The sequence below is a fragment of the Pinus tabuliformis genome, chromosome 2_1, assembly GCF_031772625.1.
Source record: "Pinus tabuliformis cultivar Carrire ecotype Pingquan chromosome 2_1, CPIR1, whole genome shotgun sequence".
NCBI lineage: Eukaryota > Viridiplantae > Streptophyta > Pinopsida > Pinales > Pinaceae > Pinus > Pinus tabuliformis.
In genome coordinates, this window is record NC_142299.1 from 311,939,221 (window position 1) to 312,083,399 (window position 144,179).

A 144,179-nucleotide genomic window follows, 5' to 3' on the forward strand; every position below is an offset into this window, starting at 1 on the left:
CAAAAGAAATGATCTGGACACCCAGGATTTTGAATTATTACCAGATCATAGGAGGTGTTGATTTTTCCCTAAGTCTTTTTACAGGTGTGAAGATTTTAGATTTAGAAGAAATTCCTATGACAGAAGAAATGATAAAATATTTGGTGACATTAAAAATCCCAGATATTTTTTAGGAGCTCGAAGCTTCTTTCCTCCAGAGAATTGATGAGAATTATCATCTTACTGATACTTTCCCTCAGTATGAAATTTTTGAAAATTTTGGAGATTGGGAGATCAAAGGAGGAGAATGCAGAAATATTCAGGTTACCAGAGTATCCCAGTGTATACAAAGAACGGCACAGTATTTAAAGACATTTGCCTATCCCTGGGATTTTCACAATTTAAGGATCAGAGATAATATAGAGCCAAATCCATTTGCTCAAGTTTTTAGTCATGAAAGGATTGGCAGTTTTGAAACTGGTAATAACCAAGAATTAATAAAACAGCATGCTGAATGGTTCCATGAATTTGGGAATCTAAGACTGACAGAAAAGTTACAAATTCTAAATAAACTAGATGGATTACAAGGACAGCCTAAAGCATTGAAGTTCATAATTAATCAGAAGGAAATAGCAACCATTTCAGTCTTATCTCCAAATTGGAATAATAATGTCATCTACCTTGTCAGTTTAATGATTTCAAAAAGGATATGTACATCAATAATTTTTGAACTTGGATGGCAACATAGAGATATTTTAAATGAAAACTGTCGATTATGGATTCATCACGCTACTGAAAGCTCCACTAACATGTTCCAGATTTTTAAGTGGGAATATTTAGATGGCATCGAGCTGGCAGTACAGAGAGCACCTGCAACCCGGAACGCCTTTAAAGATTCGTTTCTTGATATTGAAGTAAGTGCTCTTACTTTTTTGAATAAATGGGAATAGCAAGAACAAAAGCAAGAATTGATGTATACCTCACAAAAACCGGGCCTCCATAAGATCAAAACTAATATCAACAAAGGAGAATCATCGTCAGCAGCATCTCGTCGGACAACAATAATGCAGCCGAAAGAAAAAGGTGAAATGACAGATGCACAAGATCCAAATGAAGGAATCAAGGAACAGTATGAACCCTCTCCAGGACCGTCAGAAGAAGATTTGTGGGAGACAAGAAGTCCAATGGGACCCTGGTAGAATCTTTGTCAGCAATGTGATAATGTTGTTCACATGTTGTGACAAGATTCCTTTGTACAGGAAAGGATTGAGTAGACACTGTCTGTGGAAAAAGATACCGACAAGACCCTCAATAATTTCTTTTTGACGTCAGTGCTTAGATAGCTTTAGCCTAGAAAGAGTCTATATAAGAAAGAGTTTGCAGACCATTACGATCATGCTGATCATTCGAGTCATTTTCTCTATTGTGATCGTTCAGTCTGAGACACTTTGTTGTAATAAGCTTTGTGTTTTTGTATTCTGCTTTTATTAATATCAAAGCCTACTAGGCCGCCTGTCTGAGGACAGTTCCTGTAATCCGAAAGAGGTTTGAGCTGTAAGGCGCTTGATTGAAGACTCATGGAGAGAGGTCGTGTGGAGACTCGCGCATGGTCGCCTGAGGATTGGATATTTGTTTTCAGATCTTGTTGTTTGGGAAGCGACGATTTTAATCAGAAGTAAGTCTTACATGCCATAAAGCTTCATCATTTATAATCAGTCTCTGTATTTCTATTTATGTTGAGCCCCCTTGACCCTTGAATGGTCAGAGTCACCTCATGTATCATGGTTAGAAACATATCCTTGATGAAATACATTCTATCTGAAGAAAGCTAGGAAGCCTTCAAAAAGCATCTTTGTTTTACATCGTGCTGAGTAGATAAAAGCTCCTTCAGTCGACTTCTGGAATAGTTTGTATCAGTCCACTATGGCTAGATTTTTGAGATCTTTTTCTACCATTGACAAAAGATCAATATCAGAAGTAGAAAGTAGATCTGTTGAATCAGATATGAATGAACATGAACAAGTAGAAGACCCTGAAAGCTGGAACCCTCCTGCTTTAGATACTATAGAAGTCTATCCAGTTCCAATCATGTTCAAGTTATCAAGAAAGTATTACTTTAAAGAAGTTGAGATTAAAGTCCGAATCAAAGGTCCATCTGTACAGATAGTTGGTTTGAATTTATTTTCTGAAGATGAGATAAGAAAATTCAGAAAGTATGCTAAGGAAGGAAGGTTTTATTACTTACATTTCGGTGCAATTAGAATTGGTTTAGCACCCCTATTCAGACATGGATTAAATACTCCTTGCATAGTAGAGTTATTTGACACAAGGCATAATGAATATGATCATGCTAGAATAGGAACCATTTTGGGGAACCTATCATCTAGATGTCAGCATGGGACAATATTTCGTGATTATGATATCAATCTAACTGATGTCCATATAAAAGACTGTTGGAAAGCCTTGATAGGGGTACAAGGGTTAAACATGGTCGATGATAGTGAATTCCTGTCTGTAATAGTCCAAACATCCTTCCAGCTTACTAATACAGTCCATCCAAAATTAAAACAGCCGGTGTTGAAAGATTGTGTAACAGTTTGGATAGGAAATGCTCAAATTGAAACTGCAGATGCTCTCTGGTTTAGATAGAAACTCATGAAAGTAACATCCATATATCAAAAAACTATGTTCAAGAGATATGCAATATGTAGATGTATTTTGTTGGCTTCTTCAATGGAATCGAGGCACTGGGCCTTGAAAAAATGGAAGTATTGGGAGAGCAATGGTGAGAATAATTGTCGGTGCATCAGTAGTGGTCGTTAGTAGTAAAAGTCACACACCCACTCTTGCAACCTCCTTGCACCTTCAACTCTGGCTTGCAGATAGTGTTTATGTCTTATTTGCAGGACACAATAATGCATTAGAAAATTGTTTTGGGATTCAATGGACCAATGGATATGGACACATTAAAGCCATCGATGATGGAGACATAGTAGTAATCCAAATAGGAATACCCATAGACCTGGTGCCTCATCAATGTGGTCCTGTTAGCACCCTGGACTTAGCATTGCAACTTCCCCTTGCAATCACCCGTGATGCAATTTCCCACTGCTAATTTATCAAATTTACAACCCGTTTGTCCCCAGATCTTCCTAGCCTGTTGCATCTCAGGAACAGTTAAATTCCATGACTGGTTGCTCTCAATCTCTTGACCTCTGTTTAGATTTTTTTGGTCACCCATACTATATATGGGAAATTGTTGGTTACAACAATTTTTTTGTCCACAATAGCTCCTCCAAAACATAGGTTCGAGTAGATTGTTCAAGAGATATGTGATATGCAGATGTATCCATTTTATTCAGAATTGGTTACAATAATTTTCATATCGGCAATAGCTCCTGCAAAACATAGGATTGAGTAGATTGTTCAAGAGATATGTAATATGTAGATGTATCTATTTTATTTAGAATTATTTACACACTCACATTCATCAATCCATTCACAATACCTGCAAACAAATTCAGACATTCAAATTATTGACACATCCATAGAGTGTTCATTACTCTATTGAGTACGAAAATCCTTTGCCAATTCAACAAGGCCAACCTTTGTTCAATAATTCAAACCTCTATAAATATCACTATTCAGCTTATCTAACTACACTACTACAGAAAAAGGCATATCACAACCCAAACACTAAAATATATGGCTCAGAGAGTTTACACATCAATGAGGTCACTCAATTCTTTCAATTACCATCAACCATCAATGAAACAAATATCAATGTCTATTGTCATAGTATTGTTTAAAGCACATATCTTGCACCAACAAATTTAGGTTTGGGTGATCCATTGATATTTATGAGATGGAACTCCCCTTATGCATTCTAAAGTTCAATCTGTAGAAATCTACACAACATGTAAATTTTTAGAAAGGAAAACCTCCTGAGAAAGCTAAAACAATGGGCTCTTCATACACATTGTCATAAAATCCTAAAAAGTAAAAAATCTAATTCGAGATAGAGAATTGACTTCTTCGTTTTTAAACTTCCCAACAAAAATATACAAGAGAAAATTAAGTCTAATTGGGCTTCCTAATTCAACAGTTTCATAGGGTATATAGGAAGGGTAACAATTTCACATCTTCAAATATTAATTGATCATTTTATCCAATTGGACGACCACTACTATCATTCTAGGTTAATCAATGAAAACCCAAAAAAAAGTAAAAATATTAGCCATTTTTTTAACCAGGTTAATGTCCAAAACCTACTTTGCGTGGGTTCAGGGTTTGAATGTGAAAGAAAAATGGAAGATACTCACATGCGGCACTCCACACTGCTCTCTTGGTTGCAGAAAGGGAGACTGAAGGTTGTACTGAGATTTTCTTGCTTTTTCTTCGCCTTTGGTTTCTTAGATGACTTCCTCTTTCCCATATTTATCCTTAAAAACCTCCAAATTACACATAAATCCTCCTTCTTTAGAACCTATCAGAATCAAGAAATTAATGGTAGTGATTACTAGAAAACAACACTCGAAAGGGGTTAACCTATGGATGAACTCCCTGAGATAGTAGAATTGCAAATGAAATAAACCGAATTGAAATGCTAATAAAATAGCATAATCCTCAAGCCTTGGAACCTTACGGAAGCATAAAATTAATAGAAGACAAAACTGGAGACAAAAATGAACGTGACTTAACAAAAAGACCGTTGCGTTTCCTGAAATGAATCCCCCGAGCCAAAGGCAAACCCAAGTGAGATAGCTAACTATAACACGCCTGCAAATTTGAGGAAAACTCAAATGAGATAGCTAACAATAGTGTGTTTGCAAATTTAAACTAGCATAATAACGAATTCATCATGTCAACTCAAATCCTCTCATAAGCTTTCAAAAGAAGTACATCATTAAACTACTTGTATCAGATTCTATTGATTGTTATGTAGAAACCCACAGACTTGATCAACAATATCAGACTTTGAGGGTTTCAACGATGGGGCTTCATTGTTTTCCACAAGAAAACCATTGTTGTATGTCGAATCTATTTCTGAAAGGATATTGAAAGAACGGTAGTAGATTTGTGCCAGATGTGAAGTGAAATTTACAGTAAATGTAAGCATTTATGAGTTCCTCCAATGAACCATGCCCACAAGTAGAAAACATGCAAGCTATCGGAAGCAAGATAGATATACGACATTAGTTAGGGTTTTATTCACTCCAATCCATACACGACATATGGGGAACGGTTCTCAGCAACAAAAAATCTAAACACTTGTGGGACGTAAATCCAGGAGACCCATGCCACATCATAAAATGTATGGCTTAACCATAGGAAATGTTTATAACCATTATTATGATCGGAGAGTAGGTGATAACGCAATCGCCTAATACCAAAATCAATGGCTCAAAATGGCACAAGTGGCATGGGAGGGGAGTTCTTCTCAAAGGGAACACCTTACGACATAACTAGGTTATAGTATCTTAAATGTTTTTTTTTTCCCGAGGATGTGGTTAAGATCTATGGGCTCATATCAGAGCTTAACCCTAAGAGTGTGAAGGAAAATTAACCCCGTGATTTTTCATAGTGACATGTATTTGATCAATTGAGATTTTTTTTTCTTCTGAAATTGAGATTATTATAGTATAATTGTATAAAAAACAAGAATTATATAATAGCTCATTCATGTTGTTTAAACTTTAGTTTAAATATAACTAAATTAAAATAAGTAAGTGAAAAAATAATTAAGAAAACTTTGTAAATCAAATTCCTTTAATTCATTCTTTCTCGTTCTTTATATTAAGCCATTGATAAATAAATAAATAACATTTAGCAAATCTATACCACCCACCAATAAATTGTTATTATTATTATTTAATTATTACTTTTAATACTTCTAATTCATATGGTAAAAAATTAAATATATAATTAAAAAAATGATTCTTTTACCTATAAACTATGTTAAAATAACCCTACCAATATTTAGCATTCATTAGAAATTAGTTTGATTCATCTAAACCCTCATCTCTGTAAAAACTCCTTTTAAATCGTAAAATTTTATAAAATGTTTTTATTAAATGAAAATAGATTTAAATTAATATTGATAAATATTTAATTTCTAATTATATATTTTCAAAAATGATTAATAGAGTTTTTAGAAACAAGTTGCATAACATCATTATATTATTATCAATGAAATTGTGATAATAATTATGTAAAATGTGTTTTTAATGGTGACAAACAAATATATAATAGTTAGACAATTCTAAAGACAACAATATAAAATATTATTTTAATTAAAAAATAATTATAATTTTTTCAATTTATTTAATGCATATTATATATAGATAGATAGATATGAGTAAAAATACATATTAGATAGATAGATAGATATGAGTAAAAATACATATTTTATTTAAAGATAATAATAAAATTGTATATTTCTTAATATTGATAAAAACCATTCATCAGTGAATTAAAAAATAAAACACTACACTACGCTAATAAATTAACCGATGTTTATTATGAACAAATAAACCTATTAATGTGTAATATATTATCAAAAATATTCGTTGGTTTTTTTAAATAAAAATTGAAATAATTTTTATATGCAATATTTCTTTTCAAAACACATCATTTTTATTTAGTTTTAAAATATAATTACACATTATAAAAAATGTTTGTTTGTTTTTTCTAAAATAAAAATTGAAATAATTTTTATATGCAATATTTCTTTCCAAAACACATAAATAGTTTTAAAATATAATTATGTTATGGGCTACTAAATGAACACATCTATACTATGAATAAGAATGTCATCTAATAGGTAATGTTTTATTAAAAATACTTCATTTTTTTTAAATAATTTTTTTAAATATTTTATATGTAATATTTTATTTTAAAAAATGAAATTTTAATATTTATATTAATGTGATTATATTTATATATATATATATATATATATATATATATATATATATATATAATCTACTTAAATGATATATATATATATTATTTAAGTTTTTTTTAATATGTAATTTCTCCAATGTCATGCGTAAAAAGTTAATTAGAAGGTTTAAAACAAATAAAAGTAACTTAATTTTATACTTTTGTGGTGTATAATGATTTTAAAACTAAAATCTCATACAGAGCAATATCTTCAAGATAGTTCTCACTATTTTTCAGTCCAAAAATTCGGAGTTCTTAACACACTAGCCACTCGTGCTTTAAGGATTTCTGAAGAAAATCACTTGGATGAAGAGAAATCTCATCTTCTGAAAGACTTTCAAAATAATGGATACAACAAGAAGCATGGTCTTAGAGCTTTTCAAAGAGCCAATAAGGAATCTAGAATAAAAAATGTCCGTGATGAATAGGTTTCCAATGTCCAACTTCCCTTCATCCAAGGGACCACTGATAATATTTCTCTTATCCTTAAAAAGAATAATGTTTCCGCTATTTTCAAGCCTCTTAATACCATTAGAAATTCCCTTAGATCTATTAAGGACCCTATTGACCCTAAAGACATGAAAGGGGTTCACTCTAACCCATGCTCTTGTCGGATTCCTTACATTGTGGAAATGGGTCACTCCATTAAGCAAAGAATTCAAGAGCATGCAACCGACATTAAACAAAATCATTCTCGCTCTTCAGCTATAGCTGAACAAGATGAGAAATCTAAACACCATGTCTACATTGAGAATTGTCATGTGATCGCCAAGAATGATCACTTCCATCATAGGAAGTTAAGGGCAGCCATCGAAATTGAGAAAATGCTATTAATCTTAATAGAAACGATGGTTGGAAATTGAGTAGGAGTTGGATTCCTGCTCTCTCTTCTTGATTGTTTCCTACATCCTTGTTTTTTTTAATTAATTAATTAATTATTTAATATAATATTATACTAATTTAATATTATTTTGGCTTTCTAATAAAATAAGTTTATTCTCTTTTTTTTTTTTTCTCATTTTTCTCTTTTTTTTCTTGTTCCTTTTTTTTTTTTTACAGTTTTTCTTGTTGTCCTTTTTCCATTAAATAATTATTAATATAATTTTGACCTTTTGAATTTTTTTAATTTTTATAACATAATATATTTTCAAATAAAAGATTAGTATTTATTTTTATATTAATATATTGACCTATTCTCTTATCAAACATTCAAAAATGTTTAATTAAAATATTTTATTCTTCTGAAATGCTATTTCTATTATTTAAACAAGTTGATAGAGTGATTTTTTCACCTTTGTCATAAGGATAAACCACATTAATTGGTTTAAAAACAGTAAACCAACATCTTGAAATATGATTAATCTAAAAAACTCTATCAAAAATAAATAACTTAATTTCATTAAACCTTATTTTATATATATATATATATATATATATATATATATATATATATATATATATATATATATATATATATATTATTTTCTTTAAATAGGTTTTAGTGGGTAGTGATATAGACATAAAAGTTCCAATAAGATGGGGGCTATTGTTCCCTAACATTGGATGTAAGTAAACTTGTGGGCCTCCCTTGATTTATCACTTGCAACTACAGTGACTTGGTGGATGTTCAAGAGTTCAATGTATTTATCATTTGCAACTACAATGACTTAATGGATGTTTAACAATTGAATGTAGGTGGTTCATATGGTTCTTTATGGACGTTATTGTTATGTTGATATCATTTTATAGGAATAAAGCTTTGAGAGGGTTTATAGAAATTGTTAATTATTATACAATAAGTTTAGATTTAATTGAATACATAAAATAAAATCAAAATATTTAAAAAAATAAATAAAATTTTTAATATTAATTTTATATATTGTAAGTTAATTTTTAAACAAATATAAAAGTAATTTGTTATAAAAAGAGTCAGATTAATTATATTTTAATTATATATTTGGTTCGTAGGAGACAAGAGATAGAGCACACAAAGAGGATTTGTGTATTGTGGCAACCCACTGGCCATAGGCCATACTTTTTTGTACTCACAAACATTTTCTATTCATAGAAAGAGAGAAAAACAACCTCACCTTCCAACTGGTTCTTTCTCTCGAAAGGATTTGCGAGGTCATATCTTCTATCAAATGTGTGTGCGAGATTTTATTTCACTTTTCTCTATTTTGTATATAATTTAATTCACATATATATGTTATCAATAGTAATCTAAAAATCTATAAATCCAAAGAGAAATAAAATTGTGATACTGGAGAATTTCAAAATTTTAATATAATTTTATTTGATATTTTGTGATGAATTGTCCAGTGAAATATCCATGGCAGTTTACAAATAAGATTGGTATAAAAAAAGGTTTCTTTGGGTATATTGTGGATATTTTTAGGGGATCTATAACAGTTGGGCCAAAATTCCTAAAACCCTAATCATGGTCGATGAATCTATTAATAACCCTTGTGATCCTATAGAGGAGAGAGAGGTTTTTGTAGCTGGAACAAAAAGTCATGAATATGAATCGTAACATAAATCTCAATATGCTGGTCCTGAGCAATAAGCCCAAGATATTTGGAGAAGATGGGGGTTCTAATGAAAAGGACAAATCAGAGAGGAGATCAAGTGATCAAGAAGAAATGGAGAACCAATCGAAGAAATGACCAAAAAAAGATGAAACCTAGTTCGATTTCCATGAGTCATTCACAATCCCTATTCAAAATGGAAGTGAATGTCAATATCAATTTGTACAAGGGCTAGATCAACACTCTCAAGCTAAATCATTGGTTGAAGTAACGAGATATGTATTTCAGTGTTCATCATATAGATGAGGAAGAAAATATTTCATTTATGCGGCTGAATTTAGAGGGCCATTCCCTAACTTGGTGGGAAATCCACATAGATACCTTGAGGTTGGAGGGAGAGCCTCCAATGACTAAGTGGGAGGACTTCAAAACCATCATAAAGTCACAATTTCACCCTATTAGGTATGTAAAGGATGACTGGATCTGTGGCATTACTTCAGGAAAAATTAGGGCAAAGCATGTAGGAGTACACCACAGAGTTCAAAAAGATGGCCATAATGCTAGGTATCTACCCAAATTTACTCCTCAAGTATTTGTGGGCTTTACATATTCATTTTCTTAACTAAGTGATGTTTTTCAAGTCCATATCGATGGACAAGGCATGTGTATAGGCACAGTACCTAAAGAACATAGACAAAAGAAAGTTAAATCAAGTGGATTGAAGTAGAAGGACCAACAATGTTCTTAAAAGGAAGGGAAGAAGAAGCATAAGGGAAAAAGATAAAAATAGGTACCCATGACACATTAGTGCAAATATCACAACAACCACTGCAACATTGATGGTCATATAGGGGAGAAGTATTGCAAGTTGCATCCAGAGCTTAATCACAAGAACAAAATGAAAGACAATAATAAGAAGAATCTCATGGCCACTAATTCAAGCAACCAAGTTGAAAGTAGCTTAGACGTGGATAAGAAGATCATATATACATCAGTGCAAAAGGAGGTGAATTTGAGTAGCCTTTAACAATAGGAAGAGAAAGAAATGACCAAACTCTTCCATATAAAGATATAGGTCAAGAAGACAAATATTTATGTTATGTGTGACTCAAGATTGCAGGCAAATCTCATTATAGTAGCATTGTTCAAGAATTTGGGGTTGAAATTTCATGATCATCCAAGTCCATATCCATTGGGATGGGTAAATAAAGATGCAAAGTTGAAGGTAAAAAAATAGTGTAAAATTAGATTTGTTATTAATGTTGACTATATTGATGAAGTAGAATTATATATTGTTCATGTTGATGTATGTAGAGTTATGTTTCAGAGTCCTTACATGTATATACGAGATTCAATATTCATGTGGAGAGAACCAATATCAACTCGTAAAGGATGGAAAATCATTCACCATCAACATACACAAAAGAAAGTAAAAAAATTCACTAATAAGTATCAACAAAGCTAAGAAATTGGCAAGTTCTAGCAAGAAGTATGTTTTATTGTTATAAAGTGAAAATTAGTATGTAGAAGAATCAATAAGAGGTAGGGAACCCCTGGAGGGGTGTACTAAGAAATAGAAACAAAAACTCAAAGAGTTTCTACATGCATATATGGACGTGTTCTAGGAGCCTAAAGGGTTACCACCTACGAGGGAAGTAGAGCATGAGATCTAGTTGTTGCTGAACTCCCCATTGCCAAACATTGGGTTGTACAAATAGTAAGTTTATAAAAGCAATTGAGGTGAAGAAACAATTGCAGTAGCTACTGGAACAGGGTGTCATTTTACCAAGTACATCACCATGTGGGTCACCCATCGTCATTGTGCCAAACAAGGATAGAAATTGGCAAATGCGTATAGATTACAGGGCATTGAACAAGATCATGCTCAAGAACAAGTACCCCCTTCCCAGGAAACATGATCTATTGGATCAGTCACAACAAGAAAAATACTTCACTAAGATGGACTTTAAATTCTAGATACCACCAGGTTTGAGTCAGATAAGAAGATACATGGAAGACCACCTTCAAAACCAGGAAATTTTTGTATGTTTGGTTATTCATGCCATCTGGGCTATGCACTGCACCATCTATGTTTATGAGATTAATGAATGATGTATTGTGCCCTTTTATAGATTCATTTGTTATTTCATATTTTGATGATATATTGGTATACAATGCTCCCTAGGAGGAGCACATGTCAAATTTGATGCAGAAGCACCAACTACTAGAAAACCTCAAGAAGAGTTTGGATAGTAGTATTTGGTGTATTTGGGGCATTTGATAGGTGCAGGAGAGCTGAAGATAGATCCTACCAAAATGGAGGCCATCATGAAATGGACGATATCTACTAATGTTTCTGAAGTTAGGAGTTTCATTGGGATGACTTAGTACCTAAGGAAATTCATAGTCTCATTTTTAGCAGTAGCAAGACCAATCAACACCTGTAATGTCCCTCATTTTGTGAGTGTGGAAGTTACTAAGGAGTTTGTCTGATTTTGATGATATTAATTAAAAGGGGGTAGATATTATTTTTATTAGAAAAGAGAGGCAAATATTATCTTGGCAGAAAATAACATTTTATTATAAAAAGGCGGAAAATAGTATTTTATTAGAAAAGGGGTGAAAAATATTATTTTATTAGAAAAGGCCGCAAAAATTCACTTAGTGGATAGTGGCCCCCACCAATAAAATAATATTAAGAAGGAGTCTAGAAGCTTGGGGGAGAACTCATTGACATCTTATAAAAGGAGGATGGGGATCATTTTACTATTCATTCTATCTAATCATTTCTCATTGTTAGTCTTGAGGGTTTCAAGCGCAATACTCATCCTAGTTTTGGTGGATCTCTTGCCACCCTAGATAGCATTTCTTCTTCTTCTGTGGACAATACTTCCACCCTACTCATATCTTTTCCTAGTGCTTGTTTCTGAAGGTTTAATCAAGTTGTTGTAGGGATTCCTTCTACTCTTTGATTTTGCAGGGAAACATGGATTTTATTGTCTCAAGGGAGTTCAAAGTTCATTTGTGAAGAAGGTTGAGCTTCAGTGCTCAAGCCAAGATTCTCAATACAAGCATTCTTCCTTAAGATTCCAGTCCATGAATATGTGTTCGAGTTGGTTGTTTGCACTAAGAATTGGAGGATGAATTTGAGAGAGCACTTATAGTGATTATTATAGAAGAGGTTGAATTATAGTTCTTGTCATCACAAAGGACTGGATTATTATTTTTCTTGGTGCCAATTTCCCATTTCCAGATATCATACCATTGGTCAAATCTTCCAAGGGTCGAATTCTTGATCAAAAGGAGGGTTGAATTGTATTTTGTTATGTTACTAAGCTTATCAAATTTCCAAGGGCTGAATTGAATTTGTCCTTTGAATCACAACATTTAGATTGTTGGAAATCACTTTCAGAATTTAAATACCAAGGAGGAGGAGGACTTTCATTTATCTTGTGACCAAGAGTTTGTAAGGAAGAAGGAAAAACCATTTGTGAGAGGAGGCTAAATTTCATAAGCCACCAACACCATAATTTTTCCATAGGGTGAGTAGATCCTTATGGACCAAAATTTGTGTAGAAATTATCTAGGAGTATTCTAGGGTTTGTTTTTTCAAAGGAAGGGCCATGTTCTTTAATATTTGTGACCAAGTTCCCTGTACCAAAGTTTGAAGCATCACTCACCTAAATAGGACATGTTTTTCAAAGGAGAAGGACCTCTTTGTCATGCATTTACAACTAAGGTTTAGATGAGAAGTTTATATAACTCCAGTGGTCTTGTAGTTATCTTGAGGTCACGCTCTTTTCACATTCAGACCAAGTTGAATTATCTTTGGGAAAGGAACCTTGTAGCAGCCTGTTTTGGGACAACAAAATTTACTCTCTAAGAGGTCGAATTGACCCTGAGCATAAAAGAGTAATTACCAAGTCATCAACATTCAAGTCTATAATTCTTATTAGCATGGAGCTTGTTCTAAGTGCTAGCCTTAAATGTCATTATAAACAATGATTTTTTCTCTCAATTAAAAATCATATTTTTGCCTCACTTATTCACTGAAGTTTTTCTTCAAAGTTTGCTATCAAGGTGTTTAAATAAAGTTTTGTGTTATCTATTGAAAATATTTTCGAGAATATGGACACAAAATGTTTGTAGAAAGTTGCAAAGAAATTTTCAAATATTTTTGGAAACATTTGATTGAAGTTGTTTAGAATATTATAACCTTTCTTGAAATTTAGTTTGGGAATGTTATAGTGGCATCATAGCATGTTCTTGGATAGTTGGTGGGTTTGAGGGGAATATTTTGACTATGAATTGACGATTTCCAAAGTCATAAAGGAAAATAACCCACTCCATCCTTGAAAGATGAAGAAAAGTCAAGCACTGATAAAGGAACTTTTGCAGGTTATGTGGGGATATCAAAGGAATTTAACAACATTATTAAATCATCCTAAATGGTTTATACCACCCTTATCAATTGGGAAGAAAAGAGATGAGATCAAATAAGAAGAAATGAATGACTTCTTGGATGTGCATGCACTGGTTCATGTTGAGGATGTGTGCAATGAGGTTGAAAAAAAAACTTTTAGCACTCCATTAGAACCATCCTATGGGGTTGATAACACTAGTAACTATGATTCAGATGAGTTGGCACCTAATCATGATAAAGATTTGGATGCTAATACAATTTATCAAGAGTTAGGCATGAGTCCCATCATTTGGCAAGAAAGTTGAAGGTAGGTGAAGACATGATTGTTCCTTCCTTGAGGCATTTTGATGATACATAGGCAATGGTGGTAGATTATTGTTGGAGAAGTGTAGTGACACATGATGGTTTGGGAGGAGAACCTTCACTTGCAGATTTTCAAACTCTTAGGAAGGCATTGGTAGAGATGAAATCCAACTACCTACACCTCCTTTCAGAGAGATAACATACTTGTGCTTGTTGAGGAATATCATGATGTGCTAGTAGAGAAATAGGAGGAAGTTTACAAACTTACTCATGAGCTTGAGATTTCCTAAGAATCCCTTAAGAGCACTCAGATGGCCCTCCAAGAATTGAAGTTGTAGGGTGAGAAACTTGGTATGAATCTGAGTTCTTTGCATTCTTCATTCTCCACGGAAAATAGTCATCTAACTATAAAACCATTACATGAGAGGATGTTAAGGAACACATGATTTGGTAGAGGAGCTTCCTATGATAGTTGAGCACAAGGAGCACCCAGTTCAGTTGGCACTTACAGAGAGATTGTTGGCATTATGACTAATATATTGTCTTTGATAGCAACCTATTTAATATATATATATATATATATATATGAAAATATTATAAAATTTAAATATTTATGAATTAGTGTTTTTCAATAAAATTATGATAATATCATATCATTATTTGAATATAGGAAAATATAAAAAATGACAATAATTTAAAGGAGGAATATGACAATATTATAGTAAAATGGAATATTATATTATAGTAATTTAAAAATTATAAGAATTAGATTTTTTTTTTTAACGAAATCATAATATGATATTATCTATAAAGATAAAAGAGAATATTATAAGATTATAATAATTTAATTTTTTTATAATTATATTTTTTATAATAATATAATGATATGCCTATAGGGAATAAATATTATAATAATATAATAATATACTCTATTATAGTATAATAATATGAGTATAGGGAATAAATATTATAAAAGGTTAATATATTTTTTTAATAAATTTAAAATAATGAAAATATTTTTTTATTTATTTAATTTGAAATTATTTAATAATAAAATATTGAAATATTAAATTTATTTATATATTAATAATAAATTTTGATTTTTAAAATTTATTTAAAATTTAAATAATTATGAAGTATTTATGTTAGGTTTTTAGAATTTTAATTTAATTATTAATAATAGTTAGGTGAATAGTAGGGATTCAACCTCCATAAAATATTTTAGAATATTCTTAATAGTAGTTATAAATCAAAAGTTGAGATTTAAGTTAAAAGTAATTAAACTTTTTTTGTTTTTCTAATTAAGTTGATTAATTAAAAATGAGAACATTTATAAATCATTTAATTTATATAATTAAGCTAGTAACTAAATTAATTATATTAATAACTAAATTAGTGCCTTGTCCAATTCACGTCATATCTCAACTTGATCCTATGTTGTTGTAATGCAAAAGGTCTATTACAAAGAGAATGACTAACACAAAAGAAATAGATGCAAGACAATCATCTCATCAAATTAAAGAGTTGAGCATGGATAAAAATCTCATTAAGGTGATTTTCTTTTGGGATAAATCTAGAATCAATATTTCTGTATTCTTTTGATTTATTTTGTAATAGGAAACTTTCAATGTTAAAGTTGAGTTTGTTCAAAACAAATCATATGTATAAAAAATCTTTGCAGTTATGTGATATAAGATTTTATTTTTATCAAAATCATACAAAGATTTTGATTTTAGCAAAATTATATTTTTATAATATGATAATTTATAAGATTAAATTTTCACCAAAACTAAACACCTATGTAATAACTAAATTAGGCATGGGATCTAAAGAAGGATGAATTTAGTTATGAGATCAAGCTATGCATGCTAATGGCCACATTAATTATATAAAGTTCTTATAAAAGGAAAATCATAACTAATCATTAATATAGGTTAGAAATGTGTTTTTCAAATGCATTTATTTTGACAAAATTTTATTGGCATGATTGTTCTTTACTTCTCCCTTATGATTCTTGCATGGTTAGAAAGGTGTCTATGTGTAAAAAAAATTCATAAGGTCCCATGCTTAAGTGAGAAAGTTTTATCCTTGAAATATTTCATTTAAAGTCTTAGAATGTCCTTAGAATTTTTTAGACCCCAATGTTAATAAGTTTGATTCTACAAGTTGATCCCTCCAATTTTTCTACTATAAGACATAGATGAAACTTTATATAATCATCAAATCTAGGTCATACATCCTCATTTTGGGAGGATTTTGGTCCTCGAAAAATTTATTGAATGAGCATGGAGTACCATTTTACTGTCTCGAAGTTATCCTTTCAACCCAATCTATAAAAAGTCATATTACGCTTGTCTCATAATTTGTAACCTCTTCTACAAATTGTAACTTGTATAAACTTTGCTAGAGCATATGATACTAAATCTTTTATGCATGCTAGGACTTGCTCCTCTTATTCATGACGGTTGAAGTAATTCATTTTGTACTAATTTGAGGGTGTGTGTAAGTCCATTTGAAATAGAACGATCCCCTTCATCTCTCTTCTGCACCTCTCTCTTGTGCACCATCAATGGGCTCGACCAATAAAAGATGAGGTACTTTAATTTGTCTAATGCGTGCATTACATTCTAAGAACATGACCATCTTATTCATGATTTCCCATCTTATTTCTCAAAAATAGGGGAAAAAAAGTAACAAGGATTTAAAATACCCTCATCTCTCATAGTATGATGATAGGTGGTACATCAATGGCTTTAAGGAAAAGTGTTGGGGATTGTGATCCTTTATTGATAGTTGGGTTAAGAGGATTTAAAATACCCTCATAAGGGTTTAGGTGGACTGGTTGTTTGCTATTTGCATAGTCTTAGTGGACTAGTAATTCAACTTAATAATCATAATAGCAGTTCGTATATTTAGTAGTTGTGTAGCTTAACAAAACTCATGACATATAAATAGTTGGGATTTCCTAATTTTATTTAAGTAATGTGGATATTGAAGCTCCATGGCTGTCTGATGAATGCAGGTGAAGTATCATGAATGAAATGGAATTTCTTCTCATGTTTTTATGGAAAGATAAGGAAAAGATTTAAGCACAAGCAATGGGCAAGATTTAAAATAACCCTATTACAAAGAAATTTGAAACTTTATTATTTTGTTTTACCCTTAAATTAGTTTAATGTAATGAGCTGGTATTTTGAAAAGCAAACCAGCATAAGACAACATACACAAACCAGCATATGACAACATTATTAGACAGCCTGATCTGTTTAAAATACAGCGGCTGAGCTTAAGTATTGCTGATGTCAAGTTTGGCAAAGTCTGCAAGCGGGTGTTTCCCTTTAAGTTGTCTCTTCAAGTAATAGCGAATGTATTCTTCGTGTTTGAACTTCCAGTACAAGCACGGGTGCTGTCCATCCACTAGTTTCGATGCTGGAGCCACCTCTGCATCCATACCTGCATTGTAAAACAGCGCAATAGAAAGTCTGGCTCTCTCTGCATTTGTGACTGCGCGATGCTCCACACTTTTATATCTCCCGTTTGTCATTACCTGCGTACTCAAAGGACAATAAGGGAGTATCACCGTGAATAAACCTTCAAAAATTATTTTAATGTCTGCAACAAAATCTAAGCAATCCAGAATGCCCAAATCCCCAGGTATTGAGATGATTACCTCTAGCAAGTCTCCAATGTTTACAACAAGGCCATATGGAATGGGTTGCACAGGAATCCATTGATTATCTTTCCGGACATGCAAGCCTACTGTTTCGTCATCCTGCAGGAGCAATGTTAGCCCCCCTCCATCAGAGTGAGGACTCAAACCCAGAACAAGCTCTGGTGTAGGGCAAGGAGGGTACAAGTTCATGCGCATCAAATTCATGGGCTCTGACCCAAACTTTTCCTTGAAATAATGAGTAGCCTCCAGATTCAAGTTTTCAGCAAACAAACTCAACACCTCTTGAGCGACTCTCTCCACCTCTATTGCATACCTCTCAACACTATCCCTGCCCATCGACCATTTAAGCTCTTTATAACAATACCCATCACTCTGATCAATACTAATAATAAATTAATGTTCTGACAATACCCATCAGTCGGATTATAATTATAATTTTAGTTACCTGAAATTTCTGGGGACGGTGGGCCAGAGGGTGAGATTTTTAAGGCTATGAGGCATAAGTGCCAAAGCAAGCAAGTCACCCCAGTCCAACGTTTGATCCTCAGCTATCACGAACGTCTTACCATATCCCTGAACATCTCCTCCTTGCGGAGCATATTTCTGTTTTTCTTGTAATGGAAGGTTAAAGAACTCTTTAGCTACACCCTTTATCTCATCAATTAAAGAATGAGGAATCCCATGGTTCACAATCTGAGAATTCATTGCATTAGCAGCGATCATCCAGGAAAATCAGTACAAATATAATTCTCTGGCATTCAGAAGTGACATCCTAACTAATAACTAGCAGAGATCTAGTAAACCTGTAATCAATCTTTATAGATATAATACTATAAAATTTTCTGATAATTAAAAATTAGTAATTATATATGGGTGGGATTATTTGCAAATTGATCTAAACACTAAAATTCCAGAAGTCAGAGTTGGTGATGGTACTTGCTTTCATATTGCTTATATCCTTATGAGTGACGCCTAAAAAGATTTGATTTAAAACAGATAGAAGCCATATCAAACACTACACTTAATTTTTATTAATCAAATTTCTAAAGCTCCTGCACACTCTCCACGGGAATCACTTTGCCCCACTTTGGGTTCACGAAAGAGTTTGCACTTGCAGCAGCCATTACAGCAAAGGAAGAACCCTTGAATGGTTATCTCAGACAAAGTAGATCTAATTGTGGACGAGATGAGTTGTAGATCTAAGAGGTTTCTGGGTGCACAACAATTGTACAGAGACGTTAGGCTTTACCATCAATGAAATTAACTACTTTCAACCTTTATTTTTAAGGTTGAGGGGAGAATTTTGTTCGCTAAATTGTTCAGTCAATATTGGATTGATGGGACAACCATGATAGTTCAAACTTCAAATTCAATTCTTTAACAACCAATTATTAGTGGCGAGTGTCCATCCCAGTGATAAGAAGAGCAAATTAAAAACTCAAAAACATTTTTACAATCACAAATGAAGTAGTTGATGTACGTAGTCAGTGAAACTATGTACCATCATCTGAACTGCAATCAGTGAGAGGATCCCGAATCTATGTTACATGCTATTTGTTATTTGAAAATTGATTAAAAAGCTCTTTAATAATTAGAATAATAATTTAATTCTAAAACAAAATTAAAAATTCTAATTGAAAAAGGAGATTAATGCACTTTAAAAACAGGTCAAATTTGTAAGAGATTCCCTTTTATTGAACAGCGAGATGATTTTGATAGGAATGAAAACTGCACAGCAGCGACTCTCTAAATGTTTAATATTTAACCATACACTCTTCATCCAATATCAACATCAATACCAGCCAGTCTCAACTGCAAAGCAAATGACAGCGTTCAGTGGGGAATGGCGAGGTTGGCCATTTGACTTCAGCGTGACAGGAGGATGAATAATGAGTAAAGGGGATCCGATAAGATCGCAATGGGTTGAACGTCCACTAGATCACCATGGTTCAATGGTACGAGTAAAGTGGGTGAATGCTATACTAGGTTATGGTAGTTTAAATGTTTTTTTTAATTGTTGGTTAAAGTGGGCGAATGCTATACTAGGTTATAGTACTTTAAATGTTTTTTTTAATTGGAGTTGGTTTTTATTTTATTTTTTTATTTTTTCTTAATGTAGTTTATTATGTTTATTAAAATAGTTAGTGGTAGATTATGTTAGATCCTAACTTAAAAGGCGTGGAGGAAAATTGACTTTGAGGTGCTTAGGTAATAAATATTTGACCAATTGATTTAACTCTCGGATTTAATTTTTTTATATAATATAATTGTATTTAAACAAGGGTTATATAATAACTAATTCATGTTATTTGGTTTAAATATAGCTAAATTAAAATAGATAAGTGAAAAATAGCTAAAAAAATGTTGTAAATGAAATTCTTTTAATTCATTTTTTGCATTAAACCATTAAAAAAATAAAAAATATTTAACAAATCTACACCACACAAAAATAAGTTATTATTATTATTAAATTCTGGCTTTTGATACTTCTAAGTCATGTTGCAGAAAAATTAAATATATAATTTTAAAAAATGATTCAATCACATATAAACTTTGTTAAAGTAAAATAATCAATGTTTCATTCATTAGAAGCCAGTTTGATTCATCTAAACTAAACCATGATCTCTCAAATATTCGACAAGTATAACCTTTTTCTAATTGGTAAATATTTATAAAATGAAAATGGATTTAATTTAATCTTCATAAACATTTAATTTCTAATTATATATTTTCAAAAATAATGATTAATAGAGTTTTAAATACACGTTGCATGACATCATTATATTATTATCAATGAAATTGTGATAATAATTATATGATCTCTCAAATATTTGACGAGTAGAAACTTTTTTTAATTTGTAAATCTTTATAAAATGAAAATGGATTTGATTTAATCTTTATAAACATTTAATTTTTAATTATATATTTTCAAAAATAATGATTAATAGAGTTTTAAATCCACATTGCATGACATCATTATATTATTATCAATGAAATTGTGATAATAATTATATAAAATGTTTTTTAATGGTCACAAATTAATATATAATAGTGGTGTGACATCATTATGTTGTTATCAATGAAATTGCGATAATAATTATATAAAATATGTTTTTAATTGTCACAGATAAATATATAATATAGATAGACAAGCCCTGTAACAACAATATAAAATATTTTTTTTATATTAAAAAAATAATTATATTTTGTTAAGTTTGGGAGGAATTTTTTTTTAAAACACAAGTTTACACCACATATGTGAGATAGGTGGCCTCAACTTGTCCAATGGGAAACCAAGTTTGTTGACCACCTATCTTGGTTATAAGCCATCAAAAAATAATATAATTCCAGTGGATCTAACCAAGCTATATACATATCAGTATAATGATAAGAGTCTATGTGTCTGTCTATCATAAGCATGCATTAGTAAAAGTAAACACTACCCGCAAGAAACAAAAAAAATCCAAGAAACTGACAAATCTTGTTGTTCTTCTGAGGCAGACTCCACCAAAGCCGAGTCTTTGGCTGAGTCTCCAAGAATGTCAGCGAGCTCAATAATGCAAGGGATGTGCCTTTGGATTTGATCAAGGCAGATGTCCTACTTACACAATTGAAATTGGATTGTATGCAAATCCTTTTTGTAATTGGGCATGTCTTGAAGGGTCATAGCCATCCCCACTGACATTTTCTCCATTGTCTTCCCCATGAGGCTCTTCATGAGTCAGTATAGATATAGCATCTATTTAAACTTGGTGAGTTTTCCCCTGGTACTCCTAGGATCCGGGATTACAGCCCGCCAATTCTCCATTTACTCTTCAAACTCCTCCTCTTGTTTTATCTTCTCCTCCCATTCGTCCAAAATCTTATGGATGCCTGCATCCGTTCCTTCCCTGTAAGTTGTTGCTGCTTCGCTGACGAATCGTTCTACAGGCTTCCTCACACGCCTAGGTTCTGAAGTGCTTGGGTCTGCTGCTTGAGTTGACACCCTCCCCCTTCTGTCACGTCCTCTTCCACGTGCAAGTCGGGCCATCTCTTCTCTTTTCCGTGCATGTTCACACACGATATGCATTAGCTCTCGGGACGTGGTCTCATGCCTCTCTGGATTGATGCAGGTTCCCCTCCCCTCACGCTTCCCATCACAATTGCCTCTGCCCAGGTGCCTCTCTGCCCCAAGATGCAGTGCCTCTCCTTTGCCTGATGTGGCTGCGCCACTCTTCTACCTCTCATTTTTCTTTCTCACCTACCTTGCGATAGCCTCACCACCCCCGTGGTTATGCCAATGCTCTCGCCTACTCACAGGGGTGATGTCTCGGTGCTAGACCCAATTTATGCTTATGGCTCTCACTGCCAGCCCATCAAGCCAGGTTACCATCACTCCCACTCGCATTATCTTCCCTCGCCCCTCTGCCTAGTGTTGTTGCCTCACATCTCTGCCGAGAAGAGCTTCCTCTCTTCTTTGCTCTTCTCGTGGCCATCGCGCATGCTTAGTCACAGTCTCCCCACCCTCTTTGGTATACCAACTATCTCATTCACTCCCAGGAGGTTTCTCAAGGTCCCAGGCTCGATTTTTTCTAGGGTTCTCGCCTCTAGCCCTAACGCGATCACCATCCCCCCAATTTATGTTGGTCTCCCCGGCCTTCCCACAATTTCCCTCTCCTGTCATCTCCCACACCCCCCAGCCATGAATTAACAAATTAACCATAGTAATGGGCCTATAAGGGCAGGAAACATACCCGAAAACTGTTCGCAGAGGTCGTTGCTGGTAACTCCATAGTCTTTTTCCCTCGCTCCTCCCTCCTCATGTAATCTCGACTATACTCCTCTCTCTGTCCCGACTTCTTTCATAATCCCATTCCACCTTGCTCTATCGCATCACCTGTCCTGCCTTAACCGCCTCACCTCCTTCTCTGCCCTAGCCGTGCTTGCCACTTCTCCCATCTCTTCTGTCAAGTAGCATGTGGGAGGCCACCGCACCCATCGCCATGAACGTGTGAGGGGTGGTGGGTGGTACCATTCCCTTACATAACGTAACTACCATGTCTAACCAACGTCCTCGCCTACCTCGAGCACGCCTGATCGAAAGTAACTTATAAATTTATTTAATACATGTGTAATTTAAACATAAAAATATTTTTAAAATATTCATTAATAATTATGTTATTGGTTACTAAATGAAAACATGTAAGCTATAAATAAAAATGTCATTTAATATCTAATATTAAAAAAAAATGTTTCCATTTTTGTTATAAACTTTAAAATATTTAAATATTTTATATAGATTATTTTCTTAAAAAACATATAACATAATGTCCAGATGAGAAGGCCTGGAATAACTTTCCACAGGGAGTTTAGCAATCGGCTCTTGTAAGGATCAATTGCTCAGTTACGGATGGTGTTTGTAATATCCCCTGTTACTCTGCATCCTTTTTGACATCTAAAGCTAGTTTTTCCCCATAGTTTATTGGCTAAATGGCACGAGTCCATAAGATGTTGTATGGTTTCTTCCTGTTGGTTGCAATTGGGACATCTTGAAGGCCCGTGGAAACTTTTTTTTCCTTAGGTTGTCTCAAGTGAGTATCATTTTTTGACATAGCAACTAGAGAAATGTCGAAGCCTTCGGCCAAATTCCAGTAGACCAGATTTTGTCCCAAAGAGGGTCTTTGGAATCCTGATTGTTAATCAAAAGATTGTACGCCTCCTTAGTGGTAAAAATCCCATGTGGTGTGTACCCTCATCTCAAAATATCCTTCTTGTCTGAGAATCTAATTTCTCTATTCGTGAGTTCTATATCAATCTCATTGTGGATTTGCTCTGTTCCTTGTCTGATAATTTGTACCACTTTTAGCCATTGTCTATATCCTAGTTGAGGGCTGGAATAGGGAGTTTATTGACTTTTTCCTTCTGTTGCATGTCCCAATCATCTATTTGTGGAGGTCTGAACAAATTGCTTAGCCTGGGTCTTTGTTGTTAAAAGTCAACCCAAAAACGAGCATTGCTACCATCTCTGATTTCCCAAAAACTGTGCTGCTAAATCATGGCGCTATGCTGTCTAGCTGCATTCCATATTGAGGAGCCCTATTCATTGGACGTAAGTCTGATTAAATCTTCTGGCGGTCTGTTATTTGCATATTTGGCAGTCCAAAGTATAGCCCACGGTGTGTGTGGAGCTAAGAGCCATTTCCACCATATCCTTGCTCCCATAACTGCATTGTTGTGTTGAGGATCACGGAGACCCATATCTCCATATTTTTTTGGAAGGCAAACTATCATCCATTTGACACTCCCATAGAAAATTATGTTGTAAATTTTTAATCCTCTTAAGCACCTAGTTTGGTGCCGCCAAAACAGAGAAAATATATAAAGGCATCGATTGTAAAATGGCTTTAACTAGCACCAGCCAACTAGCCATATTAAAGGCTCTGTAGGTCCAGGAGGAAAGGCGGGATTCAAGTTTTTCAAGGAGCAGTTGCCATGAGGCATGTTTTAGTGCAGAATCAGTCAAAGGGGCACCTAGATACTTTGAGGGTAGAGAAGCTACAGAGAATCCAAGAATGCGGGTTATAGAGGATTGAGTAATGGAGGGAGTGTGAAAAAAGAAGATTTGGGATTTTGCAGTGTTAATGCTGGCTCCAGATGCTTCTGAATAGTCATCAAGCAGGGATTTAAACATTAATGCTTCTTGAACTGAAGGGTGCCCAAACAACATGTTGTCATCCACAAATTGTTGATGAGTGATAGCTGGGGAGTCATGGACTGAAATGCCTCTAAGCTGCTGAGTTTGAAGAGCGTTCTTGATTATACGACCTAACCCTTCGGCCATTAGCACAAAAAGAAAGGGAGAGAGGGGATCTCCTTGACGAATGCCTCTAGAGGGGTGGAAAGGATGAGAAGGAATGTCATTTACCAATATGGAGAAAAAAGTAGAGGAGACAAGTGTCATTACCCATCTGAGCCATGGAGGAGAGAATACAAAGGCTGTAAGCATTTTTTGAATGTAGATCCACATTAACTTGTCAAATGCTTTAGAGAGATCAATTTTGAGAAGCATACCTGCTTTTTTGTTGTGCTTTAGTGAATGAATGATCTCATGGGTGAGGATGATGCCGTCAATGATTTGTCGTCCTTCTACGTATCCCGATTGTTCTGGCGATATGAGCAAGGGAAGCAACGGTTTCAAACGGGAAGCGATGACTTTGGAGATGACTTTGTAGATAACATTGCAGAGAGCTATTGGCCTGAATTTGTCCGGAGTAATAGAATGCTCTTCTTTAGGAATGAGTGCAATAAAGGTGGCATTTAGAGATGGAAGCAACCAATGAAAAGTCCTAGATTCTTCCACAACCTGCCAAACATCCACTTTGATGAGATCCCAGAACTTATGAAAGAAGTTGGAGGTAAAACCATCTGGTCCAGGAGCTTTACCCTCCTTGAGCTGATTCATTGCTGATTCAACTTCCTGTAGAGTAACCGAACGAAGGAGTAATTGATTATGTTTTTCCGTTATGATTCTAAGGATGTGCTGGAGAATCTGTTCTATAGCTGGCTATCTGTTGATTTGTGGTTCCTGATGAATGTTTTTGAAATGCTTGAGGAGCTCTCTTTCGATATCATCATGTTCTTCCAGCCTTTCTCCCTGCTAATTCTGAATTTGTGTAATGTTGTTGTGCATTCTTCTCTATATGGTGGTGCGGTGAAAGAATTTTGTATTTTTCTCTCCCTCTTTTAGCCATCTTACTCTGGAATTTTGCTTCCAGAGGATCTCCTGTTGCTTTCTTCTTTCATCCAACTGATTTTGAAGGTTCTAGTCCATTTCCATCAGTGCGTCAGTCCTTCCTTCATTAATTATTTTCTGCTGAAGGTCCATCATTTCTTGTGCTAGAGCTTTTTAGGCTTGAAAGATATTTCCAAAGGTCATTTGATTCCACTGCTTGATGTGAATTTTGAGATATTTAAATCGCTTTTGAAATTGATACATTTTTGTTCCTTTAGGGGGAATGAAGCTTTTCCAGACTAAGAGGACCAGATTGTTGAATTCTAGATGTGTAAGCCAAAATGCTTCAAAACGGAAGGGTCTCTATATGGAGTTGTTAGGTCTTTGCCATTGAAGAGATATGGGCCAATGGTCTGATCCGGGTAGAGGCAAAATTGAGGCAGTAAAGTCTCCTCCTAAATGAATGGCATTGTCGGATAACAAGAAACGATCCAACCGAGAGGCAATTTGCTGCGAACCTGATCTTCTATTGTTCCAGGTATACATTCCATTGTTAAAGGGCAGATCAATGAGCCAATTATTTTGTATAAAATCCTTGAAGTGGTTGCTTTCAATGTCTAATTTGACTCAGCCTCCATTCTTTTCCTCAAGTTTAGTAATCATATTAAAGTCGCCACCTATAATCCAAAGAGGATGGACCTTGGTAGAGTAGAGCGATGTTATCGTGTTCAGCAATGCCAATTTGTTCGTGGCTTCTTGGGGAAATAGACATTAGTGAGATGTCCATGAACATTGGTCCCTATGATATGAAAAGTAGCTTGAATGAGATTATGAGTCACATGGATGTCAGTGAGCGAAATAGCTTGTGTGTCCCATGCTATTGCAAGTCCCCCTGAAGCTCTCGAGGCATCCACTACTACTGAATGGCTTCCTGGCCAGGCTTTTGAGAGAATGGTGCCAAGTGTATTACTATTACATTTTGTTTCTTGCATGAAGAATATTTGAGGTTTCTCCTGCTGTATCATGTTTTTGATCATTCTGTACTTCACAGGGCTGTTTAACCCTCTTAAATTCCATGATGTGAGCTTCATGGTTCAATATTGGGTAGCGGCCTGTAATACTTCGTTAACTTGGAATATCTTCCTGACTCCACCAACATTTCCCCAATGATGATGGTTCTTTGCAGATCTGTCTTTCTCCCTCGTTTCTTGGTATCTTTGGGAAGGTTTTTCCCATCCCATTGACTACTCGGTTGGATCCCTAAAGTTCGTTGTTGATGTGCTCTAGAAAGGATTACCTCCAAACTTTCTAACTGTCTATCCGGGATTTTATCAAACTCTTTCTTCCTACATGCTTTCTCAAGGCTGAATATGTCCAGATCCCCAATGTCAATACTTTTAGGCTCCTCTTCCATATGTTTTGGCTCACTGCTTTCCGCTACGAAGTCATTTGAATGGATTGGTTCTTGGAGAAATATATCAATTTCCATTCCATTAGGCCTCTATTCAGATTCCTTATTGGTATTGGATGTTGGGTTTACAGTGGCGTGAGGTGGCTTTAGTGCATTCCTTATGTTTGAGGGTTGGATTACCGAATATAGCTTGGGTATATCAACAGTTTGGTTGGGGGGCTTAGAGTCATTCATTGTTGGTTGTGCCAGGATATCAAAGCTATTGCTGGAGATGGTATGGAGGAGTTGGCTATGGGATTTCTAGAGCCTGAGGTAGGCTTTTTGTGGTGCTTTTTCTGGTTATTGACTTTGGTAAATCCTTCCGAATCAGGTTTTTCTGAGGTGGCATTGGTTTTGGGGGTTGCATTTAGGGGGAAATCACGGAAAAGATGACCATGGGCATGACATTTTCTGCATCTGAATGGAACATGTTCATAATCTATAGGCTGAATCCATTCAAAATCATCATGATATAGACTTACCGAGTCCGGGAGTGCTTTGTCTAGGTGCATGTAGACACAGATGCGAGCATAAGAGGTGTATCATCTAAGTTTCGTTTCTTCGGCTATCTTTATGAAGTCTCCCAGACCATTTCCTATGTATTTTAGCGATTCTTCATCCCAGTACTCAAATGGAAGGGAATACATTCGGATTCAGGCCAACGCCCAACTGAGATCCTCTTTGTCCGGGTTGAATCTTTTGATCCAGTCTTTCAAATACAGTCCTGCAGAGTTGAAGAAGTAGGGGCCTCCATCTAGGACTCTGTTATGGTCTTCTATGCAGTTGAAGATAGCCATAAAGAAACCTTTTGGTTCCAGCTGCAGGGTGACATGTCCTTTAGGTTTCCATTTGGCTGTAATCCTTCCCTGCGGGGCTTTCTCTGTTGGCCAAAAGCTAATAAACTTCCCTATGAGAGCGTGGTCCTTCATAAACTGGATTTGGGTATTGATCCGGTGACCAGGTAATTCTATCTTGGGTCGCTTTGCTGCAATAGGTTTGCAAGTGGCAGAGGTCGCTTTGGGGATCTCTCTATTCAGTGTAGAATCTTGCTGCTGAGTCTGAGGTGTTGCCTCCGTATCCTGTGGTGATTTTTGTTTTCCTTGATCTGCTGGGTTAGTCTGCTTTGCAGTGATGTCAGTCTGAGCCATTTCAGAAGCCCTTACAGTCACATTGGGAGTCTGAATCTCATTGCTGCCATTGGGGGGAGGCTCCGAGTTCCCCCCCAGAAGGGAATCCATAGCAATGGGCCTATTTGCTGAATAATGCTATTGCTAGAGGGGCTGAGTTGTTGTAGTCTGGTGTTGTGCAGAGTGATTCCATCACTACAGAGTTTGCCAGAAACCCTAAGCAACCATGAAGCGCTCCCAGCAAACCATGATATTTATTCAACACTACTAATCTTGTAATATAATTATATAAGTAAAAGATAATTTATTTTAATTGTTATACTTATTGTGGAGTAGTAGATATGAAGAGTTTTAAGTTGTTTAAGTTGTTTGTTTGGCTTATTGTGGCTCTTTGTAAGAAGAATGATATCATCAGCATAAAGGAGAAGAGTAATGATAATACCAGCAAGCTCGATGCTTAAATATGATATTACATTTAATATATTTAGACCACCCTTCCTTGGTCTTAAGCTTGGCAATGAGAGTTTCGTAGAGGCTGTTCACAGCAATCGATATTACATGTAATATCTTTAGACCACCCTTAATTGGTCTTAAGCTTGGAAAATGACAGTCTCGTAGAGGCAGTGCACGTCATATCAATTCCGCTCCTAGAGCTTATCCCGAGAGATAGTATCGAAAACCTTTCTAAAATCCACAAAATTACAATAATTTTTTTTTTGAATTTTTTTTCATAAAGATATAATAATATGAATATAAAAAATAAATATTATAAAATAATGACATTTTTTATATTAAATTTAAAGTTATATATATATATATATATATATATATATATATATATATATATATATATATTATCAAGAATAAAATATTGAACTATTAAATATATATTAATAATAAATTTAAAATTTTTATATTTATTTATAAATTAAATTATTATGAAATATTTACATAGAGTTTTTAGGATTTTAATTTATTTATTAATAATTATTAGGTGGATGGTAGAGATTTAATTTATATCAAATATTTTAGAATATTTTTAGTAGTAATCACAGATCAAATGTTAAGATATATCTCAAAAATAATTATGTCATTTTCTTCTTTTAATTAAATTGATTAATTAAAAAAATATCATATGAACATGAGTTATGATTTTTTGGACATATAGTATTAGTAATCTATGGCATTGGTTCATAGTGTTGTATTGAGATAAAATCTACCCATAAATCTAGAAATTCAACATTAAAAAAACCCCAGTGGAAAAATTACATACCTCAAACACTAAAAAAACTCTAATGGAAAAGTTACATACCTCCATAAAGAAACTCCCACCGGGAGTAATTTGTTTTTCACAGTTTGGCTGAGGCACTGTACTTGATTAGTTTGAGGCCCTGTAATTGATTAGTTTGAGATCCATGTCTCTAGGTGGCATAAGGACAATCAATAAATTCCATATGTTACAATTTACAGAGTACAAAATGGGTTTTCCAAATAAGAAGTGTTTTCCGACCACAAAACAAATGTTTCTAATAGTGGCACCAACTTTCGTCTATGTAAATAAAAATAGAGAGGAGGGCCTGGGCATTATATAAATTGGTTCCAAATCTCTATAATTGAAATAAAGCTTATCCATAATGCTCTCTGTTTGTCGGATGAGCTAGGAGTCATTTGGAAATCTCTCACAGAATATTTTTGTTTATGCGGGCTTCACCGTTATGGGATATCCGATCACCTTATATGGTCTGTGTCGAATGCCCGGCCGCCTGCGCGGGTCCGCGACATTTACTCAGACATGATTCTCTCCAAGATTTCTCCTACACGTGATATTTTTCCTGTGGCTTTCTGGAAGGCGGGATGTCCCCTGAAATATATCCACTTTGCGTGGCTGGTATTCTACAACAAGAACCTCTCATGGGACAATTTAAGGAAAAGATGTTGGCACGGTCCTAGCAGGTGTTCGATGTGCGAAGCTGATGAGGAATCAAACTTCCACATGTTTTTTCATTGCCCATCCATCCGACAAATCTGGTATGAACTGGCTATTACTTTTGATTTCCCTCACATTGTTTTTGACTCTTCCTATGCAGCTTTCACTTGGTGGAGCAGACAAAGCATCCCTCGGCGATATCTCATCTTAATCTTTCTTTGGTGCTCCTGGAAATGGCGGAATTCCAAGATTTTCAACGACTCAAAGGCGCCTCTTATGTCCATCCTGGATAACATTGCCGCCATATGGACCTCGGTCTATGGACACATCGACACCTGAATATGTCTGTCTCATACAGATCTCCTTATATATGAATCTTCCTGATCACATAGCTAATGTTGTTTCAGTATCTCTACACATATGCTATTTTTGTTTCTCTATACACTATTTTGATGTCCCCATATATTTGCATGTTTTGTCAATGTTGCTGATATCTACAAGGGCTTATGATACTTCTGTGCCCACGGGCAGCTGATCGGCGGATCAATTATATGTACTATCAAGTAATTATATTGACTCAATATAAAATATTGCGCTTTTTTTCTCCTGAAGAAAAAAGTCTAGACATTCAACACCAAGGAAACTCCTATGAAAGGATTACCATAAATCCAAACATTTAACACTAACGAAACTCTCTCTAAAAGTAAAAACAAAAAAAAAATTCTCATCATAAAATTAAGAAGTTCTAAATTTCATTATCTATTTTTATCAAACTATTGTCTTCTTCCATGGTTACAATAGATAGCTAATTAACAAGGACTTCAATTCTAAGTTTTTAATAACGCCGTGAAATGTTTTTGTTTGTTTTTTTTTTCAAATAAAAATAGTTTTTATTTTTATGAGAGATTTTTTGGCGTAAATCACATGATATTTCATTTGTCAATTTGTAAATTTAGGTAGAATTCAATTTAAAACATTAGTGATTTTTTTTAATATATTTTATAATTATATAAATAAATGTTTTTATTTTATAATAGGATTTCTAAAATTGTAATTTAGTTATTAATAATTAATAAAATTATTGCATCAATTTATTTTTAATAGAATATTTATATAATATTTTTAATAATCATTAATATAGAGGGTTGAGAATTATATTAAAAGTAGTTATGTAATTTTTTTTCTTTTCAAATTAATTAAAAAATGCTATAAAGTTAAATTAAATTAGATTCTATATAAAATATTTTGACTATGAAATAAGTTAGAATTTTTGGGTATGTAGTTTTGATACTTGTCACAGTATTGGGTATTGTATCGTAACAAAGTCTATTTACAAAATAGGAATCTTTATGGTAAAGTGGGTTAAATCTCTATGGTTAAGAATCTTGTTACATCATTTTTCAAATTTATATGGTTAACTCATATATTAATTTTTTTCTTATAAATAATAATAATAATAATTTTCCTAATTTTTGCAACATTTTAAAATTTGCAACTTTCATGAATTTATGTTATTGAATTTTACTAGTCATTTAATTTATATAACTGAGCTAATCTACTCAAAATCATTTCAGTTATTCAAATCTTCATGATCATATTTTGACTACTCACATAAATTAAAAAAAATATGTAAATACAATAAATTTTAACATTTTTCAAATGATTAAAATTATTTATTACTTTTAAATGTAATCACAAATTACAAATCTAAGGATAAGTTGTGGGACCATAAGGAGTTAGACGCGAAAACGAAGCTAAGGTATTATAACGAGGTGATCAACCCCAGGTTGAAAACCATAATTATTTTTCTGTCTTGACCAGTATTATAAGAAAATGAACATTGCCATGATAATAATTAATTCTCATCAGGTTGAACGATATTATAAGAAAATGAACATTGCCACTATAATAATTAATTCTCACGAGGTTCAAAGTGAAATCGAGGTCGATAAATTCTCAAAACACTAGTATATAATAATTTTATATATTTACACTGAAGGTGTCCTATTTTGAAATTGGTTGCATTGTCTACATTTTTCATCTTATCGTAAAATTGACCAAATAATAATGAGGAACTTATTAGAATTGGAATAATTTCAAATCCCTAGGAAATTCGTGGCTTAGGAGCCACGTGGGACGAATCTAATTTTTTAAATTTATTAAAAGTAATGGACCATTTTGCCAAATAAAATATGCTTATATATATAATATAAATGAATGTTATAAATAATAATAAGAAACTTATTAGAATTGAAATAATCTCAAATCCCTAGGAAATTGGTGGGTGAAGAGCCACCGAATCTAATTTTTTAAATTTATTAAAATGCAATGCAACCAATCAGATCTAAACAACACAAAAGACTTGGTTTTAATATTGTGATAACTAATATCAAGACACCTATGTTCTCATAGTGGGTAGCTTGGAGGTCCACATTAACCATTTATGAATTCTTATCAATAATTAGAATTTTCATCGTAGTATACACAAATTAATGATTAAGATTTATCTCCAAAGTAGTTATGTCATTTTTATCATTTTAATTAAATTAATTAATTAAAAAAATGTTATATGAACAAGTGTCATATGAAATGAGTTATGGTTTTTTGGGCATGTAGTACTCATAAGTCATAGTAATGGTCCATGATATTATAACAAAGCCTATTTACAAATTAAGAATCTCTATGATAAAGTAGGGATAAATACATTTAATTAATTTTTAAAATCTAAATTAAAATTAAGTTTGTTATTTATTTATTTCTAATGTTTTTGGAAAATAATAATAATAATAATAATAATAATTTAATTTTAAGATTATGGCTAAATTAGATATTAAATTGATATATGAGATTTTTTCATTTAAAGTTTATAAAGGTATATATATTTTAATCTTCTTTGATCCTATACCATTTTACCAAAGAAACATATACTCTTAACAGTTGTTATATATATAATACAATGGTTAAGAATATATGTTTCTTTGGTAAAATGGTATAGGATGAAATTAAAAGAAGATATATATATATATATATATATATATATATATATATATTAAATTTCTCTCTTTTATATTTATAATTTGTTAATATGAAATTGAGAGTTATAATTTCTCCATTCCACATACAAAACAAATATATGTAAAATAAATAATTCAATAATGTGCAAATTTTCCAAACAATAAATGCATATCATGTACTTAGTAGGTACTCTTTCAAATCCAGAGTGAAGAGTGTTTACTTATTGTTACAAATTAAAAATATGGAAAATGTTGACTCACTCATTATTAAAGAAAAGTAAAGCATAATAAAAAAATTATTAACAATGTTAATATTTAAGTGATGGAAAAATTATCACATCAATTAAATAACTCACTTTCTTTTTTTGGCTGAAGCAAGAGTCGTGCCTTCTATTCATATTAACCAAAAAGGATTAATTACATAAATTACAACCACCCCTAAGGAATCGGGGGACATTGAATTAACTGTCCCTCCCAGGGAATGGGCCAGAGAGCCCAAGGCTAAACAGTTGAGCCATGGGCTCCCACCCCTACGTCCTCCAAAAAACAGATGCAATTTGATCCGTCACAAAGTAGCGAAACAAGGCAAACAAGTTGGAACTAGAACCGGACCCGAAAAGGAATTAAAAACCAAACTAATCAGATTTCGGGTCCAAAAAGTGGCATAAATAAAGCGTATGTGGTCCGCTCGAAATTCATTGCTGCCCGCCACGAAGCTGAACAAGCACAGACGATAACAATAAGGCGTAACTCTGACCCAGACCCACCAACATGCAGAATGATCTTGGGCCATTGATCCGCCTCATAAGATCCAACGGTTGAAGAATATATCGGATGGAAAAGAAACCCAGAGAATACCCACCCAATGAGGGCGGTATTCTCTCTCCTACTATAGCCACGTGTTGCCTATTGAGTGGCATCGGGCTCAAATCTTTGAAACCACTTTCCGGAGTTGAGAGCTTCCGATGAGCCAAAAACCACTGTGAGGGTGGTAATGAAACTAAAGGTAGTAATGAGGAAGGTTTCGAGTCCGCTGAGGAAGCAAAGACTCTGGCCTGAACCCATCATTCTGCAATTGAGAGGAGCGATTCCCGCCATCCGAGCATCCAAAAACCTGTAGACCAACCCCACTGGTTCGTTGTATCCATTGCCAATAGTTATATACCTATGGTGGGGTGCTGTTGTTCCGTCTGACTGGAGACTCTTCACCCCCTCTTCCCGCCGAGTAAAACTGAGTTGATCTGAGTTAGGAGAAAGTTTTGAAAGAATCCTTAATCTGCAGATCATCTCCCACCCAAGAACTCTGTGTCTGAGCTGATCTGGACTGATAAAGCTAACAAAGGCCTGCGTGCCATTTTCAAAATTACCTCTGGAAAACCCCTTCATGTTGATTGTGTATCTACAAACCCAACCTTTGCTACTGCTGACCTTCTCTGTTCTGATGTATCTCTCGGTCCTCATTCGCCTGGTTAAGACAGTCATCCCTCAATCTACCCCGAGGAACCTCTTGCCATCTGTACTTATTACTACTTTTGGTGCAGAGTGCACCTTTGTTGGCTAGTATGTCAGCCAATTTATTGGCCGTCCTGCGCACATGTGTGAAGCTTAAGGTTCTCATGTTTTGCAGGTAGATATGGAATCTTTGATAAACCTGCAGAAGCTTCTAGTGTCTCAAGACCTTTTTCGGAGCTGAACCACAACACATTCTCTTGATCGAATTGATGATCTGTTCAGAATCTACTCCAATTATGATATTCTGAAGATTATCGTAATTCAAGATTTCTAAACATTGCTCGAGTGCCATTAGCTCCACCATATGGTTTGTGGCTCTTCCTAGATTGAAATGAAAAATATATTGTATGAAGCCCTTTTCATCCCTTATTACACCACCATAACCAGTCATACCCGGATTTCCTTTTGAGGCCCCATCTATGTTACATTTCATGAATGCTTGAGGGGGAGGATGCCAGAAATATTTATCAGTGACCATTTGCTTTACCACCTTGTTCTTGCCCTGAGGAATAAGCCCCTGCATACCCAACTGAAGAATTATCTGCACATCAACATTTGAAGGGAGAGTTGTAGGGGGTGTTTTCATTACAGTTCCAACCGTCTCCTTGAGCTGTCTTAAAATTTGTTCCATGATGTTCTGGGAGGAACTTTTTCTATCTTTGAAAATTCTATTGTTGCGTTCTTTCCATACGTCCCATATTAGGACGCTTGGAGTTAAATCCAAAGCTTTGTTTAACCTTTCATAATCAAAGAAGTTCCTCCTCTAGTTGCTTAGGGTATTGGTAATGCATCCTCTGTCCTTGTATTTTTGTCTGAATATTAAGGCAATACCATCCCACAACGCAGAGGTAAATATGCAGGTGTTGAGAAGGTGCTCCATTGTTTCCTCTTATGATTCACATAGCTGGCATCTGGATGGGCCCAAAACGCCCCTTTTCTGGATATTCTCCCATGTCAGAATTTCTTATGATGTACTAGCCACATGAACAGTTTGGTTTTCATCCATCCCTGGTTCTTCCAGAGATTCTTCCATACCCAATCTGGTTTTCTGGAATCAAGCTCAAGGGCTATGCGTTTGGCCTCTTTAAGGTTAATGGTTCCTTCATTGTTATCTCCCCATCTAAGTTGATCAGGATCAAGTGATATCAGTATCTTTCTTTGATCTAGAATGGCCATTAGAGCATCAGCCTTTGCTTTCAAGGGGTTCTCATTCCTGTAATCCATTTTCTTCCAGGTTCTCCATTTTCCTTCGTTGTTTGTCTGGTCCCAAAAATCATTTACCCAGAGTAACCCTTTGTTATCAATATCATTTTTGAGATCCAAAAAGTCCTCTCTTAACAACTTTGGTTCATGTTGCCATTTATCCTCCCAAAACCATGCCAAGTCTCCTGCTCTAATCTCCCAGAAGCTATTCTTTTGAACTATGTCTCTATTTTCCCAAGCTTTATTCTAGATGTGGGAGCCTTTTATGATGCCAGACATTCTTATGTGGTCCTTGTTTTGCCAATTTCTTGCATATTTCTGGTTCCAAATTTGAGCCCAAGGAGCATCTGAATCTTTTATCCATCTCCACCATAATTTTGCCCCCAAAACTTTATTTAGCACTTCAGGATCATCCAGTCCTAAACCTCCGTGGTTTTTAGGTTTACAAATCTTTTCCCAAGCAACCAAGGCCCATTTCTTCTTTTCTTCTCCTTTACCCCAAAGGAAATCTCTTTGGATATTTATGCATTGTTGCATAACTCCTTTTGGAGCTGGAAGGGCTGAAAACATGAAGATGGGGATTATTTGCAGGATAGCTTTAGTAAGCACCAATCGGCCCGCCAAGTTCAAAGATCTATTAGTCCATATTCGCGTCTTGTCCTACAACTTATTAATCATAGACTCCCAAACAGTCTTGTTCAGAGGTTTGTCTGTGAGTGGTACACCCAAATATTTGGAAGGTAGCATTTCTCTTTGAAAGCCCAGAATTCTGGAGATATTTCGCTGAATAGCAATGTTAGTATTGAAAAAGAAAATCTTTGATTTGGAGAGACTCACCTCTGTGCCTACTGCCATAGCGAAGTCACTCAGGATTTGTTTGTAAGCAAGTGCTTCTTTGATCATGGGAATGCCTTGTAGCATGGTATCACCTACAAATTGCTGATGCGTCAAAGCCTACCTGCTCCAGGAAAGTTTGAGACCCTGGATCTTACCTGCTTCTTTAGCGGACTTTATGGCTCGACCTAGTCCTTCCATCATAAGAATGAAGAGAAAGGGGGATAGAGGATCTCCCTGCCTGAGGCCTCTTGAAGGTTTAAAGGTCTTAGATGGAGAACCATTTACCAGAATTGAAAAACTAGAGGAAGTCACTAGGGCCATTACCCATCTTACCCAGTTGTGGTCAAATCCAAAAGCTAGTAGGACCTTCCTGATGTATGTCCAATTTAACTTATCATACGCCTTTTCTAGGTCCAATTGCATAATCATTCTTGCCTGCCTTTTACTCACCAATGAGTGAACCACCTCATGCGCTTGGATGATATTATTGAGAATTTGTCTGCCCTCCACATATCCCGTCTGCTCCACCGAAACCAGAGTAGGAAGAAGGGGTTTGAGTCGGTTGGAAATAATTTTCGACATTATTTTATACACCACAATGCATAAAGCTATAGGTCTAAATTTGTCTGGTGTCATAGCATTGTCCTGTTTAGGAATTAAGGAGATGAAGGATGTATTGAGCACCTTCAATACCATTCTATTCTTCTTGGAGTCCTCCACCACATTCAAAATATCTTGCTTGACAATACTCCAGCATGATTTAAAGAAATCTACATGGAAGCCATCTGGTCCTGGCGCTTTACCATTCTGCATTTCTTTGATGACCTCACTAACCTCCTCTTCATTCACCGACCTATTAAGATTATAATTATCTTCTCTTGTTACTAGCATAGGGATATGCTTTGTGAAGTCCCTGATGAATTGTGATCTATCTAAGAGAGGTTCCTTTGCTATGCTTTGAAAATGATGAACCAGAACAGTTTCTATTTCTTTATGGGTATTGAGATGACGGCCTCTAGAGTCCTTGATCGTGGAGATTCCGTTGTGAGACTTGTGTTCCATTGTAGATCTGTGGAAAATCCTTGTATTTCTTTCCCCTTCTTTTAGCCATTGTACTCTTGATTTTTGTCTCCAAAATATTTTCTCTTGTTTGCATAAGTCCTCCCAATCCTCTTGATGCTTGTTGGCTTGTTCATTTCTATCCCCATCAAAGCCATCAGTGATAAGGGTTTGATTAATTTCCTCCATTTTTCTTTCAACAACTTTTTTTGCTTCAAAAATATTACCAAACTCGTTCTTATTCCAATCTTTGAGCCTGAGTTTGATATGCTTAAATCTTTTGTGTAATAGAAACATCCTCGTTCCCTGTATCTACAAATCTTCTTTCCACCATTTTTCAATGTTGCTAACAAATTCTGTATGGGTGAGCCAGATGTTTTTAAACCTAAAAGGTCTATTCTTTGGGGTTCCAATGCCTGTCGCCTCAAATTTAACAGGCCAATGGTCCGAGCCACCAAAGGGGAGAATTCTCACTATCATATCAAGGCCTGTGAGCATGAGGTCCTCTAAGATAATGAATCTTTCCAACTTCTTGAGCCTCTCCTCCTCTTTTGTTGTTCCAGGTAAAGAGGCCATTATTTGTAACTATGTCAACTAGCTTCATGTTGTCTATAAAATTCTGAAATGCTATAGAGTCTCTACTTAGTGTTCTGGTCCCCCCCTTTTTTTTCTGACAGAGATTTGATCATGTTAAAGTCCCCGCCCAGAATCCATGGTATTCCTGAATGTATAACTCTTAAATCCTCTAGAGACGTGAGTAGTCTGAGTTTATCATAAGGTATCTGAGGGCCATAAACATTTGTGATTAAATAATTCTCCCTTTCTCCCACAGGCTAAATAACCACTGATAAATAATTTCTAGATGCTTCAACATCCACTATGCCAATCTTTTGAGGGTTCCAAAGTGTTAGAATACCTCCTGTTGTTTTGTTTGCCTTGACTTCTAGAAATTCATATCTCTTGAGCCATTTACTGTGTGTTTCTCTTATTTTTTGAATTGAACATTTAGTTTCCTAGATGAAAATCATATCTGGAGTTTCTTGTTTCATTCTATTGTTAAGATTCCTTTGCTTCCTTTTACTCCCTAGACCTCTAATATTCCAAGATGTGAGCTTCATTAAGAAAGATTTGTAAAGGAGTAGCTGGTTAGATCTTTCATCTTACCTGAATCTATCATCAGTTTTCCACATTCTATCAGTAACTCATTTTGTTTCTTTCTGCCCCTTTTCCTTCCTGGGTTTCTGGGAGTGAGTCTTGAGGTGGTTTTCAAGGTTTTCACCCCTTCGTTGTCCTGTCTTTCGAGGTTTCTTTTCACTCTCATCCCTTTAGCCTAAGTTCTCCACAGAAAAAAATGCTGCACTCTATTAAACTCATCTTAAGGTAATGAATCCATACCTTCCGTGGTCCCCTGTTTCAGGAATCTTTCCAGATCTAGATGTTCTCTTTCGAGAATATCCTGCAGTTCATGATCCTCCGTTTCCACCTCACTCGGGGTCATTTCTTGGTCCATTTCAAGTTCCATGTTGCTCAGCATAGTCTCATTTAGCTGGTTAATGTTTTGTGTCTTCTCCCTATTTTCTTCCTTTTCCTTTTCCCCTGGGCTATCCTCTGTGGCCTGATTTTCCTCTGTTACCTCTTCCTCTTATTCTAGTATCTTGTACCTGTTCTAACTTGCCTGTTTTTCCTCGGTGTGGTTTTTCTTTTGCAACCTTTTCCCTCCTTTACCTGTATTTCCCACTTTATGAAAGCTTTCAGTATCTTTCCCTATTGTAACTTTACTTCTGATCTCTGTATAGTTGAGAGGGAAATCTCTGAATAGATGCCCACGTTCATGGCATTTGCGACATCTAAAAGGAACATGTTCATAATCCACTATTTTCACCCATTCTTCATCAAAAACTTCCAGGATCACCTCTTCTGGTAGAGCTCCAGAGAGATCCATATCCACACATATACGGACAAAGGAGGTGTACTTTCCCCTTCTCATTTCCTTAGATATTTTAACAAAACGCCCTAATTTATTTCCTATTGCTAATAAAGATTCTAGTTGCCAGTAATCTAGAGGTAAGGAGTAGAGTCTTACCCAAATCGGGACCGAGGTGAAGGTCTCGCGCTCCGGGACAAAATTCATCATCCAAGGCCACATATAGAGGCCTGCAGCTGCATAGAAGTAGGGCCCTCCTTCAAACACCCTATCTTTATCCTCAATGTTAGTAAAGACTACAGTAAAGAAACCCTTTGACCCAAGATGTAGTTCTATATCCCCTTTAGGTTTCCAGTGATATTTAATCCACACCTGTAGCACCTTCTCTGTGGGCCATAACCCCATGAATTTACAAATGATAGCATAAGTACTCATGTGATCCCTATGCGCCTGCAGTGCTAGATCACATAACACCACTCTGGGTGTGACAGTGGCCTTAGGCTTACATGGACCATTTTGTTTTTTGTTTTATGCTTGATGTTTCTTATCCTCTTCTTCTTTATCTTTTTTTTCCCTCTCCCTCCCTCCTATTATTCTGCTTCTGTGTGTCGTCATTGTCCCATTTCCCACCTCCTGAGAGACCTTTATCAACCTCCAGCATTTTCTTGCCTCAGCTGGAGACTGCCTGATTGTAGGAGGGAGTCGAGCTCCCCCCTTTACGCCCCTCCATGGCATTCAACGCCTGATTAATTTTGTAAACACTAGCTATTACCAATCGTCATCTCCATTCCAATTCCTAGTCCAAAGGTATATGCAATCGATTTGAATAGCTATAGTTAACTTGAATTAAATAACTCACTTTAATTTAAACTAAATATTTTCATTTATCCCCGATCAGGTTGTGACTTGGATCTATTTGGTCCCGCCAACAATTGATGTATGTTATGAGGATCCTGAGGAGATCCCTCACCACCCTCCACATGCACGAGGCACATGGAGTGGTGGCCTCACACATGGCCTCAATTAATGTCATTCTTGAAGGTGGAAACAACATAATTGGGAAGCAAGTTCTTACCTTTTTGCTGGTAAATTCGGTAAGTCCCCTGTTTGTGATTCTTGTTTGCATACGGTTTGGTCTGAGCAACTCAGAAGCTTGGTGGAGGAGTCCTTCAAGGTATTTTTCCGAGGATTGGTTCACTTACAAGGGGTACAGGACACCTTCCTCGAGTCCCCTAGCTTAGTGTGACCCTTGGAAGCATATTGCTTCTAGGTATCGGTGCGCCTTGGGTCCTCCAACAGGGTTCAAGACAGTTGATTTCAGTTTGCTTCACTATTCTTGAGCCATGGCTCGCGCTACCTCAGGGAAGGGTAAGACCACCTGGGATTCTCGTGGTCGTCGGAAGCCCCCCAAAGTTGCCACTCAGTTTTGTAAACCCAACTCTTCTACAGGTAAAACTTGTGGGTGCAAGTCAACCTCTAGAATTATTGATGAAGCTACTACTGCCTATCATGAGGGCTTTGCCCAGGTCTGCCAGCTCATAGCTGATCCGAATGGAAAATGGCATCAATCCATGGTATTCATCCACCCATGTTATTCATCCATCCATGGAATTTACCCATGGTATTGTAAGTGGAATCCACCCATGGTATTGTAAGTAACATCCACCCATGGTATTTGCTCATGGTATTGTGACATCCACCCATGGTATTCATTCACCCATGGAATTGACTCGTGGCATTATGACATCCACCCATGGTATTCATTCACCCATGGAATTGACCCGTGGTATTGTAACTAAAAAATACTATAAGTAACAAGTCACATTTTGTAAAAGGACAGATTGTCCACCACAATGTAGTCCTTTTAGTTATTATTTGTTTTAATAAAAAAAATCTTTGTGGTTTTGTTTACTAGGCATTCTACTCTTTTTCTTCTGGAATTTCAATTTTTCAGATCTTGGCAACCTCCCCCCAAGATCCATATCAGTGGTATCAGGGCACGTTACGATTCCATGGGAATGAGCATTTCATGCATATTTTAGTTTCATATTTTTGCAGCAATATTCAACAAACTTCAGAACTTTTGTTGCAGCAGAAAAATTGCAGCGCGAATATGAGATTCTAAAGTGTCCAAATAAAGATTTGCAACACATGGGAAGATGAAAAATGGTCCTTCTGCTTCCAAAAAGAGGTTATAATAATTATTCTGAGTTATATTGACCGAGTTATGTCCATTTTAATTTTGGAGCAATTGTTGAGCCTCAAACCTGCACCTTCCTATACACCCTCTCAGCCTTCTTTTTCCACTTACTTCATCCACCAAGCTGTTAAATCATTGCATTATAGTCTAAAAAGAGCTTCTGACATGGTTTTCTAACTATGCTTATGACTGTTGTTTGGTTTAGATTTTTGTTCAGGCAGCTGTGGAAACTTGTCAGTTTCTGCAGCCAGCACAGGTTTCCGTAGCCATTTTGTTAAAGGCTATGCTACAAGTGTCCTATGAAGAAACGAGCCACATGGGAAAGCTACCGGTGACAGGTACATGGAACGTGTCCCTTCAGATCAGCCAAATCATCCATAAAAGGTCACGGTCAACAAGGGTCAAAGGCAAAGCCAACCAAGGAATTTAGCGGTGGCACGTCTCTGTTTTGAGCACGTGAAAGTTTACGTGGCACAGTCCTCAGCTCACGGAGATATCGGCACACCTGGAGATCAACCCCGTAACCTGAATCCAACAGCTACCACTCTGAGGATTTAATGGACATGATGACCATTACACTAGATCTCGAGCTGAGGAGATCTACGTGTCTCTGGCAGCGCAGTTAACAACATAGGATTTAGTTAGTTAGTTACAACACTTTTTCATTATAAATAACGCATTGATAAACGCTGTGTAGAAGCTTTTGGAGATGTAATTTTTGAACTGTTGTTATTATCACCCCACTGCACTCTATTTTACATATTTTGTTGCTGCTTTAATAAATGAGAAGACTACTTTCCTGAGCTCGTTTTAGTGACTGTTCGTTGACTGGCTGAGGTGGCAGAGGGCCCCTGCGCACTAAAGCCCTGTATAGTTTTCATTTGATTTTATTATGTTTCTGCTTTCATAATCATTAGCTTGTATATAACATGCTGTTTTGATGTTTTTAATTCACTGCTGTTTACATTTTCATTTATGTTTTCTTATAGCTGACAGCTGATCAATGCTTTTCTATAGGTTTTCTTAGGCAGCCCGGGCAAATTTTCATCTTTTTGACAACTACTGACATATGAGATCATCTTGTCCTTCCTGCTAATTTTCATTTTCTGAAGATTAATTCCAGCACTGTCATTTTTCAAATTGTGTTTTGCTTATTTATTTTTCTGCTACTTAGACATCATACTACTCACTTGTTTATGGTTTCTTTCTATATTCAAGTGACTCTATTAGTAAGAAATAAGAATATTACTTATTGTAGTGTGATTTAGTTATCATATTGCTGAACTTGTTCATGATTGCTTCCCATAAGGTAGATTGAGCTGAAGGGTAAAGGATCAGAAGAGTTGAAGTAGTGTGATTAGTTTCCTTTATGCAATTTATTTTCTTGCAATTTAGATATCATATTGCTTAACTTATTCATGATTGCTTCCCATAAGGTAGATTGAGCTGAAGGGTAAAGGATCAGAAGAGTTGAAGTAGTGTGATTAGTTTCCTTTATGCAATTTAATTTCTTGCAATTTAGATATCATATTGCTTAACTTGTTCATGATTGCTTCCCATAAGGTAGATTGAGCTGAAGGGTAAAGGATCAGAAGAGTTGAAGTAGTGTGAATTAGTTACTTTGCTTTTAGTTTTTGAGTTGCCTTAAGTTCAGTTTTTACTTTCTTTTTCATGCAGCAGCAAGGATACTGGGCCATTGTCATTAGTTCATTGTTTGATACATTTACTTTCTCTTAAGAATTGATTTCATTACAGTTATTTTAAAGCTTTCTTTTTGAACACTTTTAAGTTTGGAAAATCACTATAGAAATCACCATTACCATCCATACTTAACTTTCATTTTCGCCATCACACATTAGGGAAAGATAAATCCAAAAACAAACTAAAAAAAACTCAAAAACGACAAAAGACTAAGGAAATGGTTATCTTGTACATATAGTACACTTCACTTTGTCAGTTTACGAATCCCGGATTGACATTTTAAATAGCAATTTAGAACACACTAAATTGACCAAACATTTTGGCGCCGTTGCCGGGGAAGTGAAATTAGGTAGCCAATTTCTTTAAAAAAAAAAAAAAACAAGAAAATTTCAAGGAAGGAAAATTGATAACCTCTCAAAGTATGCTCTCCTCTTGCACTTAGTGTGATCTAGAGGATCAGAAAAGAGAAAGTTATTGGTTTAATAGTTTCTTGAGTATGCTTTCTTCTTGCACCTAGAGTGACCTGGAAGATCAGAAAGAGAATTATTAGCCCGACTTGAAGAAAGAAAAAAAAATGACATGCATAGAGCAAGAGATTCTAGGGGAAGGTTTTTAGCTAGAGCCAAGAGTTCGATTTTTACAACTCCTTCTACCTCAAGGAATAGACAAGAGACACCTCCATCATCTCCAACCTACACTCCTAGCCCTAGGATTCCTGGAATTCAAGAGACAGTAGTTGAGTTAGGAGACTCTTCCTCACCATCCATCGAATCTGAATTAGGGAGACACATTGTAATTGAAGAAGTAGAATCATCTGAGGAAGAAGAGGGAGAAATTCCTCCTCGTTCGCCATTAGTAGAGGAACCAGAGGACTCTGAAATCTCTGAGAAAACTACCATGATAGAAGAGGGAGTTAACGGATTTGGTAGAGGTAGAGGTAGAGGAGGGGGAGGAGGAAATAATGGAGGAGGTAGAGGTAACAATGGGGAAATAGGGATGGAGATAACTCATTTGGATTTCCTATAGTCGATGAGGATTCTCGAGCAACAATGAAAAATATTTCACCATCTGTCCTCCCAAACTTTCATGGGTTAAGAAATGAAGATCCTGAAACATTTCTATTTGAGTTTGAGGTCGTGTGTCGAACCTATGATTATCTGGAAGACTCTCAAAAACACAAAATGTTTCCTTCAACATTGAAAGGAGCTGCTTTGAAATGGTTCATGGGATTACTCACTCAATCCATTAGGACTTGGAATTATATGAAACAAACATTTCTAGATAGATACATGGATTATTGTATGCCTACCAACCACAAGGATGAAGTATTTAAAATGGTACAAAGAGAAGATGAAAACTTGGAGGATTTACTTGAAAGATTCCAATACAATCTGAAAAGAGCAAAAATGAGTAACTTAGATGAGGAGACCTTGAAAGCCTTTCTATTAAAAGCCATTATAGATGAATGGATAGATATTTTGAACATGACGGGAAAAGGAGACATATCTCAACTTCCACTTCATGACATAGCAGAACTGTGTGTCCATCTCTCAAGAGGAAAATCTAAAACTGGAAAAGGGCCTAGAGATCCTTCTCTCATCAGAGCAAACAAATCTGCAACTCGATCAGTAAGTAGGGCTGAGATTGGCAATATGCTTGATGAATTCAAAACTGATATCTTAGGGAGTCTTAGTGAGCAACTAGACACTCTTAAGATCCACAATAAGCAGAAAGCAGAAGCTGAAGCTTTAGCCATCTTTTGCCCAAAATGTAGAAAGAAAACATGCTCTCAGGGAATGTCCCTTGGATGTAAAAGTTGAAGAAAAATGTGCGATTTGTTCAAAGAATCATGAGACCAAGGATTGTCCTTCAATTCCTGGGCTCAAAGATGTCTTTCAAGAAGATCCAAATACAATTGAGTCTCTCTGTTTTGTTGCAAGAAGACCTTGGCAGGGACAACAAATCAAGGGTTTAACAACTCTATGAACTTTCAACCCCCACCAAATTGGAATCCTTGGCAACAACCTTGGTCCCAACCTCAAAATCCTTTTTAGCCATGGGTACAAGGTATGCAAAATCCTTATGGGAGATTTGCTCAATTTTTTCAATATCCTCCATCTTTTCAAAACCAACAAGCTCCACAACTTCCAAATCAAAACCCATAACTATCATTGCCATTTCAACAACAACAACCCTCTCAACAAAACCCAAATTCTCAACTCTTGCTTCCATTCCAACAGAAGTCAAATCAACTTCCTTCTTAGCCATTGCCAAACCCCAATAATAAAAACCCTCAAAATGCTTACATGGTAGAAGGTCAACAATTTCCTGCCTATATGATTGTTCCTCTCAATGATGTACAACTCAGATCTAGTAGAGTTCTAGATAGACCTTCTATAGATGCCCAAAATCAAAGCATTTCTGAGGAAGAATCTCTTGAAGCCAATAAGGGTTCTGAAGCATCTCTTCAAAACCCAAAAACTCAGAAAGAAAAAGAAAAAGAGCTAACCCCCACAACTCCTATAGTTGAGCAACCTGCATCTTCATCCACACCTCCTTTTCCTGAAAGATTACAAATTGACAAAGGGGTGGAAAAACAAATCTTGTTGCCTGACTATGATTTTCTAGATGAACTGAAGAATGTCTGTATCAAGATTCCCTTGTTACAAGCCATTAGAGAGATTCCTATTCTAACAAAAACAATAAAGGAGTTGAGTCTTAAAAGACCAGGAAGGAAACCTAGAGACACAAGAAGAATCCACCTAGTAGGGAAAATTGTAGACATCATGATGGGAAAAATTACTATGCAGAAATATGTAGATCCCGGTAGTCCAATTGTCAAAACACATATCAATGGGGTTGAAATTCCAAATACTTTGATTGATTTAGGGGCTGTTATCAACATTATGAGTAGACAGACTATGGAACAGCTGAAACTTCTTAATCTTCTCTTTACACCTACTTTACTGCAACTTGTAGATCGATCAATTATTAAACCAGATGGTGTATTAGAAGACATTTCAGTCTGCTTAGACTCTTGGGAATATCCAGTAGATTTTATGATTTTAACCCCCAAGAGTAATTTAGGAGGACACCCTCTCATCCTAGGAAGACCTTGGCTAGCCACAGCCGATGCTTTCATCAGTTGTAGGTCTGGGGATATGTATATTTCTGATGGTAATTCGACAAAGAAATTCAATCTGTATCCTCCAGCAAAAGCAATTACAAAAATAGGAGATAATGAGTGGATTGATGATGAAGATACTATACAACCTGTCTTTACCATTTCTGAAGTTAGTGAAGATAGTCAAATTCTGAACACATTAGAAAACTTTGAAACATCTTCAGAATATGACCACACACAATTTCAGTTAGATTCTGACATTGAGTATCTATCATCTAGACAAATGTCTCTTTTCTCTATGGAAGAATTTGGTAGTTCCGCCATTGAGATCTTTCTAGGAAAAACATTGAATATCAACAAAAATTTGGAAAGATCACAATAGGAAGAACTAACCAAAATCTTGCAAAAACATTCTACTGCATTTGCATGGGAGTATACCGATATGAAAGGTATTGACCCTAAGACTTGCATTCATCACATCTACATTGAGGAAAACAGTAGACCAATCAGACAACCTCAGAGAAGGATGAATCCAAACCTTAGGGAGATAGTGAAAGAAGAGCTCCAAAAGTTACTTAATGTAAACTTCATTTATCCAATTTCAGATAGCCGATGGGTTTCTCCTTTGGTTATAGTACCTAAAAAGAATGGTAAATGGAGGGTATGCATTGATTACAGAGAATTGAACAAAGCAACTTTGAAGGATCACTTTCCTTTACCCTTTATTGATCAGGTATTAGATACTTTAGCAAGGAAAAAGTATTTTTCATTTTTGGATGGTTTTGGTGGTTACAATCAGATTCAGGTAGCACCTGAAGATCAGGACAAGACCACATTTACCTGTCCATGGGGAACTTTTGCTTACCGAGTACTTCCTTTTGGATTATGTAATGCACCCGCAACATTTCAAAGGGCAGTACTAGGAATATTTTCCGATCTAATCCATGATTGTGTAGAGGTTTATATGGATGATTTTACAGTTTATGGTAATTCGTTTGAAGAGGCATTAGAGAATTTGGAAAAAGTCCTTATAAGATGTAAAGAAACAAACCTATCATTAAGTCATGAAAAATGCTTTATGATGTTTACTGAAGGGATTGTTTTAGGACATCATATTTCAGGAGATGGGATTAAAGTTGATAGATCAAAAGTTGAAGTCATCTCCAAGTTGCCTATTCCAAATTGTCAAAAAGATGTTAGAAGTTTTATTGGATTTACTAGATACTATAGAAGATTTATTGAAAACTTCACCAAAATAGCATCTCCACTCTTCAAATTACTTGCAAAAGACTGTGAATTCAAATGGGATCCTGATTGTCAATCTGCATTTGAAACTTTGAAAACAAGAATATCTGAAGCACCCATTTTGAGAGGTCCGAATTGGAAACTTCCTTTCCATATTTCCACAGATGCTTCAGATACAGCTCTAGGAGTTGTGTTGGGACAAAAGGATTTAGTTCCTTATGCCATTTACTACACCAGTAAAAATTTGACTCCCACTGAGTTAAACTATACTGTGACTGAGAAAGAGTTCTTAGCTGTTGTTCATGCAATCAATAAGTTTAGACACTATATAAATGGCTATGAAACTTTTGTCCATACTGATCATTCTGCAATTAGATATCTCATGAATAAACCTGTTCCTAACAGCAGAGTTACAAGATGGCTCTTACTTTTATAAGAATTCAATATTACTGTGTTGGATAGACCAGGGAAACAAAATACAGTAGCTGATTTCTTGTCTAGAATCCAAAATACTAACGAAGATTCTCCTGTAGAGGATAAGTTTCCAGATGAATATTTGTTTGCAGTAACTACTAAGACTCCTTGGTATGCAGATATTGCTAACTATTTGGTTACAGGGAAGCTACCTCCACATCTATTTCCTGATGAAAAAAGAAAAATTATTCAGGAGAGTTCAAGTTATTCATGGATTTCTAATGAATTGTTTAAAACAGGGCTAGATTGTGTGATCAGAAGATGTGTTCGGGAAGATGAAATGCCTGACATCCTCAAGGCATGTCATGATGAACCATGCGGTGGACACTTTGCTGACAAAAGGACGGCCTATAAAATCCTTTCTTTAGGATATTATTGGCCTTCCCTTTTCAAAGATGAAAAACAATATGTCAGAAGGTGTGACAGCTGCCAAAGAGTTGGGAGACCGACTCTTTCAAATGAAATGCCATTACAACCACAGGTACTCATCGAACCCTTTGAAAAATGGGCTTTAGATTTCATTGGACCCATTAATCCACCATCTAGACAAAAGAAGTATATATTGGTATGCACTGATCATGTCACTAAATGGGTAGAAGCCAAAGCATTGCCTTCTGCCACTGAAAATTCAGTTGTTCAATTTCTTTTTGAGGATATTTTTAATCATTTTGGTGTCCCAAGAGAAACTGTGACAGATCAGGGAAGTCAATTTACATCTAAATTGATGGAGAAGCTGATGGAAGAATACAAAATCAAGCACAGAAAATCTACTCCTTACCATCCACAAGCAAATGGCCAAGTGGAGTCTACAAACAAAGTTCTTGAAAACATCATCACCAAAACTGTTCATCTACACAGAAAAGATTGGGAAAAAAGGCTTCCTGAAGCCTTATGGGCCTACAGAACTACATGGAGGAACACAACAGGACATTCTCCCTATGAACTTGTTTATGGGAAAGAAGTCCTACTCCCCATTGAGTTTCAAGTCAAGACTTTCAAGATGGCAGTCCAGTTGGGGATGTATCTATCAGAAGCCCAAAAGCACAGAATGGAGCAGCTGAATGAGCTAGATGAGATCAGAAAAGATGCAATTTTAAGGACTGATCTAGTTCAACATCAAAGAGTTAAGTGGCATGACAGATACATCAAAGAGAGAAAGTTTCAAGAGGGATATTGGGCGTTACTGTTTGATTCCAAGTTTAAAGACTTCAAAGGAAAATTTCAGACTCATTGGCTTGGGCCATATGAGATTGACAAAGTCTTTAACAATGGAGTGGTAAGAATCAAGACCATTGATGAATTTCGAACTCCTCTCATTGTGAATGGCCACCGATTGAAAATTTATCATAAGCCACTCTCAAAAGAGGAATTTGTCAAAATGTTCCAAGAGAATTCTGTAATAAGGCTGGTGGAGAAGAATCCTTCTCCCCCATCAGCCTAGCCTTTGTTTCTTTCAGTGAAAAAAAATAAAAAATAAAAAATAAAAATAAAAAAATAAAAATCGTATAAGCCTAAAAACCAATCATAGATTGGCAGTCTTATACAGAAAATGTAGAGTGAAAATCAGGGACACCTCACACTCTATATTTTCCAAAAAAAAAAAAAAATCTCCTCTCCTTCTCTTTCCATCTTCACTCCATCTCATTTGCCATTTCACTTCACCTCCATCCCATTCTCATTTCCATTTCACTTCACTCCACTTCACTTTCATTTCATTCCACTCATTCCATTTCATTTCATCAATAAAAGTCTCTTTCAGGACTATTTTCATTCAGTTAGTTCTTCTCTAACTATCTTTATTCAGTTAAGTGGGTGCTATCTCAGTTTCCACAGCTGGAAGCCGTTTCCGCAGCCAGAAGCAGTTTCCGCAGCCAGAAACGATTTCCGCAGCCAGGATCACTCTGTTTTCAAATTTACAGTCAACTATTAGTACAATAATCATGAAATGCAGGTGTAATTGAGCTAAAGACATGGGGCATCTCCAAGACATCAAGGAAGAGCAATTGGTTAGAAGCCTTGAGTAAGAAATGACAAAGTTTCCAAAGGTATGATCAAATTTTTTTATCAAATAACAATTCAAGTCATAATTATGCATAGTTATCAAACCATAACAAGTTCTACTATGTGCAATGATTTGATACGATAGCTCCATTACCACTCCTATTCCAGGATATCACTCCACACACGTTGCATTCATTTCTCCAACGGTCTCATGATTATTGCGAGTTTAAACTCAAGACTGACTGCACCTTCATTTATTACCTGTACTCTTGAGACGTGACCTATTTTGTTACGGTTCTTCTTAGCCGTAATTTCCACAACCGTCTGTTGAGACGTGTAAAAATTTCATACACAGTCATCCGATTCAAAATAATCCCGACGTTACTCCATTCGTTTACCACTCCATTAATACCATACTCCTTTCATGCATTCACATTTTATTTTGAACTTGTTTACTGCTGCTCACCCTCTGTTCCTCCGGTAATTCAGGTACTTCCATTCCCTGTTCTCCATTTTCGATTGCAGCCACTACAGTTATCCTAAACCCCGATTGCAGCCACTACAATCTATCCTAAACCCTGTAACCGAGCCATTTCTTTCTCTGAACCCTCACACACAGAAGAGCTCTCAGTTGAAATTTAAAACAGAGGATCGGAAAATTACTGAGAGCAGAGCCAGAAGGACCAAAATACTTGGAAGGTTATCCTCAAACTAAGGAATTGCTGAAGAAATCTAGATGGTTACAATTTATCCAAAAGTTTAAAGGCCATAACAAGGAGGTGACCAAAGCTTTTGCACGGTCTTTTGATGGTCAAACAGTGGAGATTGGAGACTTGAAGTTCTCGGTGACCGAGGCCACAGTAGCAGCTGCCACGGGCCTACCTCAGGAAGGTGAAAGGTGGTTTAAAAATAGAAGTGTGGACGATCAGATATGGAGGATCATGCTACAAAACCAAGGTATGGATACCATCGTATTTACAAGAAGCATCCGTGTTCATGCACTAAAAGAGGAATGGTCTAGTTTACTGTTAGTTATCCAGAAATTTATCACGTGTGAAGGACGTTTTGGTTCTATGTATATGTATCATGCTAGACTAATGATGAATTTCCTAGAGGGTCACACTCTTAATTTGCCTCATTTTCTGCTGTTAAGTTTGAAAAAGATGAGTATTACAGTTCAAAAACACATAGGCAACATTGAACCTCATCTCTACCATCATGGACTCATAAAAATTCTTATTGAGGACCAGTTGAAGAAAACTAAAGATACTTGGGAGCAATTCTTGACAAGAAACTACTTCCAAGAGCCATCTGAGGCCTCTGGAAGTAGTCCACCAAAGATTCCAAGGAAAAGTAGGAGGAGAGAAAAGAACACTACAGTCCAAGACTCCCCTACTATAGAAACTCAAGAAACTGTCCAAAAAGAAGAAGAAGATAGAGCTAAAAATAAGAAACAGAAGAAAGAAAAAGGCAAAAGAACCATCCAAGAAGTCTATCCATCCCCTGAGCAATCCATAGAGGAGGATTATCAACCACTGTCAGAAAGATTAGTACATCTTCAGGCTGCTGCTATAGCAAAGAAAAAGCAAAAAGGAAAACAGAGTACACAAGAAAAGAGTACTAATCCATACTTAAGGAGGAGCACTAGGCTAAAAGGAAAGGTGAGTAAAACCCAAGAAAAACAGCCTCACTTTATCGATTTAGGTGAAGAGACACTTGAAAAATCTCCAGCTCAGCCAAGCATTGAACCAAGTCCTCCACATGATGAAAGCCCTTTTCGGCCAGAAAGAGAGAGCAGTCCTCCTCCTCCACCAGATTTTGAGCTTAGTCCGAGAAAGACACCTGAGGTAGATCCTAATCAGCAAGAGGTATATAACTACCTGGAATCCTTAGAACAATCAGCTGCAGGACCGAGTACCACTCTGCCACTAGATGCACAAGTTCAGTCCTTGAAACAGGAGGTATTTGAATTAGAAGTCCTAAATAGGCATATCAAACAGGAAAATGAAGCACTCAAAGAGCAGAGCAAGGTAGATAAGATTTTCCATGATAACACTATGCTCCATTTAGGACTGTGGCAAAAGAAAAACAGGAAACTGAAGAAAAAGTGCAAAAAGTTAAGCAGAGCATTGATTAATCTCAAGTTCAAATGTCTAGTCAGGAAACCCAGGATGATGTTAGCACCAAAGAAGAAGAAAGGACGGCTAGATATCCTAGCAGAAGCCTCAAAACATATGGATTAGAGGGAAATGACTAAATTTTGGTTGCATGAGGACGTGCAACACCTTCACAGTGGGGGTATGTTGAGCCTCAAACCTGCACCTTCCTATACACCCTCTCAGCCTTCTTTTTCCACTTACTTCATCCACCAAGCTGTTAAATCATTGCATTATAGTCTAAAAAGAGCTTCTGACATGGTTTTCTAACTATGCTTATGATTGTTGTTTGGTTTAGATTTTTGTTCAGGCAGCTGCGGAAACTGACACAGGTTTCCGCAGCCAGCACAGGTTTCCGCAGCCATTTTGTTAAAGGCTATGCTACAGGTGTCCTATGAAGAAACGAGCCACATGGGCAAGCTACAGGTGACGGATGCATGGAACGTGTCCCTTTAGATCAGCCAAATCATCCATAAAAGGTCATGGTCAACAAGGGTCAAAGGCAAACTCAACCAAGGAATTTAGCGGTGGCACGTCTCTGTTTTGAGCACGTGAAAGTTTACGTGGCACAGTCCTCAGCTCACGGAGATATCGGCACACCTGGAGATCAACCCCGTAACCTGAATCCAACAGCTACCACTCCGAGGATTTAATGGACATGATGACCATTATGCTAGATCTCGGGCTGAGGAGATCTACGTGTCTCTGGCAACGCAGTTAACAGCATAGGATTTAGTTAGTTAGTTACAACACTTTTTCATTATAAATAACGCGTTGATAAACGCTGTGTAGAAGCTTTTGGAGATGTAATTTTTGAACTGTTGTTATTATCACCCCACTGCACTCTGTTTTACATATTTTGCTGCTGCTTTAATACATGAGAAGACTACTTTCCTGAGCTCGTTTTAGTGACTGTTCATTGACTGGATGAGGTGGCAGAGGGCCCCTGCGCACTAAAGCCCTGTATAGTTTTCATTTGATTTTATTATGTTTCTGCTTTCATAATCATTAGCTTGTATATAACATGTTGTTTTGATGTTTTTAATTCACTGCTGTTTACATTTTCATTTATGTTTTCTTATAGCTGTCAGCTGATCAATGCTTTTCTACAGGTTTTCTTAGGCAACCCAGGCAAATTTTCATCTTTTTGACAACTACTGACATATGAGATCATCTTGTCCTTCCTGCTAATTTTCATTTTCTGAAGATTAATTCCAGCACTGTCATTTTTCAAATTGTGTTTTTCTTATTTATTTTTCTGCTACTTAGACATCATACTACTCACTTGTTTATGGTTTCTTTCTATAGTCAAGTGACTCTATTAGTAAGAAATTAGAATATTACTTATTGTAGTGTGATTTAGTTATCATATTGCTTAACTTGTTCATGATTGCTTCCCATAAGGTAGATTGAGCTGAAGGGTAAAGGATCAGAAGAGTTGAAGTAGTGTGATTAGTTTCCTTTATGCAATTTAATTTCTTGCAATTTAGATATCATATTGCTTAACTTATTCATGATTGCTTCCCATAAGGTAGATTGAGCTGAAGGGTAAAGGATCAGAAGAGTTGAAGTAGTGTGATTAGTTTCCTTTATGCAATTTAATTTCTTGCAATTTAGATATCATATTGCTTAACTTGTTCATGATTGCTTCCCATAAGGTAGATTGAGCTGAAGGGTAAAGGATCAGAAGATTTGAAGTAGTGTGAATTAGTTATTTTGCTTTTAGTTTTTGAGTTGCCTTAAGTTCAGTTTTTACTTTCTTTTTCACGCAGCAACGAGGATACTGGGCCATTGTCATTAGTTCATTGTTTGATACATTTACTTTCTCTTAAGAATTGATTTCATTACAATTATTTTAAAGCTTTCTTTTTGAACACTTTTAAGTTTGGAAAATCACTGTAGAAATCACCATTACCATCCATACTTAACTTTCATTTTCGCCATCACACATTAGGGAAAGATAAATCCAAAAACAAACTAAAAAAACTCAAAAACGACAAAAGACTAAGGAAATGGTTATCTTGTACATATAGTACACTTCACTTCATCAGTTTACGAATCCTGGATTGACATTTTAAATAGCAATTTAGAACACACTAAATTGACCAAACAACAGCATTCAGAGTGGGTTGTCATTGGAGACGTGCCCTCCCCCCACACTTTAGTAGGCACCTGCTTCACATTCATCATTTTCAACATAGCAGCATTCGGCTTGGGTTATTTGGAGATGTACCCTCCCACCCCAGGCTATGTAGGTACCTACTACTTCATAAACAACCAATATCATGGTTATGGGTCAACCGCACAAAATCCTTGTCATCGAAGTCCATTTGCTAGGCCGCACACTATCAGTATCACAGTTGGTCACAAGCATTACAAGGTATCTCTATCCTTAGATCTTCATTCATCATGGTTATGGGTCATCCACAAACCCACACTTCATCGAAGTCCATTTGCTAGGCCGCACACTGTCAGTATCACAATTGGTCACAAGCATTACAGGGTATCTCTATCCTCAGATCTTCGTTCATCATGGTTATGGGTTAACCACATAAAACCCTTCTCTTCAGTGGCTCTTCATATTCAACAAAGGCTTCGTAGGAGGGAACTTCATGCAATGGGGACCATTGCTTCTTAAGGAGGGAGGAATGATTCGAATGGAAAATGGCATCAACCCATGGTATTCATCCACCCATGTTATTCATCCATCCATGGAATTTACCCATGGTATTGTAAGTGGCATCCACCCATGGTATTGTAAGTAACATCCACCCATGGTATTCATTCACCCATGGTATTTTCCCATGGTATTGTGACATCCACCCATGGTATTCATTCACCCATGGAATTGACCCGTGGTATTGTGACATCCACCCATGGTATTCATTCACCCATGGAATTGATCCGTGGTATTGTAACTGAAAAATACTATAAGTAACAAGTCACATTTTGTAAAAGGACAGATTGTCCACCACAATGTAGTCCTTACAATTATTATTTGTTTTAATAAAAAAAATCTTTGTGGTTTTGTTTACTGGGCATTCTACTCTTTTGCTTCTGGAATTTCAATTTTTCAAATCTTGGCGGCCTCCCCCCAAGATCCAGATAAATAGCACAATGGGAAGTGGAGTTGAACCAAAAATATGGTATATTGGACATCGATTGGGATGACTGGTAGACCCTGGTGCCTGACCCAGGGCACTCTCGGGGAAGAACTTCTCAGTATAAATAGATTGTTCACTTGTATTGGATGATGAAGAACCTCCTGGTCAAATCTTTGGAGCATATCCCTTTAGGCTCAACCTCATCCTCTCAGACATTCCTGGATTAGAGTCAAGATTTCAACAAATTAAATTTCAACTCTAGAAGAAAAATGGTTGCCTCAGCCGGGGTCAATTGCAAAGGATCTGACTCCTGTTGACTCAGTTGATGATGAGTAGTTTGGTGTATCACCTCTCATTTTGACTTTTCTTGTATGCAATAGTTTCACTCTTATCAGTATTTTCACTATGTTTACAGTAGGAAGTATAAGGACAATCAAAAATTTTTAGCTTGGATTGACAAACTGATGTAGGAGCATCGACATTAGCCAGCAATGTGGAGGATTGTCCACATGTTGTGGCTAATCACAGTAAATTTCATCGACTATTACCGAGAAGGATGACTTCTCAAATTGTTAGTTATTGTAATAAATAAGGCATTGTTTTATTTAGATTAGGGATAATATTTGTTATCTTAGGTGTGCATGAGAGGTAAGAGATAGACGATTGCTGTTAGATCTCTTAAAAATAGAATATTGTTGCTAGAGATTGTTAGAGAAATTATTGAGTTAAAAAAGAGGACAAATGTGGTGAGCGAGAGGTAGGAGTAAGGTTTGGAGTGGAGCGAGAGCTCAAAGTGTGTTGTGGATTGTATTTGGGTAACAGAGGTCATTTTATGGTGTAATCTGGCCAAAGGCCAAGACTCTGTGTTTTATTTATGAGCAATTTCAATATTTTGTGCAACATTTTGTTAAAGCGGCCCGTGGAGGTCTTGTGTGTTTAAATTACCTTTTTAAAGTTCATGCAATTCGATCTGTTTGTGCGTTTATTCATAACCGAAAGCAATCTTGTGTTTAAAGCCAATCTGGGTTAACTAGAGTCCGAGAACGGAGAAGCCATTAACATAGAGAATCGACGCCGAAACCTTTAGCAGAGCACTAGGCGGACTTGAATTAATATTAAGTTTGCCTTTGAACTTATCGGGTCCGGGTAACATCATCGCATCGGCATATCGGTGACAGCGGAGCGATATCGCATCGGAAGACTTAAAAATGAAAGCGGATGCGATATTTTATATATCGGGTTGAATTCCCAAGTCGGGTCCGGTTCTATATCGGCGGAACGATATCGCATCGAAAACCTTAGAAATGAAAGTGGACGCGATATTTTATATATCGGGTTGAATTCCTAAGTCGGGTCCGGTTCTATATCGGTGGATGCATATATGTGTATAGCGCATCGAGCGATCACCGATCGCCGACGAAATACTATTGGGCGGAGGCGGATGCGATAGAAATATCAACTGTGGTGAATTGTAGATCGGGTCCGCAACCTCATCGGGGGTCATCGGGTCCGCGGTATAATGTTTATGGTGGTGACGGCCGATATCGGACCTGCCGATAGATTATAAAGGCACATATATATATTTATAAGTCCGGCATTTTGAAAAAGCGGGGTTTGGTATTGTTCCATATAATTATATATATGTGGGCACGGTTATAAAATGGGGGGTTTTATATGGTTTCCACGTATTTATGGTGGGTCGCTCCCGATACACGTATTTATGATGGGTCGCTCCCGATAGATGGATGATGGTGCTTGCGAGCTTTAAAGCTCCGGTGGTGGATTCCGATGGGTGATTAAGAGTGCCGATAAAAAGGTGGCTTTGATTCCTCATATGTCCATGGTTATAAAAGGCTTAAAGCCTTAAGCGCTTTCGATAAAGCCTGTAGGTTGCTACCACAGGTCAAGGGCCGATTTTTATTTGAAAAGGGGATTTTGGGTAATACCCAAGACTACCTTTTCATCATTTTGGTATCAGAGCAGAAGAGATAGTGTTTACAGTAAAGATGCCGCCAAGGAGAGGAATTGGTCGAGGGAGACCAGAACCAAATGTAGTTTTGATAGAAGAAGTGCGGAGTTTGCGTGCACGAATGGAGGCAATGGAGACAACCCAAAGAAGAGTGCCTGACGAGGGAGCTGAGAGTCCTGTAGAAGAATCTGATACAGATGTGGAAGCAGAAGAAGAGAATGAAAATATCAAAATCCTGAAGATGCTGGCAAAGGTTGGAGGCAAACCTAAAATGGAGATTCCTATGTATGAAGGGAGTCTGAATGCCGAGGAGCTCATGGATTGGATCAGATCCATAGATCAGTACTTCGATTATGAAGAGGTTGAAGAGAACAAGAAGGTAAAATTTGCAGTAACTAGATTGAAAGGTCATGCAGCCATCTGGTGGGACGAGGTACAGACATCAAGAACGAGAAAGGGGAAATCTAAAATCAAGCAATGGGATAAAATGGTAAGTAAACTGAAAGCCAAGTTTTTGCCAAAAGATTATCATTTGAATCTTTTTAAGCAGATGCAAAATCTGAAGCAAAAAGGAATGTCTGTTAAAGAATATACTGAAGAATTTTACAGATTAAGTATCAGAACAGGGCATGTAGAGGATGATTTGGAAAAAGTAGCTAGATATGTTAATGGGCTAAGGTATGAGATCCAAGATGAGATTGGTTTGTTAAGTCTGAAAACTGTTGAGGATGCCTATCAAGCAGGATTGAAGGCAGAAGAGAAGATATTAAGAAAACAAAGTCAAAGGAATAGAGGAAAGAGCTCAGCAAGAGGTAGAGGAGCACGCCGATCTAGAGGAACACAACATCAAATTCACACAGGGAGTTCAAGCAGCAGATCACCACAGATGGGTGAATCTAGTAGAGGGAGATTTGCACCCAGAGGAAGAGGGCAAGGAAGAGATGTTAGGTGTTATACCTGTGGAGAATGGGGACATATGTCATGAGACTGTCCTCGTAACAAGTCAGCAAGCCAGAGGGGTGCAAATGTGGCTGAGGCAGAGCCGGAACCACCTCGACTTGTAGAAGAACCACCGGAAGAAGGTGAAGCATTGCTGCTTAGAAGAACTTTGTTAAGATCAGAAAAGGAGATTGGAGAACCTGCGCAAAGGAAGAACTTGTTCAGGACTACGTGCAAGTCAAAGGGTAAGTGCTGTAAGGTTATAATTGATAGCGGGAGTACTGACAATCTTGTGTCTACAGAGATGGTGGAAAAGCTCGGATTAACAAGGAAAGTTCATCCTGCACCTTACAAAGTATCTTGGTTACAGAAGGGTCATCAAGTCATTGTGACAGAGCAGTGTAATGTGGAAATACAGATCGGCACATACAAAGACGTAATCTTATGTGACATAATGCCCATGGATGTATGTCATGTGTTATTGGGAAGACCATGGCAATTTGACAGGAAGGCGATTCATGATGGGAGAAGGAATACATATACCATAGAGAAGGACGGAGTTAAACATACGTTGCTGCCAGTAAAGAATGATGTTGACAAAGAGCTGCCTGAAAATAGTATTATGTTGATGAGTGGCAAGGAACTGCTACAAGAGGTTGATAAAAGCAAAGAGGTGCATTTCGCTATCGTAGGAAGGCCAAAGGTAATTTTAACCTCCACCAATTTAAATGATTTGCTTGAAGAAATTCAATCTGTGTTAAATAGTTACATGGATATCATTGTGGATGAATTGCCGAATGAATTACCACCGATTAGGAGTATAAGTCACCATATCGACTTAATACCAGGAGCAAGTCTACCTAATAAAGCTGCATATAGATTAACTCCTCAGGAAAATGCAGAGGTTGCAAGACAGGTTCAAGAGTTAATGGACAAGGGACTGATCCAAGAAAGTCTGAGTGCGTGTGCTGTGCCAATGGTGCTTAGTCCGAAAAAGGGAGGAGAATGGTGCATGTGCACCGATTCCAGAGCTATCAATAAGATAACAGTCAGGTATAGATTTCCTTTGCCCAGAATGGATGATTTAATGGACTGTTTAAGTGGATCCTGGTATTTTACAAAGATAGATTTAAAAAGCGGGTATCATCAGATTAGAATTCGGGAAGGTGATGAATGGAAGACAGCGTTCAAAACAAATAGTGGACTGTATGAGTGGTTAGTGATGCATTTTGGGCTCACTAATGCGCCCAGCACATTCATGAGACTAATGAACGAGGTCCTGAAATAATATACAGGTTTATTTAATTTGTTGTTGTTTACCTTGATGATATTCTGGTTTTCAGCAAAAGTAAAGAGGAACGTTTGGAACATTTGGAGTTAGTCTTGAAAACACTGCAGAAGGAAAAACTACTAATTAACTTGAAGAAATGTAGTTTCATGAAAGAGGAGCTGGTATATTTGGGGTTTGTGATTTCCAGAGAAGGTTTAAAAATGAATCCGGAAAAGGTACAAGCAATCAGAAACTGGCCTATTCCCAGGAGTGTATTCGAGGTCAATCAGCCATTTCAATGGATAGAAGCAACCGACAAGAATTTTAATTTGTTGAAAAGAAAGATAACAGAAAAGCCTATCCTAGCATTGCCAAATTTCGAGAAAGTCTTTCAAGTGGAAACTGATGCAAGTGGAGAAGCAATTGGGGCGGTGTTGAGCCAAGAGCAAAGACCGATAGCGTATTTCAGCGAGAAATTAAATGATGCGAAAAGGAGATATTCTTCATATGACAAAGAATTCTACGCTATTGTGCAGGCGTTGAAAAAGTGGAGGCATTACTTACTGCCAAAGGAATTCATTTTATATTCAGATAATCATGCTTTGCAGTTCATTAATAATCAGCCAAAGTTAAATCAGAAGCATGCCAAGTGGGTAGAATTTCTACAAAGTTTCACTTTTGTAATAAAGCACAAAAGCAGTAAGTCTAATAAAGTGGCAGATGCGTTGAGCAGGGTAAGTTTTCTTTTGCAAGAATTCAAAGTGGGTGTTGTAGGTTTTGATGAGATGATAGAAATGTATCATGATGATGAGGATTTTAGGGATATCTACACGACAGTGCAGAATCCAATGAGCCATAACAGAAGTCAATGGATGGACTACCTTATTCAAGGAGGCCTGTTATTTAAGAGCAACAAATTATGCATTCCTAAATGTTCAATGAGAGAAAACATCATTAAAGAAAAGCACAGTGGAGGATTGTCTGGTCATTTTGGACAAGACAAGACTTTCGCTCAGGTAAATGATTTTTATTATTGGCCCAAAATGCAAACTGATGTTAAAAAGTTTGTTGAGAAATGCAGGGTATGTCAGTATGCCAAAGGAAGGAGTCAAAATACAGGTCTATATCAGCCATTGCCCATACCAGATCGACCATGGGATGCAGTGAGTATGGACTTTGTTCTGGGTTTACCAAAAACTCAGAGAGGAAATGATTCTATATATGTTGTTGTAGACAGATTTTCAAAAATGGCCCATTTTATTGCTTGTAAGAAGACTAGCAATGCCACACACATAGCCAATTTGTTCTTTTCTGAGATTGTAAGATTGCATGGTTTACCTATGAGCATTGTATCAGATCGGGATACAAAATTTGTAGGGAATTTCTGGAGAACACTTTGGAAGAAGCTGGGAACTAAACTCAGTTTTAGTTCAGCCCACCATCCTCAGACCGATGGACAAACTGAAGTTATGAACAAAAGCTTGGGAAATATATTAAGAACTCTGGTTCATCAGAATCCCAAACAGTGGGATTTGGCATTAGCTCAAGCTGAATTTGCTTACAATGATACACCAAACCGAAGCACAGGAATGAGTCCATTCCAGATTGTCTTTGGAATGCATCCGAGAGGAGTATATGAGCTCAGAGATTTGGGAAAACAGGAAGCTAGAAGTGCAAGTGCTGAAGATTTTGCTGAACAAATGCAAAAGCTACAAGAAGAAGTCAAAGATAAATTACAGGAAAGCAACAGAAGATATAAATAGAGAGCAGATCTGAAAAGGAGAGAAAAAGAATTTGAAGTAGGAGATTTAGTCATGGCATATTTGAGGAAGGAGAGATTTCCTACAAGGACTTATAATAAACTGAAACTGAAGAAAATAGGACCCTGTAAAATCAAAAGGAAATTTTCAGCTAATGCATATGAGATTGAGCTACCAGAAGGGATCGGAATATCCCCCATTTTTAATATTGCAGACTTGTATCCATTCAGAGAGGCAGAAACAGAGTTGCAGAAAGACTTCACAGGTGATGAAATTCAAACTGTGGATTGGGAGGAACAAGTACCAAAAGCATCTCAAAAAGAAGTTGAAGCTATTTTAGACCGAAGAGTATCTAAGAAAACCAGAGGGTAGACATATTTCCAATATCTAGTCAAGTGGAAGGAGCAGCCAGTGGAAGATTCCAGTTGGTTGACAACAGCTGAACTACAGAAATATGGAGTGAGTCCTGAAGGTTTGAAGGACAAATCTTTTCTTCCCCAGGAGTCTGATGCAGGAGCATCGACATTAGCCAACAATGTGGAGGATTGTCCACATGTTGTGGCTAATCATAGTAAATTTCATCGACTATTACCGAGAAGGATGACTTCTCAAATTGTTAGTTATTGTAATAAATAAGGCATTGTTTTATTTAGATTAGGGATAATATTTGTTAGCTTAGGTGTGCATGAGAGCTAAGAGATAGACGATTGCTGTTAGATCTCTTAAAAATAGAATATTGTTGCTAGAGATTGTTAGAGAAATTATTGAGTTAAAAAAGAGGACAAATGTGGTGAGCGAGAGGTAGGAGTAAGGTTTGGAGTGGAGCGAGAGCTCAAAGTGTGTTGTGGATTGTATTTGGGTAACAGAGGTCATTTTATGGTGTAATCTAGCCAAAGGCCGAGACTCTGTGTTTTATTTATGAGCAATTTCAATATTTTGTGCAACGTTTTGTTAAAGCGGCTTGTGGAGGTCTTGTGTGTTTAAATTACCTTTTTAAAGTTCATGCAATTCGATCTGTCTGTGCGTTTATTCATAACCGAAAGCAATCTTGTGTTTAAAGCCAATCTGGGTTAACTAGAGTTCGAGAACGGAGAAGCCATTAACATAGAGAATCAACGCCGAAACCTTTAGCATAGCACTGGGCGGACTTGAATTAATATTAAGTTTGCCTTTGAACTTATCGGGTCCGAGTAACATCATCACATCAGCATATCGGCGATAGCGGAGCGATATCGCATCGGAAGACTTAAAAATGAAAGCGGACACGATATTTTATATATCGGGTTGAATTCCCAAGTCGGGTCCGGTTCTATATCGGCGGAACGATATCGCATCGGAAACCTTAGAAATGAAAGTGGACGCGATATTTTATATATCGGGTTGAATTCCCAAGTCGGGTCCGGTTCTATATCGGCGGATGCATATATGTGTATAGCGCATTGAGCGATCGCCGATCGCCGACGAAATACTATTGGGCGGAGGTGGATGCGATAGAAATATCAACTGTGGTGAATTGTAGATCGGGTCCGCAACCTCATCGGGGGTCATCGGGTCCGCGGTATAATGTTTATGGTGGTGACGGCCGATAGATTATAAAGGCACATATATATATATTTATAAGTCCGGAATTTTGAAAAAGCGGGGTTTGGTATTGTTCCATATAATTATATATATGTGGGCACGGTTATAAAACGGGGGGTTTTATATGGTTTCCACGTATTTATGGTGGGTCGCTCCCGATACATGTATTTATGATGGGTTGCTCCTGATAGATGGATGATGGTGCTTGCGAGCTTTAAAGCTCGGGGGGTGGCTTCCGATGGGTGATTAAGAGTGCCGATAAAAAGGTGGCTTTGATTCCTCATATGTCCATGTCTATAAAAGGCTTAAAGCCTTAAGCGCTTCCGATAAAGCCTATAGGTTGCTACCACAGGTCAAGGGCCGATTTTTATTTGAAAAGGGGATTTTGGGTAATACCCAAGACTACCTTTTCATCACAAACTTGTTACATTTTGTTTTTGGATGGCTTATCATGTCATTAGGTGGCCAACAGACTTGGTTTCCCTCTGGGAAGGTTGAGGCCACCTAACCAATTAGACTTTGGTTGTAACTTGTCCCTTTTTGATAGAAAATGAATAGAAAGGTCATACCAAGCTTTAAAAAATCATTTAAAAAAATATATTATAATTATTTTATTTTTTAAATATAATTACTTTCTAAATTATTTATAAAAAGTTTTTTGTTAATCAAATTCACTTTTAATTTCACATTTAAATATTTGTATTAATAAAAAACTTGATAACCTTACCTTTTACAATTATATTACATATTTAAATTGCTAAGGAATAAAAATTAAATATACATCACTATAATATGACATTGAAAATAAAATATAAATAAGCAATATCATGCAACTAATCGGTAATAGTTCTTATTACTGAAGTCGTTAAAACTTTTACAAGAAAATAGTTCTTATTTTATTAAAATATAATGAATTATCTTCACCTTGGAACTAGGAAATGTACAAGGGGTTTACATAAGTTGATTATGTTACATGTAATGTGTAGTCAAATATTTATTTATATATCATAAATAAAAACTAAATATATTCATTTTTAGTATGTGGTTATGGAGCTTCATGTTCAAAATCCATGATACCTATGACGTAGTGGGGATAGACACCTTAAATTAAATTTGATTTAAACAAGCCAATTTCACATGGCTTCTTACACTATTCTTGATGCTAGCATATAAATAAATATGATAATATTTACATTAAATTATGTATTTTTAAGGATTTTCTTTATGTGTTTAAGGGTTCTTTTAGGTAGAATGATATAAAATGTTTAATTGAAAATTTAAATGGTGTTAATTTTTTTTATTTACTTTAGGTGTTTAAGGATTTTTTTTAAGGTAGAATGATATAAAATGTTTAATTGAAAAATTAAATGGGATTAATTTAGTTTTCTTCCAACCAATTTACAGCGAGATCATAACCTAACCAATTTTTTTTTATAATAGAAAATATCTATAATTTTTGTCAAGTTCGTATAGAAATTCCGGCTTTAGAGATTCTTAAGATAACTCCCACACAAAATTGCTTTAAAAAGTACCACCTTAAATCGTGTTCAACCTAAGACATTATTGTGTAATTTTTTGTTTAGGAATGGTCATCCTTGACATAAAGACTTCTTAACTACGATTAACTTACATGGTCGCTCATTATTGTGGCACTCGCACGAGCTGTGCAAAGGAAACCGTAATTACTTCTGGAAAGATGAGGAAGAAAGAAATAAAGTTTTAATGTCCACAAGGCTAAAGATAGCCTATGGGACCTCTTTTAGAGTGCAAAAATTGAAAAAAGGTATGCACCTCAAGAGATTTAATCCTCTTCAAAAAGGATGTATATTGGTTCTATATATGTATATAGCATGTATAAATTTTCATTTTAAAACTGTATTTTTGAATGCATAAATGGATACAATGCCTTGAAAGTTTACTTGAACACTTGGATTGTGTAAACTACACCACATAAATTTTCATTTCCAACAAATCTTTACTAGATAGAAACTTAAATTTAAATTTAAAAATGGAATTAATGGCTCCAATTAATTTAAAAATTCTAAAAGGAGATAGCTAAAATTCTAAAACAAATCCCCTTCTTTATGTTGATTGTAAAATATCATGGAATATGAAGGTCACTCCAGTGAAAGATGCTCTTTATTTAATCTCATTATCAACACACACTAACTTTAGTCATTTCCTCTATGCAATTATATTTTTTGTGCGCCAGTGCTGACGAGGACCTATGGTAGTGTTTCTCCTCATTACCTTGCATGTTATAGTTTGGATATAATATGTATATAAGATCTTGACATAGTGGTATGATTGGAAAAAAATTTCTTAACCAGGTGGTTCGAGCAACATCTATCAGACAGACATTGACACAAGTGTGAGACTATTGCAAGCCTAAACACATTTCCTCCCCTCCATCCTCCACCCTTTAGGTCATTATCTTTCCATTGCTGCAACATTTTTGTAGTAACATCATAGGCATGTTCAATTCCTTCGCTGTATCTTTGTATTTTTAGGGGCAATTGCTAGTAATATAATAACAAATTAATTAAAATGATTAAAATAAATAACTATTAGAAATTGAGAGAGAGCGGACAGAGATTGTGAACACAACCAATCACCCACTATATTGTTATTGAGCACATAATAAATTACACATATAGTGGTATATCACAAACTTCTAGGTGATAAGATCCAAAAAAGGTGGATCTATGACTCATAGACAACTCACACACATAGGGAAATAATGACTTCTAGAATCACACCTAGGGACTCATAACAACCTAAAACACATGGAAGTATTACTTCCAATACACTCCCTTAATTATTACATGTAAAAAATATTGAAAACCACACATTACAACAACAATATTGATCTCTGTCATATTTGTCTGATACGGTCATCACTAGCACTCATATCCACTCCAAAATCGCATGATTTCCACTCTTTTCTTCACCACACTTTTGAGCTTCCCACTTGATTCATTTAAGACAACCACTTCAAACCATCTTTCACATACTTTGTAAAATTGACGCTTCTCAACCTCCTGGAGTGCAATGGGTCAGTCTTGATACTGAACTGTCTTATGGAACTACCACCATCTGTGAATCCACAACCCTCTGCAGCCTTCATCAATTATATAGGATAACATTATGGGTACATATTAATGTCTTGACCAGACAATTCTACAAATTTACATTGTATAAAATAACTTGTGTTGACACTCCTGAAGCATGATAGGTTGCACCAGCTTGACCTTATTAAGAACTAACTATGACTTATGCTCCCGGAGCACGACAGATCACATTATTCTATTGAATAATTGGTCTATTCTTTGTGGTTCTGCAATATTTGAATTTCACACTACACTTGAACAATAGCACACTACAACATAATAAAACAACACCATAAAAATTTCTACCATTATTTGTTTTATATAAATAATGTAACAATGCCACCATCTTCAAAGCATTTCTGCTTCCCACTAGGTAAGTTGAATATGGATATGGGCAACGAAACCTCTACGGCATTAGATCCTTTCTTTAGTTGGTAGCGACTTGATTTCAATGTGATAGTTGAAATCCACATACTTTAGCTTTTCTTGTATCAACACTCCATCAATTTATTATACCCAAATCCTTCCACGAGCCAAAAAATCATTTTATTGTTTAATGCATTGAATGGATTTATACTTTTTGATGTCATCTTAAACATTGGCATCTTCATTTGGTTTTTCACATTAAGTCTTGGAGCTAGGAAGATGACACTAACTCAATTAATCTCAATCCTTCTTGGTCGATGAAATCTCCACTCGCAAAAAAATGTCTGGTTATTAAAAAAATATTGTCAATTAAAAAAAATAGACGTTACACCATATGATTTATCGGATGATGTCCATAGAGGTAAAAATCGAAGACTCTCCTCTCCCATGCAGCAGCCACTTACAATAGACCTCAGATCACAACAACATAACATATCCATTCTATAAAAAAAATTGTGATAGATGCAAAACATCTAACTTGACAGAACAGAGAGAAGATTTTGAGAAAACACATAGAACGAAGCTAGACAATAGTTAAAACCTCAATGCCTCCTCAAATATCGAACATACCTTCCAGATGTCAACAACCATCAACAAGATGATCCCAATAGAAAGCCCAACAACTCAAGACTTGGAAACAAACAACAAACAAATGCATAAAACAAGCACACATTTAAGCTACCAGTTTTTTTTTGTGGGTCAAATTTCTTTCATTAGATTATCAGAAAAACAAGGAGTGCAAAACATGTCTCAATGGCCCCTTTTTCCCCATTTCGACCAGACTTGTTGGAATTGGGGTCCAGAGAATACCACATATAATCTTCATCACACATTATTTGCACTGGGCTTAGAAACCATACACTGTTGAAGGGAGACAAAAAGATCACAAAAATGAGCACATAGACTAGCAACATCATATCATGGAGGGGGATTAGGAGGGATAACGAGGGGGATAGAAAATAGCTAACATGTTCATGCATAAGGAGATCAATATGTTCCACTCGAGCTTTCGAATTGCGGAGGTGGTCATTTGTTAAGAACTGGCTTTGTCATAGGCTGTCCATCTATTCCAATATTTCATTATGACTTAATTGTATATCATTAATATATGCAACCAATTCATTGCAGTCCTCATACCTGTGATCATGGAGGATGTCCATATTGACTTGTATATTCCTTAGTTGCTCTGCTATGGACTCCATAGAGGCTGAAGCAACTATGTGGCCTAGAGAGTGGTCAGGAGTGAGAGCCACTTCGCCCTCTCATTCCAAGATGGCAGATTTTGCTAAAGAGGAGTTATGTCGATGAGATGGACGACATGCATCTAATTGATGGCCACCCCCACATTGAGGTCACCCTCTTTAGAGGGGCATAACATTCAAATCTGAAGAAATATTCAATGGGGTCATAAAGAACCCCTCGAAAATTCTTCCAAAAGATAACTGAAAAAAATAGCAAGAAAGAAATAATATTTGATGGTCCTGAGAATACCAGAAAATAAACCAGGGTAGGCTCATGAATAGGCACAGAAGGACTTCTCCAGATTCAACCAAATTCCCTGAGATAATTCGTCTTGACAATGCATAAACCCACAAAGGTAAACTCCTGCTACTCAAGTGTGTTGAGAATAGACCCTTGAAACACCGACGTCGAAACAATAACAGATCAACCAATTAAAAACACTTAAGGAAATAAGGAATAACCTCTTAGATGGGACGTAGACATAGGTGTGTTCGAAGACAAAGGCACCAACAAGAGCCAGACTTATGAAACTTGGGTATGTAACTTAAAATACAAACGCAATAGGGTCATTCCAAAATTTCAAACTTAAACTCTAGAATTCAAGAGGGTCCCCTTCACAAGGTGCCCAGAAATTGAGAGGAACAAAAGACAAACCACCTAAACTAGTAGAAACTAAAATCTAGATTTACCTTCATGTCGACTTAGGAGAAGACCATCGAGGACCCAAAATTCTAAATTGGGCGAGGGTGATGAAGCTTCCAGAGAGATGTTACGCCAGTAGCCAATTCCCCACTCCAGAGCGTTCTAGGGTCCCAGGTATTTGTTTGTGAACCAGACACATTCCACACTATTGCAAAACAACCTTCCACTACACTACACCTACCGATCCAGTTTCCTGGTGAGCACCCATGAATCCCAGTGTTCTCTCTGCAAGGTGTCCTGCTCCCAAAATTCATCTCCCGGAACTTCAACCGCAGAATGAATTCCACCTGCCCTCCTAACATAAATGAAGTACTTTTTGGATTGTCTTGTAGGTGGAAAGATCTAATGATGGAGTCGCTCATTAAGATGAGCATGTGCGCCATGTCATGGAGGGGGAAAACCTCGAGGACCGCATCTGAACGTTTGTCCAACCCCATCGGGGGCACATCTATTTATCGTTAACCTTATCAATTATTCTCATAGCTCTTATATCTTCTTGGCCTTCCCGTAAGGGAATCAAGCGAGAAGAGGCTTCGATACCATATTAGAAATTGAGAGAGAGCGGAGAGAGATTGTGCACACAACAAATCACACACTAGATTCTTATTGAGCTCATAATAAATCACATATATAGTTGTAGATCACCAACTTCTAGATTATAAGATCGAAGAAGGTGGATCTATGACTCATAAACAACTCACACACATAGCGAAATAACTACTTCTAGAATCATACCTAGGAACTCATAATAACAATTCACAACAACCTAAAACACATGGAAATATTACTTCCAACAATAATATGATTAGAAAGTTTGAGATCATCAATAATAAATAACCTATAAAAAAAAATCAAAATGTAAAGTGTCATCTATCGACTTTTACGTGAAGAAAACCATGTGTCATATGATTATGAAAAGAAAAAATCACATTAAAGAGTTAATATATAATATTTTAAATTTAAATTTTCATATGAAAATAATCTAATTCAAAATTGTTAAAATTAAAAAATTATATTAAAAAGTTTAAATCATTAACACTAAACAACCATATTTCACAATTTAAAATAATTAATACCAAATAACCATATTGATGATGATGATGATGATGGTTGTTAACGTCCACTGAGACCAAATAATGATCTATCGGACCTAAAAATGCAAATTATTTATTTTGATTTAAGATTTTATTCCGATGCTCAAAAAGCTTGGAGAGAAGCCTCCCGAGTTCACTATAATTTTGGCATTGTAAAAGGCTAGAAAGGTCAGTATTGTAACAAAGGTTGTGAAATTGAGATCTAATGTGGTTGTATGCAGGGCACTCTAAGAGGAAGTGGTTTTCATCCTCGATGCTCTTATTCTCACAAATATGGCAGATCCTTTCCATCCATGGTGTTTTAGGAACTACCCAGCGGCCAGTCTCACTATGGAGCTCATGAGAATTCGTTCTAATCTTTGCTATATTAATTTTCTTTTTTGAGCTAGTTAGAATAGAGAGATACTTTTGATCTTCAAGGGTGGGGTTGATGACCTTCTTATAATAACTTAATTTTCTTTTAGACGCTAAATCTTTCTCACACCACAATTTTTCTTTGAACTTAGAAGTAACAATATCTTTAATGTTATTTATGTTTTGCAAAGCATCATTCTCATTGATCTCCCAATAGTTTAACCAGGCCCTTGTGTCCTTATGCCATCCTCGGTTAAGCCTTAGGTGGTTTTGGCTGGAATTTAAAGCTAGCTTAGGAAGTCTATGATTGTCTATGTTATTGAGCTTGTGCTTGTACATCAGAAACCTGAGCATAGCTAGGCTCTCAATAGAAGAAAGACCCGCTTCTATAAGGAGAATAGGATAGGGTGTATTACTTTTAATTTTCAAGTTATAAGTTATAAAACGCTTCTGGATTTGCTCAATCTTTCTCCATGATTCTCTGGAGATGCTGCAGCCCCAAACTTCACAGCCATATAAGATAACAGGAGTGACTAATGTTTCAAAGAGGAACTTCTTTTTATCCCACATTACGAGGTTTGTTGTTTTACAGTTATTTTCAAGACCAAAATAAGCTTTCCATCCCCCATTGATCCTTTTCTCAATGCTATGGTTCCAGTTGAGCTTGTGATGGATATCAATTCCTAGGTACTTGTAAGAATACACTATATTGTAACCATAATACAAACAAAATTTGAAACGTAATTATTTTGTTTTATTTTTAAATGAATTTGATATAATGAGCCGGTTTTATGTAAAGTAAACCAGCATATGACAAAATTATATGATGTCACGTTTGGCGAAGTCTGCGAGCGGGTGTTTCCCTAATAGCGGGTGCTTTCGTGTTTGAACTCCCTGTACAAACAATGGTATAATTTTTATTATACAATTGTATTATTTTTATTAATTAATTAATTAAGATTATGACAGTATAATTGTATAGAAAATAGTATAAAATTATGTGGTAAAATAAATAATTTTATAATAGTTTTTTTTACAATTTTAATTTAATTATTAGTGATTATTAAATTTATGATAGAGATTTAACCTTCATGGAATATGTTGAAATATTCATAATAGTATTCACAGATCTAGGGTTAAGATTTATCTCCAAGTTAATTATATTCTTTTAATTAATTTATGACAAATTAACTAGTTAAAGAAAATGTTATATCAACAAATGTAATGTTAGACATGCATATTGATAAGCCATGGTATTGTAAGAAGAGTTATTTACAATTAAGAATTTCTATGGTAAAGTGGTCCTAAATCTCCATGGTTAAGAATATTGTTACATTTTTTTTAAAATGTATATATGTTTAACTAATATATTAATTCTTTTTATAATTAGTAACAATAACAATAATAATAATTTAAAATAAAGTTATAATTAGATGATAGATGTGTGTATTTCAAAATAACTCTTCCACGATTTTAATTTAATTAATTAACCTAATTATTAGGTAGATCATTATGCTAGATTTTATTTAATTGACAACCTAGATTCATTGTCAAGGGTGCTTAGTCTTAATGCTTATCAAGGGGGTTGTAGTGTGTTATACAATTTCTTAGGTTGTATTGACTTTTAATAAATTTTAAAAATTAGATTCTTGCCACCTGGTTCCTTGCCCACCAATTAAAATTAATATATAAGCAAATTTTATTTTACCAAAATGGTCCATTTTACAATAAGATGTGCAATTCCTTTTTTTTCTCAATTCCAGTTCTAATAAGTTCATATTCTAATTAGATGTGGAAATTAATATATAAGAAAAAATTATTTAGCAAAATGGTCCATTTTACAATAAGATGTGTAATTCCTTTGTTTTCTCAATTTCAATTCTAATAAGTTCATATTCTCATTAGATGGGGAAATTAATATATAAGCAAATTTTATTTAGCAAAATGGTCCATTTTACAATAAGATGTGTAATCCCTTTTTTTATCAAGTTAAAGTTGACCCATAACCTTTTTATAGATGGTTAATCAAGTAGATGTGTACATTGGTAAGACATTCTTCGTGTTGCAATAGTTTTTTTTGTTCCAAATTCAATAATACTCATAAATCAAGGGCTAATATTTATCTTCAAGTTAGTTATGCTCTTATAATTAACTTATCTTAAATTAATTAATTATAGAAAACATTATATTAACAAATGTCATATTGGCCATGTGGTATTGATGAACCATGGTATTGACCCATTGTAGTGTAGCAAGAGCTATTTGGAAGTTAAAAATATTCATAGTAAAGTGGGAGTGAATCTCCATGGTTAAAAATATTGTTATATCTTTTTGAAATTGTATACATGTTTAACTTATATATTAATTTTTTTTATAATTTTTAATAATCATGTGAGGATGAACATCCACTAAGACCTATGGTCTATCGGACTTCAAAAAGTAAAAAATTAATTCAAAATCTTTAATATTTTATTTCTATGATAAAAAAGAAAGGTAAAGAAACATTTCTAAATCACTATAGTTTTGTTGACTTAACAAGTCAAAAAGGTTGGTGGAGTAGAAATGGTTTTGGAAATGAGATGGAATGTAAGAGTCTGACAATCCAAGAGAGAGTAGTGTTTTCATCTTCAACTCTCTTAGTATGGAAAAGATGATAAACTCTTTTATCCTAAGGTGTTTTTGGAATTGACCAACATCCATTTTCACTTTGAAGCTCATGAGAATTAGTTCCTATCTTCCCAATGTTCATTTTCTTCTTCGTAGTGATAAGGACAAATAGATAATTCTGGTTAGCAAGATTGGGATTGATCACCTTCTTATAATACCTTAGCTTCCTATTCCTTCTAACTCCTTATCATCTCACAACTTATATGTGTGTGTGTGTGTATCATGAGGTAAGTGTATTGATGCTTATCAGGGACTTTTATCAGTGTTTGCTAACCATTTAACTTATATGGTTGCCATAGTTCAGTTAATTTTTATGATTTTTTTTTTTTATAGGCAATGTGAGATTTATAATAGAGTAAGTGCCTCGATGCTTATCATGGATTGATGTTTATAGGTACTTACCATTCATTTAATTTGTAAAGCTGCATAGTTAAAATGTTTTATTAATTGTTTTTTTATTTTTATAAAATTATGATAGAATACTATATGAAGAAAGATGAGTGGTTTAAACACATAAAAGATTGAAATGAATTAATATCACAAGATTAAAGTAAAGAGAAATATGGACTATGGTAAAAAGAAATATTATATAATTAGATTATTGTAATTTAAACCTTTTATGATTTTTTAAAAATGAAATTATGATATGCTAGTAAGTAAAAGATAGTACTATAAGAATATAGTAATTTTTTTTTTTTTTTTTTGTAAATTATTAAATTTTAATAAAATTATGATAATATTATACACATGTATGGATATCGGGGGATATTATAAGATGCGGATGGGTAGTCATAGAAAAATGGTACCCAATTGTGGTGCAATAAGAGCACATTAGTGTAATGTTTTGGAAGTGCACATGTTCTTGTTATTTTAGGTTGGGCGCTTGTTGAATTTTCATGTGGGCGAAATAATTTGGAAAGAAACACATGCATTTTTATCTTTAAAATTGCACACTTTTTTATCTAGATTAGATCATTATATCGTTTGTCATTCATCTCAATATTTTCAAAGTAGAAAAGGTGCAGTAATTAGCTCACATGACCATTTTAACCTGTGGTATCCAATTTGGAAAAACAGGGTCTAAAACCTTTTGGGAGCATTTTGAGGAAATAAATGACATTTTTTGGGAGTAAAACTTTGTCGCTTTAGCACAACACCATTTTTCCCTATTCTACACACAGAGACATTTCCAACGGTGCAAGAATCACATCCATTAGAGCCCTTATGTGAAAGTTTTGCCACTCAGAAGTTGACCTTCCTATTTTCATCGCGATAATTTGAGAAGATGCCACGTCAACCCCCAATATTCATGAAAAATGGGCTAGTGATGTGATTACGATGAATAATACTCTTTAAGCATCTATATTGTAACTATGGTTAAGATTTGAGGTAGTTAAACCTAACCAATAGTAGGCTATTGGGTTAAGTGATAATCAGACCACTAGGAGGAAAATGCATTCCATTCTTTTGAATGCATGTGTTCCATAGTCGAGAAAAATAGTTGATAGGTATAGGATATAGGAGATAGAGTACATAGAGATGATTTTTTCACCGTGGTAGCCCACCGGCCATAGGTCATACTTTTTTGTACTCGCAAACATTTTTTATTCATAGAAAGAGAGCAGAGCAACCTCGCCTTCCAAGTGGGTCTTTCTCTCGAAAGGATTTGAGAGGTCGTATCTTATGTCAAATGTGTGTGTGAGATTTTATTTCACTTTTCTCTATTTTATACATAATTTAATTCACATAGATATGTTATCAATAGTAATCTACAAATCTATAAATCTAAAGAGAAATAAAATTGTGATAGTGTAGAAATTCAAAATTTTAATATAATGTTATTTGATATGTTGTGACAAATTGTCCAGTGAAATATCCATGGAAGTTTACAGATAATATTGGTATCATAGAAGGTTTCTTTGGGTATATTGTGGATATTTTTAGGGCATCTATAACAGCTGGGCCAAAAGTCCTAACACCCTAATCATGGCTGATGAATCTATTAATAACCCTTTTGATCCTATAGAGGAGAGAGAGGTTTTTGCAGCTGGAACAACAAGTCATGAATATAAATCATAATTTAAATCTGAATATGATGGTCCTAATAAATAAGCCTAAGATATTCGGAGAATATTGGGATTCTAATGAAAAAGACATATCAAAGGGGAGATCAAGTGATCAGAGACAAATGATGAACCAATCGAAGAAATGACCTAAAAAAGATCAACCTAGTTCGAGTGCCATGAGTCATTCACAATCGCTATTCAAAATGGAAGTGAAGGTCGATATCAATTTCTAGAAGGGTGAGATCAACACTCTGAAGCTAAATCATTGGTTGTAGCAACAAGGTGTGTATTTTAGTGTTCATCATATAGATGAGGAAGAAAAGATTCCATTCATGCAGCTGTATTTAGAGCGCCATTCCCTAACTTGGTGGGAAAGCCACATAAAGACCTTGAGGTTGGAGGGAGAGCCTCCAATGACTAAGTGGGAGGACTTCAAAACCATCATAAAGTAACAATTTTACCCTATAAGGTATGTAAAGGATCACTGGATCTGAGGTATGACTTCAGGAAAAATTAGGGGCAAAGCATGCAGGAGTACACCACAAAGTTAAAAAAGATGGCAATAATGTTAGGTATCTCCCCAAAGAACCCAAATTTACTTCTCAAGTATTTGGGGCTCTACATAGCCATTTTCTTAACCAAGTGATGTTTTTCAAGTCCATATCGATGGACAAGGCATATGTATAGGCACAGTACATGGAGAACATAAGCCAAAAGAAAGTTAAATCAAGTGGATTGAAGTAGAAGGACCAAAAATGTGCTTAAAAGGAAGGGAAGAAGAATCATAAGGGGAAAATATAAAAAGAGGTACCCATAACACATGAGTGCAAAGATCACATCAACCACTGTGTTGGTACCATTCCTTGACCTCCTTTTTCCTCTTCAAACACATCGTTTTCCTACGTTTTTCCTTCATACATCTCTTAGACCCCTTGAAATTGATTAGTTAACAGTATTATAGTTGTTAAATACATTAGAATTGATTTATGAGTTTTATGTTAAAGAATTAAGGATTTTTGATAAAAAGACTATAGGAAGTTGCAACATCCTGTAATTGGTTTATTGTTTGACATATGGCATGACAGCTAAGCGAGAGCAAAGGGTAGGGATGAAAAATAGAATGTACAAGCATGGACGAACACCTATCCTCCAGCAGAACCAACACTTCTAAAGGCACGGTCAATGACGGTCAAAGCACAGCATGTTGGCGACAAAAGCAGCAACAGCATAGGGTTCTAAACCGATTTAGTTTTGTTCCTTTTTGAAATCGGTTCAGAATGGAAACAACTTAAAAACTATGCCATAGCAAAAGCGGCAACAGCCGCATCACGAATGTACATTCATTTCGAAATGTAAACGTTGTAAAAACATATGTAAACACAATTATGTGTTGTCAGTTAGTGGTTATCATTGTATCGTTTTGAAAACAGAGCTTTTGAACTTAATACCAAAAACACGGTTGCAGTCACGATTTCATTGTTGCGTTGATTCGATAGTTGCTTGAGCACAGTCCAGTATACCTTTGAAACGCGGACGGGCCCTGCATGGAATGGGTATACTGTCATTTTATTTCATTTGCAACTTCTGAATATTCAATAGTATGCACAGTGATTAGAGTTCAGTTTATGCTTTCGTTGATTTAATTAGAAATTCGTATGAGTAATGTTTATGATGGTAGCTTGAAGGATTCATCGCTGAGATCGTTGAATTGTATCCTGTAAGGGATCTGATCTTTCGTTATTTTAAGAGCATCTTCATGAACCCTGTTTCTCATATATTTGAATTTTAAGTGTGCTTATGATTTTAGTATATTTCAATCTTTCATGAATGATAAACATTGAATGCTGAGTGTTCACTGAACAGGGGTTTTATGCACAGCATCCTCGTAAGGGGATTGAAATCTTGGTTTAAGTAATACACAGTGTTTTTAGGATAAGTAGATGAGTTGAGTGACCTGAGTGTCCAGGTGATAGGGAACATACCTCAACCTTCCGTAAAGAAGTTCTGTAACCTACCATCACGAACACTTAGTTAAGAATCCTTTATGTCTATAGATTGTAGACGCATGCCTCGAAGTTTACTGATCCTGGTCAATAATAAATATAGCCTAATCTAGCACCCTAGATAGGACACTACATTTTGGCGCCGTTGCCGGGGAGGCGTACTTAAAGGATTTAAAAAGAAAAAAGAATTCAATAAACAAAAACGAGCAAAAACATAGATTTAGAAATCATGTTCATTTATGCCTAGATTTAGAGACAATCAAGGTAGATTCATAAGAACCCCCCATCCAAAAACTAACCTATCATCAGGAGCAGACTCTTTAGGAAATACAACACCAGCTGAGGAAATCACCATACAAGCATTAGAGGATAAACAAAAGTCAGGACAAAGGCTTACTCTCATCGAAAGGCAAACTTTATTAGCACATAAATCACAGAAGAAACATTTTCCTAGATCCTCCACACAAGGAGAAAGTAGCACAGTGACCGAACAATCTTTCTTTAATCTCCTCTTTAAAACAAGTGACACTGACACAGAGGAACCTATTAAAATGGCTAAGGAAGGAGATGGATCAGCACCAAATCAAGGACAAAGAGATGAAGAAGAGTCAACCTTTAAGTTTCCTATACATGAACCACAAGAAGATGATGAGATCAAAATGAAAAACATACCTCCATCCGTGCTACCAAACTTTTATGGTATGGCTTCAGAAGACCCAGACTCATTCTTGCTCGAGTTTGATATTGTATGTCGAACATATGGTTACACAGATGATGCCCATAGGCTTAGACTCTTCCCAGCGACATTAAAGGCATCAGCCTTAAGATGGTTCATGATGCTTGGTGAGCATGTGATAATTGATTGGGATGGCATGAGAAGAATATTTCTAAGGAAATATCAACCTTATTGTAGATCCAAAGATTCCAAAGACGATATCTTTAGAATGAGCCAACAAGAGGATGAAAGCTTAGAGGAATACTTAGAACGGTTTGTCTATAACTTACAAAAATCCAAACACCGAACTATGCCTCTTGATTTCATCCGCACAATATTCTTGAAAGGCATCCGAGAGGAATACATGGATGATCTTAATTTGATGGGCAAAGGTGACATTTCTACCTTACCTTTTGAAGAAATCGCTGAATTATGCGAAAAGTATTCAAGGAGCAAAGCTAAAATTGGAAAAATAACCCTGTCATCCAAAGTTACAAAATCTGCTTCAGCAAGTGTCACAAGGGCTGAAATAGGGAATCTGTTAGAAGAATTTAAAACAGATCTGTTAAGCACCCTAGGGAACCAAATTGACACTTTAAAAGCTAAGAAGAAACAAGAAGATGAAGATCAGATAATGGCTATCTTCTGCCCAAAATGCCGGAAGAAACATGCCTTAAAAGACTGCCCATTAGAAAGCATCCAAGTTTGTGCCTTCTGTACTGAACATCATGATATATTTAATTGTCCTAAAGTTAAGGTTTTGCAGAACTGTAATATGGCAGCTAATGCAGAGATGGAAAATGTGTATTACATGGGCACAAAGAGACCATGGCAGCTAAGGCCAGCACCTCAAGGTATGTTTCCAAATCAAAATTTGCAATTTACTGTAAATGATCAAATGTATGCTCAGAACTCATGGAATGTACCCATGCCATGGCAGCACCAAAATCACCCACAGCAACAATGGAGACCATCTCAACAATACTCTCAATCCTATCATACATATCCTCAATCATACAAACCATATTTGCAGCCATATCAACAATATCATCAGCCATACTCATCACATCCTCAACCATATCAGCAGTATCCTCAGCAGCAGGTTGTTTACCAACCTCAACCTACTCAACAAGCACTACCTGCTCCTCCACCAATAAATCCACCACAACTGCAATTTCCATCTAACTCACAACCTCCTAGACCTACTCAAATTCCTGCTCAAACTGTCCCAAATCCAAATAACAGAGCAGAGAGGCCAGCCTACAATGTAGAAGAGGGAACCTCATATCCCACACTACCCTTGCAAAATATCAACTTGAGGTCTGGTAGGGTACTCCACAAAGATTCTCCAATAACAAATAAACAAGAAGAAAACACAGAAAATGAAAATGAAATGACAAATCAAAGAAAACCAAATGATGATACCAAAGATAAGCAGATGCAACCATTGCATCCACCTTTTCCAGACCGATTGGTCCAAATGAAACTTCCAATGTCTATACCACAGTTTGATGTTTTAGATGAGCTCAAGAATGTCTATATAAAAATTCCGCTACTGCAAGCCATAAAAGACATTCCCATATACACTAAAGCAATCAAGGAAATGTGTCTTAAGAAGCCCACTAGGAAAAGGATTGATCCACAAACCATTCATGTTATAGGACATTTAGCTGGCCTTATGACAAATACCATCTCGATGGAAAAGTATGTTGATCCTGGTATCCCCAGAGTTACTACAATCATTAACAAAATACAGATTCCAAACACTATAATAGATCTTGGGGCCGCAATAAATTTCATGACTCTTGAAACCATGAAAACACTCCAGCTCATAAATTTGCAACACACAACGATTGTTCTAGAACTAGCTGATAGGTCTAAAGTGATTCCTGAAGGGATTTTGGAGGACATAATTGTTTCACTAGACTCTTGGGAGTATCCAGTGGACTTCTTAGTTCTTCAACCCAAATACAATTTAGGAGGGCACCCTATCATCCTTGGTAGACCATGGTTAGCGACTGTTGATGCATTCATAGGATGTCGATCAGGCAACATGATCATTTCAAGAGGGACCGAAAGAAAACAACTCACTCTTTATCCATCGGCACAATCACCAGCAGTAACACACAATTTATGGCTTGATGATAAATACAATGATAAAGAAGAAGTACAATCTTTTTTTAGCTTTGACCAAATCTATGATTTCCAAGAACAAAATAATAATGATTTGGTAGAATTGTTCCTTTCTCAACCTGATATTTCCGAAAATTTGAGAAACGACCAATATCATGCTGCAGATGTACTTTTAGCCCAAAATTTTCAAGAAACATGCACCATTCAATCTTTGCAAACCACATTTCACGATATTTTTCCAGTTCAATCCATCACAAACACACAGAGTCAGATCATAGAGATTAGTCCAGGGAAAACTCTGAACATAGGCAATCACCTAGACTCATCTCAGCAAGAGAAATTGATTCGACTATTGAGAAAATACCAGAAAGCATTTGCTTGGGACTACACCGATATGCATGGGATTCACCCCGACACGTGCACTCACCATATTTATACAGATAGTACTATCAAACCAGTGAGGCAACCGCAGAGAAGAATGAACCCCATGCTCTAGGATATTGTTAGAGAAGAATTGCAAAAACTGTTGAGAGTTAACTTTATATATCCTATTTCTGACAGTCCGTGGGTATCCCCATTGGTTATAGTGCCCAAGAAAAATGGTAAGTGGCGCATTTGTGTTGATTACAGACAATTGAACAAAGCAACGCTCAAAGATTATTTTCCACTACCATTTATTGACCAAGTGTTAGACACCTTAGCTGGGAAATCATCATTTTCTTTTCTTGATGGTTTCAATGGCTACAACCAGATCAGGATAGCCTCAAAAGATCAGGAAAAAACCACATTCACCTGTCCTTGGGGCACTTATGCTTATAATGTTTTTCCATTTGGACTTTACAATGCTCCAGCTACATTTCAGAGAGCTGTATTAGCTATTTTCGCTGATTTAGTTCATGATTGTGTTGAAGTTTACATGGATGATTTTTCAATGTACGGAAATTCATTTGAACATGCATTAGAGAACCTTGAAAGAGTTTTGAAAAGATGTATTGAAGCTAATCTATCCCTGAGCAATGAAAAGTGCTTTATAATGTTAAACGAAGGGATAGTATTAGGCCACTATATTTCTTTTCAAGGTATCAAAGTTGACCCAGCAAAAATCCAGATCATTGTTGATTTGCCAATTCCAAAGAATCAAAGAGAGGTAAGAAGTTTCCTTGGGTATGCAAGCTATTACAGAAGGTTTATTGAACATTTTAGTAAAATAGCTTTACCTTTGTTTAAGCTTCTAACAAAAGATGTACTTTTCAACTGAAATGAGAACTGCTAGCAAGCATTTGAAGCACTCAAAAAGAAGTTATCAACCGCACCAGTTTTAAGAGGGCCTAATTGGAGCCTACCATTTCATATCTTTACAGATGCATCTGACACTGCAGTGGGTGCCTCATTAGGCCAAAAAGAGGAATCTTGTAATTATGCCATTTATTTCATTAGCAAAAATCTAACACCTGCAGAGTCAAACTACACAGTCACAGAAAAGGAAACACTTGCCATCATATATGCTGTGAATAAATTCCGACATTATATAACCGGTTATGAAGTCTTTGTACATACTGATCATTCTGCCATTAGACATTTAATGAATAAACCAATAACTAGTGGCAGAGTTACCAGATGGTTATTATTGTTACAGGAATTTAACATCACAGTGTTAGATAGACCAGGTAAAGAGAATCAGGTGGCAGATTTTCTTTCTAGACTACAAAATCCAGGTGAGGTTGTTCCGGTTGAAGATTCTTTCCCAGATGAAAATTTATTTGCAATTTCCATAGTGAATCCTTGGTATGCTGACTTGGTCAATTATTTGTCTACAGGAAGGACACCTCCATACTTTACTCCAAAGGAAAAGAAGAGACCAGTCAAACAAAGTGCTCGATACTCATGGATTAATGGCGATTTATTTTACACTGGTTATGATATGATTATTAGAAGATGTGTAAGAAATGATGAGATAATTGATATTTTAAAATCTTGCCATGATGAACCGTGTGGTGGGAATTTTGCAGCTAAGCGAACAACATTCAAAGTTCTTACTCTTGGATACTACTGGCCATCCATTTTTAAGGATTCCAAGAAGTATGTGAAGAGTTGTGACAGCTGCCAAAGAATGGGCAGGCCAACAGCTACAGACGCGATGCCACTTCATCCCCAAGTTCACCTAGAGCCATTTGAAAAATGGGCTCTAGACTTTATAGGACCCATTAACCCAACCTCCAATGGTAAGAAGTACATCTTAGTATGTACTGATTACGTCACAAAGTGGGCTGAAGCAAAAGCACTAGTTAGAGCCACCGAACAAACAGTGGTAAATTTCCTTTTTGAAGAGATTTTTGTAAGGTATGGAGTACCAAGGGAAATAGTGACTGATCAAGGTACTCAATTTACTTCAAAGTTAGTGAAGGACATCACAGACAAATACCAAATCAAGCACAGAAGAAGTACACCTTACCATCCACAGGCCAATGGGCAGGTGGAATCCACAAACAAAACTTTGGAAGGGATCATTACTAAAACTGTGGCAATGAACAGGAAGAATTGGGAAGAGAAGCTCAAAGATGCACTCTGGGCTTACAGAATTACGTGGAAGAATACTACAGGATTTACACCATATCAGTTGGTGTATGGAAAAGAGGTAATGCTTCCTATTGAGTTTCAAATACATACTTTTAAACTGGCTGCAGATTTGCAAATTGACCTGGACCAAGCAAAACAAGAAAGAATTCAGCAGTTGAACCAGCTGGATGAAATGAGGCGGCAAGCAGAGGAAACCACAATCCTCATGCAAAAACAAAGGAAGCAGTGGCATGATGCACATATCAAGAAGAAGCAGTTCAAGGAAGGCGACTGGGCTTTACTTTTTGACTCTAAATTCAGAGATCATAAAGCCAAGTTTACCACCCATTGGATGGGCCCATAACAAATTATTCAGGCTTACGACAATGGTTCAGTCAAGCTCAAAACTATTGATGGAGAGGGCCATTCCTTTACTGTCAACGGTCATCGCCTGAAACTTTACACTAAGCCCATCAGCAAGCAAAATTTTCTCCAAACAGTATCTCAACAAAGAGAGGTTGAGATACTGCAGCCTTCAGCTGCAGTATCCCTGCCTTAGTTCATTTTATTTCAATTTAGAAATTCAAAAAGAAATTAAAAAAAAAAAAAAAAACAAAACAAAATCTAAAAAAAAAAAAAAAAAAAAACACAACAAAAAAATAATAACAATGGGTTAGATGTGAAAACCAGACTCTGGCACACTCTAACCCCGAATTCTTACTTGAAAACCAATTCGTTGGCGGGTAAGAATTCCTTTTCTTTTGTTTCCTGTTTGATTTATCAACTGAATAATGACTTGAGGACAAGTCAAAACTTTAGTGGGGGAGAGAAGCATCAGCATTTTGTTCTCTTATCTCTCCATTGTAAATTCTTAAAGATTTCTTATCTCATCTCCTCACTGTAAATTTCCAAAGCAGTTTGTTTCAGCATTCCAGATTTCAATAAAGAAGTTTTTTTGTCATTGTTTTATCTCAGAGGGACCTGGTTATAAACATTATGCAGGGGGACCTGTTCTATCCAGAAGACCATGTTACCAACACCAGCAGTAATGGGACCTGTTTAAGACACATAAAAGGGACCTGTTAAGAGATTGTTACTTCAAGATTACTTCAACAAAGCTTCATCAAGTTTCTACAAGGATCCACAAGTTGCTGGGCACCAAGACTTCATCAAATACCAAAGATCAAGGAACCTGTATACATATAATTCTTTCTCCGGATTTCAAAGAAGCTGCATGAACATCTTCAAGATCTCAGAGGGACCTGTTGCATTCGAATCTATCTCAGGGGACCTGTTATGAACAGCAAAGAATAGTCAAAAGAGACTAGTCCTACCCAGCATGCCAATGCAACGCTTGAACAACCAACAAAAGTGTAATGTATTCCTTATTCTTAACATTTAAATTCTTAGATTAATTTTTAATGTTAAATTTAATAACTGTGACTGCTACGATCAATTTCAGAGACACCTCCATACCTATCACTCGTTATCCTATTGTTAATCCCTATCATCTTCCAATACTCCAACCCCTCTCATACTTATACGATTTTGTTAATCCCCTCTCATATCACCCTTTTCAATCTCTGTTACCAATCAGTTAGACCCTGCAGCCATCCCAACATTTCTATTTGGCCAGGTACCAACAGAAGCAGGGCACGTGGTGAATTGTTTGGAAACCAAATGTCATGCGGGCTTGTTCATTATGTTTGAAACGGCCGAATTATGATTTAACCACCCGAAAAAGCCAAATGATGCAAACGACTACCCGAAATCATATCTCAGTACTTCATATATATGCTTCCAGCGCTTCTATGATGGCATCCATACGATCAGTACAGCCATTCCTCTGTTTCAAAAGATGAATATGTTATGAATTGGGTTAAGCCGGTTATTTCATTATCATTTTCAGTTGTTCTATGTTAGCATTCAACTCTTGTGACTTCAACAGTAAAGACTGAAAGTAGCAAGCGCCACGAAAGGAAAATGTAGTTAATTGGGTTTGACCTCTATTACAAGATAGTCAATCGAGCATCGTTTGGGTTACAAAAGGAGCTAGTGTTAAAGAGCCGAGGATGCCACCAGGTCAGTAGCATTGGGGCGGAAGATAAAAGGTAACAAATCAAAACTTCTTTGTTGAATTTGTAAAACATAAACAAAGAAGAGTTAGAGCACAACTCTCGGCCAAAATGACCAATAGGGTCGAACCAAGCATATTCAACAGTTCGCAGTATCACGAAGATTGAATTTCAATTCTTAAAGAAATACAGTGGCTGCCCTTTTTAGAGAAATTTCGTGGAAGTAATGAAGAGGTCACCAAACAGTTCGCTTTTACATTCAACGGAGAGAAAGCTCTGATAGGTAATTTTTCATTCAGAGTTTCGGAAGACACCATAGCTCAAGCCCTAGGGATCAGCCCAGAAGGGGAGAAGTATTTCAAGACAAAGCAATTTAAAGAGAAATCATGGACTCAATTTATGTCCAGATCCAGGGTTTCATCCGTTAATTGGAAGAAAGGCGTCCCAAGAAGTTGGCTGGTGCATCCCTGGGACGAAATGGTCTATATCATCCAAAAGTTTGTAACTTGTGAAGGCCGCTACAGTATTGTTTACTTGTACCATATCAAGTTACTGTTACATTTGAAAGGGCAGTGTGTTATCAGTCTGCCATACTTCCTCTTGCAAAGCCTAACCAAAATGTCGAAGACCATCCAAAAGCAGAAAGGTAACGAAGACAAGAGCTTATATCACTTTGGGCTAATTAAAATTCTTATTGAGTATGAATTACAGAGAAGAGGGAAAACGTGGAAGGAGTTCTTGGCTGCTAACCAAATTAAAGACGAAGAGGACAAGGAAGAACCACAGGAAAACTCAGGATTCATGAATGATATCGATGAAGAGATTCCTATACACAAAGCAAGAAAGGTACCTCCACCTGTTAGCAGTATAAGGACGAGGAAAATGAGAAAAGAGGATGCTCGGAAAGCAGAGAAAGATAAAATTTTTACCACCTATTCAAGAAGAACCAGGAGAAAATCAAAGGCTCAGCTACAAGAAGACCAGCCTGAATCAAATGCACCTATGCCGATGGATATTGAAAGTAGTGCCCACTCACAACCTGGACCAGGAGCTGAGATGGAGGTTGAAAGCAATAACAGGCAAGAAAAAGATTCATCACCTGCCATAAAGAAACAGAAGAAACTGGAGAAGAAAATTGAGAAGTTAAAGGAAGAACTAATGGAGGCTAATATGCTGGAAAAAGTTATCAAGAAAGAAAATGAAATGCTCAAAGCACAGAGTAAAGAGACTCAACAGAGGAATGAAAAGTTAAGGGAACAAATTAAGGAACTTGAAGCTGAACAAACAGATATTTGTAAGTGGGCCACTAAATGGTACAACCAAAAGAAGGTCCTCAAGGAAAAGTACAAAAGTTTAAAGCATGAGCTCCATGGTCAGAAAGATGCCCAGGTGAAGAAGAATGTGGATACATTGTTGAAGGCAGCAGAGGTACAGGCAGGGACAGAGTTCAGAGGAAGCACATCAGGGTTAGCATGAGGTCATGCTAATTCATTAAGTCGGGGAGAAATGTTGGTACCATTCCTTGACCTCCTTTTTCCTCTTCAAACACATCGTTTGCCTACCTTTTTCCTTCATACATCTCTTAGACCCCCTGAAATTGATTAGTTAACAGTATTATAGTTGTTAAATACATTAGAATTGATTTATGAGTTTTATGTTAAAGAATTAAGGATTTTTGATAAAAAGACTACAGGAAGTTCCAACATCCTGTAATTGGTTTATTGTTTGACATATGGCATGACAGCTAAGCGAGAGCAAAGGGTAGGGATGAAAAATAGAATGTACAAGCATGGACGAACACCTATCCTCCAGCAAAACCAACACTCCTGAAGGCACGGTCAATGACGGTCAAAGCACAACATGTTGGCGACAAAAGCAGCAACAGCATAGGGTTCTAAACCGATTTAGTTTTGTTCCTTTTTGAAATCGGTTCAGAATGGAAACAACTTAAAAACTATGCCATAGCAAAAGCGGCAATAACCGCATCACGAATGTACATTCATTTCAAAATGTAAACGTTGTAAAAACATATGTAAACACAGTTATGTGTTGTCAGTTAGTGGTTATCATTGTATCATTTTGAAAACAGAGCTTTTGAACTTACTACCAAAAACACGGTTGCAGTCGCGATTTCATTGTTGCGTTGATTCGATAGTTGCTTGAGCACAGTCCAGTATACCTTTGAAACGTGGACGGGCCCTGCGTGGAACGGGTATACTGTCATTTTATTTCATTTGCAACTTCTGAATATTCAATAGTATGCACAGTGATTAGAGTTCAGTTTATGCTTTCGTTGATTTAATTAGAAATTCGTATGAGTAATGTTTATGATGGTAGCTTGAAGGATTCATCGCTGAGATCGTTGAATTGTATCCTGTAAGGGATCTGATCTTTCGTTATTTTAAGAGCATCTTCATGAACCCTGTTTCTCATATATTTGAATTTTAAGTGTGCTTATGATTTTAGTATATTTCAATCTTTCATGAATGATAAACATTGAATGCTGAGTGTTCACTGAACAGGGGTTTTATGCACAACATCCTCGCAAGGGGATTGAAATCTTGGTTTAAGTAATACACAGTGTTTTTAGGATAAGTAGATGAGTTGAGTGACCTGAGTGTCCAGGTGATAGGGAACATACCTCAACCTTTCGTAAAGAAGTTTTGTAACCTACCATCACGAACACTTAGTTAAGAATCCTTTATGTCTATAGATTGTAGACGCATGCCTCGAAGTTTACTGATCCTGGTTGATAATAAATATAGCCTAATCTAGCACCCTAGATAGGACACTACACACTGCAACATTGACAGTCATATAGAGGAGAAGTATTGGAATTTTCATCTAGAGCTTAATCTCAAGAGCAAAATGAAAGACAATAAGAAGAAGAATCTCATGGCCACTAATTCAAGCAACCAAGTTGAAAGTAGCTTAGACGTGGATAAGAAGATCATATATACATCAGTGTAAAAGGAGGTGAATTTGAGAAGCCTTTAGCAACAAGAAGAGAAATAAATGACCAAACTCTTCCATATAAAGATATAGGTCAAGAAGACAAAGATTTATGTTATGTTTGACTCAAGATTGTAGGTGAATCTCATTGTCATAGAGTTGTTCAAGAAGTTGGGGTTGAAACTTCATGAACACCCAAGTCCATATCCATTGGTATGGGTAAATAAAGATGTAGAGTTGAAGGTAAAAAAATAGTGCTAAATTAGATTTGTTATTAATGTTGATTATATTGATGAAGTAGAATTAGATATTGTTCCCCCTTGATGTATGTGAAGTCATGTTTCAGAGTCCCTACATGTATATACGAGATTCAATATTCATGTGGAGATCCAACCAATATCAACTCGTAAAGGATGGAAAATAATTCACCATCAACATGCACAAAGTAAAGTAAAAAAATTCATTGATAAGTGTCAACCAAGCTAAGAAATTGGCCAGTTCTAGCATAAAGTATGTTTTATTATTTTTAAGTGAAAAATAGTCTGTAGAGGAATTAGTAAGAGGCAGGGAACCCTTTAAGGGGTGTACTAAGAGAAAACAACTGGAAGAGTTTCTACATGCATATAGGGACGTGTTATAGGAGCCTAAGGGGTTACAACCTACGAGGGAAGTAGAGCATGAGATATATTTGTTGCCAAACCCCCCATTTCCAAACACTGGGTTGTACAAATAGTAAGTTTATAGAAGCAAGTGAAGTGAAGAAACAATTGTAGCAGCTACTGGAACAAGGTGTCATTTTACCAAGTACATCACCATGTGGGTCACCCATCATCACTGTGCGAAAGAAGTTTGGGACTTGGAAAATGCGTATAGATTACAAGGAATTGAATAATATCATACTCAATAAAATGTACCCCCTTTCCAAGAAAGATGATCTATTGGATCAGTTACAACAAGAAAAATACTTCACTAAGATGGACTTTAAAGCTTGGATACAACCGGGTTTGAGTCAAAGAAGAATATACCTGGAAGACCACCTTTAAAACCAAGAATGTTTTGTATGTGTGGTTAGTCATGCCATTTGGCCTATGCAATGCACCATTTATGTTTATGTGATTAATGAATGATGTGTTGTGCCCAATTACAGATTCATTTGTTATTTCCTATTTTTATGATATATTGGTATACAATATGATATATTGGTATACAATGCTCCCTAGGAGGAGTACATATAAAATTTAACATAGAAGCACCAACTAATACAAATTCTCAAGAATTTTGAGTTTGGACAATAGTATTTTCTGTATTTGGGGTATTTGATAGGTGTAGGAGAGCTTACGATAGATCCTACCAAGATGGAGGCCATCATGAAATGGACGGTGTCTACTAATGTTTCTGAGGTTAGGAGTTCCATTGGGGTGAGATAGTACCTAAGGAAATTCATAGCCTCATTTTTAGCAGTAACAACACCTCTCAACACCTGTAATGTCCTTGATTTTGTGAGTGTGTAACTTACTAAGGAGTTTTTTTTATTTTGATGATATTAATTAAAATGGGGTTGATATTATTTTTATTGGAAAAGAGAGGCAACTATTATATTCACAAAAAATAATATTTTATTATAAAATGGTGGAAAATAGTGTTTTATTATAAAAGGGGCAAAAAATATTATTTTATTAGAAAAGGCAGCAAAAAGTCACTTAGTGGATAGTGGCCCCCACCAATCAAATAATATTAAGAAGGAGTCTAGAATCTTGGGGGAGAACTCATTGACATCTTATAAAAGGAGGATGGGGATCATTTTAATATTCATCCTGTTTGATCATATCTCATTTTTATTGAAGAGAAACTCAAGCGAGTTTTAGTCATGAAGGTTTCAAGTGAAATGCTCACCCTAATTTCGGTGGATCTCTTTCCACCCTAGCTAGCATTTTTGCTTCTTCAGTGGACAATACTGCCACCCTAGTCGTATCTTTTCCTAGTGCTTGTTTCTGAAGATTTAATCATGTTGTTGTAGGGATTCTTCAACTCTTTCAGTTTGCATGGAAACACAAATTTTATTGTCTCAAGGGATTTTGAAGTTCATTTGTGAATAAGGTCGAGCTTCAATACTCAAGCAGAGGTTCTCAATACAAGCATTCTTCCTTAAGATTCTAGTTCATAAAAAGGTGTTTGAGTTGGTTGTTTACACCCAGAATTGAAGAATGAATTTGAGAGAGGACATATAGTGATTATTATAGAGGAGTCTGAATTATAGTTCCTATCATCACAAAGGATTGGATTATTATTTTTTATGGTGCCAAGTTCCCATTTCTAGATACTAGACCATTGGTCAAATCTTCCAAGGGTCGAATTCTTGATCACAAGGAGGGTTGAATTGTATTATGGTACTAAGCTTATCAAACTTCCAAGGGATGAATTGAATTTCTCCTTTGCATCACAACATTTAGATTGTTGGAAATCACTTTTAGAATTTAAATACCAAGGAGGAGGAGGATTTTCATTTATCTTGTGACAAAGAGTCTATAAGGAATAAGGCCAAACCATTTGTGAGAGGAGGCCAAATTTCATAAGCCACCAACACCATAATTTTTCTAGAGGGCGAGTAGATCCTTATGCACCAGAATTCATGTAGAAATTATGTAAGAATATTTCAGAGGTTATTTTGTTAGAGGAAGGGTCTTGTTCTTTAATATTTGTGACCAAGTTCCGTGTACCAAAGTCTGAAGCATCATTCATCTAAATAGGTCGTGTTTTTCAAAGGAGAAGGACCTCTTTGTCATGCATTTACAACCACTTTACAACTAACATTTAGATGATAATTTTATATAACTTGAGTGGTCTTATAATTATCTTAAGGTCACGCTCCTTTTACATTCAGACTCGTTTGAATTATCTTTGTAAAATGAGTATTGTAGCAGCCTATTTTGGGACAACAAAATTTACTCTCCAGGAGATCAAATTCACCTTGATTATAAAAGAGTAATTACCAAGTCATCAACATTAAATTTTATCATCCGTATTACCATGGAGCTTGTTCTAGGTGTTATTCTTAAATGACATTATAAACAATGAATTTTTCTCTCAATTAAACATAAGATTTTTGCATCAGTTATTCATTGAATATTGTCTTCAAAGTTTGCTATCAAGTTGTTTAACAAAACTTTTGTGTTATCTATTGAAAGTATTTTCGAGAATATGGACAAAAAATGTTTGTAGAAAGTTGCAAAGAAATTTTCAAATATTTTTGGAAACATTTAACTGAATTTGTTTGGAATATTATAACCTTTCTTGAATCTTAGTTTGGGAATGTTATAGTGGCATTAGAGCATGTTTTTGGATAGTTGGTGGGTTTGAGGGGCATATTTTGACTATGAATTGACGATTTCCAAAGTCACCAAGGCAAATAACCCACTCCATCATTGAAAGATGAAGAAAAGTGAAGAACTGATAAAGGAAATTTTGCATGTTATACAGCGATATCAAAGGAATTTAACAATATTATTAAAGCATCCTAAATGGTTTAAGCCACCCTTATCAATTGGGAAGAAAAGAGATGAGATCAAATAGGAAGAAATGAATGACTTCTTGGATGTGCATGCACTGGTTCATGTTGAGGATGTGTGCAATGAGGTTGAAAAAAAAAACTTTTAGCACTCCATTAGAACCATCCTATGGGGTTGATAACAATAGTAACTGTGATTCAGATGAGTTGGCACCTAATCATGATAAAGATTTGGATGTTGATTCAATTTATCAAGAGTTATGCATGGAGGGATACATAAAGGAGGATGAATTTGGGAAGCATGGTGATGGTGACCATGAGTCCCATCGTTTGGCAAGGAGGTTGAAGGTAGGTGAAGACATGGTTGTTGCTTCCTTGAGGAATTTTGATGATACATAGGCAATGGTGGTAGATTATTGTTGGAGAAGTTTAGTGACATGTGATGTTTTTGGAGGAGAGCCTTCACTTGCAGTTTTTAAAACTCTTAGGGAGGCATTGGTAGGGATGAAATCCAACTACCTACACCTCCTTTCAGAGAGATAACATACTTGTGCTTGTTTAGGAATATCATGATGCACTAGTAGGGAAATACGAGGAATTTTACAAGCTTACTCATGAGCTTGAGATTTCCTAAGAATCCCTTAAGAGCACTCAGATGGCCTCCAAGAATTGAAGTTGTAGGGTGAGAAACTTGGTATGGAGTTGAGTTCTTTACATTCTTCATCCTCCATGGCAAATAGTGAGCTAACTATGAAAACCATTACACCAGAGCATGTTAGGGTACACATGATTTGGCACAGGAGCTTCCTATGATAGTTGAGCACAAGAACCACCCAGTTGAGTTGGCACTTACAGAGAGGCTGTTGGCATTATGACTAATGTGTTGTCCTTGATGACAACCTAATTGATAAATATATATAATAATATTAATTAAAAAAATTCAAAATACTATAATATAATTATGTAGGTAAAAGAAAATATTATAAAAGTATAGCAATTGAAATATTTTATGAATTAGTGCCTTTTAATAAAATTATAATAATGTCATATAATTATATGAATATAGGAAAATATATAAAATAACAATAGTTTATTGGAGGAATGTGACAATATTATAGTAAAAAGGGAATATTATAAGATTAGAGTAATTTAAAGATTATAGGAATTGGATTTTTTTTAAATGAAATTATAATATGATATTATCTATGAGAATATTATAAGATTATAATAATTTAATTTTTTTATAATTAGATTTCTTTTATAATAGTATAATAGTATGAGTATAATAGTATAATAGTATGAGTATAGGGAATAAATATTATAAAAGGTTAACATATTTTTTTAATAAATTTAAAATAATGAAAATATTATTTATTTATTTAATTTAAAAATATTTAACAATAAAATATTGAAATGTTGAATTTATTTATATATTAATAATAAATTTCAATTTTTAAAATTTATTTAAAAATTAAATAATTATGAAACATATATGTTAGATTTTTAGAATTTTAATTTAATTATCAATAATTGTTAAATAAATAGTAAAGGTTCATCCTCTATAAAATATTCTTAATAACTGTCATAAATTAAAAATTAAAATTTATGTCAAAATTAATTTTTATTTTTATTTTTTATTACAAATAAAAACATTTAATTTATATGATCAAACTAATAACAAAATTAACTATAATAATAACTAAATTAGCGAGCTTGTCCAGTTCATATCATATCTCAACTTGATGGTATACGATTGTGATTCAAAAACACTATTACAAAAAAAATGACTAACACAAAACAAAAAGATACAATGAATATTCATTATAGTGATAAAACCAAGAAACTCACTCATCAAATTAACGAGTTGAGCATGGTTAAAAATCTCATTAAGGTGATTTTCTTTCGGGATAAATCTAGAATCAATATTTCTGTATTCTTTCGATTTATTTTGTAACAAGAAACTTTCAATGTTAATGTTGAGTTCGTTCAAAACAAATCATATATATAAAAAATCTTTGCAGTCATGCGATATAAGATTTTATTTTTATCAAAATCATACCGGGATTTCGATTTTAGCAAAATTATATTTTTATAATATGATAATGTATAAGATTAAATTTTCACTAAATTAGATATGGGATTTAAGGAAGGATGAATTTAGTTATGAGATCAAGGGATGCATGTTAATGGCTATATTAATTATATAAAGTTTTTATAAAATGAAAATTATAACTAATAATTAATGTAGATTAGAAATGCACACATTTATGTTTATTTTTCAAATGCATTTATTATCTCGAATGTATTTATTCAAGAGAATTTTTTCTTTTACCATCATTTTGTTTTGATAAAATCTCAATCTCATGATTGTTCCTTACTTCTTCTTTATGATTCTTGCATGGTTGGAAAGGTGTCTATGTGTAAAAAAAATCATAAGGTCCCATGCTTTAGTGAGAAAGTTTTATCCCCAAAATATTTCATTTAAGGTCTTAGAATGTTATTAGAATTTTTTAGACCCCAATGCTAATAAAATTGCTTCTACAAGTTGATCCCTCCAAATTTTCTAATGTAAGACATAGATGAAATTTTATATAATCATCAAATGTAGCTCATACATCCTCATTTTGGGAGGATTGTGGTCCTCAAAAACTTTATTAAATGAGACTAGAGTACCATGTTAGTATGTGGAAGTTATCATTTCAACCCAATCTATGAAAAGTCATATTACCCTTGTCTCATAATTTGTAATCTCTTCTACAAATTGTAACCTATATAACTTTGCTTGAGCATATGATGCTAAATCATCCATGCATGCTAGGACTTGCTCCTCTTGTTCATGATGGTTGAAGTGATTCATTTTGTACTAATTTGAGGGTGTGTATAAGTCAGATTTGAAATAGAACAATCCCCCTTCATCTCTCCGTGCACCATCAATGGGCTCAACCAATAAAATATGAGGTACTTTAATTTGTCTAATGTGTGCATTACATGCTAGGAACATGACCATCTTATTCATGATTTCCCATCTCATTTCTCAAATATAGGGAAAAAAAAGTGACAAAGATTTAAAATACCCACATCTCTCATAGTATGATGATAGGTGGTACATCAATGGCTTTAAGGAAAAGTGTTGGGGGTTGTGGTCCTTTATTGATAGTTGGGTTAGGAGGATTTAAAATACACTCATCTCTCATAGTATGATGATAGGTGGTACATCAATGGCTTTAAGGAAAAGTGTTAGAGGTTGTGGTCCTTTATCGATAGTTAGGTTAGGAGGATTCAAAATATGCTCATCTCTCATAGTATGATGATAGGTTGTACATCAATAGCTTTAAGAAAAAGTGTTCGCAGTTGTGGTTTTTTTATATATAGTTGGATTAGGAGTAGTAGGTATTTTGTCCAGTGTTTCACGTATAATTGGAATTTTGATTAGGGGTTTAGGTGGTCTAGTTACTTGCTATTTACATATTCTTAGTGCACTAGTGATTCAACTTAATAATCATAATAGCAATTTGTAGAATGCAGGTAAAGTCTAATGAATGAAATGGAATTTCTCCCATGTTTCTATGGACAAATAAGCAAAAGATTTCAACTTAATAATCATAATAGCATTTTGCAAAATGCAGGTAAAGTCTGATGAATGAAATGGAATTTCTTCCCATGTTTCTATGGACAAATAGGCAAAAGATTTAATCACAAGCAATGGGGAAAATTGAAAATAACCATATTATAAAGAAATTTGAAAGATAATTATTTTGTTTTATTTTTAAGTTAGTTTAATGTAATGAGCTGGTTTTTTTTTTTAAAGCAAACCAGCATATGACAACATACACAAACCAGCATATGACCGCATTGTTCGACAGCCTGATCTGTTTAAAAAACAGCGGCGGAGCTTAAGTATTGCTGATGTCAAGCATGGCGAAGTCTGCAAGCGGGTGTTTCCTTTAAGTTGTCTGGAGAGGTAATAGCGAATGTATTCTTCGTGTTTGAACATCCTGTACAAGCACGGGTGGTGTTCATCCACTAGTTTCGATGCTGGAGCCACCTCTGCAGCCATACCTGCATTGTAGAACAGCGCAATAGAAAGTCTGGTTCTCTCTGCATTTGTGACTGCGCGATGCTTCACACTTTTATATCTCCCGTTTGTCATTACCTGCTACACAAAGAACAATAAGGGAGTAGCACCATGAATAGACCTTCAAAAATTATATTAATGTCTGCAACAAAATCTAAGCAATCCAGAATGCCCAAATCCCCAGGTATTGAGATGATTACCTCTAGCAAGTCTCCAATGTTTACAACAAGGCCATATGGAATGGGTTGCACAGGAATCCATTGATTTTGATTATCTTTCCGGACGTGCAAGCCTACTGTTTCGTCATCCTGCAGTAGCAATGTTAGTCCCCCTCCATCAGAGTGATGACTCGAAACCAGAACAGGCTCTGGTGTAGGGCAAGGAGGGTACAAGTTCATGCGCATCAAATTCATGGGCTCTGACCCAAACTTCACCTTGAAATAATGGATTAGAATATTCAAGAATTTGTAATCCCCAATAATAAAGATCTCCCCACTCGGAATGTACAACCTGGCTTGTCTGTGGCAATTGTATACCTGGAAGAAACCCTAATCTTGGCAGGCCATGGAAAGCCTCATCATTTCTTGGTGTCTGAGATGATCTTGTACAGGCAAGATGCTCAACTTCATCATGTCGATGAAAGGAATTGCAGTTTGAAGAGAGAGCAGTAATGAGAACGTGGTGGGCCTCTCTTCCTGGGACCTGATGTATCGGCCGGGAACAGCTTCATGTGAGTGGCCATGATTTTTGACAAGCTCCTGCACACTCTCCACGGGAATCACTATGGGTTCACGAAAGAGTTTGCACCTGCAGCAGCCAGTCAGACAAAGTAGATAATTGTGGACGAGATGAGATGTGGATCAGAATATATATATATGCGTGTGGGGGGCGAAGAGGTTTTTGCGTGCACAACAATTTTACAGGACACGCAAGATAGTTCAAACTTCCAAAATGCAATACGGATTCCAACACGATACTTCAAAATTCACTTATTTAACAACCGATTATTAGTGGCGAGTGTCCATCACATTGAGAAGAGATCCGTTCACCTAATAAACTCTCTAACGATTATCTACCTATTAACACAGTCACAAATTAAGTGGTTGAAGATGACATCAGTGAAAGCATTTATGATCATTAGAAATTTGGTAATCCAAAACATTTTTACCATTATTTATATATTAATTAAAATACAAATTGATAATGGTAATCAGTGAAAGCATTTACAATATCTGAATTCGATTATATAAATTTAATTATATTAATTAAAAAATAATTTTAATATATGTTAAGTAAATATGAAAAATAAACCAATTCAATAATGGTAAGCAAATAAATTTAAGCATGCAAGAAAATTAATATTAAAAATTCCATTTATTATTATAGAATATAAGATAATATCTTAATTTTCTAATACAAAATCAAAATCTCTCATCACAAAAGAAATTATGAATCTCACAAGTTTTATATAAGATATCAAAGATTTCGTTGGTTGAAAGATTTTGATATCAATGAAAACTGCATGGCAACGACCATGCAGTTAATGCTTAATATCTTAACCATTTGTGAATATCAACATCAATTGGAGTGCAAAGCAAATGACACTTAGAATACGAGACGAGAACGTGGTATGAGTAAAGGAGATGGATATGATAAGATACATCCCCTGGACCGGAAATTTATTTTATGAGACTATCATGGTACTATGACATGAGTAAAGGGGATGCATATTATATGAACATAGTGGTTTAAATGTTTTCTCAACTGGTCTTTTTAATGAGATTATGATGGTAAAATGGCAAGGTAAAATAGATGAATATTATAAGATTATAATGGTCTAGATGTTTGGTATAATGGTATTGGTAAGGAGAACGAATATTATAAGATTACAATAATTGAGATGTTTGGTGTAATGGTATTGGTAAAGAGAATGAATATGATAAGATTATAGTAATTGAGATGTGTTTTTTTTTAAATGAAATATAATATATTGAGAATATTAAAAGATTAATGGTTTAAATAAGTAAAGAGATGAATATTTTAAGATTATAATTATTTAATATAATTTTTTTCCTTTAAATTGAAGTATAATTATATGTAGAATAATATAAAATGATTTAAATGTACTATGAATTAGTATTTTTTAAATGAGATTATGATTGACCAGGTTATATAAATCAAATGGTTAGTAAATACTAATACATACTAAAGAAAAAAAATTATTTCATTATACATTTTATATTTTTAAAATAGTTTTTTTTTTTAATTAAATAAATTTCAATTTATTTTAAATTACTATTATTCATTATGAAAAAATTAACATATGAGCTAATAATAGCTACAAGTAGGTTTTGTTATAATACTAAATACCAACACTATGGATTATTAACACCATATGTCCAAAAAACCATAAACTAGCAATTGCAACAAAGGTTGCAAATGAAACCTGGTAAGCCTAGGAAAGAGTAGCATTAAATTGTTATGCTTCCATGATTACAGTAAGCATAGGAAAGAGTAGCATTAAGTTGTTACTCATAGCATAGGAAAGAGTAGCATTAAATTGTTACTCTTCCATGATTATAATGAAAGTGTCACTAGATGTTGCCAAAGGGTGTAAGTAGAATTTTGGATCTTAGTTAAAGAGGCGGGTCTTAGGAATTACATCATTAAGAGAATCCATCTGTAAAATAAAGTTCTTTTTTTTTTTTGTTATTTAGTGTAGTTGCCAAAGTCTAATGCAATGTAGAGATAATAAATATTTCTATCGATATCTATAATATAAGGTTCTTTTTTTTTTGTTATTCAGTGTAGTTGCCAAAGTCTAATGCATTGTAGAGATAATAAATATTTCTATCCATATCTGTAATATAAGGTTCTTTCTTTTTGGTTATTTAGTGTAGTTGCCAAAGTCTAATGCATTGTAGAGATAATAAATATTTCTATCCATATTTGTAATATAAGGTTCTTTTTTTTTGTTATTTAGTGTAGTTGCCAAAGTCTAATGCATTGTAGAGATAATAAATATTTCTATCCATATCTATAATATAAGGTTTTTTCTTTTTGGTTATTTAATGTAGTTGCCAAAGTCTAATGCATTGTAGAAATAATAAATATTTCTATCCATATCTGTAATATAAGGTTTTTTTTTTTTGTTATTTAGTGTAGTTGCCAAAATCTAATGCATTGTACAGATAATAAATATTTCTATCCATATCTGTAATATAAGGTTCTTTCTTTTTGGTTATTTAGTGTAGTTGCCAAAGTCTAATGCATTATAGAGATAATAAATATTTCTATCCATAAAATTATTGACGAGAAGACCTGATTTTGGCGTTAGACGATTAAAATAACCTAAACCACAAGATTGAAAATAGTTATTACAGTTACAATTCAGTATTACGGTTACAACTAGGAATAAGATCGAATAACAAAAATCTAGTGCAGAAAACTAGAACCCCTCCTTTGCGTCCTCTGCGGCTTATGCCTGTAGCACACCGTCACAGGCATCACCGTCTAGTAAGTGGGTGTAGCCGGCAAAGTTAGTAGTTTGGAAACCTTTTGCAGGTAAGGTGATATCGCACTCGCGCCAAACTATGGAAACCAAGATTCGCCATGCAAAAGTTGCTGTCTCCACACACACAAGTGCTGGTGAAGATAATTCATACATGAGAGCTATTATTTTTGTGCTAAACAGTAGCATAACTGCATTACAGAATGATGGACTTCGGCGAAGTAGAAATGATCTTTGTCCTCATCCTCATCTTCGCCATCTGTTGAAAGGCTCTCGTCGTCTTTGTATCATCGTTATGTTATACGGATTCTATAAGGACCAGCAGTCCGTGCGACATGCAAGGTGACTCCACCGGAATGACGAGCTGGCGAAATGACTGAACGGGCAAGACACTTGTGTACAAGTGAAGGCGGTCATGTGTTTAAACGTGGGTGAGCTGGGCGCTTGGCCTGCGGGCCGACCAAACGATGTGCGATGGCAGGGTTGCAAAGGTGGGCGGTCCCATGATTTGGGCAAGCCAACCAAACCTTTGGGCAAACATTGCAACATGAAACGAGTCGGCTGGGCGAAGTAGCAAGGGTTGGTCAGGTGGCACGACCTGCCACCCCACCATACATATAGACAGGCGGGTGGATGAAATGAATTAGTCGAACAGCGAAGTTCAAAAATCAAAAGAGTTGGTGGTTGAGTGAAGTGCGAGGTAGTTCGATGGAGCTGCAGTGTGAAGGCGAACGGTGATTGGGGTTTAGGCACAGGTCATGTGCTCGCACGTCAAGCAGGTCGAACAGGTCAGTGTTTAGGACGAAATGAAGGCGAGTTGGCAGGGATGCACGCTGGGTGCACCTGCATGATGAGTTGGAGGTCGGGCAGAACGGTGGTAGGGCATTCAATGGAGTGTTTGGTGAGGGCGTTCGGTGAGGGCTTTTGGTGGACGGTGAGACGAGTCAAGGGTGGCACGATGGGTGCACCCACCGACGAATTGAGGCGAACGGGTGAATGGCCGGGTGGATGTGCGGACGGGCGATCGGGTGAGGGCGCGACGTGCACGCTGAAACAAAGGTTTGGTTAACACGGTTGGAACGTGCGGACGGGTGACCTGGGTAGGGCGCGCCGTGCACGGTGAAATGAAGGAGTGTCGGTTTGGTGAAACAGAGGTGTGACTCGTGCGGAGGGTGCCCGGGTGAGGCGACATGGTTACGACGAGGCGCTTGAGTTGGGAAAATGATATGACGAGTTGGAAAATTGGCTAAGTGTAAACTTGGGGTTTCTAAGGTTTAACTTATAATTTGTAAAAAGTGGAAATTTTATATATTGATATTCGGGTAGACTCATATTGCAGGGAGTTGCCCCTCCCTTTATACTGTTGTGCAATTGTATATATGTTAATTGCTATGGATAATGAATGTGTATGGGTGTTCATTTGTATAAAGGACAAATATAATACTTGGTAACAAAAATTAAACTAAGTATGGAATGTTAAGGCGTAGCCCATGAACATAAGTATTGGTGAAAAGAAAGTGTTCAGTGGTGCCACACCTCGCTATAGTGCGGTTGGAAGATTATCGCCAGTGTAGGGGCGTGACAGTGGGTATCGAAGCTGGTGTATGACGAAGAGCTGATCAGGTTGAAGGTGAAGATGGTTCAAGTTTTGCAGGAAACTTGGTGAAGTGACAGTGACTTGCAGGTGAAAGAAGTTGATCATTGATCAAGAACTGATTCAGTTTGCAGGGAATCTGGTGAATAGTCTATAATAGATCTCAAAGAAGGAAGCTGATGGCAGAGATGGTAGGTGAATCTCATGTTGTGGGTGAATTTAGCCATGATGCAACCGAGGCTTTCATAAATAGGATATTGGAAAGGATGGAAGAATTGGATTCTTTCTGGACTTCAAGAGTGGTCGGGATCCTTAAAGATCAAGAAGGCAATGCGAAGATGAGAGAGGAATTTGATGAACTCCGAACCCAATATGAGTATACTGACTTTAAGTATACACAACTTGAAGAAGAAGTCAAGGAGATTGGGAAGGCAAGAGACCAAGGTTTGGCAGAAATCTTGAACTTGCAGAAATCTCTTGATGAAGTGAAAGATGAGATAGCGGTGTTGAAGAAGGCCATGAGACATAACTCAGGTGGAGGAGTGCCTCATGTGAAAGTCAAGGAACTGGAATCTTATGATGGTACAAGAAGTGCGAAGACTCTTGGTAACTTTCTATGGGATATGGAGCAATACTTGGAACGCTTGGGTTTACCTGATGAGGAGACTAAAGTGAAAGTGGCTACTCAATTCTTGACGAAGGATGCTAAGATGTGGTGGCGAAGGAGGATGGATTAGATTACCAATGGTAGTGCTGATGACATAACTTCGTGGGATGACATGAAGAAGGCTTTGCAGACCCACTTCAGTCCTCAGGATGAAACATGGGAAGCAAGGATGAAGATAAAGTACATTAAGCAAATGGGAAGTCTGCAGGCATATCAGCGGGAGTTTGCAAGTGCAGTTCTGGAACTTCCAGACATGGCAGAAAGGGACAAGGTGTTCAACTTTATCATTGGGATGAAACCTTGGGCACGCAATGAAGTGAAGAGGCAGAATATTAAGACACTTGAGGAGGCTTTTGCTGCTGTGGATCATTTGGTGGAGCATTATGACGAAACTTCTGATGAGAAAAAGAAGAAGTTCGATAAGCCGAAAGAGAAGAAAGATGATGCTTTGAAATCGAATGATAAGTCGAAGATGAAGAAACCATTGAAGTGTTGGATATGTGCGGAACCACATATGGTGAAGAATTGTCCTTCCAGACCAAAAGTGGCTGCGGTGGCACAGTCTAATGCGAAGAAAGAAGGAACTTCTATGGGGGTGATGCAGATACTTGGAGCTGCAGCTGCTACAGAAGCGGTCTCTCGAAGAGATCCGGAAAGGAACAGCTTGGAGTATGTTTGGATGAAGATTGGGAGTGTGGATGTACTCACTATGGTGGATAGTGGGGCTACTCACAACTTCATGAGTGAGGATGTTGCGAGAAGGATTGGGCTGAAGTTTGTACCAGTGAAGGCACAAATGAAGACAGTGAATTCTCCTCCTGATTCCGTGATTGGTGTAGCTGAAAGAGTGGACACAACACTAGGTGAGTGGACCGGGAAAGTCGACTTCACTATAGTGCGGATTGATGACTATGAAGTTGTGCTGGGAATGGAATTCTTGAAACAATATGATGCAATGATTGTTCCACATTTGAAGAAGCTGTACATTTATGATGGAAGGCAAGATGTACCCATTGGTGTTCCAGCCATTGGTTTGACAAGGCCTGAGTGTAAATTGGCAGTGATGCAGTTGGAGGACGAGAAGTGGATGAATGATGTGTGTAAGCGGTTGTCTACTGCTGAGGCAAAGCTTACAAAACAGTCACAGGTTATCAGGACACTATTCGATAGTATCTTAGATTTGTCTAGGAGGCTGGAGGAAGTTGAGGATGACGATGACGACGATGTTTATGTGAGACCAAATGTCCAGGGGGAGGATCGGGTTGCATATCTACAGAGGATGGATATAGAAGATCCAGACAGGTGGATTGAGCTGATTAGTGAGGTTGAGCCTTCACGCTCTACTCCCTCCACATCTTCTTAGATGACTTAGAAACTGGGGCTCATTGTTAGCTGCTCATGGCAGTGAGTCCTTTAAACAGGTTGAGCAGGTATGACAGATGATGCAGGAATGGCTTGGCATTAGCATCATGACATGTTGCAGATGGGATGGAGTTTCCATGGACCTGAGCATGGGGGAGATTCTTGGCGAGTTCGGGATGTGGAAGAGTCTGAGAAAACACTGGTGTAGACATAAGGATGTGCATTCTTATGATTTGAGCATGACAGTTGGATTGATCACCCGACTAGTTCGAGTCATGGGGGTCAACAGTGTGTAGAGATGTGTTGGAATTATGTTGGAGTATCTTGACGACAGTTCACGGGTTGGGATTACACATGGTTGAGGCAGTCGTTTTGCATATGTTGCAGGGATGTTTGCAGTGTATGGACTGGTTGATATCATGGACCAAGGATGTGATGGTTATCTTGGTGGCAGATGGTTACCAAGATGAGATATTATCGAGGACGACAATGACTTTAGCTGGAGGAGGATGTAAGGACCTTCAGTCCGTGCGACGTGCGAGGTGAATCCATTGGAATGACGAGCTGGCAAAATGACCAAACAGGAAAGACACTTGTGTACAAGCGAAGGTGGTCATGTGTTTATACGTGGGCGAGCTAGGCGCTCAACCCGCGGGCCGACCAAACGATGTGCGATGGCAGGGTTGCAAAGGTGGGCGGTCCCACGAGTTGGGTGGGCTGACCCAACCTTCGGGCAAACATTGTAACATGAAACGAGTCGATTGGGTGAAGTAGCAAGGGTCAGGCGAGTGGCATGACCCGCCACCCCACCATACATGTAGGTAGGTGGGTGGATGAAATGAATCAATCGAACAACAAAGTTCAATAATCAAACAAGTTGGTGGTTGGGCGAAGTGCGAGGTAATTCGACGGAGCTGCAGCGTGAAGGTGGAGGGTGACTGTGGTTTAGGTGCAGGTCATGCGCCCGCACGCCAGGCAGGTCAAACAGGTCAGTGTTCAGGATGAAATGAAGGTGAGTCGTCTGGGCTGCACGCCGAGTGCACCTGCACGACGAGTTGGAGGTCGGGTAGAATGGTGGTAGGTCGTTTGGTGGAGCGTTCAGTGAGGGCATTCGGTGGACGATGAGACGAGTCGAGGGCGGCACGATGGGTGCACCCGCCAATGAGTTGAGGCGAATGGGTGAATGGCTAGGTGGACGTGCAGATGGGCGGCCGGGTGAGGGAGCGTCGTGTATGCTGAAACGAAGGTTTGGTTAACATAGTTGGAACGTGCGGATGGGTGACCCGGGTAGGGCGCGCTGTGCACGGTGAAATGAAGGAGTGCCGGTTTGGTGAAACAGAGGTGTGACTCGTGCGGAGGGCGCCTGGGTGAGGTGACACAGTTACGACGAGGCATGCTCGAGTTGGGCAAACGACACGACGAGTTGGAAAATTGGCTAAGTGTAAACTTGGGGTTTCCAAGGTTTAACTTATACTTTGTAAAAAGTGGAAATTTTATATATTGATATTCGGGTAGACTCATATTGTAGGGAGTTGCCCCTCCCTTTATACTGTTGTGCAATTGTATATGTGTTAATTGTTGTGGATAATGAATGTGTATGGGTGTTCATTTGTATAAAAGACTAATATAATACTTGGTAACAAAAATAAAACTAACTATGGAATATTAAGGTGTAGCCCATGAACATAAGTATTGGTGAAAAGAAAGTGTTCGGTGGTGATGCACCTCGCTATAGTGTGGTTGAAAGATTACCGCTAGTGTAGGGGTGTGACAGATTCATGCCATTTAGAACTTTGCTTTTACCGGCAGAATGGTGGCCCTTTGAAAAATTTGGAGTCAGCCTATTAAGGGTAAGGAGTGTAATTCGAGGAAGGACACTATTTTCTTTTCATTATTATTAGGGCCTGATGTACTACGTTGTAGATAACTTCCCTTCTGCATGTTTAATCAACTATTTCCTCATGTTTAAACAACATATCGTTCTCCAAGTTCTATGTTGACTTGTCTCACCTGGATGCCGGAATTTTAGGGTTGTTATTCACAAACCCAGTTTTGCTGCCATTTTAATCTTATTGTAGGACTACGGATTTGGCGGATTTTTTTTTTTTTGTTTTTTCCCTTGATGTCTATGATTTGTATGTTAATTGCGTGAGAACTTTACCGTTGTTGCAAGTCTCAAATTGGAGTGACATCACCCACTAGAAAATAGAAATTAAGAGAATAGCTAACGCGCGCGCCAGGCAGGTCACGTTTTTGAAGAGGAAGGGGTTGTTCAAAAAAGCTCAAGAGTTTTTGATTCTATGTGAAGCTGATGTAGCCCTTGTCGTTTTTTCTTCCACCATGAAGCTGTATGACTATTCTAGTTCCAGGTACTCATTATAAAATTACTCCCATGATCTTTATTAAAATTATTTTATTTTCGGTGTAAATAATGAACTAAGTTTATATCATTTACCATGATATATATATATATATATATGGTTTATTAAAATATATTGATTAGTTTTATTATAAAATGTTTTTATGTGATTTTTTAATATTGAAATTTCTACTTATTTATAATATTTATTAATATTTTAATATTTTATTTATTTTTATTATAAAAAGATATTAATAATATATATGTTTTAAAAATGATCTAAGTAACTTATTTTAATCTTTTCATTTTTTTTCATAAAATTATTTATTTTTCTTAAAAAAAATTATATCAACATTGGATATCGATATTTTAATATTGATATTTCTAATTTTCTATTTAATTTATACTATTTTTTAAGATAGTATTTAATTTTTTTATTATGAAAATTTAATTAATATTTTTTTTTTTAAATAAATTTATATAATCATGTCAGACCAGGAGTAACTCCAGACTAGGCAAAAAACTGATTCATATATTTCATTAGGTAGCTATTGTTATATACATGAATGTGACTGATCAGTTCATCTTCTTGATGACTGTTCACATTGCACATTCACCCAATCGCAGAGGATTAGGTGTCAACATTCCCCCCCTTAATCTGAAGGGATGTTGGTGAGTCCAAGCATCGTTTTGAATCTTTCAAGCTTTTCTCTTCCAAGCGCTTTGGTGAAGATGTCTGCAATTTGCTCATTTGTGGAACAATGACGAAGATGGATTGTTTTGGCCTCAACATGATGTCGGATCAGATGATATTTAGTATTGATGTGCTTTGTACGATCATGGAACTTTGGGTTCTTGGCCAACTTTATTGCAGAGGTGTTGTCAATCATGAGTGGAGTTGATTGTACTTGTTTTACCTGCAAATCTTCAAGAATTTTCCTGAGCCACACAATTTCTTTCGTTGCTTCAGCTGCTGCCACGTATTCTTCTTCTGTTGTGGAATCTGTTGGAACTGATTGTTTGCGTGATCTCCAAGAGACAGCTCCTGATCCAAGACTCATAGCATATCTTGAAGTAGATACTCCAGTTTCTTTGTCTCCATCGAAGTCTGAATCAGAGTATCCAATCAAGCTGAAGTCGTCCACCTGTGTATACTTGATTCCAAGGTCTTGAGTTCCCTTCAAGTACCTTAGAACTCTTTTTGCAGCAGACCAATGTCCCTCACAAGGCTTTTGCATAAACCTAGAGAGGATTCCAACAGCAAATGAAATGTCTGGTCTGGTAGTAGTGAGGTAGATGAGACTTCGTATAAGCTGTCTATACTTTGTTGCATCCTCAAATTCCTTTCCTTCAATAGATGTGAGCTTTAAGTTTTGTTCCATTGGAGTAGAAAGAGGATTGCACTCTGTCATGCCAAATCTGTTTAACAAATCTCCAATGTATTTCTTTTGAGAAAGAAATATGGATTTTGGATGTTGGGTTACTTCAATGCCAAGATACTAATGAACATAGCCCAAATCATTCATTTCAAAACTTTTCCTAATTCTTTCTTTATGGATGCAATATAGCTTTCATTGTTCCCTGTCATTAAAAGATCATATACATATACCACAAGATATACAACTGTTTTGCCAACTTTCTTGACAAATAAAGTTGCATCATCAAGATCAAAATGATTGAAGTTGAGTTTCAGAAGATGCTCAGTTAATTTTTCATACCAGGCTCGCGGTGCTTGTTTGAGGCCATACAAGGACTTCACAAGTTTGCATACTTTTTGTTCATGTCCTTTCACAGCAAATCCTTCAGGCTGGGACATAAAAACATTCTCTTTTAGATCTCCATTCAAGAATGCAGTCTTTACATCCATTTGATGGACTTTCCAACCATTCTGAGCTACTAGTGCAAAGAGTGTCCGGATGGTGGCCCATTTTGCTGTGGGGGAAAAAGTTTCCTCATAATCGACCCCTTCCTTCTGTGCAAAACCTTTTGCCACAGGCCTAGCTTTGTGCTTGTCAAGTGAGCCATCAGCTTTGTACTTGTTCTTGTAGACCCACTTGCAGCCAATTGGTTTGGTTCCAAATGGAGGGTCAACCAGCTTCCAAGTGCCATTCTTTATGAGGGCATCATACTCCTTTTTCATCGCTTCTTTCCATTCATCATGAGAAGCAGCTTCTTTGAAGGAAGTTGGTTCAAAATCTGTAGACAAGTTCAATTCACAATCATAAGTAACATCCATATCAACAGGTGAATTAGAGTCATCTACATCACCTCCATTTTGTCGGTTTGAATTTCTGGTTCCTGTTTTTCCAATTTCATCAGGATGAACACTTTCAAGTGTCTTTGTCAGTCACTTTGGGGGACCTTTATGAGATGGTCCAGGCTGCTCTGTTGATTGAGTTGGGACTGAATCAAGATTGAGTCTCCCACTTCTATCAATTACATCACTTAAAGCATCATCCGTTGTTGGAGTTTCATGCAGGGGAGATTGTTCTTCAGAAGAAGATTCCACATGTTGTTCTAGTATAGGAATCCCCCCTTCAAGATGTGGAATCTGATTATCAAATTCTTGAAATGATTTCGTTTTTGCGAATCTATCCAAGCGATCAAGTTGCCGCTCAACAACATTGTCAGATTTGGATGATTCAAGAAAAATGACATCTCTAGATACAACAAACTTTTTATTTACTTCATCATAGAGGCGGTATGCTTTAGATGTGTTCGAATACCCCAGGAAGATACACTTACGACTTCTAGCACCAAGTTTTTTTCTATGTACCTTTGGTATCAAAGCATAACAGGTGGAACCAAAGATCCTGAGATGTTTTACCGAAGGAACATGTCCATACCACAATTCATAAGGAGTCTTGTTTCTTATAGCATTAGATGGACATCTATTCTTTATATATGCAGCACATAGAACAGCATCAACCCAAAACATTATCTTTACATTTTTGAAGAAAAGCATGGATCGTACCATATTCAAAATTGTTCTATTCATTATTTCTACTACACCATTCTGTTGGGGATTATAAGGTACAATTGTTTGATGTTTAATCCCATGTTGGCGAAGATAGTGTTCAAATTCATTTGATGTATATTCTTTTCCATTATCAGTGCGAATAGACCCAATATGAGATTGTGCATCATTTTCAATCCATTTATGAAAATTCTTGAATGTTTGAAAAGCATCAGATTTGTTCTTCAATAAATAAACCCAACACATTCTGGTGTAATCATCAATAAATGTCATGATATATTTATTTCCATTTGCAGAAGGAACAGGCATTGGACCACATAAATCTGAATGAATGAGTTCAAGCTTCCTATGTGCTCTTGAATGTGAATCATGAAAAGACTGTTTGCTATGCTTTCCTAGATTGCAAGCATCACATTGCTTATGTTTCCTAGGAATTGTAGGCAAACCAGCAACACCATTTTTCATAGTTTAAATGTCAAAATCTAGCATGCCATAATAAACTTGATGGAAGTGTACCTTCTTCATGATGAGAAATATATGAGAAATGTTGTGCATGAGCAGAGGTTCCTTGCAGTTTGAGAAGCCTTTCTTCTTCTATTCCCCTCATGACAAGTGAGTGGTTAGATGCTTTTCTTACCTCAAGCTTGCCATCAAACATATGAATGGAGTGACCTTTCTGGCGGATGTGGACCAAGGACAACAAGTTTCTCTTGAGCTGTGGGAGATATAGAACATGATCCAGAAGAAAGTCTGGAAGACCAGACAGTTTAAGCCTGATTGTCCCAAGCCCTGATGGCTTGATTTTTGACTGATCTGCAAAGTATACTGCTCCATCAACATTGTCAGTGAAATCTTCAAAAAAATCTTTCCTATGAGTCATATGACAGGTTGCTCCTGAATCAAGCAAGCAATCATTTTTTGAAGAAGCAAGTGAAGCATTAAACAAATCTTCATTTACTCCAATGTTACATTGTGCCTCAATATAGTGAGCGGATTCAGGTGCTTTACCTTTGTCTGTATCATCAGTTTTACCTTTCTGCTGGTTTCTTTTCTGCTCAATTTTGTCCCATGGTAGCTTGCAAGTAGAAGCATCATGTGATCCATTTCGTTTGCAGCGAATGCAATGCAGATCTGCTTTTTCTCCTTGAGAATGTCTGCCCCCCTGCCTCTGAAGTATCTTCCTCTTCCTCTTCGTCCACCTCTTCCTCTTGTAGAATCTTGAGCAGGATGCTTTTCTTTATGAGCAAGGCAAACAATTTCTTCAGAAGATTCAGGGACTGTCTTCTTTCCAAAGGCTTTCTCTCTTTCAGCAAACGTTTTCACAAGAGAGTCAAAGGTTATATCTTTAAGATTTCCATTTGCTTGTAAAGACTCAAGATAATTGGAGTAAGTAGGATAGAGTGCCTTGAGAAAAGCAATAAGAGGGATATCCAGCTCAACCTTAGTGGATTTGATATCCTGCATTATGGATTTAACTTCAGATGCAAGAGCAAGAGGATCATTATTTTTCAGTTCAAGAGTGAAGAGTTTAATCATGAGCTGAACAACTTCAAGTGCAGAATGTGAGTCATAGAGTTCTTTGAGCTTTTGTAAAGCTTCAAAGGCAGTTGAATATGATGAAATATGGCGACTTACTTCTTCATTTACAGATGCTGTGATTAATGCATATGCTTTGCTGTTCTTGTTATCCCAAATGACGAGCTCTTTGTCTAATGTAGGCTTTACTCGGTCATTGTCTCCTTCTCCGACACACACTCCCTTCCACAACTCATTGAAGATGAGGGTGTGTTTTATCATCCAAGACCATTCAGGATAGTTCTCCTTTCCAGTGAGAACTATCCCTACCATAGAGATGATTGAATGCATTCTGTAAAAATTCTTCTGCTGAAAAAAAATCCTTATGTCACAGCCTTATGTACTTTATTTTCCTCTAACGTTTGATAGAAGCATCAGCATTTCTTTGTACATATCACTTCAATATATCATGCAATACTACTATGTTGAAAAAATGCACGAGGGATCACTTCAATATATATCAATATATCATGCAATACCACTTTGAAAGCAGTGCAATATATCACTGTATCACTTCAATGTATCAATATATCACTTCAATATACTATTTTGAAAGCAGCGCAGTATATGACTATATCATTTCAATGTATTAATATATCACTTTAATATATCATCCAATACTATTTTGAAAGCAGCGCAATATATAAACGCTTTAAAAATTTTGAATGATACTGCACAATACTCAAACGTTTTGAATGATACTGTACAATACTCAAACGTTTTAAACTCTCAGTCTTCACTGTTTCAGCAGATTGAGTCTCTTCCAAGCGCAGAGACAGTGTACTCTGCTCCACCGTCGGTCAATTTGTGAAATTGCTGTAGCCGTTGCAATATTTGCGATTGGAGGGAAATATTGTCATTACCATTTCCTCCACAGTTCCCTGTTCGATTCCGTCTTTCACATGTTCGAACACTGGACGTAGAAGAGAAGGTAGTAAGCGGCAATGGCGAAAGAGGAAGCAGCATCCATGGAGGTGGAGGCGGAGAGGACAACAAAGCCCTCAGTTGCCGGCGCTTCTTCGCCCTTCGTAGACAAAACTCTGGCTCCTGGAGACACAGTGCTAGACCTAACGCGACTCGATAATCAGACTCTCAGACTGGGCGGCGGTCTTCGTCAGGACTGTGACAATGTTACTGTAACAAAGGTTGGTAGGCTCAGGTATACAAAGCCAAACAAATATTGGGTTGAAGGCTCACAAAAAAATGTATACACCAAAGTTTGAGACTGGTCAACTGATCTATACGCGAGTGGTTAAAACAAATCGTGACATGAACCCAGAGCTTTCATACACTGATGAGGCAGCGAAACCACGATGGAATCTTGAGCCTTTGTCAGCGGTGGAGAGGCAGCGCCATAACCGATGAGAATCAATGAGACGCAGGACAATCAATGAGACGTAACCGATGAGAATCAATGAGACGCAGGACAATCAATGAGACGCGCAGGTATTCATGGTCAGAGAATCAATGAAACGCAAGACAGAGGCAGCGCTCAGGTATTCATGCGCAGAGAATCAATGAGAGGAGTTACGACTATTCTTAGGACTGGCTCTGATACCATGTCAGACCAGGAGTAACTCCAGACTAGGCAAAAAACTGATTCATATATTTCATTAGGTAGCTATTGTTATATACATGAATGTGACTGATCAGTTCATCTTCTTGATGACTGTTCACATTCCACATTCACCCAATCGCAGAGGATTAGGTGTCAACAAATCATTTGATGTTAAAATTTTTACTTCCATATTTATATTATTAAAATATGTTGTTTATTTATACTTATATTTAATAACTCATTTTGAGTGATTCAATTCATTTTCTTGTGTTTAGCTCAAAATGCAAGATATTTCTTAAAATTCAAGTTTGTTTCTAGAGTTAAATCATCAATGACGAATCCTACAAAGTTGTATTTTTTTGTATTACAATGGCGGATTGTATAGTATCAATCTAATCATTGACGAATCTTACAAAGTTGTATATTTTTTAATTACAATGGCGGATTGTATAGTTGGCTGGACCTACCAATCATACAAAGTTGTATTTTTTTTTATTACAATGGTGGATTGTATAATTGGCTGGACCTGCCAATCAATTAATATTTTAGGCGGATTCATACCTATTTATCCCTTCCTTAAATGCCTATTTAGAATAAAAAAAATGATAGGAATTTGGGAGGGAAAATGAGCTTGAGCTATAATTGATAGAAATTTGGTAGTGTTAGGGAAAATCAATATCATAGGAAGAAAAATTACTTAAGTTCGAAATTATTTCCTCAATAAAATTGCATATAAGATGGTTGTATCCAAATTAACACAAAATAATTTAATAGGAAAATTTCCACTTAAGTTTGAAATCCTCAATAAAATTGCATATAAGATGGTTTTATCAAAATTAACACAAAATAATTTAATAGGAAAATTTCCACTTAAGTTTGAAATTATTTTCCTCAATAAAATTGCATATAAATGGTTTTATCAAAATTAACACAAAATAATTTAATAGGAAAATTTTCACTTAAGTTTGAAATTATTTCCTCAATAAAATTGCATATAAGATGGTTGTATCCAAATTAACACAAAATAATTTAATATGTATAAGTGAAATTATTTCCTCAATAAAATTGCATATAAGATGGGTGTATCCAAATTAACACAAAATAATTTAATAGGTACACAAGCTTGAGTTGTAACTGGTAGGAATTTGGCATAGTTAGGGGAAATAGATATCATAGAAGACTTGAAATATGAAATGGGTATATGTTAAATTTATGTGCAGGTACATGATCAAATTATGTGCAGGTAGAATGTAAAACACTACAAGCTTTGCTCCATACCATTGCAGATTATGATCTTCTTCCCAAGGAGGACTCCAATGCCCCTCCCCGCACCATTATACCAAAAATCATAGACAAATCAAAACCGTGGGCATATTTTGATGGCTCTGCGCAGGAGGCAGGATGTGGTGGCAAAGCCATACTCTACCTAAATGATACACATTGATTCAAGATCCAAATAAGTTTAGGCAGGGGAACTAATAATTATGCTGAACTCTGTACTACTAAACATCTCATTCATTTTGCATTGGAAAAGCATTGCAGACATCTACAGCTGTTTGGTGATTCCAAAATCGTCTGTAATTGGTTAAATAATTCATCCCACTGTAATGCATTTTCATTGAGGCATATATTAGAAGAAGCACAAATATTGATATCTTCTTTTGACTCCTTTGCCTATCGCCACATTTACAGGGAGCAAAATACAGGGGCAGATCACCTTTCCAAAGAGGCAGCGCTTAGACAGGGCGATGACTGGTTGATCCAGGAGGAAATAGATGGGACCTTCCACTAGCATTACCACAGACCTTTTGTGGAACTTAGAGAAAATGGGCTTTAAGCCCTATAATATTTTCTGATAAACTTGTATATATTATGTTTATATTTACAACTTTTTGGTCTATATTTATGACTTTGGACACACAGTTCCGATTTTGATACTCAGTTTCTCTCTCTGCGAAGAGACATCATTCAATTTTGATCTTGTTCTCTCTATGTTAGAGAGCAGGCATAGACACAGTACAACAGATAACAGACTCCTTGCGTGGAGATACAACTGTTCTTTTCTTTTCTTCTGGTCAACAGTTTTTTTTACCTGACAAGAAACTTTGCCTCCATATACATATGCCCTAGCATCTACAAAATGTAATTTCTTATATATCAATAGAAATTACGACTTTTTTCCATGGGAAAAAAAAAAGACTGCATGCTTTTGATCAACTGAGACAGTTCCATATTGAGATGAGAAAGAAACGACTATGAGAGGAGAAAAAAATATGCACCAAACTTGTGTGGAAGGAAATAATCTCAGCATCAAATGTACACTTTTATGAGGCATAAAAAGCCTTTTGCATTTATTTATGGGCCCCTGCCTGGTCAAATACATAGAAGTCTCATAGAATATCATGCTCAATAAAGGAAAGCTCATGGATGCTACCATAAGAGTTCATCATGGTACTTCTAAATAGTGAATTAAAGTTTCTATGTGAGCTAAAAGAATTATTTAATCAATGGTAAACAAAATATCCACTTCTCTCCTATCAAACAATGTAAAGTTGTTATGTCACTGACTAGCTTTATTGATATATCTATTTTGTAGCTCTTCTTTAAAGTAGTTCATCCAATTTGTCATTTTGGAAAAAAAATTGATTAGAAACCTCATGTGTGGTAAAAGACTATAAGCTTTTAATCCAGTGAGAAAGTTCCATATTGAAAAAGAGCATATTTTTGATAAAATATTTTCTATTGGAACTTGCAAGAGCATCTTTGAAGATTGGGAGGAAATTTATATTATAGAATTTGTAAATTTGGCATAATGTAAGTCATTTATCTTTATCTTATAGCTTTGAATGACAATTTTCTACTAATTTTTATATTCAGTGATTTATCTCACGATTCTTCTCGATCATGATAATCTGTAAATTTGGAATAATGTAAGTGATTTCCATTTATCTTGGATGCTACCATAAGAGTTCATCATGGTACATCTAAATAGTGAATTAAAGTTTCTATGTGAGCTAAAACAATTATTTAATCAATGGTAAACAAAATATCCACTTCTCTCATATCAAACAATGTAAAGTTGTTATGTCATTAACTAGCTTTATTGATATATCTATTTTGTAGCTCTGCTTTAAACTAGTTCATCCAATTTGTCATTTTCGAAAAAAAAAATTGATTAGAAACCTCCTGTGTGGTAAAAGACTATAAGCTTTTAATAAGTGAGACAATTCCGTATTGAAAAAGAGCATATTTTTGATAAAATATTTTCTATTGGAACTTGCAAGAGCATCTTTGAAGATTGGGAGGAAATTTGTATTATAGAATCTATAAATTTGGCATAATGTAAGTGACTTCTCTTTATCTTATAGTTTTGAATGACATTTTTTTTTACTAATTTTTATTTTCAGTGATTTATCTCACGATTCTTCTCGATCATGATAATCTGTAAATTTGGCATAATGTAAGTGATTTCTCTTTATCTTGTATGCTACCACAAGAGTTCATCATGATACTTCTAAATAATGAATTAAAGTTTCTATGTGAGCTAAAAGAATTATTTAATCAATGGTAAACAAAATATCCACTTCTCTCCTATCAAACAATGTAAAATTGTTATGTCATTGACTAGCTTTATTGATATATCTATTTTGTAGCTTTGCTTTAAACTAGTTCATCCAATTTGTCATTTTGGGAAAAAAAAATTGATTAGAAACCGCTTGTGTGGTAAAATATTATAAGCTTTTAATCCAATGAGACAGTTTCATATTGAAAAAGAGCATATTTTTGATAAAATATTTTCTATTGGAACTTGTAAGAGCATCTTTGAAGATTGGGAGGAAATTTTATTGTAGAATCTATAAATTTGGCATAATGTAAGTGATTTCTCTTTATCTTATAGCTTTGAATGACATTTTCTTTACTAATTTTTATATGCAGTGATTTATCTCACGATTCTTCTTGATCATGATTCTGCTTGAATCTCACGATTCTTCTCGAATATTGGGAGGAAATTTATATTATAAAATTTATAAATTTGGCACAATGTAAGTGATTTCTCTTTTCTTATAGCTTTGAATGACATTATTTTTACTAATTTTTATATTCAGTGATTTATCTCACGATTCGTCTCGATCATGATTCTTCTTGAATCTCACGATTCTTCTCGAGTTTATGCCTTAGGGTGTTTCCTTTGCAACATTTGGTGCAATTGCTAGTTGTATCATTATGTTTTTGATTAGTATGTGGACTCGATCAAAATGATTTTGGATCAATTATAAGAAGATCAAGTTGAAGCCAAAATATGAATCTTTTGAACTCAAGGATGTTGAAAATATCAAATTACCATAATCTACCATAAGTATGGTATATTTGAATAATGAAGATGGAAACATTTAGTCATTGAATCTTAGAAAGGACTACGAGCCTAGACTAGGATACCAAATCCTTTTCAATTGATGATATCACAACCCACGAACAAGTGACTAAAGTTTCTTTGGAAATTCAAATGAATTTCCAAAAAAAATCTTGATGAGTTCACCTTTAACTAATAAAGTTTTAACATAGAATATCCTTCAAAAAAGATACTAATTAGTTAGCTCATGCTCCTTGGTTCTAATTTTCTTTTCAAAGCATTCCCTGTAAAAATAAAGTTTCCTTCAAAATTGTTGAATGAATTTAAAGAAAAACACTTCTTTCAAAAATTTCATGAGATTTGTAAAAATGGACTTTAATACTTTCTCAACCTCTACATGTTTTGAAAACTATTTATATTACTTTAAGTAGAAAACTATTTTTATTACATTAAATTTTTCAATATTTGATGAAATTAAATTTAAATTTTATAATAAAACTAAAATTATAATTAAATTTGGAATTATAAATTCAAATAAAAATAATTCAATCATGTAATATATATTGTATTTACCTAAAATTTTATTTCAAAAATAATTTTAATTCCAAATTGAACCAAACAAATTTGAAATGATAAAATTGAAAGTATTCAAATTTAAATTTCTCTTAATAAATATAGGTGACACTTAAAACACAAATTCAGAGGGAAAAAAAAAGAAATATTCATATAAAAATTACAAAAGCTATTGTGTGGTGTGAATTCATGTTTCTTATTGTTATTTTCATTTACTATTCTACCTACAATTTCTATTTATCATTGGGAGATTAAATTGTTTTAAAATATTGCTAATGAAATATAAGAATTGAGGTAAAAGTGAATGTAACAACATATAATAGTGGTAAATTAAAAACGTCAGTTTTCCACCACGACCATAATCAATTACATAACAAATGAAACACAATACTCATAATGAAAAGTAAGTAGAATATTAAGAGGGAAACCAACCATTAAAAAGACACAATACTCATCTTTAAATCAACCTAGAAGATCTAGGTGTATAATTTTGACTACTTAACTCTAAGTGCTTAGATCATAAATCAATGTGTAATTCTAACTTCATATGGTTATGTCTATTTAGAGTCTAAAGTCATTAGCAATTTTAACTTTGATTAAGCACCCCTTATATAAATTTGTTTGGTCAAATCAAAATTGATTATACATTATATGCATCGTTACTTTACACAATAGATCTGAACATTGGGTGCAACACTCAATGTGGAAGAAAAGGTATACATGAAAAATCATATTAGAATCTTCATTTCCATATTGGGTGTAACTATCAATTGATTCATTGGAATTTATAATGAAATTCAGAAAATGTGCAACAATCACTATTTGTAATACAATTAATTATTTTCATTTTCCAAAATATCAAACAATATATCATTTCCATCTTGGGTGAAATTCTCTATATGGAGGAAGGGTATAAATGTGAAATCATACAATTGGTATCTTCATTTACATATTGGGAGTAACTATCTCTTGATTGATTGAAATTTATAATGAAATTTGTTAAAAAAACTACAACCCTCACTATATATAGTAAATGATTTTCACTTTCCAAAATATCAAATATCTCATATTACTCTATAATAATGAATAGAATATTTATGCAATAAATTTATAAAATTATGATTACAATTAATAGAATATTCTTGAAATAAATTTATAGAATTATGATTAAAGTGTTCTAATCATTAAAATCTAAAACAACATTGACTCTACACCATGAAAGACCATCTTTAAAGATTAAGAGGAAATCTATGTTGGAAAGCTTATAAAATCTCTCAATTTGGCATAATGTAAGTGATTTCTCTTTATCTTCTAGCTTTGAATGACATTGTGTTTACTATTTTTTATTTTCAATGATTTTTTATATGTTACTATTCTTCTTGAATTTATGCCTTACGGGGTTTCCTTTACAACATCTCCAGCGGCTAGTTATAAATAGCATGAATATATTTAACACTTAATTGATGATTATTCATATAATTTAAATATCTTTTACTTTAATAATCATATTATATTTTAGTATTCATTATATTTCTTCTAACCAAACTGTGATACAATACTAGTTATTTTTCAAAATCAATAAAACTATTAAACAAAAATTGAGACATAGTATAACATTTAGATTATATATTATTAAAATTTCATGGTAAAAATGATTAGTCTCGAGCTTGGAGCTTTAATTGTTAATCAAGTTGTCTATTGGGTAGGTAAACATTGAAATTGTTTAGGAAAATGGTTACAATGGTTAAGGTTAATCTTAATTAGAGATAGAGGGGTTAAAAAACATAAAACCATATGATGACATCGCCATTTTCATATTGGGTGCAACTCTCAATGTGGAATTTTGTTGAGAACCTTTACTTCTACAATGAATGTCACTCCTTTCTTTTTTAGTTCTACCACTGATGGCAGAGTAATGCCCCAATTCCTCTTCTTCTTCCGTTACATTTAGTAGAGTCTATGGAATTAAAAGAGCATATGGGTGGAATTAAAAGAGAAGATGGTGCCATTTAGTACATTCTTTGGAAGTGAATTCTCTCTCAACATTCCATTCACTCGTACATGTGAATCCTAGTTGTCACCTATATTCGGAAAAGAATCATGGTTGTGACACATATTTAGAAAAGGGCAAAGATTGTGCCAAGCCACTCTTAAAGTTGAATTGAGGTCTTGACTTGTAGCTAAAACCCTTTAGAGGAGATGAATTGAGGTCTTGACCTACACCTAAAACCCATTAGAGGAGATGAATCGAGGTCTTGACCTACACCTAGAACCCATTAGAGGACATGAATTGAGGTCTTGATGTACACCTAAAACCCATTAGAGGAGATGAATGAGGTCGTGACCTATACCTAAAACCCATTCAAGAGACTACACCTATTTATCTTGATGTTTTGATATCCACTATTAGAGGCCCTACTTTCAAGATCTTTTATGATTTTTTAATAAGGTATTTGATTTTCTAATAAGGTATATGATTTTTTAATAAGGTATTAAATTCTATCGCAATGAAGACTTGCGATTATCATACATCATATCCCTCCTTCTCTCAAAGGTACATCTAAAATAAAGATAATACGAAATTATGATAATAAAGGGGTGAGTGTGTTTATATATTTATGTTATGTTTTAAAAAAATTAAAAAACTTTTTACCTATATAAATTAGTTTGGTAAATCTAAAAGAAAATTAGAAAGAATAAGTATATATAAAACGTTTTTACTAATATAAATTAGTTTCTTAAATATAAAAGAAAAATACGCAGATCAATTCTTATGATCATTTAACAATTAAATAAAATATTGAAAAATAATAATTTAATAAATTAAATTGAAAAATTTATAATATTTAAAAAATATTGTTTTAAATAAAAAATTATTATAATAAAATAGGTTAATATAAATTTATTAAATAATTAATATATATATATATATATATATATATAGATATATTTAAAAAATATGCATTTAAAAAAATAAGTAGAGATTAATACTACTGCTTTGATCATATGTTCATATATATGTTTTTTTCTGTCTATTCTTCTCAGTGGTAGGCACACCAGGTTGCGACAATGGCCAAAGGCCAAGTAAAAATAAAGATGTTTGGTGATTCAATAGTGATTCCAACCATTACCACTGAGAATCATACCATGTTTCTCTCCAATCTCCACTTGCTTCATCTCTGTTCAAATATATGTTTTCTTTGTGAATTCTTCTTAGTGGTAGGCACACCATGCTGTGACCATATTATTATGAAAATTATATTTTATAATTATCAATAGTAATATTATATTATATAATAATATTATTTTTACAACTTTATATTTTTGGTGATGAGTACTCTATTTTGTTACAGATGGTTGTAGAAGAAATGAACATTCTCACAACACTGCTATCCAAACTCACCACTAACAAAGGACAAGCATCTGACAACAATCAATAAATCATTTCCAGTATGTTATTCACATAAGTTAAGCTACAATGACCACTAAGAACTTCTTTCTTCTATGCTACCGCCTTACGGAATTTTCTTTGCAACATTTGGTGCAATTGCAATTTCACCAAATGTTGCAAAGGAAACACCATAAGGCAATGACATATAGCAATAATTAATGCTTCTTTGACAACTATTGAAAGACGAAAAAATATCAACAAAAGGCAAGGACCATGCTACAATGAAATCTTACTGCAATATTGCTTTCTTTAGCCTTACAAATCATGAGCCATATGTTTAAGTTAAAGACCCTGTTGATTATTCCAACATGAATTACTCGTAAATAAAGAAATAGATTGTGATTTTCTACCTTTGAAATTAGAGGTAATTTGGTACAATTCCTCCATATTTCTTCTTGATAACTTCCTCTTGTTATAGATAAACCTTAATCAGTATAAAGCAATTTTTTTATAGTTTGAAACATGTGTCTACAAAACACTATAACGATTTTGCAAATAAATTTTGAATTTCTATGTGAATTAAGATCTACACTTGAAAAAAAATGCAAGTATCTCCAATCTAGAAATTGAACCCAAGAATAACATCACTTACATCTCTTCTTGAGAAAATTGTTTGTTTCTCTTTTGAATGTTGACTCACATGATCCTTGAAACTATTCAAAAGATCACATTGCTCTTTACCACTAATCTCCTTGGTGCCTCTCGTGTTCTTGTTTTAATCCAATATATTATGATTAAGTAAATCTAACCCATGTCATGTAGCTTAAAATATTGTAGAGATCATTCAACAACATTTAAACCATTTTATCTTGAAAGTCAAGTAAGTGTGGTCCATAACCATGATGAAAATAGAATTTCGTGTAAGAAGGGATATATGCAAGTTGAATGTAGAAGATGTTGTATGAAAACAATAATAAAATTAAGGTCCAATGTAGAAGATGTGGTATGACAACAATAATAAAATTAAGTATATTAGTCTGCAAGAATCATCCAATTACGATACATTGTACATATCTTGCATCCAATTACGATACATTGTACATATCTTGCATCCAATTACGATACATTGTACATATGCAAATGAATATTCACATAATGCTGATAAATTTTTATTAAAAGCTCGAAAATATCTTCATAGTAGTCCATGCTTACAATTCCAAATTCTTTCCAAACCATATTAGCTACTGCTAAGGATATGGCTACAAGTAATGTAACAAACCACAATTTTAATATTTCGTGGTGCTTTACTGTGGATCTAAACTACCATTACTTCATTCCGGTGCATTTATGCAATATTACGAGTACCTCACTGAATGAGCTATACTTCAATGTATATATCAACAATGATATTGTTATCAATGATTCTAATCTATCAATGTTAATAGAAAACACCGTGGCAGCTGCTTATTACATTTATTTTGTAGTAGTTAATACACCTACTATATCAAAAAATATTTTTGTCATAAGAAAATAGCATAGGAAAGAGTAGCATTAACAATGAAAGTGTCACCTACAACATCTAGAGCAAAAATCATGGATGTGATTAATACTCAAACCCAAGTCAACAATTTGAAACATTGTGAAAGAATAGAAAATATTAAGAACTTTGTCTCTCTGTTGTATAAGTAAAATACAAAACAAAAGGGAAAAATAGAAAAAATCATTAAATTTAAACCATAATGTATATGGGCCAACAATATTGTAGTTTGCACCATGTCATATTATAGTTGGAATATGAGTGTTTTGTAGGATTTTGTTTTCCATCCTCAATTGATAGGAGAGGCAACATTAGCAAATTGAATTTCTTCTAAACCAGCTTATAATTGCTTTGTCTCAATGTGGGATATTTTGTCTTATGTGAGTAAGAATCTGGTCAGAATAAGCCTGTAGAAGCAAACATGAAGAGTTAGCTTCAACCAATCTGAAAAATGAACAATTTGTATTATTAATGATTGCAACATTGACATGTTAGTAACTTTCAGGAGTATTTGTATAATGTTCTATCACAACATAGAATTTGCTCATATGATGCTTCTGACTGAGTTGATATAAGATAGACTTCAAAGTTCGAAACATTATTCATACATAATATATCATATAGGGACAAAGTTTTAAAGAGTGTGTATTACCCGTTGGGAAAGTCTAGACATAAATTTCATTGGAATAACAACCAAGATGAATGGAAACCTAAAGACATGGAAATCTATGTTTTTGTTTAAATTGCAAAGAAGAGTTCCTATCCATGTTGGGCATATGGAGTCAAATTGTCAATCAGAGGGCATCATTTTCTATTAATGATTAAGGAAAAGCAAAGATACAAAAACATGCTATATCCGAGCCTAATTTGTTGTTTTATATTGCATAAAATTTCTTGGAGGGACCTTCCAAAGCTACACATCGTGGGTCTTTTCAAATTTAGCCTCTTGAGCATGATGCCACAAAATTTATCAAAATACAAGGAGCTAAATGAGACTCTGTCACTATGGAACCATGTTTGTAGTTGAATCCATGGTTGGACACTTTTTGGATAACTTGAAATAAGCACAAAGTGGAATCACTTTTAAAAAATATTGATCTAGCATTCACAACTCCAAATTGACACTTGGTCAATGTGTTGGTTGAATGGATCACCACTAAATATTCCTACAAGAAATTGCCTATGCCCATCTAAACTATTTTCCTTGAGATAAAAGTTTTCATTGTTGTTAATCATAAAAGACTTTAAGGTGGTACTCACATGAACTTTCTATTTATTGTTGATCAAAATCCATATTAACATTGTTAATGAAAGATAGTAATATTATTAATAATCTTCATAATTTTAGGTTTGCAAATTGTTAGAGTAGACTAGATAGCCTTCATGAGTGCTTCATACATTTCATTCATAATTTTAGTTTTGCACATTGCTAGAGTAGATTGGATATCCTTCATCCATGCTTCATCATACCTTTCATTTATATTCATGAGATTATAAATCTTGGTTACATGGTCATTATCTCAATTTCTTTCCTACAAATTTCTTCATTTTGGTTTGCTCTAATCTAGCAAGTATTCAACACACCAAACATTTTATTTTTTATGCAATATGTCATTGGAAATTAAGAATACATATGTGGAATTCAGAAAAACTCTACAACAAAGCATTCATTTAATCTAATTATAGAAACAATGTATGACTAGAGTTATTTGATTTTTCTAAGGAATTCTAGAACATATAATAAATACGTTAAAACTATGAAATGTAAGTAGAGACGTGTATTTCTCACAATGGTAGGGAAAGAAAAACCATTAAAAATAGAGTGGAAGATTGTACCTTAAAAGAGGATAATGGAGTGTCTTTCTGTGAATCGCCAAAAAAAAAAGAAATAAATTTGTTGGAAGAAGCACCGAACATAAGAAATTAACACATGTATGTTGAATAAAAACAAATGGAAGTTAAGACTAAGAGGTTTCATGGCCCTAACTAATAACCAACAAGTTAAATTTCCAATACTCACACATCTCTGCCTTCGTCCTCGCCTGCATAGTTGGCTTAGGGGTTGTTTCTCCATGCCCCACTTCATTCTTGCACAACTTGGCTTGGTGGTTGGTTACATAGTGGCCTTATTCGGATCCAAGGGAACTCATCCAAGGGAACTCGCGCCTAATTAATGATTGATGTTATATAATTACATAGTTAATGCTACAAAATATGATGAATATATTACATTGTTATGTGAATCATCCTTTTATTCTCTTTTTTTTTTTCTTTAATTGAAGAGTTAAGATTTAAAAAAAATCTTTAAACTAGTTACATAGTTAATATAAATATAGCGTTAATATTGCTAGTAATTATTATTATTAATGTTACATAGTTAATATTGCTAGTAATTATTATTATTATTACTTCCTAAGGCGTTTCCCTCCGGAAGAACTTCCTAGCTGCGACTATGTACCAATGTAGAACATTAGATAAAATGTTAGACCATTGAAAAATTTCGCACCATCCAGTCAAATAACTACTAAATCATTTCGCTGAACTATTTCTTGAACCGTTTCTTGATACCCTCACATTGATTTTGTGACATCTCCACAGTTCTCCAGCGGATTGATTTTGTGACATCTCCACAGTTCTTCGGCGGACAACAACTAGAGCAGCGGCGACAACAAGTGTTTCTTGAACTTTTTCTTGATACCCTCACATTGATTTTGTGACATCTCCACAGTTCTCCAGCAGATTGATTTTGTGACATCTCCACAGTTCTCCGGCAGAGCAGTGGCAGCAACACGAGCTGTGACAACTGCGCGGCAGGGATGTGCGGCCCCAGTCATCGATCAATCCCCCACCAGGCCTATAATGATGCTCGCTGGGAATGGAGGCTCAAGGCTGAAGGGCCTCTCAAATTTTCGGATGCTCCACAAGTTGGGAAACCGGGACATCGACAACGTTTATTTGTCAGGCTGAAGGGAACAGACTGCTATTTCGTGATCAAGGCAATGGGCAAGAAGGTTGTCGGCCTGGAATAAGATAACTAGGGCCGAGGCTAAGAGGGAGATTTTGGAAATCCTGGATCATACGTTCTTGCCAACTCTGTACGCACATTTGGACGAGACTCAGTTATCGTGTCTGGCCATGGAGTTTTGCCCAAGTAGGGACCTCCATGTTCTCAGGCGGCAGCAGTGAAAAAGATTCTGCGACAATGCTTCCAGGTTCTCTGCATCAGAACTTTAAAACCACCTAAAACCACCTAATTAATCCTTGTAAGTTTTTTGCGCATGCCAGTTCATTGAGGAAGAGCAATGGAAAATGCTTAAGAAATTCATTTTTTTATAGTATTTCAATGTCTCTCGTGGCATTATCTTAGCGGTCACGGTATTTTTAATATGTAGAGGAGAATATATATTGGGATCAAAATTTATATCCTCACGGTGGCCCTGGGTGTCGGCACTCAAATTTTTTTTTCGTCGATCTTTATCTGATAGACCCAAGCCGCACCCCTTGCTAGTTAATACCCAATTCACACAAACCTGCAACCTAGTTAATACCCAATTCACACGAACCTTAATACCTAATTCACATAAACTTGTAGCCAAAGCCAAATGAAGTTATTCAAATTATGCATGTTGTGTCATGTTGTCCTTCAGAGGTTTCTCTCGCGGCAGTTTCCCTTCTTGTGGGTTCGTTCTCATAAACTATATATGATCGTTACCTTGTACCACTGGCATAATAACAGGAACGTAACCTGGATTAACTTATTCAAAAGATTGTGATGGACGTATTCTTTTACTATTCCGAGAACGTTGAATGTAACATGTTGAATGCAACTCTAACTAAAATAATGGAAAAGAAAAAAACTAATATATGTAATGCCATAATAAAGTTATTTACTTTAAAAATATTTCTATAATATAGTTCTAGAATTACAAATCTTCTATAATTAATTCCACAATTTACCATAAAAATAACTTATTTAATAGTTCCAAATTTATAAATCTTATACAATTTGCCATAATAAAGTTATTTACTTTAAAAATATTTCTATAATATAGTTCTAGAATTACAAATCTTCTATAATTAATTCCACAATTTACCATAACAAAATGATTTACTTTCAAAATATTGCAAGAATATTTCTATAATCAAATCGGTGATAGCATGAGAAGCTTGAATATCGTTGGCTATCCATGTATTATCCGCAATGTCCATTCATTTTTTTTTATTTTTTTTTTCCGAAGGTGGCAAAACCTATCAAACTGGAAAAAAAAAATTGATTAGAAACCTCATGTGTGGTAAAAGACTATAAGCTTATAATCCAGTGAGACAATTATGTATTGAAAAAGAGCATATTTTTGATAAAATATTTTCTATTGGAACTTGCAAGAGCATCTTTGAAGATTGGGAGGAAATTTATATTATAGGATCTGTAAATTTGGCATAATGTAAGTGATTTATCTTTATCTTATAGCTTTGAATGACATTTTTTTACTAATTTTTATATTCAGTGATTTATCTCATGATTCTTCTCGACCATGATAATCTGTAAATTTGGAACAATGTAAGTCATTTCCCTTTATCTTGGATGCTACCATAAGAGTTCATCATGGTACATATAAATAGTGAATTAAAGTTTCTATGTGAGCTAAAACAATTATTTAATCAATGGTAAAGAAAATATCCACTTCTCTCATATCAAACAATGTAAAGTTGTTATGTCACTAACTAGCTTTATTGATATATCTATATTGTAGCTCTGCTTTAAAATAGTTCATCCAATTTGTCATTTTCGAAAAAAAAAATTGATTAGAAACCTCTTGTGTGGTAAAAGACTATAAGTTTTTAATTGAGTGAGACAGTTCCATATTGAAAAAGAGCATATTTTTGATAAAATATTTTCTATTGGAACTTGCAAGAGCATCGTTGAAGATTGAGAGGAAATTTGTATTATAGAATCTATAAATTTGGCATAATGTAAGTGACTTCTCTTTATCTTATAGTTTTGAATGACATTTTTTTTACTAATTTTTATATTCAGTGATTTATCCGATTCTTCTCGATCATGATAATCTGTAAATTTGGTATAATGTAAGTGATTTCTCTTTATATTGGATGCTACCACAAGATTTCATCATGATACTTCTAAATAATGAATTAAAGTTTCTATTTGAGCTAAAGAATTATTTAATCAATGGTAAACAAAATATCCACTTCTCTCCTATCAAACAATGTAAAGTTGTTATGTCATTGACTAGCTTTATTGATATATCTATTTTGTAGCTTTTCTTTAAACTAGTTCATCCAATTTGTCATTTTGGGAAAAAAAATTGATTAAAAACCTCCTGTGTGGTAAAAGATTATAAGCTTTTAATCCAATGAAACAGTTTCGTATTGAAAAAGAGCATATTTTTGATAAAATATTTTCTATTGGAACTTGTAAGAGCATCTTTGAAGATTGGGAGGAAATTTTATCGTAGAATCTATAAATTTGGAATAATGTAAGTGATTTCTCTTTATCTTATAGCTTTGAATGACATTTTCTTTACTAATTTTTATATTCAGTTATTTATCTCACAATTCTTCTTGATCATGATTCTGCTTGAATCTCACGATTCTTCTCGAAGATTGGGAGGAAATTTATATTATAAAATTTGTAAATTTGGCACAATGTAAGTGATTCTCTTTATCTTATAGCTTTGAATGACATTTTTTTACTAATTTTTATATTCAGGGATTTATATCACGATTCTTCTCGACTTTATGCCTTAGGGTGTTTCCTTTGCAACATTTGGTGCAATTGCTAGTTGTATCATTATGTTTTTGATTAGTATGTGGACTCGATCATAATGATTTTGGATAAATTATAAGAAGATCAAGTTGAAGCCAAAATATGAATCTTTTGAACTCAAGGATGTTGAAAATATCAAATTACCATAATCTACCATAAGTATGGTATATTTGAATAATGAAGATGGAAACATTTAGTCATTCAATCTTAGAAAGGACTATGAGCCTAGACTAGGATACTAAATCCTTTCCAATTGATGATATCCACAACCCATGAACAAGTGACTAAAGTTTCTTTGGAAATTCAAATGAATTTCCAAAAAAAATCTTGATGAGTTCACCTTTAACTAATAAAGTTTTAACATAGAACATCCTTCAAAAAAGATACTAATTAGTTAGCTCATGCTCTTTGGTTCTAATTTTCCTTTTAAAGCGTTCCCTATAAAAATAAAGTTTCCTTCAAAATTGTTGAATGAATTTAAAGAGAAGCACTTCTTTCAAAAATTTCATGAGATTTGTAAAGATGGAATTTAATACTTTCTCAACCTCTAGATGTTTTGAAAACTATTTATATTACTTTAAGTAGAAAACTATTTTTATTACATTAAATTTTTCAATATCTGATGAAATTAAATTTAAATTTTATAATAAAACTAAAATTATAATTAAATTTGGAATTCTAAATTCAAATAAAAATAATTCAATCATGTAATATATATTGTATTTACCTAAAACTTTATTTCAAAAATAACTTTAATTCCAAATTGAACCAAACAAATTTGAAATGATAAAACTGAAAGTATTCAAATTTAAATTTCTCTTAATAAATATAGGTGACACTTAAAACACAAATTATGAAGGAAAAAGACAAAGAAATATTCATATAAAAATTACAAAAGCTATTGTGTGGTGTGAATTCATGTTTCTTATTGTTCTTTTCATTTACTATTCTACCTACAATTTCTATTTATCATTGGGAGATTAAATTGTTTTAAAATATTGCTAATGAAATATAAGAATTGAGGTAAAAGTGATTGTAACAACATATAATAGTGGTAAATTAAAAAAGTCAGTTTTCCATTCAATTTATTACCACGACCATAATCAATTACATAACAAATGAAACAAAATACTCATAATGAAAAGTAAGTAGAATATTAAGAGGGAAACCAACCATTAAAAAGACACAATGCTCATCTTTAAATCAACCTAGAAGATCTAGGTGTATAATTTTGACTACTCAACTCTAAGTGCTTAGATCATAAATCAATGTGTAATTCTAACTTCATATGGTTATGTCTATTTAGAGTCCAAAGTCATTAACAATTTTAACTTTGATTAAGCACCCCTTATATAAATTTGTTTGGTAAAATCAAAATTGATTATACATTATATGCATCGTTACTTTACACAATACATCTGAACATTGGGTGCGACACTCAATGTGGAAGAAAAGGTATACATGAAAAATCATATTAGAATCTTCATTTCCATATTGGGTTTGAACATTGGGTGCGACACTCAATGTGGAAGAAAAGGTATACATGAAAAATCATATTAGAATCTTCATTTCCATATTGGGTTTAACTATCAATTTATTGGTTGGAATTTATAATGAAATTCAGAAAATGTGCAACAATCACTATTTGTAATACAATTAGTTATTTTCATTTTCCAAAATATCAAACAATATATCATTTCCATCTTGGGTGAAATTATCTGTGTGGAGGAAGGGTATAAATGTGAAATCTTACAATTGGTATCTTCATTTCCATATTGGGAGTAACTATCTCTTGATTGATTGAAATTTATAATGAAATTTGTTAAAAAAACTACAACCGTCACTATATATAGTAAATGATTTTCACTTTCCAAAATATCAAATATCTCATATTACTCTATAATAATAAATAGAATATTTTTGCAATAAATTTATAAAATTATGATTACAATTAATAGAATATTCTTGAAATAAATTTATAGAATTATGATTACAGTGTTCTAATCATTAAAATCTAAAACAACATTGACTCTACACCATGAAAGACCATCTTTAAAGATTAAGAGGAAATCTATGTTGGAAAGCTTATAAAATCTCTCAATTTGGCATAATGTAAGTGATTTCTCTTTGTCTTCTAGCTTTGAATGACATTTTGTTTACTAATTTTTATTTTCAATGATTTTTTATATGTTACTATTCTTCTTGAATTTATGCCTTACGGGTTTCCTTTATAACATCTCCAGCGGTTAGTTATAAATAGCATGAATATATTTAACACTTAATTGGTGATTACTCATATAATTTAAATATTGTTTACTTTAATAATCATATTATATTTTAGTATTCATTATATTTCTTCTAACCAAACTATGATACAATACTTGTTATTTTTCAAAATCAATAAAACTATTAAACAAAAATTGAAACATGGTATAACATTTAGATTATATATTATTAAAATTTCATGGTAAAAATGATTAGTCTGGAGCTTGAAGCTTTAATTGTTAATCACGTTGTCTATTGGGTAGGTAAACGTTGAAACTGTTTAGGAAAATGGTTACAATGGTTAAGGTTAATCTGAATTAGAGATAGAGGGGTTAAAAAATAAAACCATATGATGACATCACCATTTCCATATTGGGTGCAACTCTCAATGTGGAATTTTGTTGAGAACCTTTACTTCTACAATGAATGTCACTCCTTTCTTTTTTAGTTCTACCACTGATGGCAGAGTAATGTCCTAATTCCTCTTCCATCACATTTAGTAGAGTCTATGGAATTAAAAGGGCATATGGATGGAATTAAAAGAGAAGATGGTGCCATTTAGTACACTCTTTGGAAGTGAATTCTCTCTCAACATTCCATTCACTGGTACATGTGAATCCTAGTTGTCACCTATATTCGGAAAATAATCATGGTTGGGACGCATATTTAGAAAAGGGAAAAGACTGTGCCAAGCCACTCTTAAAGTTGAATTGAGGTCTTGACCTGTAGCTAAAACCCTTTAGAGGAGATGAATTAAGGTCTTGACCTACACCTAAAACCCATTAGAAGAGATGAATCGAGGTCTTGACCTACACCTAGAACCCATTAGAGGAGATGAATTGAGGTCTTGACGTACACCTAAAACCCATTAGAGGAGATGAATGAGGTCTTCACCTACACCTAAAAGCCATTCAAGAGACTACACCTATTCATCTTGATGTTTTGATATCCACTATTAAAGGCCCTACTTTCAAGATCTTTTATGATTTTTTAATAAGGTATTTGATTTTCTAATACGGTATATGATTTTTAATAAGGTATTAAATTCTATCGCAATAAAGACTTGTGATTATCATACATCATATCTCTCATTCTCTCAAAGGTACATCTAAAATAAAGATCATACGAAATTATGATAATAAATAGGTGAGTCTGTATATATATTATTGTTATGTTTTAAAAAAAAATAAAAAACTTTTTACTTATATAAATTAGTTTGGTAAATCTAAAAGAAAATTAGAAAAAATAAGTATATATAAAAGGTTTTTACTAATATAAATTGGTTCCTTAAATATAAAACAAAAATAAGCATATCAATTCTTATGATCAATTAACAATTAAATAAAATATTGAAAAATAATAATTTAATAAATTAAATTGAAAATTCTATAACATTTAAAAAATATTGTTTTAAATAAAAAATTATTATAATAAAATAAGTTAATATAAATTTATTAAATATATATATATATATATATATACTAAAAAAAAATTACATTTAAAAAAAATAAGTAGAGATTAATACTAATGCTTTGATCATATGTTCATATATATGTTTTTTCTGTCTATTTTTCTCAATGGTAGGCACACCATGTTGCGACGATGGCCAAAGGCCAAGTAAAAATAAATATGTTGGGTGCTTCAAGAGTGGTGCCACTGAGAATCACACCATGTTTCTCTCCAATCTCCACTTGCTTCATTTCTGTTCAAATATATGTTTTCTCTCTGAATTCTTCTTAGTGGTAGGCACACCATGCTGCGACCATATTATTATGAAAATTATATTTTATAATTATCAATAGTAATATTATATTATATAATAATATTATTTTTACAACTTTATATTTTAGAAGAAATGAACATTCTCACAACAATGCTATCCAAACTCACCACTAACAAAGGACAAGTATCTGACAACAATCAATAAATCATTTCTAGTATGTTATTCACATGAGTTAAGCTACAATGACCACTAAGAACTTCTTTCTTTTATTCTACCGCCTTACAGCGTTTTCTTTGCAACATTTGGTGCAATTGCAATCTCACCAAATGTTGCAAAGGGAATGCCATAAGGCAATGACATATAGCAATAATTAATGCTTCTTTAACAACTGTCGAAAGAGGAAAAAATATCAACAAAAGGCAAGGACCATGCTACAATGAAATCTTACTGCAATATTGCTTTCTTTAGCCTTACAAATCATGAGCCATATGTTGAAGTTAAAGACCTTGTTGATTATTCCAACATGAATTCCTCGTAAATAAAGAAATAGATTGTGATTTTCTACCTTTGAAATTAGAGGTAATTTTGGCACAATTCCTCCATATTTCTTCTTGATAACTTCCTCTTGTTATAGATAAACCTTAATCAGTATAAAGCAAATTTTTTATAGTTTGAAACATGTGTCTACAAAGCACTATAACGATTTTGCAAATAAATTTTGAATTTCTATGTGAATTAAGATCTACCCTTGAAAAAAAATGCAAGTATCTCCAATCTGGAAATTGAACCCAAGAGTGGCATCACTTACATATCTTCTTGAGAAAATTGTTTGTTTCTCTTTTGAATGTTGACTCACATGATCCTTGAAACTATTCAAAAGTTCACATTGCTCTTTACCACTAATCTCCTTGGTACCTTTTGTGCTCTTGTTTTAATCCAATATATTATGATTAAGTAAATCTAACCCATGTCATGTAGTTTAAAATATTGGAGAGATCATTCAACAACATTTAAACCATTTTATCTTGAATATCATGTAAGTGTGGTCCATAACCATGATGAAAATAGAATTCCGTGTAAGAAGGGATATGCAGGTCCAATGTAGAAGATGTGGTATGAAAACAATAATAAAATTAAGGTCCAATGTAGAAGATGTGGTATGACAACAATAATAAAATTAAGTATATTAGTCTGCAAGAATCATCCAATTATGATACATTGTACATATCTTGCATCCAATTATGATACATTGTACATATGCAAATGAATATTCACATAATGCTGATAAATTTTTATTAAAAGGTCGAAAATATCTTCATAGTAGTCCATGCTTATAATTCCAAATTCTTTCCAAACCATATTAGCTACTACTAAGGATATGGCTACAACTAATGTAACAAACCAAAATTTTAATATTTCATGGTGCTTTACTATGGATCTAAACTACCAATACTTCATTCTAATGCATTTATGCAATATTACGAGTACCTCACTGAATGAGCTATACTTCAATGTATATATCAACAATGATATTGTTATCAATGATTTTAATCTATCAACGTTAATAGAAAATACCATGGCAACTTCTTATTACATTGATTTTGTAGTAGTTAATACACCTACTATATCAAAATATATTTTTGTCATAAGAAAGTAGCATAGGAAATAGTAGCATTAACAATGAAAGTGTCACCTGCAACATCTAGAGCAAAAATCATGGATGTGATTAATACTCAAACCCAAGTCAACAATTTGAAACATTGTGAAAGAATAGAAAATATTAAGAACGTTGTCTCTTTTCTGTATAAGTAAAATACAAAAAAAAAAGGAAAAAATAGAAAAAATCAGTAAATTTAAACCATAATGTATATGGGCCAACAATATTGTAGTTTGCACCATGTGATATTATAGTTGGAATATGAGTGTTTTGTAGGATTTTGTTTTCCATCCTCAATTGATAGGAAAGGCAACATTAGCAAATTGAATTTCTTCTAAACCAGCTTATAATTGCTTTGTCTCAATGTGGGATATTTTGTCTTCTATGAGTAAGAATCTTGTCACGATAAACCTGTAGAAGCAAATATGAAGAGTTAGCTTCAACCAATCTAAAAAATGAACAATTTGTATTATTAATGATTGCAACATTTACAGTTTAGTAACTTTTAGGAGTATTTGTAGAATGTTCTATCACAACATAGAATTTGCTCATATGATGCTTCTGACTGAGTTGATATAAGATAGGCTTCAAAGTTCGAAACATTATTCATACATAATATATCATATAGGGACAAAGTTTTAAAGAGTGTGTATTACCTGTTGGGAAAGTATAGACATAAATTTCATTGGAATAACAACCAAGATGAATGGAAACCTAAAGACATGAAAATCTATGTTTTCATTTAAATTGCAAAGAAGATTTCCTATCCACGTTGGGCATATGGAGTCAAATTGTCAATCAGAGAGCATCATTTTCTATTAATGATTAAGGCAAAGCAAAGATACAAAAATATGCTATATCTGAGCCCAATTTGTTGTTTTATATTGCATAAAATTTCTTGGAGGGACCTTCCAAAGCTACACATCGTGGGTCTTTTCAAATTTAGCCTCTTGAGCATGATGCCACAAAATTTATCAAAATACAAGGAGCTAAATGAGACTCTATCACTATGGAACCATGTTTGTAGTTGAATCCATGGTTGGACACTTTTTGGATAACTTGAAATAAGCACAAAGTGGAATCACTTTTCAAAAATATTGATCTAGCATTCACAACTCCAAATTGACACTTGGTCAATGTGTGTTGAATGGATCATCATTAAATATTCCTACAAGAAATTGCCTATGCCCATCTAAACTATTTTCGTTGAGTTAAAAGTTTTCGTTGTTGTTAATAATAGAAGACTTTAAGGTGGTACTCACATGAACTTTCTATTTATTGTTGAACAAAATCCATATTAACATTGTTAATGAAAGATAGCAATATTATGAATAATCTTCATAATTTTAGGTTTGCAAATTGTTAGAGTAGACTAAATAGCCTTCATGAGTGCTTCATACATTTCATTCATAATTTTAGTTTTGCAAATTCCTAGAGTAGATTGGATATCTTTCATCAATGCTTCATACCTTTCATTTATATTCATAAAGTTATAAATCTTGGTTATATGGTCATTATCTCAATTTCTTTCCTACAAATTTCTTCATTTTGGTTTCTTCTAATCTAGCAAGTATTCAACACACCAAACATTTTATTTTTTATTCAATATGTCATTGGAAATTAAGAATACATATGTGGAATTCAGAAAAACTCTACAAGAATGCATTCATCTAATCTAATTATAGAAACAATGTATGACTAGAGTTATTTGATTTTTGTAAGGAATTCTACAACATATAATAAATACATTAAAACTATGAAATATAAGGAGAGACGTGTATTTGTCACAATGGTAGGGAAAGAAAAACCATTAAAAATACAGTGGACGATTGCCATTAAAAATACAGTGGGTGATTGTACCTTGAAAGAGGATAATGAAGTGTCTTTCTGTGAATCGCCAGAGAAAAAAGAAATAAATTTGTTGGAAGAAGCACAGAACATAAGAAATTAACACATTTATGTTGAATAAAAATAAATGGAAGTTAAGACTAGGAGGTTTCATGGCCCTAACTAATAACCAACAAGTTAAATTTCCAATACTCACACATCTCTGCCTTCGTTCTCGCCTGCATAGTTGGCTTAGGGGTTGTTTCTCCATGCCCCACTTCATCCTTGCACAACTTCGCTTGGTGGTTGGTTACATAGTCGCCTTATTCGGATCCAAGGGCACTCGCGACTAATTAATGATTGATGTTATATAATTACATAGTTAATGATACAAAATATGATGAATATCTTACATTGTTAAGTGAATCATCTTTTTATTCTCCCTCTTTTTCTTTCGCTTTAATGGAAGAGTTAAGATTTTTAAAAAAAAAATCATTAAACAAATTAAATAGTTAATACATTGGAATTTTTATGTCAAAATATAGAGACCTTTGGTATCTTTAAACTAATTACATAGGTAGTATAAACATAGCTAATGTTACATAGTTAATATTGCTAGTAATTATTATTATTATTACGTCATAAGTTTCCCTTATGGAAGAACTTCGCAGCTGCCACTGTGTACCAATCTAGATCATTAGATAAAATGTTATACCATTGAAAAGTTTCGCACCATCCGATCAAATAACTACTAAATCATTTCGCTGAACTATTTCTTGAATCGTTTCTCGATACCCTCAAATTGATTTTGTGACATCTCCACAGTTCTCCAGCGGATTGATTTTGTGACATCTCCACAGTTCTTCGGTGGACGTCAACAAGAGCAGCGACGGCAACAAGTTTTTCTTGAACTATTTCTTGATACCCTCACATTGATTTTGTGACATCTCCACAGTTCTCCAATGGATTGATTTTGTGACATCTCCACAGTTCTCTGGTAGAGCAGTGGCGGCAACACGAGCTGTGACAACTGCGCGGCAGGGATGTGCGGACCCAGTCATTGATCAATCCTCCACCAGGCCTACAATGATGCTCGCTGGGAACGGAGGCTCAACGCTGAAGGGCCTCTCAAATTTCCGGGTGATCCACAAGTTGGGAAACCGGGACATCGACAACGTTTATTTGTTAAGCTGAAGGGAGCAGACTGCTATTTCGTGATCAAGGCAATGGGCAAGAAGGCTGTCGGCCTGGAATAAGATAATTAGGGCCGAGACTAAGAGGGAGATTTTGGAAACGCTGGATCATACGTTCTTGCCAACTCTGTACGCGCATTTGCACGAGACTTAGTTATCGTGTCTGGCCATGGAGTTTTGCTCAAGTAGGGACCCCCATGTTCTCAGGCTGCAGCCGTGAAAAAGATTCTGCGACAATGCTTCCAGGTTCTATTCATCAGAACTTTAAAACCACCCAATTAATCCTTGTAAGTTTTTTGCGCATACCAGTTCATTGAGGAAGAGCAATGGAAAATGCTTAGAAAAATCGTTTTTTTTGGTATTTCAATGTCTCCCGTGGCATTATCTTAGCGGTCACAGTATTTTTAATATGTAGAGGTGAGGAAGAGCAATGGAAAATGCTGAGAAAATTCGTTTTTTTTGTATTTCAATGTCTCCCGTGGCATTATCGTAGCGGTCACAGTATTTTTAATATGTAGAGGAGAATATATATTGGAGATCAAAATTTGTTATCCTCACGGTGGCCCTGGGTGTCGGCACTCATTTTTTTTTTTCTGTGGAACTTTATTTGATAGACCCAAGCCGCACTCCTTGCCAGTTAATACCCAATTCACACGAACCTTAATACCCAATTCACATAAACCTGTAGCCAAAGCCAAATGAAGTTATTCAAATTATGCATGTTGTGTCATGTCGTCCTTCCGAGGTTTTTCTCGTGGCAGTTTCCTGCAGTTTTTATTTCTAACCCTATTTAAACCCTATTGAAATATATAAATGCGGTTTGACATGCGAGGGGAATAGGAGTTGTTTTACATTTATATTTCTCTCAAAAGTGACTTTGACATTTTAGCAGCAAGGCAATTCCTATTCCCCTCACATATCAGACTCATTTATATTTCAATAGGATTGAAAATAAGAACTGCCAGAAATTTGCCCTCTTGTAGGTTCGTTCTCATAAACTATATATGATCGTTACCTTGTACCACTGACATAATAACAGGAACGTAACCTGAATTAATTTATTCAAAAAATTGTGATGGACATATTCTTTTACTTTGAATGTAACATGTTGATGCAACTCTAACTAAAAAATGGAAAAGAAAAAAACTAATATATATAATAAAAACAAATAACTTATTTAATAGTTCCAAATTTATAAATCTTATACAATTTGCTATGATAAAATTATTTACTTTAAAAATATTTCTATAATATAGTTCTAAAATTACAAATCTTCGATAATTAATTCCACAATTTACCATAACAAATGATTTACTCTCAAAATATTGCAAGAATATTTCTATAATGAAATCGGTGATAGCATGAGAAGCTTGAATATCGTTGGCTATCTATGTATTATCCTCAATGTTCATTGATCAAGGTAACTTGAAATTTCTTTATTTTATTTTAGAATTAATTTTAAATTGGAGAAATTGTTTATATAAATTCGAGAAATTGTTTACATAAATTTCTTATTTTATATAATATTGAATATTGATAAATTGTAAATATTATAAAATTATATGGACATTTATATTTTATTTCAGACACAAGTTTTGTAGATGACTTATATAAAATCCAAATTTATAAAAAGTTTGCAGATAAATATAGGTAGAGGAAATAAAGCTTATATAAAGGATGGTGTCTATTTCTTTTCTTGCTTCATCTTCAGTTTGGATTAATTTATTCAAAGGATTGTGATTCACAGGCATCTTACTATTTTGAGCTTGTTGAATGCAACTCTAACTGAAAACCTAAAAAGAAGAAGAAGAAGAAGAAGATAATACATGTAGCAAAAACAAATAACTTATTTAATAGTTCTAGAATTGCAAATATGAACTATTCAATTAGATCTCCCTTGACTCCTTCACCCACTTCCTAGACTTAGACTCCTCTAGCTCAAGAGACCTTAACTATTGTTTTTTCCCACAATCAAATTCACTCAACCTCCTACCCCATTTACAAAACCTTAACAAATATTATGCCATATAAACCACTCATATTAATTCAATGTACAATTTTTATTAAACTAAATTAAAAACATATCAATTTTCAACATTCATAAATATATCTAATTAATTCACTTTTATATTTTATATTTCACTATAAATACAAACAATATTACAATTTATAAATATTATAAAATGATAGTTTCAATAAAACATATAGCAATTTGCATCATTCACTTGTATAATTAACTATAAATATAAATACTATTCTAATTCATAAATATTATAAAATAATAATTCCTAATTTCTTAATAGATTAACATATCTATATTATATTATATTATATTTGAGAATTCATTTATATTTAATATTGGATAATATTAAAAATAATTTTATTTTATATTTATTTTTGAATTATATATATGAATTGAATTTATATTTACTTTTGAATTTAATTGAAAATTATAGAACATTTTAAATTACAATATGTTTTTTTAATTAATTTTTAGATGATTATTATTTTTTTAAATTATATAGTATACCTTGTGGTAAGTAAAAGAGAGATTTTGTTTTTAAGGGAAATCATTCAATAACTTTTAAATGGTGCATTTTAACTCTAAAAAATATTACAAGAATATTTCTATAGTCAAGTCCCTTCCCTAATAGCATGAGAAGCTTGAATATCGCTGACTATCTATGTATTATGGGCAGTGTCCATTCATCTCTATATTTAAAAAAGTAATCCAAGGCAAGGATTGCTGGGTAATGATTTAAATAGAAGTAAAAGTGCCTAACCATTTAAATACCAATAAATTATTTCCATGAAACTTTATTTATATTCGTTGTCATTAATCTATGTTTTTATATTTGTATGTCAGCAACATATGTTTCATGTGTGTATTTCACAAATATAAAAAACTGAGTTTGATCAAGGTAACTAGAAATTTCTTTATTTTATTTTAGAATTATTTTTAAATTGGAAAGGTTGTTTATATAAATTGCTCATTAAATCATGGTAGATTGTAAATATTATAAAATTATATGGACATTTATATTTTATTTTAGACACAAATTTTGTAGAGGAAACAAAGCTTATATAAAATCCAAATTTATAAAAAGTTTACACATAAATACAGGTAGAGGAAACAAAGTTTGTATAAAGGATGGTGTCTATTTGGCTTTCTTGCTTCATCTTTGGTTTGGATTAACTTCTTCAAAGGATTGTGATTGACATGTTCTTTTACTACTCTGAGCATGTTGAATGCAACTCTAACTGCAAAAAAAAAATAAAAAAATAAATAAAAAAATAAATTTTACAGGTAGAAAAAACAAATAACTTATTTAATAGTTCCAGAATTGCAAATATGAACTATTCAATTAGATCTCCCTTCACTCTTTCACCCACCTCACTTCTCTAGCTCAAGAGACCTTACCTATTGTTTTTTCCACAGTGAAACCCACTCAACTTCCTACCCCATTTACAAAACCTTAACAAATATTAAACCCATATGAACCACTCATATTAATTCAATTTACAATTTTTATTGAACTAAATTAAAAATATATCAATTTTCAACATTCACTTATATATTTGATCATATATATATATATAATTAATTAATTCACTTTTATATTTTATATTTCACTATAAATATAAACAATATTATAATTTATAAATATTATAAAATGATATTTTTAATAAAAACATATATCAATTTCCATTGTATAATTAACTATAAATATAAATAATATTATAATTCATAAATATTATAAAATAATAATTTATATTTTTTTAATAGATTAACATATCTAGATTATATTATATTTGAGAATTTATTTATATTTAAATTTAGATAATATTGAAAATAGTTTTATTTTAGATTTAATTTTGAATTATATTTAAAAGTTGAATTTATCTTTACTTTTGAATTAAATTGAAAATTATAAAATATTTTAAATTACAATATGTTTCTTTTATTAATTTTTATTTTTTCAAATTATATATTATACACTTGTGAGAAATAGAAAATTATAAAATATTTTAAATTATAATATGTTTTTCTATTAATTTTTAAATAGTTATTATTTTTTAAAATTATATATTATACACTTGTGATAAATAGAAGGTGGTTTTTGATCTTAAAAAAATCATTAAATAACTTTTAAATAGTGCATTCTAGCTCTAGAAATATTGCAAAAAATATTTCTATAATCAAGTCCTGATAACATGAGAAGTATGGTTAGCTATCTGTGTATTATCCACCGTGTCCATTTATCTCCATATTTAAAACAGTAATCCAAGGCAAGGATGGTTAGGTAACGATTTAAATAGAAATAAATGTAGCACCATTTGAATAAGATTAAATTATTTCTATAATCAAGTCCCTGATAACATGACAAGTATGGTTGGCTATCTATGCGCAGTGTCATTCATCTCCATATTTAAAAAAGTAATCCAAGGCAAGGATTGTCAGGGAACAAGTAAATGTGGTTAACTATTTAAACCAGATTAAATTATTTCTTTAATCAAGTCCTTGATAGCATGAGAAGTATCTTTCGCTATTTATTTATTATCCGCAGTGTCCATTCATCTCCATATTTAAAAAAGTAATCCAAGGCAAGGATTGTGAGGTAACGATTTAAATACAAGTAAATGGTTATCAAGGTTTTAAATAGAAGTAAATGGTTATCAAGGTAACGATTTAAATGGAAGTAAATGTGGCTAACCATTTAAATAAGATTAAATTATTTTTATGAAACTTTATTTGCATCCATAAACTTAATTTACATTTAAAAGTGATTATAGTGTGACAACACGATACGATCATGAAGGGAGAACGAGTTCTAGGATTTAACTAAGCGACTGATAGAGGGCAACAAACACCCATGGAGGCACAGGGAGGAGGGAGCTCCACTCCCTCCTACAGTAATATGGTAACAAATAGAGGAAGAGGATGGAAAAAGAACAATCCTCCACAACCCTTGGAGGTCAAGACAAAAAACACTGAAACTCAGAAGGCAGAAGGCAACGAAACCCATGCAGATCAAGGGGCCCATGAAGAAGACCGTCAGGAGGACAAAGAGGAAGACAGAGGTCAGGGAACAGAGAACGGAGCCAAGAGGGGGCCCTGCAAACCCAAGACCATAACTAAACCTCAGGTTATTCTAAATGATCCAGCGCTGCAAGCGCACATGGATCACATGGCAAACTATGCCATCATATGAAAATTATGGGAATCTGGCCATCAGAGAAAGCACTGTACACCTAGATAAAATACAACTGGAAACCAAAGGGGGGAGTTAAATATACATCTTGGATCCAAAGGTTTCTTTACTGTGGTGTTTACGAACATGGAAGACAGAGACAAGATTTTTGAAGGAGGACCATACTTCTTTGCAGCTGCTAGTCTCTATATGCGGCCATGGACGATGAACTTCGTGCCAGAACGAGAAACCTTCACTTTGGTACCGGTATGGATTAGATTATACTCTTTACCTTTAGATTACTGGATGTCAGAGTCTTTAAAAGCTATAGGCAATAAATTAGGTCATTTTTTAAAAATTTCGGAGGCAACTCTCCAGGGAAAATATACATCCTATGCCTGTATATGTGTGGAGATGGACCTATCAGGAGCCCTTCTAGATGATGTCATTCTAGAAGTCTATAATGAGGAATGCGTTCAAACAGTTGACTATGAACATATCTGATCAGATGTCACAAATGTCATGAGCATGGGAACCTATCCAAAGACTGTCCTCTTAATAGAAGGGAGGAAAACCTAAATACCAGCAAAAGGAAAGATCAAACAGGTTTCACCAAAGTAGGAGGAAAAGGAAATGAAGGGGGAAGGAAGACACAAAAGAACCTTATTGAGAATGATAACAAAACGACAAGTTACAACAGTTTTGAGATCTTAGGAGAAAAATAAGTAGATGGAGGGGATCAAGTGAGTATAGAGAAACAGACAGCAAGGGGAAAAGGAAAAGAGACCAACATGGAGTTCACTAAGGTACGGAATGAACACATGATGGACCCTCTGAGTACCATGGAAATAGAAAAAGACCAAGAAATGACTCAAAGTGAAAGTGGTACAGAGGATCAAGACTTACGGGAGATCCTGGAAAGGGAGAACCTAGAGCTGGAAAAGTTTCTAGAACAAGGAGGAAACCTTGGAATAAACTCCATCCCTCAAGAGGATGTGGACAAGGTACAACAAATATTCCTTAATAAGTCACATCAAACAGCTGTAGGAGTCAAAAGAGGACATGACAACCAGGAAAACAAAGGGACTTCCTCAATAGGATTAATAATAGGAAAACTAACAAAGAATCCAGGCAAGAGGAGGGGAAGAAAAAGACAGAAATAACTACCACTGGAATGTGGAAAACTCATGATTGACTCAGGAAGGATGAAAGACCTTTCCAGTTACTCCTTTAAAACCCCACCTCAATGAAAATCACAACCTAGAACATTACAGGACTAGGGAGCAGAAGAAAACATTCAAATCTAGCTAAAAGGATCAGAGAGGAAAGACCTGACATAGTATTCATACAGGAAACAAAATGCTCAACAGAGAGGATCCACAAAAAACACAACAAATGGTTAAATAGATATGAATACCTTGAAGTTAAGGCAAATAAATCTGCTGGTGGCATTCTCACTCTTTGGGATCCACAGAAATTTGGTGTGATTGATGTGGAGGCATCCAGACATCACCTTTCTCTTATTTTCCAACGGGTGGGTGACAGACAATGTTACATGATCACCAATGTCTATGGTCCGCAGCCAATGGAGTGTTGGAAATAATACTGAGAGGGGGGGTGAATCAGTATTATCAAATTCTTTTCAATCTATCTTCCTTATTTATACTTTGAATAATTCTTCAAATATTGATCATTACTTTGTATGTCAGTATCATAAAATAATGAGCAGGAACAAGAAAAGCAAATAGTCACACAAAAGAACACCAGATATAAGGTGGAAACCCAATGTGGGTGAAAACCACCTGCTGCAATATGTCTCTATCTTCTTTCAATTAGAAACTCCTTTTACAATGATTTTTTACTGGTGCAGTCCTTTACCAGTACGCAGGCTACAACCTGCAGAGAGCTACAACCCTCTCTCGTTCTCCAGCTTCTCCTGGAAGGGAGCTACAACCCCCTTAGCTCTTGTACTAGCCAAGATACTAGTACGTAGGTGCTGGCCTACTGAAGGCTACAACCTTCCATTTCTTCCAGGGACCACGTTTCATAAATTTTCAGACTGGATCCATGAACATCAATCAATCATCAAGTATATCTGCATCAAACAATCTCCTTTTCCCAATTAGCACTGAATCAAGTAAACACTTCTCTGATAGCTGTACCCAGAACACAGTAACAGTAACCACACACCAAATTCTGAACCCAGAATACTGCAGCAATAGACAGAGGCAGCTAGATCATAATTTAAAGATATACGCTACTTCAACAACCTGAAACCTGCGTGCAGATCTATAAAGAATAATTCCTTCTTTCAAATATTCAGACACTAATTAACCCAGATTGTCAGATTTATAGATCAAGCATGCGCCTCATATAACAGATCAAAATCATACAAAGATACTATTATTCAAGCATAAAGATTATGACCCATCAATAGAACTTATCCTTCTTTATGCGCTAAGGTTCCTCCTTCATTCAGATCCAGATCTGCACCATAACCCAATCACAAATATTTCAGATCTAGCACTTATTAGATATTCAATTCATTCGATGATGCTTTGCCAAATGATCTTCTTCCTCTTATATAGTCTTAGGCCTTCCACAATACCACGGTCCAAAACCATAGGATCAAAAAACTGTTGGACTAATACCATGAACCAACCATGAAAGTGCGTGAGATCAACACTTTTGGATGCAATACCACGAGCCAAAACCATAGGATCAAAAACTATAGGACTAATACCATGAACCAACCATGAAAGTGCGTGAGATCAACACTTTTGGATGCAATACCACGGACCAAAACCATAGGATCAAAAACTGTCGGACTAATACCATGAGCCAACCATGAAAGTGCGTGAACTTTTCTCTTCATGAAAGGGACTTTTCTCTACATGAAAGTGCGTGAACATTTCTCTACATGAAATAAACTTTTCTCTGCATAAAAGTGCGTGAACTTTTCTCTACATGAAATAAACTTTTCTCTGCATAAAAGTGCGTGAACTTTTCTCTGCATATAAGTGCATGAACTTTTCTCTTCATGAAAGGGACTTTTCTCTGCATGAAAGTGGGTGAACTTTTCTCTACATGAAATAAACTTTTCTCTGCATAAAAGTGCGTGAACTTTTCTCTACATGAAATAAACTTTTCTCTGCATAAAAGTGCATGAACTTTTCTCTACATGAAAGAAACTTTTATCTTCATGAAAGAAACTTTTATCTTCATGAAAGTGCGTGAACTTTGCTGCACTATAATTTATCATCTGAGATGAGTGGGTTGCCATCAAGTACAACATATGTATCATAATGCCAACAATCTCCCCCTTTGGACTTGATGGCAACAACAACAAATCACTCTCCCCCTTTGACATCAAGGGCAAAGGGTTATGCTCCCCCTGACTATAAACCAGATCTGCAAAGAAGAACCATAATCCATCAAACACCATAAATGACCATGAAAGAGATAGAGACGTATTGCAGCAATATTCAGACCAACATCCATGATCTCCTTCTGTACTTCCTCCATAATGCCAACAATGCATGATATGCTCCCCCTGAACCTGTGCCATTTGATCTTTGACCAATCCACAACCCAGCACATGTACGCATATACTTCAGATGAACCTTGCGTACAACCAACAATCAGAAGAGATTCAACAACAAGATGATGCATCAACAACCCCCAGCTTTTGCCTGAGGTATTCAAAGGTCTCCCTAGGCAATGGTTTGGTGAGTATATCAGCAACATGTTCCTTAGAAGGAACATACTCCAACTTGACCTTTTGTTCAAGCACTTGTTCCCGGAGAAAGTGATACTTGATTGGTATGTGCTTGGTTTTTGAATGCATGACTGCGTTCTTTGAAATGCTGATTGCACTTGTATTATCACATAAGATGGAGATGGGTGGTGTACAAGTGATTTGAAAATCCTGCAAGGTCTGCATCATCCAAAGGAGTTGAGTGCAGCAAGATGCAGCAGCAACATATTCTGCTTCAGCTGTAGACAAGGCAATCGAACTCTGTTTCTTGTTGAACCAAGATACTAATCTGGAACCCATAAAGAGTGCACCACCACTTGTGCTCTTCCTGTCATCCACGCTTCCGGCCCAATCTGCATCAGTATAAGCATGAAGTGTGAGATCTGTATCTCTAGGATACCATAAGCCATAATTTTGAGTCCCTTGAAGATATTTGAAGATTCTCTTTACTGCCTGAAGATGAGTTTCCTTTGGATTTGCCTGAAATCTTCCAACTATTCCCACTTCATGC

The 144,179-nt window shown here is 34.8% G+C and overlaps 2 pseudogenes across 1 annotated transcript; both read right to left on the minus strand.

The window, feature by feature from the left end:
* Positions 1 to 17,373: 17,373 nt before the first annotated feature.
* LOC149200095 (protein LATERAL BRANCHING OXIDOREDUCTASE 1-like) lies at positions 17,374 to 95,634 on the minus strand (annotated as a pseudogene). The gene is made up of 4 exons (XR_016253660.1): positions 95,351 to 95,634; positions 18,297 to 18,544; positions 17,849 to 18,179; positions 17,374 to 17,725 (listed from the first exon to the last, which is right to left on the minus strand). The product of XR_016253660.1 is annotated as a protein LATERAL BRANCHING OXIDOREDUCTASE 1-like (transcript).
* On the minus strand, positions 94,633 to 95,254 carry LOC149200096 (protein LATERAL BRANCHING OXIDOREDUCTASE 1 pseudogene; annotated as a pseudogene).
* Positions 95,635 to 144,179: the final 48,545 nt, after the last annotated feature.